General features: G+C 40.3%; 1 protein-coding gene across 1 annotated transcript; it reads right to left on the bottom strand.

The window, feature by feature from the left end:
* Positions 1–38823: 38823 nt before the first annotated feature.
* On the bottom strand, positions 38824–141444 carry NETO1 (neuropilin and tolloid like 1). Its single transcript, XM_052660473.1, has 10 exons — positions 141417–141444; positions 139373–139426; positions 138998–139135; positions 133787–134035; positions 84307–84348; positions 84061–84188; positions 71674–71902; positions 43041–43154; positions 39856–40414; positions 38824–38884 (listed from the first exon to the last, which is right to left on the bottom strand). The coding sequence occupies exons 1-10, from the start codon at positions 141442–141444 to the stop codon at positions 38824–38826; spliced, it is 1602 nt and encodes a 533-aa protein (XP_052516433.1).
* Between the last annotated feature and the right edge of the window lie 2735 nt (positions 141445–144179).

The following is a 144179-nucleotide window of genomic DNA, read 5'->3' as shown; positions in this document are numbered from 1 at the left end:
GAATCTCACTTCCCCAATCAGAGATCGAACCTGCGCCCTCTGCATTGAAGTGCAGTGTCCTAACCACTGCACCACCAGGGAAGCCTCTGTGTTTTTCCAGTTCTTGACAGCACTATGAAGAGTTGGCGGAACCAGCCTCACAGTCCACGGTCCTGCTGCTCTGATCTCTTTTACCCACATTACTTCTCTTGCACCATCTTGCCTTTCCCTCAGACTGCCCACAAAGCCTAAAATCCCTTGGCATGGCTGCCAAGACCCTTCCCCATCTGGCATGTGATGGGTGTGGTGGCCTCAACACAGTCCCCCTCTTATCAACCGCACAACTTCTTGCACTTTTTTTTTTCCTCTACTGATCAGATCAGCCTTTCCTTCCCTGTTCATCTGTGGAAAACCTCCACTTTTTGGTCTGTTCCCTGAAGCCTCACTGGCCTGATTGCAAAAACAATGTTGAACAATGACATAGAATTATCGACAATATTACACTCAGGGACCATGTTTGGGAACCACTTTGTAATCAAAATACATTAACAGTAATTTTTTTTACCATTTAAAAAATAATCTAGGACTTCCTTGGTGGCCCAGTGGGTAAGACTCCTCACTCCCAATGCCTGGGGCACAGGTTCAATCCCTGGTCAGGGAACTAAGGTCCAGCACGGTGCAGGGTGCGGACAAAATAAAATAAAATAATCTAATATAGTTTTCAAGATGGTTTCATTGAATAAATTCTGGAGGGTGGTAGCAACCAGCCTTCTCCTGAAAATATCATAAATGTTTTGAGTTACTGTGATAGGAAATTTAGGATTTAATAAAATCTAAATTTAACCAATGACAGATCAAAGAACAGTTAGCTGAAATAAAATTGATCAGTTGGTTCTTGTAAAACGTATTTCCTGAATTGCCTTTAAAATATTGTTTGATGTATATTGAATATTTTGGGGGCATGCCATTGCAGAAAGCAAGGTACAGACGGTTGACTTAATTTTATCAAGAGAGGCTCAGGTTCTGAAACTGTCATAACAGAACTAAATTTATTAGAAACTACAGTGATCAGATTGAATTGATATTTCAGGGAAAAAAATTACACTTTCCCAAAAGTTTGGCACAGTTCTTATCTCTGAAAAAGAAGGCTTAATTTTGCATTTTGCGTGGTTCAACTAAGTTAACATAAACCCAGTAATTCTCTTAAATATTAAAGTGATATCTGTATCATTATAGTCGTACTTTAAAAATTATGAAATAATTATCTGGAATAATGAGAATTATGACCTTAGCTTTTATGGATTATAAAGAATATTATAGATAGATGGATATGGATAGATATACCCCAATGTCTCTTTTAGATTCAACTCGGTTGTGTCCAACTCTTTGCAGCCCCATGGGCTGCAGTACTCCAGGCTTCCCTGTCCCTCAATATCTCCTGAAGCTTACTCAAGTCCATCGAGTCAGTGATGCCATCCAACCATCTCATTCTCTGTCCTCCCCTTCTCCTCCTGCCCTCAATCTTTCCCAGCATCAGGGTCTTTTCCAATGAGTCAGCTCTTCGCATCAGGTGGCCAGAGTATTGGAGTTTCAGCTTCAACATCAGTCCTTCCAATGAACATTCAGGACTGATTTCCTTTAGGATGGACTGGTTGGATCTCCTTGCAGTCCAAGGGACTCTCAAGTCTTCTCCAATACCACAATTCAAAAGCATCATTTCTTTGGTGCTCAGTTTTCTTTATAGTCCAACTCTCACATCCATACATGACTACTGGAAAAACCATACCTTTGGCTAGATGGACCTTTGTCAGCAAAGTAATGTCTGCTTTTTAATATTTTTTAAAATTTATTTATTTTCGGCTGTGCTGGGTCATCCTTGCTGCTTGTGGGCTTTCTCTAGTTACATCGAGGGAGGGCTATTCTCTAGTTGTGGTGTGATGGCTTCTCATTGTGGTGGCCTCTCTTGTTGCAAAGCATGGGCTCTAGGCATGCTGGATTTAGTAGTTGTGAAGGGGCTTATTTGCTCCTTGGCATGTGGGATCTTCCCAGATCATGGATTGCACCTGTGCCCCAGTGCATTGGAAGGTGGATTCTTAACCACTGGACCACCAGGGAGGTTCCCATGGACAGAGGAGACTCGTGGGCTATAATCATGCGTTTAAATGTAAATAGTTTTGCTGTTGTTTAGTCACTAAGTCCTGTCTCTGTTCATGGATTTCCCAGATAAGAATACTGCTGCCATTTCCTTCTCCAGGGGATCTTCCTGACCCAGGGATCAAACCCATATCTCTTCTGTCTCCCACACGGCAGGTGAATTCTTTATGCGATGGGCCATAGGGGAAGCCCTGCGTGCTACAATCCCTCCACTTTCCCACTTAGCAAATGTTCTTCCAGGAATCCCTTGGTGGTCCAGTGGTTAAAACTCCACACTGACACTGCAAGAAGGCACAGGTTCAATCCTTGGTCAGGGAACTGAGATCCTACAGGCTGTACTGTGTGGTCAGAAAAACAGAGCAAAACAAATATACTTCCTGGAGCAGCCAGAGTGGCCTTTCAGAGACATCAGTCTAATTGTGTGGCCATACAGCTCATATCTCCCCACAGTTGTGTAGCAATGAGAAAAATTCTAGTCTTTTTTTTAAGTAATTGTTTTTATTTTGAAACAATCTGAAGCTGTCAGAAAAAAGATAAAACTATAAATACCATATAAAGGAGTTTCTTTCCTACAATGCATTTCAGAGAAATTGTCAATATGTTGTCCATCATACTCAATATTAGAATGTATATTTCCTATATATAGGGACCTTCTCCTATGTTGGGCTTCCTTGGAGGCTCTGATGGTAAAGAATCTACTTGCACTTCAGGATACCTGGATTTGATCCCTGGTTCAGGAAGATACCTTGGAAAAGGGAATGGCAACTCACTCGGATATTCTTGACTGGAGAATTCCATGGACAGAGGAGCCTGACAGGCTACATTCCTCAGGGTCACAAAGAGTCGGACACGACTGAGCAACTATCAATATTCACTTTTTTTTTTCTCCTACATAATCGCAATAAGACCAACAAACATAAGAAATAAAAATGGCTACATTTCCACAGTATCATCCTCAGATACCATTCAAGTTCTGTCAGTTTCCCCAACAGCATTTTGTATAACAAAATGACCCAGATCAAAGCCATGCTTTAAAATTGGTTATGTCTTCTCAACCTTTCCCTGGCTTTGTAACTTTGACACTTTTGAAGATTACAAGCCAGATGTTTTCTAGAATGTGCTTTCATTTAGGTTTTTCTGATGTTTTTATAGGATTTGATTCAGGTTACACATCTTGGAAGCAAATATCATGAAAGTGACAATGTGTTCTTTTCATTGCATCCTATCAAGTTTGATGTGACTCGTTTCTCTGATGTTGATTTTGATTCCCTAATTAAAATAGCACCTGCCAGACTTTTCTGGAAAGTTACACATCCATTTAACCAACATCACACTTGAGAATGAGACCGTCACTGTCGCCCTATTCTTTTTCTCGATTGTTGCTACCACGTTACCTAGAAACCAATCACCGGTTTTGTCTTCTCCCTTCTCCTGCTTCTTGCCATCCAATTATCAAACATTTAAATACAGCAAGAACAGTTTCATTTGGGGGACATGATAGTCTCCTGTTCAGTTCTATTAGAGACCCCAAATTGGAGCCATCAGGGTACAGGGTGATCATGGGGGGCTGATCTTAGAAAATAGAGCTGGCCTGGGAGCCATTAGCATATAGATAGTAATAAAATGAAGAGAATGAGTGAAACCACTTGGGGGAAAATTATGGGATGAGGAGAGTGATGGGACAGGAGCAGAATCCTTAGAGACACTCGTATGGATGAGATTGTCAGATGACAGGCAATTCAAGAGCAAATAAAAACATAATAATTGCAAAGGTTCAGAGAGAGCCACAGGAATGAGAAGGTAGGTGGAAGAAACAGTCTTTCAGAGCTTGATCAACAGCAGATGTAGCAGATGTACCCACAAAGCATTTAGTGGTGACTAGTCTTTGAAAGGAGTAAAAATAGAGATTTGACACAGTTTTCTGGTTTTTTGGATTAAAATGTGTATGTTTGCTTTGATAGAAAGGAGCACACATTGGATACCTGATGTACATCAGTCATTAATGTCCTAGATGATCTGATCTTAAAATGGTCTTATTTAATAAACTCTCATGAGAAAAAAATATAAATAGATATTATTATTCCATAATTTATAGTTCAAGCAATACTCGGTTGGGAAATGGTTTATTCAGACTGGAACTCAGGTGCATATGAACCTCAGATCTACACGAGATCATGTATGCCAAGGAGATTTTAAAATAAATTGATTTATATATATACATGAGAAAACTGATATTAGATCAAGACAAGTGTTTCCGTTACCTTCTCTTCAGATGTTTACACAGCAAATTAAAATTTTATTTTCGTGAGTTACAGTTGTTTTGCAAGACTTTCTGAAGGACAGGGCCTTTCTGTACCTTATGTGCATGCATGGGTGCTCAGCTGCTCAGCCCTGTTCGACTCCTTTCCACCCCGTGGACTGTAGGCCACCAGGTTCCTCTGTTAATGGAATTTTCCAGGCAACAATACAGGAGCATGTTGCCATTTCCTACTCCAGGGGATCTTCCTGAGCCAGGGATCAAACCCACATCTGTTGTATTTCCTGCACTGGCAGGTGGATTTTTTTACCACTTCTCCACCTAGTAAGCCCTTTATGTTGCTTATTAATGTCAAAAATCTAACACAGACCACAGCAATGATTACTGGAAACAGCCACTTAAGAAAATGGATGTATCCAGCAGAAATACCACATTTAGTCAGCATATATTCAGTGAATGTCCAAATTGTTCCAAGCCCGCTTTTGGTGCTGAGAAGATGACAATGAGCCCCACGTATACATTCTCTGATCTCACAGTTTTCCTTTACAGAGTGGATGATAGATAACACACAAGCAAACACAATGTGCTGAGGGATCCTGACCACTCAGGAGAAATACAGCAGGACACAGAGATAAAGAGCACCCGTGTGGGTAGAAGAGGATGGAGCGCAGCTCTTCTAGATAGAGAGGTGGTGGACGTCAACTCTCAGGTGACAACTGAGCAGAGACCTGAAGTCTGTGAGCTAACCATGCGGCTGTAACAAGGAAGAGGTGATTAGGAAGGACAAAAGTGTTTCATCAGATGAATAATAGCTGGTGGCTTATTCCAAGATAGATTGTTAGGAATCTGGAGAAAGATTGAGTAGGAATTAGTAATAATGATGGCAAAACACATACAAACAATATTCAAGAGTAAATGGTCTGTTTTGAACCAATTAACCCATTTTCTCTGGGTACTATGTTTCATTCTGCTTGATTTCCACCAGAAAGCATGGGCTAGTGCAGGTGTTCAAATTCCGTAAAGATCATGTACTTAGAATGAAAGCAAACAGATTCATTAGCTCATGCCCTCCGTCCCTCTGGCAGAGCAGAGCAGAGGTTAAAGGGATCCTTAGTAATAATCTATGACTTCAATAAGCTAAACGCATATGGTTAATCATTCACAACCTCCCACTACGGTACGTCTACATTACATACCTATGTATGTCTATGTTATAATTTCTGTTTTCAGGATGGAGAACTGGAGTTGGTAATGAAGCAGAAGTCTCCTGAGAAAGTTATTTTCAAGCCTAGTTTAAATTTTTGGCTCACTAATTTTGTGATGTATTATTAGACTGGAAAATCCCAAATCATTACTTGGAATAAATATGAAACCCACATGGCTTCTTCCACGCAACAGCGCTTCACAGCTTCTAAGTCCATGGAAGAGAGTTACTACCAGGACCCCTCTCCTGAGACTTTTCTATTCAACCAGATACACCTGGTTTTAAAGCAGAAAGGTCAGCCTCGTCACCTCACAAAGGCTGCGGTGGCATTTCTACAAAACATGTCACTTTGAACACAAAGTCAGTGAGGTGCCTCTATTGGGATTACATTATTGGAATCAAGGAGAAGTATTTTCAAATGTCATGCTCCTATCATATAAATTTCTGCACCTGTTTTAAACATCATAAAGAAGAGTATTAGCCAGAAGCACTTAGATAAAAGTCTTCTGTGACAAAAGAAATAAGGAAATAAAACCCTGGCAGGGTATTGTCTGAGAGCAGCCATATTGTTAAGAATCTGAGCTGTTATTCACAGATAAACAGCTATGACTCTAATCCCAGCCTAGCAACCTGTGGCAAGAGTCTTCATCTTGCTAGGTTTAGGGGCTCTTATTTTTAAAATGGGCAAAGTAATAATACTTATTTCATTGGGTTGCTGTGGGTGTTAGAGAAGATAATGCCTATAAATTATTAAGCACAATTCCTGGCATATAGTAAGCAGTTAATAAATAATAGCTATTGGAAAAATATTTAAATAATTATATTATTTTGTACATATAAGTATCACATTTATTAAATGTAATATGTTTTATTAATATTTAGTAAAATGCATTAAAATCTAATAAAATTATTAGATTTATAATAGATTAGAAATTATTAGATTTATAATAAATTAGAAATTATTAGATTTATAATTAATCAGATTGCAATGAAATAAAATCTAATACTGTAAAATTTAATACATTTTATTAAATGTATTAGACTCAATTTCAAACTTATTTAAAATTCTAAGATCTATAAAGGTCTCACGTTTAATCTTTTAAAAAGATCAATAAAATCATTCAGTGTATTTTTTTATGGTAAAAAATATATAGTGTCAGTTTTATACACACTAAAAGTATTTTTAGTGAAACTTCTTTCAAGAGGAATTCCTGGTTCCAAAAGTTGTCAATTATATCTGTACAATGTTGAATTATTTGCTTCCATCTAATGTTCAACCATAAAATATGCTGTTAAGAAATCTGATGAAATAGTAAATGGTTTTAACATTTTGAGCAATTTTTTTTTCTGTATGTCGTTTCAGCATTTTTCACCAGGAGGAGAAAAAGACATTCTGCCTAGTGAGAGAACATTGATATAACCACAGAAATATGTTATTAATATTTATGTAAAGTTATTTTGAACTGAGGTGTTGGAGAAGACCCTTGAGAGTCCCTTGGACTGCAAGGAGATCCAACCAGTCCATTCTGAAGGAGATCAGCCCTGGGATTTCTTTGGAAGGAATGATGCTAAAGCTGAAACTCCAGTACTTTGGCCACCTCATGTGAAGAGTTGACTCATTGGAAAAGACTCTGATGCTGGGAGGGATTGGGGGCAGGAGGAGAAGGGACAGAGGATGAGATGGCTGGATGGCATCACTGACTCGATGGATGTGAATCTGAGTGAACTCTGGGAGTTGGTGATGGACAGGGAGGCCTGGCGTGCTGCGATTCATGAGGTCGCAAAGAGTCGGACACGACTGAACAACTGAACTGAACTGAACTGAACTGAAGGTTATTTTAAATTCAAAATGGTTTCCTAAAAGATATACACCCTTCAAATAAAGGTAATTCTGTATTTCAAGCCAAAATAATCAGGTAATAAATGAAAAAAGGGAACTTACCTAATCAGAAGAAAATATAAGAATTTCAGGATGAATTTGGCATTTCCTTTTTTGCAAAAATTAGAAGTCATGAGAAACACTTATGTGTATATGTGTTAGTCACTCAGTTGTGTCTGATTCTTTGTGACCCCATGGACTATAGCCAAGCAGCCTCCTCTACCCATAGAATTTTCCAGGCAAGAATACTGGAGTGGGTAGCCATTCCCTTTTCCAGGGGATCTTCCTGGCCCAGGGATCAAACCCAGGTCTCCTGAGTCTCCTGGTTTGCAGGTGGATTCTTTTACTGCTGAGCCATCAGGGAAGCCCTTCTCTCACTTTACCTACAGATAATTTCACTTGCCAAAAAAATAAGGCGAGGGGCGTGTTTTAAAATGAGTCACCCTGAAGCCGTGCTCTAGTCAGGGTGTTAGTGGCTATGAATTAGTTGAGGGGTTTCCCACATAAGAAAATTCTATTTGAGTCTGTTTGAGAGTCTGTCTTACTTTTTGCTTTATAGTTTAGCTATAATCATTTTATAGAAACATGCTACTGAAAGGTGAAATGATCATTACCTGGGATAACAAGCTCATCTCCTGAATTAATTCTCAATAGAATATATACCGAGAGGTGAAATTTTAAGGCAAACCACAATTATCAAGATTCAGAACTCATTTGGGTTTAAAAAACATATGGACTTGACCTAAAAACTAAGATTCATCATCTTTCTCAGAAGAAACCGTAGGATTTCCCTGCTAGTGTAAGGGTTTGGGACACTGCTTCCACTGCAGGGTCGTGGGTTCGATCTCTGGGGATCTATGATCCCTCATGCCATGCAGTGAAGCCAACACAGAGGAAAAAAATAAGGAAAATCAACTTTAGCCTTTTATAACATTTCCTTGTTGTCTCAGGCAGGCTATGATGGAATCTATAGAATGAATGCAGTGTTACTATTTGTGTTTAACACATAAAATGTCAGAGAGATGCAAAGACGTCAACAGTTACAGAACTAAGAGCAAGCAAGCGTGGTCTGAGGTCCCACTTGCTGCTTTTTCACAGTCTTCTGCGATCCTGTAGATATTTTAGGAGCCATTTATAAAGACTATGTCTGCCCTTGGAAGTAGAAATGCAACTACTAAGGTCAACACAAATTGACATTTTTAGAAATATAAAACTAGACATAAATCCCTACTAATGTGTATATGTAAACTACTCCTTTACTTGTGAAACAATCCTTATGTTTTCACAACAGATATTGACATTCTACTTAGCAAAAGAATGAGATTTTTTTCTAAGAAATGTAAGCAAGTAATATTTTAAGATAGTTTCGGTGGAAAGCCAGGCTTTCTCTTGGTATAATGACTTCAAAAAAGAAGTCAAAGTATTGCTCATGAGGTAAAGAGCAGGATTTGCTTTCAGGCTTTCAAAGAAAAGATAGTTACATAGAAACATCAAAGTGAAAACAAGGATGCAGAGAAGATCCTGGGGAGAAGAGGACCCTGGTTATTCTCAAGAAAATCTCCATTTTGTGGGATCCCAAAAGACAAAACCGCTGCTATGAATTTTTGAATGTGTATTGAGGTTCAACAATTTGAAACACTTCCTGGGATCTTTAATTGAAATGTACTTGATTATTTAGTAAATTCTTCCTTACTCACAATTGGTTTGTGTGAGTTGATCTTGGATGGGCTTCTCAGGTGGCTCAATGGTAAAAAATCTGCCTGCCAAGGCAGGAGGTGTAAGAGATGCAAGTTCAATCCCTGGATTGGGAAGGTCCCTGGAGAAGGAAATGGTTCAGTTCAGTTCAGTACAGTCGCTCAGTCGTGTCCGACTCTTTGCGACCCCATGAATCGCCTCATGTCAGGCCTCCCTGTCCATCACCAACTCCCGGAGTTCACTCAGACTCGCATCCAGCGAGTCAGTGATGCCATCCAGCCATCTCATCCTCGGTTGTCCCCTTCTTCTCCTGCCCTCAATCCTTCCCAGCATCAGAGTCTTTTCCAAAGAGTCAACTCTTCACATGAGGTGGCCAAAGTACTGGAGCTTCAGCTTTAGCATCATTGCTTCCAAAGAAATCCGAGGGCTGATCTCCTTCAAAATGGACTGGTTGGATCTCCTTGTAGTTCAAGGGACTCTCAAGAGTCTTCTCCAACACCACACTTCAAAAGCATTAATCCTTCCATGCTTAGCCTTCTTCACAGTCCAACTCTCACATCCATACATGACCACAGGAAAAACCATAGCCTTGACTAGATGGCCCATAGTCGGCAAAGTAATGTTTCTGCTTTTGAATATGCTATCTAGGTTGGTCATAACTTTTCTTCCAAGGAGTAAGCGTCTTTTAATTTCGTGGCTGCAGTCACCATCTGCAGTGATTTTGGAGCCCAAAAAATTAAAGTCTGACACTGTTTCTACTGTTTCCCCATCTATTTCTCATGAAGTGATGGGACCGGATGCCATGATCTTGGTATTCTTGAATGTTGAGTTTAAAGCCAACTTTTTCACTCTCCTCTTTCACTTTCATCAAGAGGCTTTTTAGCTCTGATTCACTTTCTGCCATAAGGGTGGTGTCATCTGCATATATGAGGTTATTGATACTTCTCCCAGCAATCCTGATTCCAGCTTGTATTTCTTCCAGTCCAGCGTTTCTCATGATATTCTCTGCATATAAGTTACATAAGCAGGGTGACAATATACAGCCTTGACATACTCCTTTTCCCATTCGGAACCAGTCTGTTGTTCTATGTCCAGTTCTAACCGTTGCTTCCTGACCTGCATACAGATTTCTCAGGAGGCAGGTCACATGGTCTGGTATTCCCATCTCTTTCAGAATTTTCCACAGTTGATTGTGATCCACACAGTCAAAGGCTTTGGCATAGTCAATAAAGCAGAAATAGATGTTTTTCTGGAACACTCTTGCTTTTTTGATGATCCAGCATATGTTGGCAATTTGATCTCTGGTTCCTCTGCCTTTTCTAAAACCAGCTTGAACAGCAGGAAGTTCATGGTTCACGTATTGCTGAAGCCTGGCTTGGAGAATTTTGAGCATTACTTTACTAGCATGTGAGATGAGTGCAATTGTGCAGTAGTTTGAGCATTCTTTGGCATTGCCTTTCTTTGGGATTGGAATGAAAACTGACCTTTTCCAGTCCTGTGGCCACTGCTGAGTTTTCCAAATTTGTTGGCATATTGAGTGCAGCACTTTCACAGCATCATCCTTCAGGATTTGAAACAGCTCAACTGAAATTCCATCACCTCCACTAGCTTTGCTCGTAGTGATGCTTTCTAAGGCCCACTTGACTTCACATTCCAGGATGTCTGGCTCTAGATTAGTGATCACATCATCATGATTATCTGCTTCGTGAAGATCTTTTTTGTACAGTTCTTCTGTGTATTATTGCCACCTCTTCTTAATATCTTCTGCTTCTGTTAGGTCCATACCATTTCTGTCCTTTATCGAGCCTATCTTTGCATGAAATATTCCCTTGGTATCTCTAATTTTCTTGAAGAGCTCTCTAGTCTTTCCCATTCTGTTCTTTTCCTCTATTTCTTTGCATTGATCACTGAAGAAGGCTTTCTAATCTCTTCTTGCTATTCTTTGGAACTCTGCATTCAGATGCTTATATCTTTCCTTTTCTCCTTGGCTTTTTGCCTCTCTTCTTTTCACAGCTATTTGTAAGGCCTCCCCAGACAGCCATTTTGCTTTTTTGCATTTCTTTTTCATGGGGATGGTCTTGATCCCTGTCTCCTGTACAATGTCATGAACCTCATTCCATAGTTCATCCGGCACTCTATCTATCAGATCTAGTCCCTTAAATCTATTTCTCACTTCCACTGTATAATCATAAGGGATTTGATTTAGGTTATACCTGAATGGTCTAGTGGTTGTCCCCACTTTCTTCAATTAAATCTGAATTTGGCAATAAGGAGTTCATGATCTGAGTCACAGTCAGCTCCTGGTCTGGTTTTTGTTGACTGTATAGAGCTTCTCCATCTTTGGCTGCAAAGAATATAATCAATCTGATTTCAGTGTTGACTATCTGGTGATGTCCATGTGTAGAGTCTTCTCTTGTGTTGTTGGAAGAGGGTGTTTGCTATGACCAGTGCATTTTCTTGGCAAAACTCTTAGTCTTCGCCCTGCTTCATTCCGCATTCCAAGGCCAAATTTGCCTGTTACTCCAGGTGTTTCTTGACTTCCTCCTTTTGCATTCCAGTCCCCTAGAATGAAAAGGACATCTTTTTTGGGTGTTAGTTCTGAAAGGTCTTGTAGGTCTTCATAGAACCATTCAACTTCAGCTTCTTCAGCATTACTGGTTGGGGCATAGACTTGGATAACTGTGATATTGAATGGTTTGCCTTGGAGACAAACAGAGATCATTCTGTCGTTTTTGAGACTGCATCCAAGTACTGCATTTCAGACTCTTTTGTTGACCATGGTGGCTACTCCATTTCTTCTCAGGGATTCCTGCCCACAGTAGTAGATGTAATGGTCATCTGAGTTAAATTCATTCCAGTCCATTTTAGTTCGCTGATTCCTAGAATGTCGACATTCACCCTTGCCATCTCTTGTTTGACCACTTCCAATTTGCCTTGATTCATGGACCTGACTTTCCAGGTTCCTATGCAATATTGCTCTTTACTGCATCGGATCTTGCTTCTATCACCAGTCACATCCACAGCTGGGTATTGTTTTTGCTTTGGCTCCGTCCCTTCATTCTTTCTGGAGTTATTTCTCCACTGATCTCCAGTAGCATATTGGACAGCTAATGACCTGCGGAGTTCCTCTTTTGGTATCCTATCTTTGCCTTTTCATACTGTTCATGGGGTTCTCAAGGCAAGAATACTGAAGTGGCTTGCCATTCCCTTCTCCTGTGGACTACATTCTGTCAGACCTCTCCACCATGACCTGCCCATCTTGGGTTGCCCCACAGGCATGGCTTGGTTTCATTGAGTTAGACAAGGCTGTGGTCCTAGTGTGATTAGATTGACTAGTTTTCTCTGAGTATGGTTTCAGTGTGTCTGCCCTCTGATGCCCTCTTGCAACACCTGCCATCTTACTTAGGTTTCTCTTACCTTGGGCGTGGGGCATCTCTTCACGGCTGTTCCAGCAAAACACAGCTGCTGCTCTTTACCTTGGACGAGGGGTATCTCCTTACCGCTGCCATTCCTGACCTTCCACGTGGGATAGCTCCTCTAGGCCCTCCTGTGCCTACGCAGCCACCACTCCTTGGGTTGCTCCTCCCGGCCGCCTGCCCTGGCCTCGGGCACGGGTGGCTCGGGAGAAGCCACCTCTTGCCCGAGGCCAGGGGTGGTGACCCTGAGGAGCCACCCCAAGCCCAAGGCCAGGGGCTACAGCTGGGAGGAAATGGTAACCACTCCAATATTCTTGCCAAGAAAATCCCATGGACAGAAGAGCCTGGCAGGCCATAGTTCATGAGGATCACAAAAAATCAAACATGACTGAACACGAAGTATTGTATTATACACAATATTATATTCTACTGTGCTAAGAGAAAGGTGAGAGGCTGATTTTTTCATCTGTATTTTCATGACAATGTGCAAACTCATGATCACATGCAAGGAAAAGTGATCCATAAATATAAGACTTCTTCCTATTTAATTCACAAGAATATTGTAGGGAGATCTTGGGCACCATGGGGTTCAGGGTATGAATGAGTAGCTAATTTACCAAACAGGGGTCTGGTCTTTAGTCACAGTTGCAGCCCAGAGAGGAGCCTGGATGCAGGAGGCCACCTGTCTTGGACTCTGTCCACTTTTCTGCTCTGCTAAAAGACCCTAATGCTGGGAGGGATTGGGGGCAGGAGGAAAGGGGACGACAGAGGATGAGATGGCTGGATGGCATCACTGACTTGATGGATATGAGCTTGAGTAAACTCTGGGAGTTGTTGATGGACAGGGAGGCCTGGCGTGCTGCAATTCATGGGGTTGCAAAGAGTCGACTGAGTGACTGAGCGACTGAACTGAACTGAACTCTTTTCATAGGAACTTTGTTCTTATGAAGGGGCTTCCCTGGTGGCTCAGACAGTAAAGAATCTGCCTGCAATACGAGAGACCTGGGTTCGATCCCTGAGTAAGGAAGATCCCTTGGAGAAGGGCATGGCTACCCACTCCAGTATTCTTGCCTGGAAAATTCCATGGACAGAGGAGCCTGGCCAGCTAGAATCCACAGGGTCACAAATAGTCAGACATGACTGAGCAGCCATTGCTTTCACTTTGCCCTTTGCCCTTATGAAACCAAATTCATGCACCATGTATAGAATCCAAGTGGGAAGAGAAGGTAAATGTTATGGGTCACCTGAGTTCTATTCTTTAGGGTCAGAAACAATCCATTTGCAGAATCACCATGCAAAGATTTCTATTGACACATCACCACCTTGAACTTGCTCACGGGGCCATGTCTGGCCAGGAAGGTGGATGTGAGGCTGGGCACATCATTGGGTGAAATGGGCCACACTTCAAAGGCTGAGGAAATCTAGATGGTTTGGGGACATCATTCTTCTCTTAAAAACCAATTCTTCAAGAGCCAAAAGAGTCATAGAACTGTGAATCTGTCACTCTCCTTGCAATTTTAACAGCCCTCTAAATGCACCCCCATTCCTATCATAGAGTTAATTAATGCAAATGGTAGTTTCCTGGAATAGACTCATTAGGTAAATCCCAAATGGATCTCAGGCTGCCAGTTAGGAATAAAAGGAAGTAGGCTTGTATACAGCTCCTGCATTAATTAGAACCCATCTGGTTTCATGAACGGACTCCAAACCCTCCACAAGCCAAAAGGATGTGTTTCATCTGCTGTGACAATAGCAACACCTAAGGCTCCGTGTCGTCCCATCTGATAATCAGGACGGGCACCGGCCTGGCTGCAGGGTCCATTTTTGGCGGGGTCTCCCCAGGGCCCCCTTCCCCAGCCTGTGTCAAGCAATCACTGAATTCCATAATGTGGTGACTACAGAGACCTAATAGGTCATTTTCCTTGTTTAAAGAGACAGCATTTTCCCCTTTGAGATTTTGTTAGTATCGAATAGACGATGGTCTTGGAAATTGGAGTCTACTTTCAGATATGTTGGGATCTAGCTTGTTTCCTCCTGACATGGTTCTCCTCCTAGAAGGTGTGGGCGTTATGTTAGCAGCACTCAACTGGCAAAGAGAAGAGCAAGACCCTATTCTCAGATCTGTTGGGAGACCTCAGGGAAGTCACTCAACCTCTCTGGTCCTCAGTTTGTCAACTATGAAGCCAGTGGTTCACCCTAGATGAGTCTGAAACCTTTCAGCTTGCACTCTCTTCTCTCCTCCCTCCACAGGGCGAGACCTTGATGATCCATTCTTCCATGCGTCTTTTAAAAAGCTCACATGTGTGGTAGGTAGATCATTTGATATGGTTTCCTTTACTTAGAGGGCAAAACATTGCTTCCCCATCATTTTCTATCCTCATCATTTTTAAAGAAGATTGAGAAGTTAGTGAGAATATACCTACTATGTCAAAGTGTCTGCCTGCAATGTGGGAGACCTAGGTTCGATCCCTGGGTGGGGAAGATCCCCTGGAGAAGGAAATGGCAACCCACTCCCGTATTCTTGCCTGGGGAATCCCATGGACAGAGGAGCTTGGTGGGCTACAGTCCACGGGTTGCAAAGAGTCCGACACGACTGAGCAACTTCACTTTCACTTTCATAGTCACTATAATTAATATTTGTTAACAATTTAGTTATTTAGCGAAACATTTTCATGTAACATTTTCATTCTGCCATTCCTTCTGAACGGTACAGCTTCAAACCCCAAATTCCAAAAGGGATTAAAATCCCACACCATCTACCTGTTGGGGAATTAACTCTTAAGACCGAAAAACAAATACTCCTGACCACCCCCTCCCACACAGTAGTGCAGTTCAGGTGGGTTAATTGACTCTTTAAAGTCTATTCATACATAATGCACACTAATTATTAATAAATGCAGAGTAATGTTTGAAGAATAATATAGGGAATCATGACTAGAATACTTACTAAAATGTTTTTTAGGACTAAAGTGAAGCAAGATTTCTCCCTCTTAATAAGTAATCATTCGCTCATAAATTCTATAGACACTTGTTGGACATTCTCTATATCAGATGTTTTGCTGGATTATAGTAAAAGTGTGGGCTTCCCCAATCATTCAGCAGTAAAGAATCCCCCTGCATTGTACAAGATGAAGGAGACATGGGTTCGACCCCTGTGTCAGGAAGATCCCCCAGAGGAGGGCATGGCAACCCACTCTAGTATTCTTGCCTGGATAATTCCATGGACAGAGGAGCCTGGTGGGCTACAGTCCATAGGGCTGCAAAGAGTCAGACACAACTGAGCATACACACACATAGAGTGATAAAAATGTGAATAGGACCATGTGTGCTAGTTGCTCAGTCATGTCCAGTCTTTGCAACCCAATGGACTGTAGCCCACCAGGCTGTCCATGAGATTCTTCAGGCAAGAATTCTGGAGTAGGTAGCCATTCCCTTCTCCAGGGCTCTTCCTGACCCAGGGATTGAATCCAGGTCCCCTGCATGCAGACTCTTTACCACCTGAGCCACCAGGGAAGCCCCTGAAATCCCTTGTCTCAAATTCAAATACAATGAGGAGAAATAACCAAGAAAACCCATCATTGCAAGAACAGACTATTGTATCTGAATTCAGTCTATGGGAGCAAGGACTAGAGGGGCCACCACGCCAGACTGAGAAAGTCAGGTGTGTCCTGGAATACAAGAAAGACACTGAATCTCTTACAGGGTTGCCAAGAGGCAAAATGGAAGGAAAAGAGATAAGATGATGCTGAAGCCCTCAGGTGAAAACAGAAGTTATTGTAATGCAGACTGGTTCTCCAAAATGCCAATTTGGCACCAAAGAAATACTCAGACCAGTGAAAGTGAAAGTTGCTCAGTTGTGCCTGACTCATGGAATTCTCCAGGCCAGAATACTGGAGTGGGTAGCCTTTCCCTTCTGCAGGGATCTTCCCAACCCAGGGATCAAACCCAAGTCTTCTTCTTTGCAGGTGGATTTTTTACCAGTTGAGCCACAAGGGAAGCCACTCAGAATAGAATTTCTTCATCAAAAGGAAGGTGACTTCATCTAAGATGTCAGATTAGAAAATTTAGGTGTCTGGATGTCTAGTGGTGATGGATGAGAAGTAATATATGTGGTGACTGAAAGAAAAAAGACCAGAGAAATGTCAAAGATACTTAAAGCAGAGCTTATTTTGTTGAAAGTCGAATAACAGCAATCTGAACTTACGGAAGCCAAAAGAAACATCAGAAAACCCTAAAAGGTATCAACAACAAGAGATGAGCTTTAACTTTAACATGAACAGCATATGGGCAACTTAAAAATGGATCCAGAAAGCCACTCTGCAGAAAAAAGGGACAGAAATTTAGGTAATTTCCTGATTCAGAGGCCAAGATGTTTGACTGACTCAGACTACCTAGGCTTCCGCTTTCTGCTCTCATGGGCATTTCTGTGACACCAGATTCCAAGTATCTGATTCTGATCTCCCTACGATCTTGCAGTGGCTAATGAGAACACTCAATGACTTTCTTCTCCTCTGCTAGTGACTAAGTCTCTAAGAGTTGGAGAATCACTCTTTTTGTTCATAACCGTCTCTCTTGAGTTCTGGCATGGAGCTCAGCAAAAGTTGAACACCAAGAGTGAATGGTGATTGGTTATATTAATTTGTGTGTGTGCAAAAGTAGGAAGTCAAGAAACACCTGGAATAACAGGCAAATTTGGCCTTGGAATGCGGAATGAAGCAGGGCAAAGACTAATAGAGTTTTGCCAAGAAAATGCACTGGTCATAGCAAACACCCTCTTCCAAAAACACAAGAGAAGACTATACACATGGACATCACCAGATGGTCAACACCGAAATCAGATTGATTATATTGTCTGCAGCCAAAGATGGAGAAGCTCTATACAGTCAACAAAAACAAGACCAGGAGCTGATTGTGGCTCAGATCATGACCTCCTTATTACCAAATTCAGACTGAAATTGAAGAAAGTAGGGAAAACCGCTAGACCATTCAGGTATGACCTAAATCAAATTCCTTATGATTATACAGTGGAAGTGAGAAATAGATTTAAGGGACTAGATCTGACAGAGTACCTGATGAACTATGGACGGAGGTTCCTGACATTGTACAGGAGACAGGAATCAATACCATCCCCATGGAAAAGAAATGCAAAAAAGCAAAATGGCTGTCTGGGGAGGCCTTACAAATAGCTGTGAAAAGAAGAGAAGCAAAAAGCCAAGGAGAAAAGGAAAGATATAAGCATCTGAATGCAGAGTTCCAAAGAATAGCAAAAAGAGATAAGAAAGTCTTCTTCAGCGATCAATGCAAAGAAATAGAGGAGAACAACAGAATGGGAAAGACTAGAGATCTCTTCAAGAAAATTAGAGATACCAAGGGAACATTTCATGCAAAGATGGGCTCAATTAAGGACAGAAATGATCTGGACCTAACAGAAGCAGAAGATATTAAGAAGAGGTGGCAAGAATACACGGAAGAACTGTTCAAAAAAGATCTTCACGACCCAGATAATCATGATGGTGTGATCACTAATCTAGAGCCAGACATCTTGGAATGTGAAGTCAAGTGGGCCTTAGAAAGCATCACTACGAACAAAGCTAGTGGAGGTGATGGAATTCCAGTTGAGCTATTTCAAATCCTGAAAGATGATACTGTGAAAGTGCTGCACTCAGTATGCCAACAAATTTGGAAAACTCAGCAGTGGCCACAGGACTGGAAAAGGTCAGTTTTCATTCCAATCCCAAAGAAAGGCAATGCCAAAGAATGCTCAGACTACCGCACAATTGCACTCATCCCACATTCTAGTAAAGTAATGCTCAAAATTCTCCAAGCCAGCCTTCAGCAATATGTGAACCGTGAACTTCCTGATATCCAAGCTGGTTTTAGAAAAGGCAGAGGAACCAGAGATCAAATTGCCAACATCTGCTGGATTATCGAAAAAGCAAGAGAGATCCAGAAAAACATCTATTTCTGCTTTATTGACTATGCCAAAGCCTTTGACTGTGTGGATCACAAGAAACTGTGGGAAATTCTGAAAGAGATGGGAATACCAGACCACCTGACCTGCCTCCTGAGAAATCTGTATGCAGGTCAGGAAGCAACAGTTAGAACTGGACATGGAACAACAGACTGGTTCCAAATAGGAAAAGGAATATGTCAAGGCTGTATATTGTCACCCTGCTTATTTAACTTCTATGCAGAGTACATCATGAGAAACGCTGAACTGGAAGAAACACAAGCTGGAATCAAGATTACTGGGAAAAATATCAATAACCTCAGATATGCAGATGACACCACCCTTATGGCAGAAAGTGAAGAGGAACTAAAAAGCCTCTTGATGAAAGTGAAAGAGGAGAGTGAAAAAGTTGGCTTAAAGCTCAGCATTCAGAAAATGAAGATCATGGCATCTGGTCCCATCACTTCATGGGAAATAGATGGGGAAAGAGTGGAAACAGTGTCAGACTTTATTTTTTGGGGCTCCAAAATCACTGCAGATGGTTACTGCAGCCATGAAATTAAAAGACGTTTACTCCTTGGAAAAAAGTGATGACCAACCTAGATAGTATATTGAAAAGCAGAGACATTACTTTGCCGACTAAGGTCCGTCTAGTCAAGGCTATAGTTTTTCCAGTAGTCATGTATGGATGTGAGAGTTGGACTGTGAAGAAGGCTGAGCGCCGAAGAATTGATGCTTTTGAACTGTGGTGTTGGAGAAGACTCTTGAGAGTCCCTTGGACTGCAAGGAGATGCAACCAGTCCATTCTGAAGGAGATCAACCCTGGGATTTCTTTGGAAGGAATGATGCTGAAGCTGAAACTCCAGTACTTTGGCCACCTCATGTGAAGTGTTGACTCATTGGAAAATACTTTGATGCTGGGAGGGATTAGGGGCAGGAGAAGAAGGGGACGACAGAGGATGAGATGGCTGGATGGCATCACTGACTCGCTGGATGCGAGTCTGAGTGAACTCCCGGAGATGGTGATAGACAGGGAAGCCTGGCGTGCTGCGATTCATGGCGTCGCAAAGAGTCGGACACGACTGAGCGACTGAACTGAACTGATGAGCGCTCAGTCATGTCTGACTCTTCACGCCCCTTTGGAATGAAGCTTGCCAGGCTTCTCCGTCCATGGGATTCTCAAGGCAAGAACTCTGGAGTGGGTAGCCATTCTCTTCTTCAGGAGATCTTCCCAACCTTGGGATTGAACCTGTGTCTCTTTGGTCTCTTGCATTGGCAGGTGGATTATTTACACTGCACCATCTAGGATTTACAAGAAGGTAAACTAGTAATTCAGATGGTAAAAAACTCTGCCTGCAATGCTGGAGACCTGGGTTCGATCCCTGGGTCAGGAAGACCCCCTGGAGAAGGGAATGGCTACCCACACCTGTCCATTCTTCCACGGACAGTGGAGCCTGCTGGGCTATAGTCCATGGATCACAAAGAGTTGGACACAACTGAACGAATATCACTTTTTTCAAACTGAGCAAGAAGCAATGTGGAAAAGAGACAACCTGACCTCTAGTCACTGACTGGTCACTGCTCTTGGGCACAGCATCTGAAACACTTCCATTTTTCAGCCACCAACAGCAGCTCTCCTTCTTGAAAAAACACTTGACAAGCCTCCTCCCCTGGAAAACTCCCAATTTTCCTTTGATGCCCAGCTTGAGAGTTATTTGAGTGGCTTCATGACCAGAAAAACTGCATTTGGTCCCTGCTTTGGCTGGAGAACAAGGTTGTCTCTGTGAGTTTGTAAGAAGGCAATATAACAACCAGAACAATATCAAAGATGTAGGAAATATCTTTCTAATTTTTTCAGGGCATTACCTGTTTTTGAGATACCCAATCTCCATTCATATTATACAAATATAAATATACCTTATATCTCTACATAGCTAAGTTTATGGCACTGCAATTATCTATTTACTTACCATCTTCACAAGAACATGGATGTTCATGTTTAAATTTCTAGGTCACAGATAGGTATCTGGCACAGAGCATGTACTTTACAAATATTAATTTAATGTATGAAGCCATGATTAAAATATTAAATGAACATGCAAATATTTTTTTAATTTAAAAATAGTAAAACTCACATAAGAACAATCAAATTACTTTATTGCTTTATTATATATGTATAATATGTATATATATAATTGCACATACACTATAATTTTATAAGCTTTACTATGCATGTATAATATGTGCATATATAATTGCACATACCCTATAATACTTCAAATATTTATCATATTTATTTTTTGTTGCTGCTAGTCAGAAGTCAAACTAATAAACACTTTCTTTTTACCAAGAATGTGAGAAGCAGTATAGCTGAGTCAAACTGTCATGAAACTATGAAATCTATGAGTATGGCATTACTTCAATTTGTTAACTAAAGTTTTATATTTTGTTTAAGTTTAGATTCACTTTAGAAGCAATCTGTCAACTTATTTCAGGTTGGCAGACAGTACAAACAGTCACTTTATTCTGCAACGTTTTGAAAGAATGTGGGTGAGAGATTTTTCTTCAAGAATGAAATTGGAAAGTTGATTTTCTTGCTGCCAGTAACTATGGTCTCATATGTTTCTAAATACCTTTCTTAAGAAGAAGGATCCAGGAAAAGACTGAAGGAATGACAGTGACCCATCGGATCTCTAGAGCTAAAAAAGAAAAAGCAAAGTCACTTCTTGATTTATATCAAATAGTGTAGGTTGAAAGAATATGCTGCCAGTGAGAAGATATGAAAATCGACTGAAACCCCAGGACCAGAAGTGGAGAACAAACCTCCAGCTTTCAATGCCAAAGGTAGTTGGTGAGAAGTAGGTGAGATATTAAAAATGTTAAGAGAAGATAGATTTCAGGAAACCAAAGTTACTGAGCAAAGCAATGAAACTGCTTGTTGTTGTTCAGTGACAAAATCGTGTCCAACTCTTTGCCAGCCCATGGACTGCAGCCCAGTACGCTCCTGTGTCCTCCACTATCTCCCAGAGTTTTCTCAAATTCACATCCACTGAGTCGATGATGCTACCTAACCATCTCATCCTTTGCCATCCCCTTCCCCTTTTGTCTTCAATATTTCACAGCACCAGGGTCTTTTTCAATGAGTCAACTCTTCGCATCAGGTGACCAAAGTATTGGAGTTTCAGCTTCAGCGCATGTCCTTCCAATGAATATTCAGAATTGATTACCTTTAGGACTAGCTGGTTGGATCTCCTTGCAGTCCAAGGGACTCTCAAGAGTCTTCTCCAGCACTATAATTTGAAAGCATCAATTCTTTGATGTTCAGCCATTTTTTTGGTCCAACACTTTATTTATATCTATATTTTTCTGTATCATTTGATGAATAATATAATATATATATTATATTATATTGAATATATATTCAATATATATATAATTGAATAATATAATGAATATATACATACACACACACACACACACACACACATTGATACCCTGCTGTGTCCCTGAGGCAATATTAGATACTATATGTATACAGAGAGGTAACAAAACACACAATAAATAGTGCTTGCCCTCAGTGGAATTTTCAGTCTACAGGGATGACTGTTTTCTAATTGTTGGCATATTGGAGTAACATTATCTCAGTAGAGAAGTGGATCGAGGGACATGGGGTGAGCACCACCCAACAGAAACACAAAGAATGTGGATACTGAGGACCAAAGACAAGTAACAGTGTTTTAGCCAAAATCCAGGTTAAAAAAAAAGGGTAAACAGGAAGTATGGATCTTATAGAAGTTGCAAACACCGCCATGTAGGTTTCCTCTTGGACATTCATGTAGTTCATCACAGTCATGGTGACTGCAAAGGATTCAGCGTTTCAAGTAAAAGAGGCAGAAGCTAGGTGTTTTTGCTATCATCTTAAGGGATATTCTTAATTGTAAATGTGCCATAGATACATTCTCCATAACACCATATTTGCCATATTATAGACCCAGTTCTTTTTCATGCTGTCTTTGGAAATACTATACTCAATTATGTTGCATTTTGAACACAAATAAGTATTCACTCATGTCTTCAAAACATTGTCTATAATCTGTTTCAGTCACAGGTAAGCAGCAAGGTATGTAACTGTTTGATTAGATTATTGAGTCAAATTACATATTTGTGTATACATTGATAGTAACTCCATTCAATAATAAATTTGCAGCAGTATTATGGATAAAGATTACTTTATTCCTCAGAGACACAGATAGAATAGGAATAAGTAACACCTGTAAAATAGAGAAGGCTGTTAATCTTTATTTAGTGGGTCCTGATAGATGGGCCTGAATCTCTTGATGGTAATTGCATTGAACATTTAATAGCAGGTTTTGTTTTCGAAGGCCTTCCTCTGCATGAATCTTTATGACAGCATTGGTGATAGTCCTATCATTTTGTGTGTTTAGGTTTGTAGACTCTGTACAAAAGGTTTTTGTTTTGTTTTTTTTGGCATCATGTATAATTCAATATGCTGCCACTTGGTATATAGCAAGACCTCATCTTTACCATTTATGATTTTTAAAAATCCAGGCTTTTTAAAGATATACTTACCTGGAAGCATTATTTTCATTTTATGGTACTACATTACCTATTTAAAAATACATGAAATTTCTTATAAACTCAAGGGGTTCAAATGTTGTATATTATCTATAAATGGTAGCCATTGTTGTTCAGTTGCCCAGTCATGACCAACTCTTTGCAACCTCATGGACTGCACCACTCCAGGCCCCCCTGTCTGTCACCATCTCCCGGAGTTTGCCCAAGGTCATGTCCATGGCATCAGTGATGCCATTCAGCCATCACATTCCCTGATGCCCTCTTCTCCTTCTACCCTCACTCTTTCCCAGCATCAGGGTCTTTTCCAATGAGTAGGCTGTATGCATCAGGTGACCAAAATAATGATAGCCATATTAATAATAAAAAATGAAATACATTGTCTAGAGAATAAACTTTAAAAACATAGTCAATATGTAATATGCCAATATCTTGTCAGCATACTCAAACCCTTGGTCTCATTCCTAGATGTCGATAAGAATCTTGTTACTACTTCTATGAGGTCAAAATCCTTTTTGTAAAATCCTTTTGCAATTTCCAAAATAATCTCCTGCCAAAGCCAGAACCAGTAGCTGATCACAAAAAGCAATTAGGGAAATTGTCTATTTTAGATACACAGGTTTCTTTGTATATGTTGACTACTTCTATGATGCTTTCTATTTTGTTCCCGCCGTTAACTGGGTTGAATTAAGCAAACTGGTTGGAATATATGGGGCTTTCCAGGTGGCGCTAGTGGTAAAGATCCTACCTGAAAATGTAGGGGAGGGAAGAGACACAGGTTCAATCCCTGGATCAGGAAGATCCCCTGGAGGAGGGCATGGCAACCCCAACCCACTCCAGCATTCTTGCCTGGAGAATTCCATGGACAGAAGAGCCTGATGGGCTACAGTCCATAGGGTTGCACAGAATTGGACATGGCTGAAGCAACTTAGCACAGATGCACAGTGAAATATATATATATATATAATTCGAAAAATTTCAAGAGTGTTCTTCCCAATGACCATTTTTATTCCATTCAGAAAAGAATCACTGCACCCCTACTATTGGCAGTACCACCATTGGAATTAAGCCGTAGGACAAATCTTCCACCTGTAATTAGTCTAGTTCAGGTCAGGAAAGCAGAATTTCCATGGTATTATAAGGCTCAGACAATAAAGAATCTGCCTGCAATGCAGGAAACCTGGGTTCGATCCCTGGGTCAGGAAGATCTCCTGGAGAAGAGAATGGCACCCCGCTCCAGTATTCTTGCCTGGAGAACCCCATGGACAGAGGAGCCTGGCGGGCTACAGTCCATGGGGTCACAGAGTCGGACAGGACTGAGTGACTGTCACCGTCACACACACCATAAGAATAAGGAGTTTAATACGAGAACTGGGGATTCCACGGATGTAAGAGGAGAAGGGTAACGCAGGGCTGAGAACTGCGGACACGTTCCGTGAAGACTTATGAGCGAAGCACAGGGGACAGAGAAGACACAGCTCCGGAGCCGCCAGAGCCGCCATTTCTCGTCTCCACAGTGGGGAACCGGAAGCTTGGAGACGTGGCCCCGGAGGTGCTGCGTCTGCCCCCCGTGACTTCCTGAAAACGGCGTCCACCCCGTCCCCCCTTCCAAGACCTGTGTGAGGGCCTCTCTCACCAACACTACCCCTGAGTCAGAGAGGGAGGGAATACCGTAGAACCTAGTTTCCCATCCTACTACATAGTGTTGGTGGTGCGTCATGAAAAACAGACAATCCAACTGAATTCCTGTAAAGAGAAACCAAACAAACAACTCACCATTGATGGGAAAATTAGTTTTCATAGAGATGAAGATGCATGCATATTGTTATTTTTTGTTTTGTTTTTCTTTCTAACCAGCCAAATAGTTTTAAATCCTTTCTTTGGTGTTAGTCATATAATGTCACTGAGCATCAATTCCGCAAGGAAAAGCATGGGGCTACTTACACCCATCTTATAATGAGTTCCTGAGGATTGAGTTAGATAGTGCGTATCAAACAACAGCACATCTCAGGAGCCTGATAAATGCAGTCATCATTTAGAATATGTTCACCAATGAGAAGCCTAGATTAATCTCTGGGAGTCCCTGTATTTATTGGCTCTGTGAACTGGATAAATCAGTTGACATCTTTAAGACTCATCTTACTCACCTGTAAAATGGAGAACATAATAATATCTTCCTTCAGAATTAAAGGCAGGATACAATTAAACAAAATAATGTATGTTCAAGAATCACTTTATAATTAACCTTTAATGGTATCCCAGTAACTTGTCATTTTCAGCACAAATGTTTATGCTGACAGAAGAAAACTCATATCTATTGCTGAGAAGCCGAACCCTACTAATAGATGCATAAGTTGTTTGTCTTTGCTGAGACCAAGCTCTAGCTTCTGCCATAATCTGACTTGTGCGTGACCATCAGGTAAATCGAGAATACTCTAGGGAAAGCAATGAATTGAGTCTGATTACAAAATGGGGGTTTTTTTTGGTGTGTGATTGCATTTTTGCTTTTTGACAAGCACAATTTCCAAAATAATTTCTTGGATAGTCTTTAGATATATCCTTTCAGAGCTTGACAGGATTAAGCTGTCAATTTACAAAGAATTGCACCAAGAAATGTAATGGTATCTGAAAAAAAATGTAAGCATATCAAAGTAATCATTCTTGGTAAACCTTGAGGAGAATGTAAACCTCTAATCTTTTTTTTTTTTTTTTGATCAAGTCCATCATGAATAGTTGAAAGATTTTTGTGATTAAAAAAAAGCTAATAGAAAAAAAAAAAAAAACTTGTAAAATGTTTGCAGTTCTGCTAAGCCTGGCTTATGCCCAGCACACATGTTTTGAAAAATTTTACTTATGTATTTTTCTGCTCTTCACACTATGCTCTTTTGGCCCAATACATTCTTCACACACTCACTCAAATTCAAATCAGAGGGACTTCCCTGGTGGTTAAGATTTGGCCTTCCAGGGCAAGGGATGCAGGTTCGATCCCTGGTTGAGGAGGTAAGATCCCACATGCCTTGTGGCCAAAAAACCCAAAACATAAAACAGAAGCAACATTGTAGCAAATTCAATACAGACTTTAAAAATAGTACATAGCAGAAAAGTCTTTAAAAATTTGAATCTAATTTCATGTAGATACTTCTCTCAGCATAGATCACCCTAATATACACCCTCTTCTTGCTCATCTTGTTTCTCTTACCCTACTGGCATTAGCTTGCCCTGTGATTATTCCTCTTATTATGGAAAAGTTTTTCATTCAACCAGAAAGTGTTTATTGTGTGTCCAGCATATCTTCTGGGGTTACAAAAAAAAAAAAACGAAAAGGATTTCTTCTTTCCCTCAGAAAGCTTGCACTCTGGTGGGAAGAAAAGATACAAACATAAGCAATTTAATTATTTATTTAACGAAATATGCTGGGCATCGACTTCTCCTCCCAGAGACCAAATATTGGCCTTCCCTCTCTACCAACCCACTGAATAGTGAATGACACAGGAGAAGATGATGACACCAAAACAAGATGACAAGCAGGGAATAATTCCTGTCTGAAGAATTTAGAAAGTATCAATTAAGGAGAGGCTTTGTCAGTGATCAGCACTCATGCAAGATCTGCGGCATGGAAGAGACTCCTCCAGGGCAAGGCACACATAGCTGGAGGCTGTGGGCATGCACGCGGCTCCCCGACATGCAGGCATGTTCTTGAGAGCTCGCCGCCTCACTCCATTCTGTGGACTCCAACAGTTGTGCGCGGTTGTCCCGAGAATCTCGAAAATGACAGAATCCTGTAGGCATCGGAGCTCCTTTGGTGCTTTCAGCTGAGACCTTTGGTGCAACGTTTCTGACCCTGCTCCTTCAGGCTTTCCCAAAACTTACTTAAAAGCCCTTTCTTCCTAGATGTGTCTCCCATGCCTTGACTATCTCAGGCGGTTTTGATTTTCCTGGTGGGTCCATGTCAGGAACTTCTATCCTCTTTCACCTGCACTGTTGATGCCCCAGTGGTTCCCAGTGGTTCTCAGGGACCTGGGTCCTTGCTCTTGCATGGGCTCTTCTCCAGACAGCAACAGAAAGCGCCAGGGAGAGCTGAGCCACATTCAGCCACTGCTCTGCTAAAACTCTGCAACGGCTTCCCAGCTCAGTCAGAATACAATCTGATTTTTACAGCATGGCTTGAGCATCCTTATCTGATGCCATCCCCAGCTGCTCCTCCCTTTATCTCTTGATGCTCACTCCCTCCCCATCCCTCCCACACTGTCTTTTCATTCCAAACTCCAGGTAATCTCTTCCGGCAGATATTCACATCTCCCTGTTTTACTTGACTAAGACTTTGGTCAAGCATGACGCTATTAGAAGTGCTCTTGTCTTTTCCTCATAGAGTAACAATTCTGCATCTCAACTCTCTCTATTCCTCCAGTATGCCTAATTTTTTGGTCAAGACACATTTATAAGATGACATGTGATTGTTATTGCTGCTGTTTGTTCTCTTTTGTATGTTTCCTTTAACTAGATTGCATGACACAAAAGAGGGAATATTTTCATCTGTTTTATGACTAAAACAGTCTGTGTACCTTTGCTGTTTGGTGGCTCAGTTGAGTCCGACTCTTTGAGTCCGAACATTTGTACTGAAAATGACAAGTCATAGGAGTCCGACTCCTATGGACTGTAGCCCACCAGGCTCCTCTGTTCATGGGATTTTCCAGGCAAGAATACTGGAGTGGGTTGCCATTTCCTTCTCCAGGGGATCTTCCTGACACAGGGATCAAACCCTAGTTTCCTGCATAGGCAGGCAGGTTCTTCACCAAATGCTTGCAATAAATATTTACTGATGAATTGCTATTGCTTGTGTTATATTTGTTGAATAAATTGGCAATGGCCCTGATAACTACTACAACAAGCCAAAGGAGCATACATTTGAGGCATTGAACTTCTTGGAATGTCAAAATGTCTAACTGTAGGAAATTCATGGATATAGAAAGTCAGACTCTCAATTCAGACACACAAGAATCACGTGTTACACAGGATCAAAATTCACCAATATGTTAAAGGATACAGGTCACCGTGAATCTAAGGTGAAGCATGTGAAGTACAGTGGTGCAAACTCAACACTCCCAGTCCTTTATAGCTGCCGTGGGACCACCAGACACAATTTCAGCATTGGGTCCCTCTAAGTGGATTGTGTATGACTTCCCTTACTGAGAGAGACATTTCAATGATGAAATATTGTCATTTATTACTTAGATAGTTGCATGCTGATTTGGACAGTTTTTAGCAGATTTTGTGCCATAAATCCATGAATTGTAATTTCATTTATCACAAGCAGTTTAGACAGGCCAGTGCATCAGGCTATAATGAATCCACAGATGAAGATTCTCTACTATCTTGCTCCAGTGATTCCCATCAGGAATTCCTAAAGCATTCTTTCAAGGAGAATTGACTGTTATTTCTGTCTTTTGTTCCTTGTCTCTATTGGCACTCATTAGATCAGAAAGAGTGGTTTTAAGTTAATGGCTAACATTTTCTTCCCCATTTTTTTTTTTAAATTAAGAAACAGGTTATCAAAAAGCAGCAAAATTGTGCATGGTTAAGACTATAGATTCTATACATAGACTTCCAAAATTAAGTCCAGGCCATACAATGTATTAGTTACAAGAGGTTGGGTATGTTATGGAACTTCTTTGAACTGCATTTTCAAGTCGGTAAAATAAGGCTAACAATAACTACCTTCTAAGGTTGTTATGAGGATTGACTGGGAAATATCTGTAAAATATTTAGAACGGTGATTCACAAAAGTTGAACCTTCAATCATGGTTTCTGACTAAATACTTTAATGCAGAGCTATTGTTTAGGGAGTCATCACACTTTTGAGATAAAACTCCTTTTTGTACCTTCAGAAATGGCTAAGTGGGCTACACTTACTAGGAAAACAGGAATACATACAGGTGGGTGTTCTGGTAAAAATTCAAATTTAAGTACTATCAAGAATATTTTTTGGGTGAAATGAATTTATCATAACAATCTATAGTTTCATCCAATTAAGCCAGGAAAATGGATATTCCCCTCTGTGTAATCACAAACTACAGGGAATCGCAATTGAATAGACCCCAGACTGAGTCAAATTACTCAGTGCATCTATCAGTCACATTTCGTTGTCTCCCTGTTCCCTTGAGATAAAAGTTTGATGGTGGTTGACTTTAGAAAGATTAAAATTCTTATCACCGGGTGATTAGATTTGAAGTCATTCCTTGTGAAAAATTGAAGTTATAAAATTTTAACTTTCTATGTTCCGTGGCTGATTAGTTAGAATTTAAGTTATTAACCCTCCTTGGAAATGCTCTAAAATGTCTAATAGACCTGGGTAGTCTCCATGCTCTCCTGAAGACATTGACCAACCATTTTTAAAAAGGGAGTTTATTCCCTGAGAATAAAGGAAAAATTTAGAGATCCATAAGAACTGGTTCTGGTCCACATGAATGAATGAAGGAGAGTTGACTAGAGCTGTTTGCGTGCATGCTCAGTCACTTCAGTCATGCCCAAGTCTTTTGCGACCCCATGGACTGCAGTCCACTAGGCTTATTTGTCCATGATATTAACCAGGCAAAAATACTGGAGCGGGTTGCCATTTCCTCCTCCAGGGGATCTTCCCATCAAACCTGCATCTCCTGCATTGGCAGGCAGATTCTTTACCACTAGCACCACCTGGAAGCCCCAGAGCTGTTTAGGTCAGGAATATAAATCAGAAAGAGAGCACGTGATGCTTTTTCATTTCAATGCCGTTTTAATATAGATGATAGTCTCCTTTTTAAATCCCCATGAGAAGTGAGAGATACCCATGAAAGGGAGGGCTTCTCTGGTGGCTCAGTGGTAAAGAATCTGCCTTCAATACAGGAGACACCAGTTCAATCCCTGAGTTGGGAAGATCCTCTGGAGAAGGAAATGGGAACCCATCCAGTATTCTTGCCTGGAGAATCCCATGGACAGAGGAGCCTGGGGGGCTACAGTCCATGGGGTGGCAAAGAGTCAGACATGCCTGAGGCACCAAACAAAACAACACCACCAATGGGAACACCCGCTCATTAGAAACATGCATTGTTCTCATATCTAATTTAATGTCTCATGATTAAAGAACTAATAGCTCAGAAACAATTGAGTCAAATGCTTCATTCTTGTGTGAAATTTAATTAGGCAACGTTGTCATAAGTTAAGCAAAACAATCTCAGGGAAGGATTTCGAAAATGCCCTTAGCAAGGGAAAACATTTCAGTTAAAATCCATCAACATCTTTGGGTCAGGAAAACAGAAAACATAGTAGATACATCAACAGAGAGACTGTGCTCAAGGAAATTCTGTTACTCAGGTTGGAAGGCAGGAAAAATGAAAAGGGGGTGGGGGGGTCACAGGTATTAAGCCACACGAAGCCTGGCCAGCTCTGGGACTGAGGAAACAAGGAAATGAACCGAGGTTTTCAGAATATAGAATCCAGGAGTCCTTCAGAGGCAGGGCTGAGCGCTTTGAGGGAGACACGTAGGCTGGTTCATCTGCCTCTGAGGGAGCGGCGAGCCTTGGTCCCCAGGTGCTGAAAGAGGCTGGGGGCTGTGCTGAGTCCAAGTGAATGCCAGACGGAATTCAATCCCTCGAAGGCCGACAGAAACAGAACAAAACCTAGACGTCCTCTGGGGCCTCATGTGCCACTCCACCTTCCTCTCCTCACCTCTGTGAGGAGGTCTGAGCAGGGATCAGCTGGCAAAGGAGATGGTTCATTTGCAGTGTGTCAGCCCTACTCATCTAGAGCAGAGTCGATTGGAAGGTGATACATAACACCTTACCAACAAGAACAGTCCTTCAAAAAATGATGCCTGCTTACAGATGGCTGAAGGACAACATAGGGCCAGAAAATATCTGTATATCATAGAAAAATTTCAGCAAAACTGAGAGAAGAAACTTGGCCTTAGAAAAGGGGTAAGGAGGGTGTGTGTTCTCACAAGTGCATGAATATTTATAAAATCATAATTCTTTAACATTATCAATTAATAAGAGTTTGTTCATCTTTTCTTTTGACACATAAAGAATGCCCTTTCAGACAGTTGGGCAAGTGTATTATATGAAACTGTTTTGTAGCAGTATACATCCTTAACAATAATGATCTACTAGGAAGAGCTGCCTTTCAAAGAGTGGTTTTTTAAAAAGATACTTTTATTCATAAAGTTAGCATATGTAAGAATATAAAAATCTACAGAGACTTTTATTAAAAGCTAATAAGTAGTACTCCCTCAGGCTTACTTTGAATCTGGCTTAATTCTATAGTGTTTAGAAAAGTGAAAGTGTTATCGCTCAGTTGTGTCTGACTCTTTGTGACCCCATGGACTGTAGCCCACCAGGCTCCTCTGTTCATGGGTCTCCAGGCAAGAATTCTGGAGTGGGTAGCCATTCCCTTCTTCAGGGGATCTTTCCAACCCAGGAATCAAAACCAGGTCTCCCGTATTCCAGGCAGATTCTTTACCATCTGAGCCACCAGAGAAGGACCAGAGTTTCTAGAAGGAAGGGCTAATAAATAGAAGCCAAGTGACAAGTCAGGACAGTGCTTCTGTGCCAAGTAAAGAGATGATTAGTTTAAATGTAACTTTTGTACTCATCTGCTTATTCAAACAGAGTCATACTGACTGTGCACTTAACAGCTATTTTGAGGGATACCCAAATTGCCCATTTCCGATACCTACATTCAAATCTTTATGTTCTAGAAATAACAATTCTCAATTACACATCATTAGGAGCACACCTGTGCTATCTAGTACCAACCTCAGTTATGACAGATGGTGGCAAATTAATAGCTAAGAGTTAAAGGCTGACCTTCTTCTCCCCCAGCTACTCACCCCTACAGTCCTTCCGTTTGGTCCTGTCCTAAGAAGCCCTCCCAAACTGATGAAAGGTGAGGTCTACTCCTGAGTTGTCTAAATCCCAGGTTGATCACAGTGCTGGAGAGCTCCTTCTTTGTCAGCAATGCCTGGTTCACAGGTGGATAAACATGGGCCACAGAGTTGACATTTTCCCCACTCTGTGGGACAAACTGGTTAGACACACATGTGAAAACTAGAGCTCCCATACTGGTATCACCATTTTCACATCGTTTATTTATAGACAGTGTCATCTCTAATTTTTGTAGCAAATTTCTTCATTAGGTACAGACTTTGTATTTTACAGATAAAGAAAGCGAAGCTCAGAGAATTCCAACAACATAAGAGCACATGAAAAATACGAAGTGAAGCTAATATTTGAATTTGAATTCATTCTGTTGAAAAGCTATTTTCATTGCATCATACCACATTTTTATACCATAATTTGGCCACCTGATGCAATAAGCCAACTCAGTGGAAAAGACCCTGGTGCTGGGAAAGATTGAAGGCAAGAGGAGAAGGGGGTGACAGAGGATGAGTTAATTGGATGGCATCACCGACTCAATGGACATGAGTTTGAGCAAACCCTGGGAGATGGTGAAGGACAGGGAAGCCTGGTGTGCTGCAGTTCGTGGAGCTTCAAAGAGCCGGACATGACTTAGCGATTGAACAACAACAATAATGATTATGAGACCGCAGTTGCCTATCTAGTTAGCTATATGCTTGCTTATCCTGCTCTCAAGCTATCAGGCAAATGTATACCAAACTATTGTCTGGGACTGAAAACCAGAGTTTTCTGTCAAGTGTTGGTGTTTCTGATTGTACTTGTTAAGCTCTGGAGCTCAATGTTGTTCAGTAAGATGATGCAATAATATAAACACTGGAGAAAATCTCATTTGGGTGAAATGAAAATTGGTGGGTTCCATACATTTCACTGTGGACAAGAGGAGGCTGGGAGTTATTTTTCATACCTGCTCCATATAGATGATGCATTTGTTCCATGACTAGGAAATGAAGTTTACACATAATTTAGGAAAAGTGATTTATTTATAATGTATTATAGGGTATAAAAAGTATTTTCCAATGCATTGTCATTTGGTCCTCAAGAGCAACAGGATGGAGAAAAGTTACTATAATACATATTTTTACAGCTGAGAAAACACAAAAGCATGGGATTTTGTGATTAAGCATCAACTAATTTCAGTGAAACATACTAGATTGACTATTAAAGGGTTGTATTCACATCAGTGAGGACTGATGGCTGATTCTGGGGTTAATCAGCTTGAGTTCAGACCTGGATATTTCATTCCTTATTGTATAATCCTAGAAAAGCCACCAAAACTCTCTGCAGCTTCTTCATATGTACAATGGAATTTATGGCAACAACAAGAACAACCATAACAAGTATTGTTAGTAGCAATCATAGAATTGCTAAAACGACTAAAGGAATAAACGCATGGAAAACTTTCAGAATGGGGCTTAGCATGTAACACTCAGTATCTTGACTAGTTGCCCAACCATAATCTTGAAATAATAAAAAATGGTAGAAAACAAACAGGAAGTAAGACAGGTATTTCTAGGTACCTAACAATCCACCAGTTGTTCTCTTTAATATCTTGTTTCTGTACTCTTCTGATTTCCTCCATTTATTTCAGTTTCATTCAGTTTAGGTAACACAGTGCTGTCAGAGGATTCTACTTTAAGTACAATTTTTCAGCCAAACTTTGCTGAGATATTGAAATCCTGAGAATGAAATATGAAATCCCTTGGATGGCATTAGCTGCACTCAGAAATCAAGATGTAAATGCAATTTTGCTCTTCCAACTGTATTGACTATTATTTCTTTAGTCTAATCCTCTGTTCCAGCCAACTCAAATCCATGACGTTGGGAGACTGTTCTCTCCTCTGATTTCTCTAGGTGGAAATCTCCCTGATATACTGCTTGGCCACAGTCCTCAATCTTCAAGATCTGCTTAGAAAAGCAACTATTCATTAAACCTCTCTTCTCTCCTTGAGAATATATCCTACCTCCACATCTGTGCTAATAATGTCTTTATTATAAAACACTCTTTATATTGTACACTCCTGACAGTTGAATATATTTCATCTTCCATGCCAGATTAGCAGGAAGTAACTAATTAGCTTTTCTAATGGAAAGCTTAGCAAATAATTTTGAATTTCATTTTCCTTACTGACCTCCTCTAAAAACACTTTCCTCTATAAGCCTCCATAATTATGTTCCTTGTCAGCTCGCCACCTTTTTTGTCATCCCCAAAGCACTTAGGAAGAGTCCTGGCACACAGTTTAGACAGGCTCAAAAAACACTGGCTATGTTAAACTTAGCCCATGAGAAAATGAATGGAAAGCACAAATTTTATAATGTGATATAATAAGGAAATTTTTATTTTAAGTAATTTATATGTTGTGTTTTCTGGCCACTTTTACATTTTGTGTCTTGATCTGTGTCTATTAAGAGGAGGGCAAATTTTTTTTTTATTTTTCCAAAGAATGAGCCAATGTAAAATGACAATGCTTTAGAGTATGGAGAGGTGGTAGAAGCTGGGGATAAACAAGAACACTTGGCTGCACAACTGTGGATAAAAATAAATGGTTTAACTTAACAATCACGCTGGTGCAGTAATAAGAGCCTTCTGGGAAACAGCTCTCATAAGTTTGAAGTCTGAAGCAGGTTGAGTTTATTATTCTTACCGCTCTAATTAGGTTTATAGCCACACTTTAATTCTCTAATCAAATGGAATTTAATCATGACAAATCAAACATTACATATGATTATTCTCTAATATGATATGTAAAAATGGCATATGTATAAAATCAAGTGCAAAAACTTATATTTCCAAATCAGCACACTAGACTTGAATTAGGCAAGTAAAATGCATTTGGACGAAAGTAAAAAAAACTTTCATTCAGGGTTTCAGAAAGTGAAAGTGAAGTCGCTCAGTCGTGTTAGACTCTTCGTGACCCCATGGACTTCAGCCTACCAGGCTCCTCCATCCATGGGATTTTCCAGGCAAGAGTACTGGAGTGGGTTGCCATTGCCTTCTCCAAGGGTTTCAGAGGTGTTGCACATAACCATGATATGCCTCCCAGATTTTGAAAGTAAATTCAAACATAGAGAATTGAACCCAAAACAGCTATTTTCAAATGAGTGAATGTGGTGTGTAACTACGCTGTCAGAAAACATCTTATGGGATTAATAAAGCAGTCATGCAAGTAATATTTGAATTCACTTTATCAAAAATGTATCTTTATTAAAATAACTTGATTTGAAACATCTTGAAAGTCTCAAAATATCCCTTTCCTTATCTACATATGTCTCCCCATTTGAATTTAAATCAAAGGTTGATCTTCAGATGACATGGTCTGATATAGCCTATACATATGCTGGTAAATTTTAATGCTGACTTTTAAAGATCTTCCCGCAAGGGACTCTCAGGCATTGTGGAGCCGCTGCACTCAGCATCCAGCATCTAGATTTACAGCAGGGACAACGGATGCCTCCAGGTCCCTTCCTCAGACTCACCACTACCTTCTCAAAGGATCAGGCAATGCCCATACTTAGACATTTTTAGTGTTACCACTGGAGAGGCCGATCTTCATCTGAAATATTTTTGTTTTCCATAGAGCTGTTGTGTGTTAAATATACGTAAGCCATCTATCTTCATCATTATACCTAATGCAGTTGGATTTGTTTTTTAAGTTCTTGATTTATGGTGTAAATCTCCTTTCATCAGTGAACCAGCAGATTGGAAGCATCCTGCTTCTTTAGGAAGAACTAGAGAGAAAAGTCCTGTGGATATTTCAAGGGACAGTGAAAAGTAATTGGTTCACATGTACATCATCCTTTTTGAGATTATTCATTCAACGTGTATAGGATCTTATGACAATTTCTAAATAGAGATTTTTAAATAGACTCAATGCGCATGAGTTTAAGCAAACTCCAGGAGATGGTGAAGGACAGGGAGGCCTAGCATGCTGCGGTCCATGGGGTCGCAGAGAAGTCAGACATGACTTAGCGACTGAACAGCAACAGAGGGAATAATATAAAATATAGCCAATCACTTAAAAACAGATCTCTGGATGCATTCACTCTGAGATAAAAAGGTCATGAAAATAAGCATGATAATAAAAGAATTAGTCAAATCAAATTAAAAAAGACTAAATTTTAACATAATGTGGATAAAATCTGTAGCAAAACAATAAAAATAATCTTTCTTTATAATGTTCTACACAGCTTTTCTATTCACCAGTTTATCAAATTCATGAAGTGATTATTTCTGTGAACTGATATTTTTTTAAATACAGACTACTCAGAATTGCTATCATAATCAACTTTCTTTTCATAATTTTTTTCTTTCCCATTTATTTGTTTCTGTAACACAGAATTCCCAACAGGGATGTATGTGAGTAAATTCATCTACTGAGTTTGTAGAGCTTGCTTGTGTTACCAGGTTGGAATTGTGATAGATTAGACAGCTTTGCCATCTGAAGGACAAAATTCTATAGAATTCAGCAGTTTTGGAAATGATATTAAGCAGATTTATAGCAATCTGGTTTTTATAAATTATTTTCTAAGAATACATATTCAATATTTAAAATTACCCACTCACTAAATCAAACTTTATAGAATGTGTATATAATTCAAAAGCAATTAAATATATTATAATATTATTTTAATTTATATGAAACATCATAATTAGTAAGCTCTCAGGATTTATATATGTGCCTGAGTATAAGGACAACTTAGAATTGTGTAATTTGGGTCATACAGGGCTTGTGATTTTAAAGTATTAAGAAAAAAAAAGTTTCTTTTCTAAAAGGGGACCATATTCCATAAAGTTTTCAAAGTCAAATTTGGAAGAAGTACGCCTTAATTCGTAAGGACTTCCTGTAGTCTAAAAGGTGGGAAGAATTGATATAAAGCGTGTACTTACGTAAGTCAGTTTTTATCACTCTAATAGAAGAAAGCATTTCTCTTAACTCAAGTTAGGAAATTATTATACATTTTTATATATCTTTATATAAAAAGTTACAAGAGCAAGCATGTGACACAGGAAATGGGAAGAGTAACAGCAGTATTAGAGAATGCATGCTTTTTACAGTGTGTCTAATAAAAAGAACATTTTTCCAACTCAAATATCCAGTACTGACATGCAGGGTATTTTCTTAAACTGCCAATCAATCATATTGCTAAATGCTTAATCAAAAATCATTTCTATTAAAGGGTATGAATGGTAAAATACCTGACTTCAAAACTATTTCTGAAACTTGGAATCTTCCTTTCATTAAAAAAAAAAGGAAATGGGAGTATATAGGAAACACACAAAAAAAATTGAGATTTTTCTTATTGCAATCTAGTAATTTTACTTAGTACTTTTGGCTGCATTTAATGATATTACAACAACAGATGTTTATAGTCCATAAAACCTCTAGCTGGTGTTTCCATGGTCCATATTTTCACTTTTCACTGTAGCATGTTCAAAATCACTCAGGAACGCACTATTCTCAAGCAGTCTATATAATGAAAACAATGTACATGTAACACAAAGTTCATCCAAAATTGTGGGTTTTTTTTTTTTTTTCACATATCACACAATGTACAATTATCTAACAAAGACATAAAGCAACATAGAAACAAAGTGAAACCGACAGGAAAAATAAAGTTGGGATAGTCTCAATCAGGAACTAATTTCTTCTTCAAGTTTCCAGTAAATCTGAAAATGTACTTAAAACCTAAGGAGCACTTGGTGGCCTGCAACCAAATTATGAAATGAACATATCATTGTGCAGCGGGGAGGTCTTGCCGAAGTGATAACAAATGTCTGCAATTCTTAAGTTTGGATAAAGGCAGTGGCATGAATTTAGAAATATGTCCACTTTTCATAATTCACTATAGAATTTCCTTTTCACAGTCCCCATGTTTGTATAAATAGTTCTTCTCTGAAAATAAAACACAGTTAAAACATTTTCTCCCAATGAAATATGCACACAAATCCACCAATTTATCAAGGTAACATAGAGCATAGGAAAGCATTCACCTAATTCAAGAACAGTTGATAGGTTTGAAGAGCTTTGAACAGATTAACTATCAAGTAAATGTAATTGGAGACAAATTAGTCTAATAGAGACATAGACTCTTAAGTGCTAAAAATAAAGCCATTATGTTACCTGATAACAAAAATAGATGTACACATAGACAACTGATATTCATGGAAAGTTTTATATTATCAAGCATTCAAATTTTATACTATAAAATTTGACATAACATGCTGCATTTAATTTGGATGAAGTAAGCTACATATTCATGCAAAAATAAGAGTGTGCAAACTGTATCAGTACCACCAAATAGTGTATGCGTTTTGAGTAGATACTGCCAAATTAATACAATTATCGCCAGTTTTATATGTTAACTTCAGTTATATTGAGACAGTATTCAATTCTTTAACTATGAGAACCTTGGATTTCTTTTGGTATTCAAGAGTTCACCAATTTTTGTATCTTTACCTTAAAGCATATAAAGTTTAATTTATTAACAACATCCTTTTAAATTACATTGTATTATAATGCTTGATGGTAAGAATATTAACATGTAAAGTTACGTCTAAGAATCATCCATCCATCAGCATTGAATCCAGTATGTTTCTAATCATGAAATGTTATGAAACACATATCTCTGGAAATAATGAGTAGATAGCACATTCCCTTAAAAAACTGCAAGACGATTGCAACAAAACAAAACAGAATACAACAAAGTGGGAGAAGGAACCGAGGGCACTTGCTTACCTTGAATTTTCTTTTTAGACCCTAGTTGTGTTGTATTCAGATTCATGTTTGCTTAGAGACCCAATGAGGCAGAACCTGGAATGTTATGGCTATTTCATTCAACAAAGTAATATTTTCACAAAAAAACAAATATGCACACAAATATTTACTTAAAAGCATTCCTAAAAATTCATAAAAGTATGGAAATAGATTTTTTTTTCCATCAGCATGCAAAAATAGCTAATCAACTAAAAATAGGTTTCTGAGGTTATATAATGAATTGAGGAAGTATGAACTTTTATAAAACAAACTAAATGCTAGTAAACATGCAAAGCAAAACAAAATTAGATTGGATTTGGGGATTTAAAATCACTGCTTTTTTTCTAAGTTTAAATTTTCTTTCCTCAAAACTTTTATTAATTTGGAGGCTCATAATACAATATAGATAATATTGTCTTCATATCAAAAGGAAAATGTTTTTACTAATTCTTGCCACAATTAAATATAAACGTTTAAGGTTTTAGCATACCATGCTATCAAACACAATTTATAATATAAGTATTATGTGGTATGTGGGAAAAAGTATTTTAATGTTCATACCAAAAATAGAATGCATTATATTGCAAAATATGTTATTTTACATTAAAATTGTTCAGCAAGATGGGTTAACCACCTTGGTAAGGCAATTAATTCCAAATATCATCTCACAGCTTAAAATATAGAAATATTGATGAGAGCAAACTTTATCACCACGTGGAAGAAAATTAGCTATATAAATCTGCAATATAAGTTAACATCAGATCTTTTATAGAAATAAATATTATATATGTATAGAAATAAACAAAATCTCTTTGGTCTGTGTAAGCACACCTATATGTACCTAAATGGGATTTAGGAAAAATATAGAGAGCAGGGCAACAAGGAAAAGAAGAGGCAAACTCTGAAATACTGCGGTTTGTCATTAATGAAAGAGAGACTGAAATGGGAAGACAAACTAGAACAGGGTATGCTGGAAGCATCTCAGTCTTCAGGTTATACTTGTCACCAAAAAATCTATAGATACTGACCGCTGGACGGCTTTCTCGTGGCGGGACAGCCTGTGACTCGTGGTGGGCACCTCCTCGATCTCGTCGATGTCACAGGCGTCGGAAGCCTCCTGGGAGTAGTTGTGTTTCATGACGAGGATGTTCCTTCTGTTCATGGGCGGGATGAGGGGTTTGACGGGCTGTGGGGGCATCTCGGTCAAGACAGAAGCATCTCTCGTGCTGAGGTTGCTGCGGCTGCCTTTCGCACTGGACAGTTGTGAACCACAGTGATGGTCGTGAATGCATTTGGAAGAGGACCTCCTCAGTTTATGGTAGTTTTCAAAGTCGTCGGCCACATCGGCAAAGTCAGCTGTGGCTCCTGTCCCTCTGAGGGTACACAGCTCATAGTGAGGAGGCTCAAACACCTCCTGGAAAACTGTCTGGTCAAAGTCCGATTTCCTTTGGACATATTTTTTACGAGGCTGTTTGATCTGCACAATGACAGAAATGATAATAAGGATGATCACAATGCAGGAAGTCACGCCAATGACCGTCCCGCTGGTGTTGGTCAGCTGGTCCAGCAGCCCGGCCTTCCTCTTTTCTACAGGTCCAGGGAGCGAAAACAACAAACAAACAAAACAAGAAACAACCCACCACGCATTAATATGGCAGTCAAAGCGTACATCGAGAACTTCAAGATGAAGTAGGCTGAGCATAAAAATTTTCACTGTCTTAAATGTAAAACGAGTCTTTAAAAGACACAAAGAATTTCACAAGAGCCCTATCTGCTAGCCTCAGAAACAGCCACCACCACCAACCCCGCCATTGCACAGCATCACTCACTTAAATGTAATATATGTTTTGGAGAAGGTCTCATAAAACCTTTAGGATGACATCTGGAAATCAGCTGGTCACGTTAAAAATAGTACCTTCTTCTTCTCATTGGTGTAAGAAAACTCACACATGCCAGCAATGGGAACAGGAACATACCTATATTGTTTTGTATTTATTCTTGATGTGGATAACTGAACTCACAGTTTTCTGATATCAAAAGATTATGATTACACTTTAAGACAGACACTTCTGGAATGCTGACATGAGGATTTCTGTGAGTCTTTTTCCCAGTGAAACAGTTTTGGCAAAAATTTTAAAAGTAACATTTAAAGTTTCTGGAAATTGAGTGGCATACAGCAAACAGAGGTACATACATTCAAGAAAATCTACTACATTTCTTTAAGAACAGGGATAGCTTGTGGCCTTTGAGCTGTTCCACCCTCAGTTCGTCCTGATGGTTTCTCTCCCTATTGGCCCCAGATTGGAGGTACAGCACCCCCCACCCTACCAGCAAGGGCAAGCCACCAGCATTTCTCTACTCTCTTTCCACCCCTCAGATCCATCCTGCAGATTCTCCATTCCAGGGAGGAGACGGGGGCCAATGCTGGGCCCTCCTCTCCTCCCTCCAGGCCCCACCGGTAGGATAGAAGGTCTATACCTGGACAGCAGGTTGAGCACACTGGGCTCCAATCACATGTGTCCCAGCTCACTCATAGCGTGAAACTATCTGAAGGGGTAAGCTGAGAAGACCAGAGGTCCTCATCCTCAGTCAGGGCCTGATTCATAAAGCGGGAGTGTTCCTCACAGAGAAGTGGGCCGCTGTTCCTGCCTCCATCCCACTTCCCCCATCGGCGCACAGAGAGTGGTGGCGCCCATGGAGAGAGGTGGGCCACAAGAACCATGGCCACAAATCCGCTCTAACTAAGTAAAGCCAATCTCGAACAGTGCTGTACGAGGCTCCTCACAAAACATTTAATTCCCCTTCCATTCCACAGCGGGTCCTTGGACACAACACGGATCATTGCTCACATTCTCTAAGTAACTGTTGCCAGCTCTGCTTTTCTTGTTGATTCTGTGAGCAATAGGTACTGTGGTAATGCCTCTCTGCTTCAATATTTTAATAGAAGATATTGGACTTTAGGGCTGCCCTGGTGGCATAGTAGTAAAGAATCTGCCTCCCATTGCAGAAGATGCAAGAGATGCAGGTTCGATCCCTGAGTTGGGAAAATCCCTTGTGGAGGAAATGGCAACCTGCTCCAGTATTCTTGCCTGGGAAATGCCAAGGACAGAGGAGCTTGGTGGGCTACAGTCCCTGGGGTTGAAAAAGAGTCAGCCACAACTTAGCATGCACACACACACACTGGACTTTAAGTATGGACAGTTATTTGCCCGTTTTTTTTTTCCTTTGCAAATTGGTGAATATAAGATCTGAACAGAAGAGGGTATGTGGTACTTTGAACTTAACCAAAACCTGCATCATTCATAATCAAGTGAAGAGTTTTGTTATTCAGTTGCTAAGTTGTGTCTGATTCCAAGACTCCATGGACTGCACCATCCCAGACTTCCCTGTCCTTCACCATCTCCCGGAGTTTGCTCAAATTCATGGCTATTGAGTCAGTGATGCCATCCAACCATCTCATCCTCTGTCACCCCCTTCTTCTCCTGCCCTCAGTTTTTCCCAGTATCAGGGTCTTTTCCAGTGAGTCAGCTCCTCACATCAGGTGGTGTACAGGCCAGAAAAGGAGGCTGGATCAAAGGAAGATACTCTCATTGGAAAGGAAACAAAGCATTTCAGTAGGAAAACTGAAGTCGAGGTAAGCAGCTTTAGGTACCTGAGGGCCCTAAGGTTCCTTGGATACAATTTCACCTCTAGAGTATGTGCACAATGTCCCATGAAGACAGACTGGGGTTGATGGAGAGGTGCAGCCACTGATGCGGGAGCTTCTGATAGGAAACCCAACTTGGCTTGAGAAGCTCCAGTGGCCAGTCCATGGTGCTGCAGCTCCAGAAGGGAGATTAGCCAATAAACATCTCTGTCCATGGAAGTCTCCAGGCAAGAATACTGGAGAGGGTAGCCATTTCCTTCTCCAGGGGATCTTCCCTTCCCAGGGATTGAACCTGGGTCTCCCGCATTGAAGGCAGATTCTTTATCATCTGCGCCACCAGGGAAGCCCATTCAAGTGTAAAAGGCAGTTCATTGCATGTTAAGGAATGCAAAAACAACAAGAATAAAAGCCAAGAAAAAGGCCAAAAATCAATTCTAAAACATACAGGAAGTTGGTAAAGCCAATATACAATCTATATTTAAGATCGTCTGATGCACAAAAACATTGGATAAGCTTCTTCCCACACTACAGATAGAGAGTTTGCCAAGTCCAGGGACTCATGATTACCTTTACAATGATTTTCATCCCAAGGGTACACACAGTTCTGGAGTCCATTGCATACCAACGTATTGTTAATACACATGTTACTGTGGCAGAAGAAAGTATTGCCTTCACAGGGAGCTAAAAGAGAAGAAAAAAATGAAGGAAACAGTTTTAACTGATGCTCAGTTGTAAATCACTCACATCACAAACCTAGAAACAAAAAAGATTAGTATAATTCGAGGTCAGGTTGAGATAAATGATAAGACCGACGTTCCATTCGCAGAAGTGTTGCCATAGCAGTAATTATTTCTTGTGCTACTAACAGAGCTGGCATTCTTCTAGATGTGTTCAGCTTATAAAACTGGCACAGGAGGTTTTCCATCATAAAAATGAAGCACTTTATCAATGCGAGTTCTTTTTTTTTTAACTTTGTGCATTCATTTAGTGAAACTTCACTGATGACCACATGCATAACATTATGCTTTACACTGAAATTCTGTATGTATAGATTTAACTGTCCTGTTCAAAAAATTTTTAGTTTAATGGAACTATTGAAATACTTTGGAAAGTGTATGCTTACAAAATACTAATGAAGAAACTATATACTAAACCAAACCCTATGATATTATTTAAGCATACGAAAGAAGCAAAGAATATCATGGAAATTCAGAACAAGGGAAAATTAATCTTGAACAACATAAGAAAAATACATATCATTCTCATTGACATTTAGCATGTAATATGGTAACCAAATTAGCCTCAGTTCAGTTCAGTTCAGTCGCTCAGTCGTGTCCGACTCTTTGCGACCCCATGAATCGCAGCATGCCAGGTCTCCCTGTCCATCACCATCTCCAGGAGTTCACTCAGATTCAGGTTCATCGAGTCAGTGATGCCATCCAGCCAACTCATCCTCTGTCGTCACCTCCTCCTGCCCCCAATCCCTCCCAGCATCAGAGTCTTTTCCAATGAGTCAACTCTTCGCATGAGGTGGCCAAAGTACTGGAGTTTCAGCTTTAGCATCAGTCCTTCTAAAGAAACCTCAGGGCTGATCTCCTTGCAGTCCAAGGGACTCTCAAGAGTCTTCTCCCTACTTGGCCTATATTTCACACAGTCTACTAACTTTAGGTACGATGGCCAATGATCTCTATATTATAATTCATGTTGGATAAGGTAAGAACTCTAAGAATTATGTAACTTGGTTATAAAAATACAAGAACTAGTGATGTGTCTAATTAAACAAATTCTAATGTTAGATATGACTTCAATATTACAAAAATACATTTCTTTCATTATAGAATAATTGGTTATTTATAACAAGTCTCTAGAGTAATACTACACTATGAATTACAGACAGGGCTTTAAAGTAATTTTTGTTTTTGCCTTTTTAATCATCCACATCTCATAAAATATAATTTTAGTGTTTATTTTTGTCAATAATAGTTCCATAACCATTTTCAGGACAGGTATCCCCAGAAAAACCCATTAGATACCAAACACAAAATTTACAGTGGTTCATCAGTAAAGTTTTTATCAGTGATCAGTATTATCTAAACAGTGCAGTCATGTTATAATTTTCACCTTCAAAATCACATATTGTGGGGTGTTTTTTCTTTAAGGAAGTTATCTTCTTTAAATGTATGTTCTATATTAATCAAAATTGTTAGGAAAATGCTTTACATAAGGTAAGTTAAAATATTTTAATGTTCCCAGAGGAATACTTTCTTTAAATGATCAAGTCTTGAAAATCAAAAGCAACATAACTTGAACCAGGCATTCCTCTGACTCTCCAAGCCCTTCTCCCTGCTGTCCCCCTCATCCCACACCCCAGGAGAGTTTCTTCTTCCTTCTGCTTGGTTTGCCTCTAAATCCCTTGTTAGATAATATAAAAGACGTAATTGTCATTTCGAAGAACGGTATTAAAGAGTAGAAAAGACGCAGATGCAGTAGTCATTTTGAAAAGTATCAGGCTTAACATTTTATTTGACTCCTGCTTTCAACATGGTGTAAAGCTTTTATAATGCAAAATGTAATGATGTAATCTATTACTGCAAAAGTCTGCTTTTCAGTATGGAACTAACTTTGAATTTCTGTAGTCAACCATTTTGCAGAACCAATATGGTCTGTTTAGTAGATAATGAATGTTGTCAAAATGTGTACACAGAACAAAAAAGGAGTTTTCTGCAAATAGATTAGAACAGCTGCAAAATGGAAAAAACACTTACTACCTGATACACTGCAGTGGTTTTGAAAGTACAACTACTCCATGAAGTAAAGAATACCTTTAAAAGATCATAAATATGCTTTGAAAGTGGAGGAAAAATTATTAGAATTACTATTAAATAGGATGGGTTAGCTTTTAAAATTTTAAATCTATAGGTAAAATGGCATCACATTCCGTACCAGTGAGGTAGAACAGTAGCTTAGTAAAGGCACTAAAGATTTGGATTCCAAATTCTCCAAAAGTGATTTTGTTTCTGTTTCTGCTACTTAATAAGTCTCAAAAATGTCTTACAAAACACCAATGTGTCAGTCAGTTATCATTAAATATTGGTGGTTTGACTGGGAACGGAACAGGGCATCTAGGACTGTCAATAAATCATATTCCTGACACATTACATGAGATAATTATGCAAATATGCCAGTTAATTGAAACCATCCTCACTTGCAAAAAGATTACTATTCCACTCCTGTTTCATTTTTCCTTCCTCACCTTCGCTAACATTTATAGAACTGCCAGGCAAACAACAAACACAAACAAATAAGCACACTGTGCAGTGGCTAAGAAACAAATTATCATAGCTTCTACTCCTTGAACAAAACTAAAGTTTGTCTCATAGACACCAAAAACAAAATAGAATCGGATTCTGAACTGTCTTTATATTGTACGTCTGAACATTTCTCTCATCTAAAACGTGAATGCACAGGAGTTCATTAAAGATTCTAATTTTTACCTCCTGCTAAAAAAACCTAAATGGCAGCTTCCTGCCTCCCAAATCAAGGTATGTTCTCACTGTTCCTTCAAGGATGTCTGAGGACATACACACATTCAGCCCATAAGCGCTTCCCATTGCTCCCCACAGGCTCCTGAGACCTTTGGTTCATTGGCCACACTGTTCCCTCCCTTTCTCTGTGTCCTAGAAAAACTCCATCTCTACTCTGCTATCCAAATCCTATCAGAATGAAATTATCTATAGAGTCTTGAAATATCATTCCAATCTATCAGAAAGTTATCTTTGCCTTAAATCCTATTCTACTTTTAATTTTTAAAAGAGTTTAACACTTAGTATAAGTTTTTCATCTTTCCCCATGAGTTCTTTAAGGCTATGAACATGCTTTTTTTTTTAACAAAAAAAAGTATTTTTAATTTCTTAGTGGGTTAATATTTCTAGGGTTGTTGTAAAGAGTCAACAGATATTTTAATTAATTTAATATCAGCTAAACTTTTGAAAGTTTAGCTGGCCAATTTAGCTCTGAATATCCCAGAGAGAGATGATTCTTGCAAGTGTGTTTACTGATGGAGAATTAACCCTCCAGGTCAACTCTTCAAATGCAATAGAAATTGTGATATTCTTAGCAACTAAATCTCATTCATTCATTTGGTTCTCTGACTACTGTGGAAAAAGCACATATTCTATCAATTTTTAGAGGACTTATTCTACTTGGAAATTCAATATACATTGTCAAAAGCGATTGTCTCTTAAAAAACCAACCCCCTTATTTCCTAAAATTATCTTGAAGAAATCAAGGTTTACTTATGTTAGGTAGTTAGAATAGGAAAAGGGGGTCCAAAATGGTGATGGCTAAAATACAAAGGAGGGAAAAGCCCACGAAAATAGAACAAAGGAAGGTCCATGGACCCGAGTGAGGACCTCGAGTAAAACAAACAGCCCTCCTGGCTAGCCCAGTTTACACACAGCAGGCTCAGTGGGAGGAGAAAAAATATTAAAAAAGAGGAGCCAAAATTGAGCCAGGGGCTTCTCCTCGTATCTTTTGGGTCGGCCCACCCTCAAGGCCTGAGGATGTATTTTCCGTTGCTTTCTAAATAAAACTGAGCTGTAACACTGATCCAGCCATTGCTTCAAATTTTTGCTGCAGCGAAACAGAACCAAGGAAATTACACACTCCCCCGACATATAAGAAAGTGGCAGCTAATATAGTAACCCTCAAAATTCAAAGTATTTCACACAGGTAGTGTCTACGATCAGAAATCTACTTATTTCCAAGGATCAAGCCAATGAAAACTGTGAGCACAGGTCAGGTATTCAGCAGATTTTCTGTCAGGTTATGAAGAGGATTCCTTGGCACGTTTTTCCCCACTGCTTTCTCCTCCTGTCCTTCAGCTCCACTCTCCACCTATGCCACTGCTTACAAAGTATTGGGCAGGTCATCATCTCTCCATTTCTGAAAGTTGTGCCTGAAATCATTTAGCTAAGATTGGGATTCAAACCCTCGTGGCAGGGACTCTGTGCTATGCTTAGTCACTTAGCCATGTCTGACTGGGACTTCAGACTGGCCAAAAATCCATGGTGCCTGGCTTCAGGACCTAATGAAGCTCAGGCCCTTGATGGCTTATTGAAAAAAACTCAGTGAGAGACACAGTGATAGGTAAGATGTGGATTTGTTTGGATTCAGAGAGAAGCACATTCAGAGTGTGGGCCATCACAGAGGGAGCGGCTGTGGAATGTGATGTGGTTAGTTTTTGTGGGCTGGGTGATTTCATATGCTAATGAGTGGGAGGATCATTCCAACAATTGGGGAACCACCCACTCCTCAGTCTTTTGACAGTGCCTTGTAACTGTGCTGGCGCCTCTGGGTGTGTCATTTAGCTTGCAGATTGAGGATCAAGGTTTCATTGAATTTGACTAGTCATCTTGGACCCATCTGATTTTAATCAGTTTATGTTATGCCCTTGGGCTTTGTCATTTTTTCAAAAGTTGGGCCCTGCCCCCTTCCCTCCTGTTTCATGCTCTTTTCCTGAGCCCCTTCTGGGCTTACAATGTTGCCTTTCCTGTCCCTTTCTGCAGGGACAACCAGAAAATAGCTGGCCCTTGGGAGAGAAATACCATATAATATCCAATCTTTCTAGATATTCAGGCCTTCGTCTTCCATGCTTCTTACAACATGTGCATCAACAGCATTTCTCAGTGAACCCACTAGGGCAGATGACAGGCACACAATGCCTGCTAAAAGTCCATCTATTGGTGGTATCTCTTCAAGGGCAATTGGGCTTATAGGGATAATGTTTGCCATTTGGGGAGTTAGCCCTGCAGGTTGTTTGGACCCAATTCCTTACCACAATTCTCCTAAAGTTACATAGGAGACACACCCCTGGATCAAATCTCCACTCTACTTTTATGGAACATCTAGTTTGTTGCCTTTTATCAATTTGTTCTTAAGCCACTTCCTAACTCCTACAACCAGGACTCTGCCCCCTTGTAGGCAACATTGCTCCATTCAGCCTATTATTAAAATACTCTTAAGGCCCCTAACAGGACCAGATAACCCACTCCTTTGTCATTACTTCTGTTATTACCTAAAGTGGATCTATGGCAATGAAATGCTTACCATTGGAAACACCCTAAACTGCTCTTATGGAGGACTAGGGGAAGAAATCAGTGACTTACATTTCCTCAGAGCAATAAGAGGATAAGGCTTATGGCTGTTTTACCAGGTTCCCAGTCTCGGCACAGGCTTGGATTGCTTTACATCATGGTATCTATTCCCATCCACAGTGGACAAACCAGCGTAGAGTTAAGACTACAACCCCTTAATCCTTCCCAGCACTGGTCATACTAGAAACCTTCGAGATGCCCAACTCTAGCCTGGGGATCCCAGGAGGTCAACCTGCCTCGACCTGCCTAGGGATCTGACCCCTGGGAGGTTGACATGCCTCAGCCTGCTTGGGGATGCACCAGCCTGGGGCCCCAGAAGATCAACATGCCTCATCCTGCCCAGGGAATCAATTCTCTGGAGGCCGACATGCCTCAACCTGCTTGGGGATCTGCACCTTGACTCAGGATGCCCGGCTCTCAGGCTGCAGCAATACTGGGTAGGATAAGTGCCGGGAGCCAGCGTGAGGAATCCCGCCCGTGGCAATGGTCATGAGGAAGGAAGCCAGACAAAATGCAAAGGTGTGATCTAGCTTCAGGGGTTCCCCTGAGTTTTCCTGAACATCTACCCCCCAAAAATCAGAGTCTGCCTGCACACCACCACTATTCTCTGGCAAAAAGTTAATTCAGGGCTTCAGTCTCCTGCATCAGCTCAAACCCCTTGATGGCTCTCTAACTTGCCTAACAGGTTTCCCCGGACTTTTTACAATTTGTGAATTGCATACAGTCCCCCAACCCGAGAGGCACAAAGCTTAAAGCATCTTAAAGATACAGAGCCTTTTCTAAAGAGCTAAAAATCATATTGGTGACAGGTTTTCACTGTTGACTCAATGACTGCTGCCAGGCCTCCATATTCTTTATCTTTTAGGCACCTGAAAGATATTAATCAATGTAATTGGGGTATAGAAATAGGAATATAATAGTTTTGATATTAGCAACACTAGACTTTTGAGTTAATTACTTTTCTTTGTTATATATCACTGCACTCCTCTTGTGTCCTTGCTATGTAAGAATGTAACTTTATTTAGTGCTTTCTGAGAGTGGCACCAGACTTTGGGAAGAACAGCATAAATAAGCCTTCTGGTTGACAAATCCTTATCAGAAAAGGGCCGTAAAATGTTAGTTGGCCCTCTGGCCAGAAGATGATGTAAATCACCTAAGACTTGTGTATACAACTAGGTATACAGAAAGAAAGCCTGGTTTTGATAAGAGTCAGGGCTGCTGATGCTGCATAATTTTGTATTACCCATTGATCTCGATGTACAATCAAAAAGGTATAAAAGGCCTAAAAGACAATAGAGGCCAGGCAAGTCGCTGGACTGGTTTCCCCCGTGTCTTCTCTTTGCTCTAATTTCTGGCTGAGTTCCCATCTGGGGCATGGAGGCTCGCCATGTCTACTTACTTGCCCTGGCTTCTAAGATCCGTAAGAGAAGGAGCCCAAGGCGGGGCACACTCCGATATTCAAACAGACGCCAGTGGCCTAACGTAGATGGTGCAAACTTCTTGTCTCGAAGTTTTATTGGCTTTCCACGTAAACCAAGTTATTCAGCCTCTTTTCTCCACTTAATTTTCCTACTACACTATTTCTTCCTAATCTAATCTTATATTTCTAATTAAATATATAAATAAGTTTTTCCTTGTCTATGCTGTTCACCCTTCAAATTACCCTGGATCCACCGGGGCTGGACCCTGGCAGATAAGCTTCAGAAAGACTCACCGCTAAGGAAGTCCACCTACAGAAATAGAAGAAGGCCTATTAGTTGGGACTGTGCCTGGTCTCAGCAATAACTGAGGAGTCCAAAGAGAACCCCATTGCTTTTCTGGAAAGTCTAAAAGAGGCCCTCCAAAAGTTTATCCATCTGGACTTAGACTCTTACAAGGGACAGGTGATTTTAAAGGACACATTCCTGTCCCTATGTGCATCAGGTATCAGGATAAAGTTACAACAGCTCCAGTAGCAGGACCCTGCTGCCTCTTCAGATGAGATGGTCCAGATAGCCACCAATACTTTTTATAACAGAGAACAGGAGAGAAAGGCCAAGCCCCAGAAGAGAGAGAGAAGGAAAGAGACAAGGCATGCCTAGACGCTGGCCACCCTCCAGGGAAGCCCTATGGCAAACCCCGAGTCCTTGAGGGACAAGGCACAGGGCAAACACCTAATCTGTAGACAGGTGAGACATTGGGCCAAAGAGTGTCAAAACCATGACAAGTCTCATAAAACAGCTTGCTACAAATGCCATTAATTGGGACACTGGGCGGCACTCTGGCCTCAGGACTTAAGACTCTCAAGGTCAAATGCCAAACCTTCCCTCATGATGGTTCAAGAGGACTGAAGCAGCCCGTTCCAGCCAGCCCACCTGTCACAGATAATCAGCAACAGGGCTGGAACCAAAAGTGCAACTGGATGTGGCAGGTAGATCCAAGAATTTCTTGGTTGACACAGGGGCTACCTACTCTGTCCTGACCTCCATCTTCACAGCCTTCTCAGTGCAAACCTGTACCATTTTGAGTGCTACAGGAAAAAACAATTACAAAAAGATTCACCTGAGCACTTCTTTGTTGCTGGGATGGACAACTATTTTCCCATCAGTTTCTTGGTCCCTGAGTGTCTTACTCCCTTATTGGGAAGAGATATTTCCTTGCCTTTGAAATCTTGCAGCGATTGCAGTCCTGATAGAAGATACTTTAAAATTCTCTTCTGGGAGCAAACTAACTATTTTTACCAGCCACCAAGTGAAACAATTCCTGAATGGCAGAGGCCATTTATGGATGTCTGATCAAAGGAGCCTCAGATATCAAGTACAGCTGATGGAAAATCCAGGTCTCACTATATCCACTTGTGAAGTTTTTTACCCAGCCACCATCCTGCCTACCCCCGAGGGCTCTCTCCTCTTTCACTGTTGCCTAGAAACCTTGGGCCACTGGACAAAACCCCGAGAGGGATTGTCCGAAGATCCTCTGACCAATCCTGAGGAAATCTGGTACACTGATGGAAGCAGCTTTGTCTTAGATGGAAAAAGAAGAGCCGGGTATGCAGTAGTCTCTAATTTTGAGACCACAGAGGTTAAGCCTTTGCACCAGGTACTTCAGCCCAATTAGCTGAGCTCATGGCCCTGACTTGAGCTTTAGAGCTGGGAAAAGGAAAAAGAATAGCCATTTATACTGACTCCAAGTATGCCTTTCTGGTGCTACACGCACATGAAGCTATTTGGAAAGAAAGAGGCCACTTGACCACCCAATTGTCCCTAATCAAACATGGTGATCAAATCCTCAGGCTCTTAGAGGCAGTCCATCGGCCCACTGAGGTTTCAGTCTCCCACTGGAAAGGACACCAAAAAGGGAGCATGGAAGTGGCACGAGGGAACCAAGCAGCTGATCAGGCAGCTAGGAGCGCAGTATTACAGAACAATGACCTAATAGGGGCTGCCACCTTAGTTCCACAGACTAATTTACCAGAAACTCCATCATATACTGAAGGTGAGACTCTTAAAGCTAAGAGTGAGGGCCTTCAAGAGGATCATATGGGGTGGTTCCAAAAGGAGGGACTCCTTTTTCTGCCTGGACCCTCCAATAGAAGTTGGCTAACTCCTTACATGCCACCACTCATTTAGGGGAGAAGGCACTCCAAAGATTACCACAAAGGTCCTTCAGAGGAACAGGCCTCCAAACAACTATAAGGCAAGTGGTTTCTTCTTGTCCCACTTGCCAATTAAACAACCCCTGAGGAGCTCAAAAACCCCAGCTAGCCCAGCCCATCCAATGATGTGAGGCCTACCTAGGAGAGGACTGGCTGATGGACTTCAACCAGATGCCATTTTCTTAAGGGTATAAATACCTATCAGTCATGATAGATACATTCACAGGATGGATTGAAGGCTTTCCCACCTGGACTGAGAAGCCTGAGGAGGTGGTAAAAAGAAAAATAATGCTCCATGAAATCATTACAAGATTTGGTCTGCCTGGGTCATTACAAAGTGACAATGGGACATCATTTAGTTCTAAGATCACCCAAGGGGTCTGTAAAGCATTGCTACTGCTACTGCTGCTAAGTCGCTTCAGTCGTGTCTAATTCTGTGCGACCCCGTAGACAGCAGCCCACCAGGCTCCCCCGTCCCTAGGGTTCTCCAGGCAAGAGCACTGGAATGGGTTGCCATTTCCTTCTCCAATGCATGAAAGTGAAAAGTGAAAGTGAAGTTGCTCAGTCGTGTCCGACCCTCAGTGACCCCATGGACTGCAGCCTTCCAGGCTCCTCCATCCATAGGATTTTCCAGGCAAGAGTACTGGAGTGGGGTGCCATTGCTTTCTCCACTCTAAAGCATTGGGCATTACTTATTATTTCCATTTTGCCTGGAAGCCTCAGTCTTCAGGAAAAGTAGAAAGAGCCAACCAGTTCTTAAAATCAGGGATAAAAAAAATAGGGATAAAAAAATCAGGGATAAAAAAGCCTCCTTCCTGGGATGGAAGGAGGCTTTACTGATAGCTCTCCTCCACACCTGGATTGCCCCTAAGGAACAGGTTGGTCTTAGTCCTTATGAGATGCTACATAGGAGACCTTTTTTTATGCCAATGACCTCTTCTTAGATCCAGAGGCTCAGATCCTCTGGTCTTATACCATGGCTGTTGGACAATTCCAACAATTTATATGCTTGTGGGGTGTCAACCAGCACCCTAAAGATTCTAAAGAGCCACCATTATATGCTCCAGGGACTCAAGTCCTAATTAAAATCTGGAAAGATGAGTCTCCAAAGGCTCCACTCCAGCCCACATGGAAGGGCCCCTAACCTATAATACTTTCTACCCTCACAGCAGTCAAGGTTCCAGGACACAACTCCTGGATTCACTACTCATGAGTCAAGCCGTGGAGAAAAACAGAAGAGAGCTCTCAGTTTACCTGTGAGCCACTGGGAGATCTCAGATACCTATTCAGAACAACAAATGAGTGCCATTCTAATGAACACCCCCAAAATTAAGCTTCTAGGGGTATGATTTCTCAGGACAGCTCTAAAGAGCCAACACAGCTTGGCAGGGGTTGTACTCCATAATGGACAGGAGACAGATCTCCTGATCCCTGAAGAAGGAGGGACTTGAGCCATCTTGAATGAGATGTGTTGTTTCTGGGTAAATACCTCCAGCTAAGTTAAAGAAAGTCTCACAGTCCTCAAGAAAAACATTCTAGATCCTACAGGACCTCAGAGGACAAGCTGGAGAGTTCTTGGGGGTGGCCACAGTTTCTTTTTTTGGGATCCTTCTCCTGGCGTGGAGGGAATTTGGAGTTGGTTAATGCCCCTACGAATCCTTGTTATCACCATATTGATGCTGCTTATGATTGCTCCATATATTATCAATCGTCTAACCCATTTTGTCTCTGTCCAGGCCAAAAGGCTACAACGCGCAGCACCAGTTTAACAAGGACATATAAAACTACAGCTGACCACAGAAAATATCACTCACCCTTAGATGGACACCACTATAAGGACTCTGAGGATTGAGACTAGCAAGAGGGAGAGGTCCAATGATGTTTGCCATCCAGTTCAGCAGGAAGTAGCTAGAGAGACCTTGATGCACCTATTCCCAAAGAATTGGGCATCCTATCTCTTGAGGGGGGGATGTTAAGTAGTTAGAATAGGAAAAAGGAGTCCAAAATGGAACACAAATAAGGGAAAAGCCTGCAAAAATAGAACAAAAGAAGGTCTGAGGACCAGAGTGAGGACCTCAGGTAGAACAAACAGCCCTCCTGGCTAGCCCAGTTTATACAGGTCAGGCTCAGAGGGAGGAGAAAAAGAGGAGCCAAAATTGAGCAGGGGCTTTTCTTCGCATCTTTTGGGTCAGCCTGCCCTCATGGCCCGAGGATGTATTTTCCTTTGCTTTCTAAATAAAACTGAGCTGTAACACCGATTCACCTGTTGCTTCAAATTTTTGCTGCAGCGAGACAGAATCGAGGAAATCACACACTCCCTCGACACATAATAATGCAGCTAATAAAGTAACCCTCAAAATTAAAAAGTATTTCACAAAGGCAGTTCCTATGATCAGAAATATACTTATTTCTGGGACTAGGTCTTCTGTTGCTTTCAGAATAGCAAACATAGCCTCATATTGGTGTTAAAACCCAAGTACCTAGAAGAAAGAATTTGCATTGCATTTGGTGTCTGAATTATTTAAAAGCATATTTAGACATAATGAGTGTAGCGATTGTGCTTCATCAGAAGGATTTATCAACATCACCATTTTATCATCCAATCTAACCCTAAGTATTTCTTTTGAGAAAAACCAGAAACTGAATATACTGAAATATTCCATGAGCCAAAAGATGCCTTATGTGTAAGCACAGCAGCGCTCTGGATTTAATCATTGATAGAATAATATTTCTAGATACAGAAAGTGGATATTTTAACCCTGAGTCTTTCCAAACTGTTTTCTCTTCTCTCCTGCATGGACAGATAAAGACGTTTGTGTAAAGCACCCTTTTTGGACCAGGTTAATTGTCCATGAACTTGAAGCTTAGAGAGTGCTTCTTCGGGCACTTGGTCCTGGGATTGTAGAGTACTAAACACTACAGAGGAGAAGGCAATGGCACCCCACTCCAGTACTCTTGACTGGAAAATCCCATGGATGGAGGAGCCTGGTAGGCTGCAGTCCATGGGTCGCCACGAGTTGGACACGACTGAGCGACTTCACTTTCCCTTTTCCCTTTCATGCATTGGAGAAGGAAATGGCAACCCACTCCGGTGTTCTTGCCTAGAGAATCCCAGGGACGGGGGAGCCTGGTGGGCTGCTGTCTATGGGGTCGCACAGAGTCGTCGGACATGACTGAAGCGACTTAGCAGCAGCAGCAAACACTACAGAGGGTAGGGCAGCAACTCAGACTTAAGGAGTGATAATCCCTAAGGAGAGATCGCTTTTTTTCAACAATACTCACTCAGTTACCACATCTACAGAACAGGGAGGCAGGTTGTTGTTGTTTAGTCGCTAAATCGTGTCTGACTCTTTTGCGATCTCATGGACTGTAGCCTGCCAGGCTCCTCTGTCCATGAGATTTCCCAGGCAAGAATACTGGAGTGGGTTGCCATTTCCTTCTCCAGGGGATCTTCTTGATCCAGGGGTCAAACAGCAGTCTCCTGCATTGGCAGGAGGATTTTCTACCACTGAGCCACCAAGGAAGCCCCATATATTCTGTTACCTGCAGACAACATGCTCCGTCTTGACGTTCAAGGCAAAGGAAGCTATGTGACTGACTCACGGCCAGCTGCATGCTAGCTGCTGCTAGCTGCTGGTGGTGGCTGAATGTGAGACCCTGGTTTCGCTGGTTTTAGGATCCACCACAGCCCCATATGCCAAGATGACCTCCTAGCGTTACCCTGCTGAAAAAGTTTATGTTTAACCGTGTTTAATCCAACTATCTCCAATTTTATTTGTATACCTCTTAAGAGACAACACACACACACACACACACAAACTCAAAAACAAAAGTTTGGCAAGTGTTGCTCCAATGTTCAAAAATCATTATAGTGGTAGGATTCTTAATTCTTAAGGTGTTATGGAGTAGCAGGGAAACTACTGAGGTATAAAGTTGGGTGGAAAATAAGGATACAAACTGTTTTAAATTATAGTCTCACATGCAAATATATATATATGAAAACCTTTACTGGAAATATTAAGCTACAATGCTAGCAATGACTACCTCTAGGATATTTATAAATTATATTTGGATTTTGCTGGGAAACTTTTTCATATATACATATGCACACAAATAATTACTTTTATGATTGGGAAAATCTGATGATTTTTCATGAAAAAAAGTCAAATGTTAATCCAAACAAGTCTATTTTATCTTTCAAATTTTAAGAAGCAAAAGAGTAGCTTTCAAATATCATTAATATTTTATTATATTCAAAGATAATGAACTACATATTTCACTGAATTCATTTCTTTCTTTTAGAAATTATTTTTTGATATTTTAAAATCCTCTCATGTTCCCATTCTTACCATTAGGTGGCAAGCATTCACCATTTTTGGGTGAAACAGTGATTCAATCCTTCCAGATGCTTATATTATGAATGCATCTGAGACAAATAACCTTTACATCTATATACATGGCTGATTGTTAAGGAATAAATACTTGATCAGGAGACAACAAAATGAATTTTTTGGCATATTTGAATTAGGTAAAAGAGGACAAGAGGAAGAAGGGTAGTCAAACACCCAAAATTAAACTTATTTAAAAATATGATAATCACAAAACATATATTTTATAGTGTTAATCATAGATCTATCATCATTTTTCAGTATCATGTCACATGCTTTGAGTACTGTTCCAATTCTGTAATTAGGTGCATGCTAAGTCACTTCAGTTGTTTCCAGTTCTTTGAGACCCCATGGACTGTAGCCCACCAGACTCCTCTGTCCATGAGATTCTCCAGGCAGGAACACTGGAGTGGGTTGCCATTTGCTTCTCCAGGGCATCTTCCCAGATGCAGGGACTGAGCCCACATCTTTTATGCCTCCTGCATTGGCAGGCAGATTCTTTACCACTAGCACAACCTGAAGATATTTAATTCATAACTGCTGGTTAATGCACCAACACTAAAGTTCAATCTATTCAGGTTATTTCTTTCTTCACCCATTACATTTCTTTTCAAGCCCAGAAATCCACTAAATATGACTCAGAGAATATTAAAACAAAATGGAAATAAAAACTGTCAGATCTCTCTCTGAAACATTGATATTTCAAATACCTGTGCTTTCTGGTTAATAAAACTATCATTTGGTAGATCAGTTCAAAATCAAAATTACATTGTATTTCATCAAGAAAATTTGGAAATATAAGTGATGCTTGATCCTATTTTTCTTTAAAAATTATTTTTATCATCTGGGGCTTCCCTGGTGGCTCAGTGGTAAAGAATCCACCTGCCAGTGCAGGAGGCATGGGTTCGGTCCCTGATCCAGGAAGATCCCACATGCAAGGAGCAATTGAACCCACACGCCACAATTATTGAGCCTGTACTGTTAGGCCTGGGCTTGCAGAAAGAGAAGTCACTGCAATGAGAAGCGTGCAGACCAATGGTTTTTTTTTTTGGTGGGGTGGATTTCCTCTAGTGGGAATACCTCTTCCCCTTTTTCCTGGTGGGAAAAACTGAAGTCGCCTCCCCCCACCAAAAAAAATTTCCTATTCAGTGTGCCCTTTGCTACAACCTCCACGTTTCATTCCAGTGTCTCTGAGCTAAGTCATGGAATGCCGCTGATAATGTAAATGACTATGAGAATGCAAATTGTGTCCTTAGAGGATGCAGAGAACCCACTCCAGTATTCTTGCCAGGAGAACCTCATGGACAGAGGATCCTAGAGGGTCTTCTGGGTCACGAAGAGTTGGACACGACTTGTGACTGAACAACCAGCCACAACTAGAGAAAAGCCACAGAGGTAACAAAGATCCCGCATAGCCAAAAATAAATAAATAACTTAAAAAAAAAAAACTATCTCAAAAAAATCATTTTATCATCTAAAAACTGATTGGGGTTTACAGTCCCCCATTTTTGGATTATAGGAAACAGGCTCTATTCAACCTCCAGGACCTTCCCTGAGTTCCCAGGAGCAGGTTTAAACAGATGCTAATTAGGGAAGAGAGGAACAGTCAGAAGAAACAATGGGGCAACCTAGGGGCAGAGCCCAGGTTCCCCCTCCGGGGATATACTTAACAGTATCTCTGAGCTGTTTCCCAGATACTAAAACCCCCACCAGGTGGGAGAAGTTAACAGCAGGATGCCCCGATGCCTACCAGCTTGTCTACTCCAGACTGATTGGAACTGAAGGTTGATGATGCTGATATTCACTTAACTCCTCACCGGCCCATTAGAATAATGTTCATGAGCTGATCACATCCTTTTTGAATCAAACTCATTTCCCCCTCCAGGTCAGGACACATTTTGAAGGCATTAGCCTGCTGTGGCCCCCTTGCCTGGCAAAGCAGTAAAACTGCTCACCAACTTCACCCGAAGCTCTCTGTCTCCGAGACTTAAATGAGTATCTGGGTTTGGGTGTGTGTTAGTCACTCAGTCGTGTCTGACTCTTTGCGATCCCATGAACTATAGCCCACCAGGCTCCTCTGTCCATGAAATTCTCCAGGCAAGAATACTGCAGTGGGCTGCAATTTTCTTCTCCAAAGAGCCTGAATTTGCCTTCATTCTCAGGGGCTCATTCTTCTGACTCGTATCTGAGATAAGGGTTTATTTTGTGCATCCAGCCTCCAGGTAACTTCCCCACTTTGCATCTTAATTACCTTCTCAAATTGTACGTGGCTGGATGAGCTCACAGAACACATTACCACCTCACTCCTCTTAATCACTCCCTGCCTCAATTCTGCCTTCACACACCCTGCTGACGTGAATAATGGCACCTCCTCAGCTCCAGGCTAAAGTTTTAGGGTCATATTTGGATCCTCTCTGCCCTGATGCCCTCAACAAACTGTTCTGTAGGTCTGCCAGCTCTCTCTCAGCTCCAGTAATGTCTCCACTGGTATGACGGAATCCTCTTTCACTGATGGTCTCCTACATGGATCCATGGAGACAGCGAACAGAGAAGCCTTGGCCATTTAAGTGTAAATCAGGTGGAGGTTCACTCCTTTTTCAGTTCAATTCAGTTCAGTTGCTCAGTCATGTCCGACTATTTGCGACCCCATGGACTGCAGCACGCCAGGCTTCCCTGTCCATTACCAAATCCCAGAGCTTACTCAAACTCTTGTCCATAGAGTCAGTGATGCCATCCATCCTTCTCATCCTCTGCTGTCTCCTTCTCCTCCTGCCTTCAATCTTTCCCAGCATCAGAGTCTTTTCCAAGGAGTTGGTTCTTCGCATGAGGTAGCAGTTTCAGCTTCAGCATCAGTCCTTCCAATGAATATTCAGGACTGATCTCCTTTAGGATGGACTGGTTGGATCTCCTTGCAGTCCAAGGAACTCTCAAGAGTCTTCTCCAACACCACAGTTCAAAAGCATCAATTCTTCGGTGCTCAGCCTTCTTCACAGTCCAACTCTCCTATCCATACATGACTACTGGAAAAACCATAGCTTTGACTAGACAGACCTTTGTTGGCAAAGTAATGTCTCTGCTTTTGAATATGCTGTCTAGGTAGGTTATAGTTTTTCTTCCAAGGAGCAAGTGTCTTTTAATTTCATGGCTGCAGTCACCATCTCCAGTGATTTTGGAACCCAAAACAATGAAGTCTGTTTCCATTGTTTTCCCATCTATTTGCCATGAAGTGATGGGACCAGATGCCATGATCTTTGTTTTGTGAATGTTGAGTTTTAAGCGAACTTGTTCACTCTCCTCTTTCATGTTCATCAAGAGGCTCTTTAGTTCTTCACTTTCTGCCATAAGGGTGGAGTCATCTGCATATCTTAGGTTATTGATATTTCTCCTGGCAATCTTGATTCCAGCCTGTGCTTCATCCAGCCTGGCATTTCTCATGATGTACTCTGCATATAAGTTAAATAAGCAGGGTGACAATATACAGCCTTGACGTACTCCTTTCCCAATTTGGAACCAGTCTGTTGTTCCATGTCCAGTTCTAACTATTGCTTCTTGACCTGCATACAAATTTCTCAGGAGGCAGGTCAGATGGCCTGGTATTCCCATCTCTTTCAGAATTTTCCACAGTTCATTGTGATCCACACAGTCAAAGGATTTGGCATAATCAATAAAGCAGAAGTAGATGTTTTTTTGGAACTCTCTTGCTTTTCTGATGATCCAGCGGATATTGGGAATTTGATTTCTGGTTCCTCTTCCTTTTCTAAATCTAGCTTGAACATCTGGAAGTTCATGGTTCACATACTGTTGAAGCCTGGCTTGGAGAATTTTCAGCATTACTTGGCTAGCGTGTGAGATGAGTGCAATTGTGCGGTAGTTTGGGCATTCTTTGGCATTACCTTTCTTTGGGATTGGAATGAAAACTGACCTTCTCCAGTCCTGTGGCCACCGCTGAGTTTTCCAGATTTGCTGGCATATTGAGTGCAGCATGTTCACAGCATCATTTTTTAGGATTTGAAATATCTCAACTCGAATTCTATCACCTCCACTAGCCACAGCATGAAAAAGCACAAAGGTTGACACTGAAAGATGAACTCCCCAGTTCAGTAGGTGCCCAATATGATACTGGAGATCAGTGGAGAAATAACTCCAGAAAGAATGAAGAGATGGAGCCAAAGCAAAATAACACCCAGTTATGGATATGATGTATGATAGAAGTAAAGTCTGATGCTATAAAGAGCAATATTGCATAGGAACCTAGAATGTTATGTCCATGAATCAAGGCAAATTGGAGGTGGTCAAACAGGAGATGGCAAGAATGGAAAATGACATTTCACAAATCAGTGAACTAAAATGGACTGGAATGGGTGCATTTAACTCAGATGACCATTATATCTACTACTGTGGGCAAGAATCCCTTAGAAGAAATGGTGTAGCCATCATAGTAAACAAAAGAGTCCAAAATGTAGTACTTGGATGCAATCTCAAAAATGACAGTATGATCTCTGTTCGTTTCCAAAGCTAACCATTTGATATCACAGTAATCTAAGTCTATGCCCCGACCAGTAATGCTGAAGAAGCTGAAGTTGAATGGTTTTATGAAAACCTACAAGACCTTCTAGAACTAACACCTCAGAAGATAACCTTCTCATCATAGGGGACTGGAATGCAAAAGTAGGAAGTCAAGAGCTCCCTGGAGTAACAGGCAAATTTGGCCTTGGAATACAGAATGAAGCAGGGCAAAGGCTAACAGAGTTTTGCCAAGAGAACACACTGGTCAGAGCAAACACTCTCTTCCAACAACACAAGAGAAGACTCTACACATGGACATCACCAGATGGTCAATACCGAAATCAGACTGATTATATTCTTTGCAGCCAAAGATGGAGAAGCTCTATACAGTCAACAAAAACAAGACCAGAGCTGACTGTGGTTCAGATCATGAACTCCTGATTTCCAAATTCAGACTTAAATTGAAGAAAGTCAGGAAAACCACTAGACCATTCAGGGATGACATAAATCAAATCCCTTATGATGATACAGTGGAAGTGAGAAATAGATTTAAGGGCCTAGATCTGATAGATAGAGTGCCTGAAGAACTATGGATGGAGGTTCATGACACTGTACAGAAGGCAGTGATCAAGACCATTCCCAAGAAAAGAAATGCAAAAAGGCAAAGTGGTTGTCTGACAAGACCTTACAAACAGCTGAGTAAAGAAGAGAAGCTAAAGGCAAAGGAGAAAAGGAAAGATATACCCCTTTGAATGCAGAGTTTCAAAGACTAGCCAGGAGGATAAGAAAGCCTTCCTCAGGGTTCAATGCAAAGAAATAGAGGAAAACAATAGAATGCGAAAGACTAGAGATCTCTTCAAGAAAATTAGAGATACCAAGGGAACATTTCTTGCAAAGATGGGCACAATAAAGGACAGAAATGTTTTGGACCTAACAGAAGCAGAAGATATTAAGAAGAGGGGGCAAGAATATACAGAACTATACAAAAATGATCTTCATGACCCAGATAATCATGACGGTGTGATCACTCACCTAGAGCCAGACATTCTGGAATGTGAAGTCAAGTGGGCCTTAGGAAGCATCACTCCCTTTTAAAACACTCCAAAACCTTCCCAGTAAAGTGAGATAAAATCCCAAACTCCTTAGCACCGACTGTGTGTTTTGGGGTTTCTTCCAGCACACGGATGTGTGCTTAGTCTCTAACCTGTCTCTGACTCTTTGGTACCCCATGGATGGTAGCCCGCCAGGCTCCTCTGTCCACAGGATTTCTAGGCAAGAATACTGGAGTGGGTTGACACTTGCTCCTCTAGGGGATCTTCCCAACTGATGGACTGAACTTGTGTCTCCTGCATTGCCGGCAGATTCTTTCCTACTGAGCCACCTGGGAAACTCCTTTTCCTTACCCCAGGTCTTACCCAGCTTCTTCCTAAGCTCCAGGGTTGCCCGAACCACCCAGAGGGCACTCATGTCCACATCATTCACCAGCACGTTACCTCATATTGTGTTTTTCCACAATTCTTAACAGGGTTTATCGTTTTAAATTAACTCACTCCACATCATTAGCTTCCTTTTATAAGAATGAGAAGCAAGGGACTTGTTCCCCCCCCTGCCTTATCACTGGGGCTCAGAACAACAGGTTCTATATTGTAGGTCTTTAAATACTTGCTAACTAGATATCAGAGCAAAACTCCTTTAAGTAGTAAAATGGATATGAAGTTCCGTCTTCTCGTTAAATTCTACCAATGCTTTTAATTTCTAAGGAATAGCTAAATTTTTCTTATGCATTTGATGGAAGAAAATGTCTAAAACATCAGAGATCCCAATTATGAGTAAGCATCTGAGTCAGCGTTCAGGACTCAAAAACTATATTAAAAAATGTGTAACTTGCTGCTAAGTATGATTTTTAATGGTGAGATCAGAATTATAGAAAAAGAACAGGAATGCAAGCATATATACATATACATATATATATATAGCCATTAGAATTGCCTCCTAAAACAAACATTATGTTTTGCCCAAAATGAATGGAATAATTTCCCTGCCACCATACTTTAAACATGAAATGTATCTTGGGCTATGCCATTAGAGGAAATGCCATTTTACTTGAAAAATGCAGACTAGATTTGAGGCCAGAAATAGATTTGTGCATCTTCTCTTCATCTCTTTTATCATCTTCATATTTGTTTTGAAAAATCAATATCTGCTTCCAAAACTCTGTGTTCCAATGTGACTTAGGTATCAGTCAAGATATCCAGTATTTTTATTAAGCTATAGCTTAATCTTTTCTTTTCTAATACAAGAAGTTCTATCCACAATCTAATACCACTCACATTTATTAGATCCCCAAATGTTTCCTCTAAAATTGCATACGCTATTACAAAAAGAGAGGCATCTTCATGAGAATATTATAATGCATGGATAGAGACCACTTCCTTCCTCACAGAGGGCACTGACCACTTCATGATTTATCCATTCCATTTGATGCCAAGAAATCATTGCATAGTTTTATACGCGATTATGTCTGCACTGGGTCAAGCACCTGATGATTTATGCATTGTGTGCAATTAGATATCACTCTAGTTACAATAACTAGGATATTATATTTCTCTGGGGTCTGCACTCGGATTATTATTAGGACTTGGGCGTAGGGACCAGGGCTTGTTTTCATAGGTGATGAACACATGTCTACAACAAAAGACATTAATGCATATTTGTTTTCATTATTGAACATGCCAACTCCCCAAAGGAGGACTTTCAGTATTGTTGTTTAGTCACTCAGTCACAACCAACTCTTTGCCAATCTTTGGATGGTAGCCTGCCAGGCTCCCCTGTCCATGGGATTTCCCAGGCAAGAATTGGAGAAGGTTGCCATTTCCTTCTCCAGGAGATCTTCCTGACTCAGGGATAGAACCCAAGTCTCCTGTGTCTCCTACACTGGCAAGCAGGTTTTTACCCCTGAGCATCCAGGGAAGGCCAGAACTTGGAGTAAATTTTATAACGGACTTTTGGACTCAGAGGGAGAGGGAGAGGGTGGGATGATTTGGGAGAATGGCATTCTATCATGTATACTATCATTTAAGAATTGAATCGCCAGTCTATGTCTGACGCAGGATACAGCATGCTTGGGGCTGGTGCATGGGGATGACCCACAGAGATGTTATGGGGAGGGAGGTGGGAGGGGGGTTCATGTTTGGGAACACATGTAAGAATTAAAGATTTTAAAATTAAAAAAAAAAAAAAAAGAATTAAAGCCAAGCATCAATGGAGACCATAGCCTCAGGCTTGCAATTCTGTTAATTCAAAGACCGACGAATCACTGGATTACGTGTCTTAATCTTTTAAAAATACACAAACTCACCACAGTGATGAATGAAGATCTGTATCAGGACAACGTCAATTTACACTTTAGTCTGCCTTCTAATTGGTCATTTGCTCCCTCTAGCACTTATAATTTTCTTTCCTTGATGAAATACATATAAACTATAATGCCGACAAAGGTCTGTCTAGTCAAAGCTATGGTTTTTCCAGCAGTGAACCATAAAGAAAGCTGAGTGCCAAAGAAATGATGTTTTTGAATTGTGCTGTTGGAGAAGACTATTGAGAGTCCCCCTCAAACCAGTCCATCCTAAAGGAAACCAGTCCTGAATATTCATTGGAAGGACTGATGCTTAAGCTGAAACTCCAATACTTTGACCACCTGATACGAAGAACTGACTCATTGGAAAAGATCCTGATGCTGGGAAAGATTGAAGGCAGGAAGAGAAGGGGACAACAGAGGATGAGATGTTTGGATGGCATCACTGACTCTATGGACATGAGTTTGAACAAGCCCTGGGATTTGGTGATGGACAGGGAAGCCTGGTGTGCTGTATGTAGTCCATGGGGTCGCAAAGAGTCAGACATGACTGAACGACTGTACGGAACTGAACTGATAATGATTTTTGATCTCAGCACATGACCCAGACTTGTAAATGTGTTTGGCCTAGACTTTCCTAGAGGGAAAATTAAATATTACAGTTTTGATTTGATTGCTATCAAAATTTTTTGGTGTATTTTTCCAGAGTGTTACTGAGCTCTGTGCACTTTTATAGTAATAATCAAATTACAATCAACACCCTTTTTTTAAATTTTAGGATCCATTAAATTTAGCTTATTGAGGTGATATGGTAATTTACTTGTGCATTATAAAATGGAGAATTTGTACTACCTAGGACAGAATGCAGACTGGGTACAAGAAGCAGCTGGCAGGCCAAACCATGTTCCGGACAGGACAGGGTAGGGTAATAAAACTGAACAGTGAAATAATCACCAATTACCCTGACAGAAGAGTACGGATCCTACTAGTATAGACAAAAGCTGAAGGGAAAAAAAAACTATACAAGAAGAGAATGTGGTTTCTTAGAATGCAGGGTTTAAGTGGATGATATATTGAAGTGTATGAGGAAGTGTGTGGTGGGAGGAACAGAGTTCCAGATACAAGGGAATGCTTGCTGAAATGAGTCACACATTTGAATTCAATTTGAATGAGTGAGGCTGCACCTTGAGAGGAGCAACCCTCTTATTCATCTTTGTGCCACCAGTGCCTGGTGCTTCTGTGTTTACTGAAGGAACAACAGAATGAATGGAGGATCACAAAGAAGTAGAAAACCAGACCCTTGTTAAGGACTAGAACTATCAAACTTCTTTCAAAAGGGAATAAAGATTATTATCAATATTTGTGGTGTATACTTAGACCTACCAGGATATCCAGTGCACTTCTATATATCAATAACAAACTATCTAAAAGGGACATTAAGAAAACAATCTTATCTACAACTACATCAAAATGAAGAAGATAACCTAGGAATGAATTTAACCAAGGAGATAAAAGACATGTACTTAACACATGGGTGAAGACGTCTCCCTTTTGATGATCAAAATCAACTGACTAAGGATCTTATTTATATCTCCAAAATAACTTCTACCATATAATGTATTATAAAATCATATCTCAAGCTACTCAGGTTCTGCCTATCTCAAGAGGAGAAAGGTTGTAAGACTCCAATACTTTGGCCACCTGATGCAAAGAGTCAACTCATTGGAAAAAACCCTGATGCTGGGAAAGGCTGAAGGCAGGAGGAGAAGAGGATGACAGAAGATGAGACAGTTGGATGGCATCACTGACTCAATGGACATGAATTTGAGCAAACTCCATGAAATGGCTAAGGACAGGGAAGTCTGGTGTGCTACAGTCCATGAGGTCGCAAAGAGTCAGACACAACTTAGTGACTGCTGCTGCTGCTAAGTCACTTCAGTCGTGTTTGACTCTGTGTGACCCCATAGACGGCAGCCCACCAGGCTCCCCCGTCCCTGGGATTCTCCAGGCAAGAACAATGGAATGGGTTGCCATTTCCTTCCAACAACGAATACTGAGAGGTGGAAATCTTTTGGATCATCTCAGAATTCTGCCTTCCACAGAACCTTTCAACTCATCAGTTCAGTTCAGTCGCTCAGTTGTGTCCGACTCTTTGCAACCCCATGAATCGCAGCACGCCAGGCCTCCCTGTCCATCACCATCTCCCAGAGTTCACTCAGACTCACATCCATCGAGTCAGTGATGCCATCCAACCATCTCATCCTCTGTCATCCCCTTCTTCTGCCCCCAATCCCTCCCAGCATCAGTCTTTTCCAATAAGTCAACTCTTTGCTGTAAATAAACCTGTAGTTTAGATTCTATCATCTTTTGCCATAAAATGATATGAAACTAAATATATAATCTCATTTTAGCAAAGTATTGTAACCATTATTCCCATATCCTTAAAGTGAACAATTTTCTTTTCATCTCTTTTTTTGTTGCATGTCTGTTTTTATCAGAAATATGCTGCACATTAATCAAGCATTAAATGATTGAGATTTTATTGGTCTAAATAAGAGTAGAAGAGCAATTGAAGGTGGAGCTTAGAAGTCACCATGAGATAGTACTCAGGGTATTCTTTCATTCCAGTTGCTGCAAATTCTTGGAACACAGAAAAAGACCCGCTCAGAAAGTCTGACTTGTGACTCACTGTGAAGAGGTACACTTCACTAATGTCTCCATTATGCATATCAAATACTTAACCATAGAGTTCTATCATAATTGATCACATATTTTCATATATAAGTATGTTCAAAGTTGAAATTACACCAATTCTAATCAGTTTTTAAAAAATCTGAATGATTATTCAGAGCAAGACAATGTCTTTATATAAAGTGATGCAAATGTGTAAAACTCTATCCTTACAGGTAATCTGAAATTGAGCTACCAAAATAAAATATAACACACTTTCAATATCACTGTAAGAATTATTCAAAGTGTTCTATGTTTATGTCAAGTTGGATTCGTTCTTCTTTATCCTCGCTTGTGTTTCTAATCTGATTTTTTCCTCCTATTTGTTGATTTTTGACCCAAGAAAGCAAATTAGTCACAATGGTTAATATATTTTCTTCTTCATTTCAGAATACATTTAAAGTTTAAATAAGTCATCTTTCTTAGAGAACACTATCCAAGGTTATTAATAATATATTAAAATTTGAGATCTTTTTTGGGTACCTATATGTGTTTTCATCTCCATTAGATGGACTGTTTGAGTGGACTGAGATTGTGAGTAATCTGAGTACAAAATGCCGGTATTAAAAAGACTGTAATCAAGTAAGACAGTGCCTCTTTGGTGATAATACTGGTTTTTTTTTTTCTCTAGTTGCTAGGTTTCAAAGTTGCTCTGTGGGGTAAAGTCTGGATACTATTCCTCTGAAGCCAACGTCTTTGAGCAGCAGCCAGCAGCAGTGTGATACTATTAATCAAGGCAGCCATCTCAGGTAGAGCTGAGAAAAGGCTGAGGTGAACAGTCAGCAAGACAGTGCGGGCAGGAGTATGCTATTTATGGGAGCGATCCAGTGAAGACATCACATTATTCCTCATGACACAGTTGAAGGTAAATACTTCTCCATTCAGTGATCTTATAGTCCCCCCATTATACTAGACGATATTTGTTGTTGCTACAAATGCTGGCATTTAACCCAGACTTTTAAAATGCCTCTAATGTGCATGGGAAACCTCAACGTCTGATGACTCACAGTAAGAATTTCTGTACCTCTCTTACACACTCATCCTTTGTCTTTTCTGTGATTTATTTGCACACAATGGACATGAGTTTGAGTACACCCTGAGAGATAGTGAAGGACAGGGAAGCCCAGTGTGCTGCAGTCCATGGGGTTGCAAAGAGTTGGACACAATTTAGCAACTGAACAAAACCAACCAACAACAACAGATTCAAATGCAAAAATAAAAATGATTTGAAAATATATTCCCACTGGCATCCATTAATTCCTGGGTTCATATTTTGAGAACAGAAGTCCCTTGTCATGATTCTACATTAGTCTGATGTTTATGGTAATGTACGATGCTATACAATGCATGATTACAGAACGTAACCATGAAACATAAATGTAAGATGCATTAGGTGAGACGGAAGAATGAAAATTCAGTTTGTAAAGCATGTAAAACTATGCTGACAAATGTTTCACGAGTGATGCATAAGTGTGATCTGCTTTTAACATCATCATCATCTTTAGAAAGTGGAAGCTCTGCTCATTCCTTAAAGATCACAAAGGTATCCATGGAGACCTGCCAATATCAGGGTTCAGGTCTTACATTCTTGCCTCAGTATTGTTAACAAATCATTGAGCATGGGGTTGAGGGTATTCAGGGGAAGTCAGTTAACCTTCCCTGGGTCTTTTCTTTTTCTGTTTGAATTCATATAAAGTGTTTGGGATTGAAATACATGACTTCTAAGCTCTTATCTAACCTCTAAAATATCTTATGGCCCTAATATAAGATATTTTGACAGACATTAGAATATTATTGAATATGCCCTAAAGCACCTCTCAACACTGAACTGGGAATACCATCTAAGAAATGTGGGAACTAAGAAAAATATCAAGGTGCTTTCTCACTATTAGAGTATGAAAGGGCTGGTCACCGATTCACATCTCTAATCTTTATTGCATATGTGTGTGCTGTGCTCACTCGTGTCCTATTCTTTGCGGCCCTGTGGACTATAGCCCCCCAGGCTCCTCTGTCCATAGGATTCTCCAGGCAAGAATACTGGAGTGGGTTGCCATTTCCTTCTCCAGGGGATCTTCCTGACCCAGGGATTGAACCCACGTCTCTTACATCTCCAGCAATGGCAGGTGGACTGTTTACCTCTAGTACCATCTGGGAAGCACGATACATACACAGTATGATACAATCCCATCATTCTTTAAATAAGAAGAACTTTAAAGACTCATGGATCTCCACCTTTGAATTGAAAGGCGCTTCGTCTTCCCTCCCCGCTGTTCAGCCTAGAGACTTGCCCTATACCATTCACACTTGATGAGAACCCATTTCTCATATATTCTCCGTGGAAGTTCATCCAGTGTTGTAATATCACACTTTCTATGAGCTAGACACTTTTGCCTGAATCACAGTCAAATCGCTTCATATAATTAATTTAACATTAATCTTACTTCTCAGACATTAATCCATACCACCTCTCCCCCAAGTTTAAGGTAATTGTCACATTTTGGACAAAAGAATCTCTAGGATAGGGATACCTTCTCCTTTAGCCTTTTCCCCTGACTCTAAATACTTCTGCATCTGGATCAGCCACTCCTAGCTAATTACTCTGCTCTCATGAATAACACTCAGAAAAGAACAGGCTGTGCAATTTGCATTTTGACCACTGCAGCTTCCTGTGAGCGTATCTCCTCTGAGCTGCTTATTGCACATTTGTTAACACAAGCTAAGACTACATTCGATATTGTTGTCAATTATTTCTTAAAAGTATTGGCTACTATTGAGTTTAAATGAAATAAAATCTTAAGAAATCCTGGAGTCTAGGTTCCTTTGCTTGACATATGAAACATAAGAAGACATTTTGTAATTTATCCTTACTGAATTATGGTGCAGTTTTGATAAAAATTGCACATTTTGTAATATTTTAGTAACTTTATTACTTAATGCATTAACTAGACCTCCCATTTATGTTAAACTAGAAAGAAGTTCTTAGTCTATGATTATCCAAGGCTGATAAAAATATTGAATAAGGTATAATCTGACCCTCACCAAAGGCACAATCGATTAGATTTAGAAGAGTACTCATTGATGAAAACACCACATGTGCTATCTTCTAGCCTGAATTGATTTAAATTCTAAGTAAAAAAAATGACGAGGTTTTTTTCCTCCAGATACCTTGCTGAAATAAAGATGCACTAGCTCTAACATTTTGATCAATTCCTGAAAGGAAGACCAAGATAACAACTTGCTGCTTAAATCTGCAATAATCCAGGATGGGAGACTTAACATACTCTGTGATGGTATCAAGATTCAAAAGACTGAGGGACATTCCCTACTTCTGGTGCCATAGAATTCTCCAACTGGGTAAGTAGAGAGCAATTTAAAGCCAAAAGCATTCATTCATGGTGCAAAATAATCATCTAGGACATTTAACATTTTTGGATTAAAAAAAAAAGATGGTGGCTGCTGCAGCTAACTTTGAGAAATCCTTGACATTTCAAAACCATTTTGTCTTTTTCTTTTTTTAACGTACAAATGACAAGGTACTGATTCCTTAAAGCTGAATTTCTTGGGTTATTTTTCATTTGCATAAATTTATCAAGCATAAATTACTCAGGGTTTCTGAAGAACATTCCAAATATATGTCTATTCATCTGACTCATTATTTGTAAGAACATGATTTTCTAAAATTGCTGTGTTTTTGCCCATAACTCTGGGTATCATCCATTGTGCCATTTAAACTATTTTCTGGAACTTTTTCTGTTTACTCTCTTCCCAATCAATTCTTCCTCTTTGTCTAGTTTACCTGGAACTCTGCAGTCAAGGACCTATTTAAAATCAATGGGACTGCAAGAGAAGCTTACTAAAGAGAACCTACCAAATATTTTTATGACAGTTTTTAAGATTTAAACTCAAACATCATCGGAAACTGCTGCTTCCTAAGATCTAACCCAAAGACAAACGGAATTCATCATACCCCAGTTTAGTAGTGTGAAATGTCTTAAGTATGGCTACAGTGCATATGTTGATACTGCATTGCTCTGTTGGTCCCTAAGTCCTGTCTGACTCTGCGACCCCATGGATTTTAGCCCACCAGGCTCTTTTGTCCATGGGATACTCCAGGCAAGAATACTGGAGTGGGTTGCCATTTCCTACTCCAGGGGATCTACCTAACCCAGGGATCCAACCCGGGTTTCCTGCATTGCAAGCAGAGTCTTTACCGTCTGAGTCGCCAGGGAAGCCCTGCATTTGCTGATGTAAGTAATCAAAAGGTCATATGTAACTCTCCTGTTTCTGGATCAAAGAGAAGGAAAGGGAATCTAAGCGGTTTGAACAACTTATTAAGGCTCAAACTGCATGAAGGAAACACCATTCACAGTGCATGAGATCTGCACCCTCCGACCCACTGGAAGGCAGAGCAGCGAAGAGTGGAGACGCTTACGTTCTTGGAAGGACGTGAAGAGCATCTGGAAGCGGCTGTTGCGGCTGCCCTCGTCGGCCCACATGCGGATGACCCCGAGCCCCGTGCGGAGCATCACGTCGTTGGCCACCGTGCTGCAGAACTTGGCTTTCAGGTCCTCCACCGAGCTGCTTCCGTCATACACCGCCACGAAGTTCCTCTTGCATTCGTTGGAATTCTGCATCTCATAGTCCAAGAACCGTAAGTAGATCTGTAAAACAACGAAGATGCGATAATTTCCCTGCAAAGAGGGAAACAGTTCAGTAAGCACCAGCGCTTCCTTTCTCTTTCTCAGTCTCACAAGACAAGCTTGATTCCAATCAGTCTTATTATTTTGTCCCTGTGGGTGGTAGAAAGTAAAGACGTGTATCACTCAGATCAACTTCTGCTTAATACTTTTTTCAAATGTTATTATCCCTTCTTTTAGGTATTTTTACCCAGATAATTCTTATGTCTTCTCTTTTCCGGAATCAGTTATTAGTTTTCATACTTACTATTTTATTTTAATCAGCACAAATGTGTTTTAAATATTGCTGATATATTCTTGTTAGAGTTCCATGACTTCAATTTATTTCCAAAAATGTGTGGAAATGCAACCTTTGTACTAATATCAAACAAAGCCAGAAATGGCATCAAAAGATAGTCTCTGCTTTTACTTTGCTTAAATTATTTCACATAACTACACTGCTTCATTTTAAAGATAGAGTATGTATATTTTAAAATACAGCTAAATCTGTGGTCATTCTAACCATAACATACAATCAAACCATTTAGTTAAGTCCATGTAAATAAAAATTAGATTGACACTTAATAGGTAAAATGGACTGTACAAGCTACTTTAGAGATTATTGTTAAATACTCCCCCAAACTCTATAAAGTGGTGCATTTATTATTATACTCAGGAAATGCAGACTTGGATGATATAAATTACAAATTAGACACAAGGTCGCTCAAGCCAGTCTGTACTCCTTTCACCATATTACACTGCTTCAGACATACTGTTTTAAAAGCAACAGACGTTATTTGACTCTCTATGAATTTGCATTAAAAACTGAAAGCAATTAATTCAACCAATGCTAAACATATATAATGGACTACTACTCAGCCACAAAAAAGAATGAAATCCTGCCATTTGAAGCAACATGGACGGACCCCAAAGGTACCATGCTGTATGAAGTTAGGTGGAGAAAGACAAACGTGATTTCACACATATGTGGCATCTAAAAACCAAACCAAACACAGTTTTAAAAAATCAATCCGTTAGACAGAAAACAACAAAACAAAACCAGAATAGTTGTTGCCAAAGGGGAGTGAGTTGAGGGTGGGCAAAATAGGTAAACGGGGTCAACCTTATGCTGATGGATGGTAACTGGTCTTGAGGTGGTGACAGCCTTGCAGAGCACGTAGGTGGCGAATTATAGTGCCATATGCCTGTACCTCATGTAACAGTAATATTAAAAAATGACTTCTTCCATTCTCCAACCACAGTGGCATTATTCTCCCTTTGTACGACAATATTACTTTGGACATATTTTGAGCTTTAGTTACAGGTCATATGTAACTTTTGTTGAACTGTGTGCTCCTAAAAAGCTGGGACACTGCTGTACTTATTTTATTTTCAGTGTTTGGCCATGTGTTATGTATGTTAAGCACTCACCATAAAATTTAATGGATGTACATTTAATGACTGACTATAATTTTGTTTTCTTTATTGACTTCATTTTTTTCAGCATCCATCACATATCTATTGGGCACCTACACACCAGACTTTGAGTGCTATAAATCATGATAATTATATATATATATATATAAAATAAATGACAATTTATTATTTGCAGAGGAAATGGTATGCAATAATTCTCAAGACAAGTTATTTATAATATAACTCTAAATTATGACATAAAAGCATGTATATAGTATGATGCAGACTTATAAGGAACTGACTGAGTAAAATGTGGATCTTAAGTCAGGAAATCTTCATATAGTTCTCAGGAGTAAGAGCAAGACAGAAAATAGGGAGAAACAGACAAAATTGAGAAGTAATGGCAAACACCATAGTTTTATTATGCTTTGTATGGTGAGAAGGTTTTCACGTATATGTGATCTGTAAAATCTCAGTTGGAAGCTATACCAAAACTCCCAAATACTTTGATACTGATTTCAAATTAACTGACATTGTCGTTGCTGTTGTTTAGTTGCTCAGTCATGTCCAGTTTTCTGCAAGCCCATGAACTGTAGCCCACCAGGCTCCTCTGTCTTTGGGATTTCCCAGGCAAGATTACTGGAGTCTTTCCCTTCTGCAGGAGATCTTCCTGACCTAGGGATTGAGCCCGGGTCTCTTGCATTGGCTGGGGGATTTATTCTCAGTGAGCCACCATTACTACAGCCTTATAAAACCTATAGTCTAAGAAAACCTCCTGTTTATCACTCCCAGGCTATTGCTTTATTTCATTCTTTCAAAAGTTCAAATATTACTCACGGAGCCTATCTTAGATCTACTCTTCCCAATCAAATACTGCATTTCAGAAAATGATCCAGGAAATTCTACTGGCCATCTTAGGAAGGTATACCTGAAAATCTCAAACAAGTTTATACTAACTAGTTTGTGTTTCAAATTTTCACATGGATTTCTACAAGGGAATTGTATCTGTCATTCACATGACATCTTTGCCAGGAAGCAAAGGAGACCAAATAGCTTACTTAAGGAAAATAAATCAATATGAAAGCCTTAACCTGGATGAAAATCCTGAACTCTTATTTTAAAGAACTTTTCATTTGGCCCATCCTGATTAAAAGTAGGATGACCCACAGAGATGTTATGGGGAGGGAGGTGGGAGGGGGGTTCATGTTTGGGAACACATGTAAGAATTAAAGATTTTAAAATTAAAAAAAAAAAAATAAAAAAAAAAAAATAAAAGTAAACAAAATGAAAACTGTATAAAAATATAAACAACTATAAAGTCCAAGTATTCTTGGAAGGTAGAAGAACTTAAATGCAACAAAAATCAAATATATATTTATATTCTCGAATAGTACACAATGATTCCAACATATAATTAGCCCTCAAAGTAATATGCAATTAGAATTGTAAACACACATAGTTCGTAATAGGAGAAGACACTGAGTAGAGTGACTGAAAATCCCTCCCTCCAGTGTTCTTACGAAGTTACAAGAAACAAACACGATGCCCACAGAAAGAAAAATAATTAAGGCGATTGTTCAACTAATTCAAGAAAGAAAGATTTTTGATTGTGTCATATTTTCAGGTTGATTCAGGGGTGGGTGAATATGTCTGGACAATTATTTCAGGTTTCTTTTCGACTCTGAATAAAGTCGACTTAAAATGCTAACTACTTGCATCGTACATTGACAATAACTCAAGACACTGTGCAAAGGCATTATCTCACTCAAATCTCTCCGACAGCAATGCACACTATTATCACAACTAATTTAAAATAATATGATGTTTAAAAAAGCAAAGTGATGCTTTTAAAGCAACACAGGACCTTAAGTAATAGATCAGTATTCAACTCAGTTCTTCTTGACACTTCTTCCTTGGTATCAGACTTTGCAGACTCAGATAAATTTTTTTGAAAATTTTCAGATGGATAGTCCAGAAAGAAAGTTATAGTCCTAAATGAAAACAAACTAAAACAAAATTGACAAGTAAGTAAGCAAAACAAACCATTTCTATTTTCCTAAAGGGACTAAGAAACATACTGATGATTGACATATGAACGAAATTCACAGAAAACAAATTTGTCCCTCTGAAATAAATGGCTGTTTCAATTTTCTTTAAAAATAAGATTATCTTATAGAAGAACATTGATATAGGGAAAAAGGTGATTTGCATAGTTGACCTTTGTTTTCTCATTTGACATTTTCCATGGGAGGTGAATGGTGTGCACTCTTACAAGAACCTGCATGGCTGAAGTGGAAGAACCTTCTATATTTAAAGACCATTCTTATTAGAGCTATTTCAAATCCTAAAAGATGATACTGTAAAAATGCTGCACTCAACATGCCAGCAACGTTGAAAAACTCAGCTGTGGCCATAGAACTGGAAAAGTTCAGTTTTTATTCCAATCCCAAAGAAAGGCAATGCCAAAGAATGCTCAGACTACCGCACAATTGCACTCATCTCACACGCTAGTAAAATAATGCTCAAAATTCTCCAAGCTAGGCTTCAACAGTATGTGAACCATGAACTTCCAGATGTTCAAGCTGGATTTTAAAAAGGCAGAGGAACCAGAGATCAAATTGCCAACATCCACTGGATCATCAAAAAGGAAGAGAGTAAGAGAGTTCCAGAAAAACATCTACTTCTGCTTTATTGACTATGCCAAAGCCTTTGACTCTGTGGATCACAGTAAACTGTGGAAAACTCTTCAAGAGATGGGAATACCAGCAACCTGACCTGCCTTCTGAAAAATCTGTATTCAGGTCAAGAAGCAACAATTAGAACTGGACATGGAACAACAGACTGGTTCCCAATTGGGAAAGAAGTACGTCAAGGCTGTATATTGTCACCCTGCTCATTTAACTTTTATGCAGAGTTGCTGCTGCTAAGTTGCTTCAGTCGTTTCCGACTCTGTGCGACCCCATAGATGGCAGCCCACCAGGCTCCCCCGTCCCTGGGATTCTCCAGGCAAGAACACTGGAGTGGGTTGCCATTTCCTTCTCCAATGCATAAAAGTGAAAAGTGAAAGTGAAGTCACTCAGTCATGTCTGACTGTTAGCGACCCCATTGGACTGCAGCCTACCAGGCTCCTCCATGCATGGGATTTTCCAGGCAAGAGTACCAGAGTGGGGTGCCATTGCCACCTCATGTGAAATGCCAGGCTGGATGAAACACAAGTTGGAATCAAGATTGCTGGGAGAAATACCAATAACCTCAGATATGCAGATGATACCACCCTTATGGAAAATTCTGAAAGAGATGGGAATACCAGACCACCTAACCTGCTTCTTGAGAAATCTGTATGCAGGCCAGGAAGCAACAGTTAGAACTGGACATGGAACAACAGACTGGTTCTAAATAAGAAAAGGAGTACGTCAAGGCTGCATATTGTCACCCTGCTTATTTAACTTATATGCAGAGTACATCATGAGAAAAGCTGGGCTGGAAGAAACACAAGCTGGAATCAAGATTGCTAGGAGAAATATCAATAACCTCAGATATGCAGATGACACTACCCTTATGGCAGAAAGTGAAGAGGAACTAAAAAGCCTCTTGATGAAACTGAAAGAGGAGAGTGAAAAAGTTGGCTTAAAGCTCAACATTCAGAAAACAAAGATCATGGCATCCGGTCCCATCACTTCATTGGAAAAAGATGGAGAAAGAGTGGAAACAGTATCAGACTTTATTTTGGGGGGCTCCAAAATCACTGCAGATGGTGACTGCAGCCATGAAATTAAAAGACACTTACTCCTTGGAAGAAAAGTTATGACCAACCTAGATAGCATATTCAAAAGCAGACACATTACTTTGTCAACTAAAGTCCATCTAGTCAAGGCTATGATTTTTCCAGTGGTCATGTATGGATGTGAGAGTTGAACTGGGAAGAAGGCTGAGCACCGAAGAATTGATGCTTTTGAACTGTGGTGTTGGAGAAGACTCTTGAGAGTCCCTTGGACTACAAGAAGATCCAACCAGTCCATTCTGAAGGAGATCAACCCTGGGATTTCTTTGGAAGGACTCATGCTAAAGCTGAAACTCCAGTACTTTGGCCACCTCATGCAAAGAGCTGACTCATTGGAAAAGACTTTGATGCTGGGAGGGATTAGGGGCAGGAGAAGCAGGGGATGACTGAGGATGAGATGGCTGGATGGCATCACTGACTCGATGGACGCAAGTCTGAGTGAACTCCAGGAGTTGGTGATGGACAGGGAGGCCTGGCGTGCTGTGATTCATGGGGTCACAAAGAGTCGGACACGACTGAGCGACTGAACTGAACTGAACTTATGGCAGAAAGCAAAGAACTAAAGAGTCTCCTGATGAAAGTCAAAGAGGAGAGTGAAAAAGTTGGCTTAAAACTCAACATTCGGAAAACTAAGATCATGGCATCTGGTTCCATCACTTCATGGCAAATAGATGGAGAAACAATGGAAACAGTGAGAAACTTCATATTTTTGGGCTCCAAAATCACTGCAGATGGTGACTGCAGCCATGAAATTAAAAGACATTTGCTCCTTGGATGAAACGGTATGACCAACCTAGACAACATATTAAAATGCAGACATTACTTTGCCAACAAAGGTCTGTCTAGTCAAAGCTTTGGTTTTTCCAGTAGTCATGTATGGATGTGAGAGTTGGACTATAAGGAAAGCTGAGTGCCAAAGAATTGATGGTTTTGAACTGTGGTGTTGGAGAAGACTCTTGAGAGTCCCTTGGACAGCAAGGAGATGAAACCAGTCCTGAATATTCATTGTAGCGACTGACGCTGAAGCTGAAACCCCAGTACTTGGGCCACCTGATGTGAAGAACTGACTCATTGGAAAAGACCCTAATGCTGGGAAAGATTGAAGGCAGGAAGAGAAGTGGGCGACAGAGGATGAGATTGTTGGATGGCATGATCCACTCAATGGACGTGAGTTTGAGTAAACTCCGGGAGTTGGTCATGGGCAAAGAAGCCTGGTGTGCTGCAATCCATGGTGTTCAAAGAGTCAGACACTACTGAGCAACTGAACTAAACTTATTAGAATACTATCCGTAGAGGAGTTGAACAATTACAGTCACTGGATATTATATATTCACTTCTGAAGCATTCAATCATTTTAAAACTTTTAAAAATAATTTTAAAAAATAAATGAAATATTCCAGTGATAACTTTACTGAGTACAGAGTTGTTACTGCACAAACCAAATCCATCAACCAGACCAGTGATCAAGTTTTCCCACTGTAGCTATAGTATATACCATATTTAAAAACCGTCCCACATTAGGATTTCAATGATATTTTGTCAGCTTAAAGCTCATGCCATAATATCACTAAGGGGAAAAATGCCATGTGACAGTGTTTTTACTTAAGGTCGAAAACAATAGAAAGCTTTTTAGTGTGTCTGCTGAAGAAAAGAGAAAGTGATAAACAGAATCATATATAACTTCAGTAAAATAGTCAGATTACAATCTCGTCTCTGCATCAATTTGATGCATTTTTCTTTCTAATCAGTCACAAAGAGTTTGAGCTGACAAAATGATTTATGGAATAGGACGTGGGAGGCTTCAGAACATATAAACAATTTCTAGTAATGTCTGTCTTCCAAGTCACACTAATAGGAGAGTAGAATCCCTTTTGCATATTTAAACCAAGGCTATCTGGCTAACAATTTACTAAGTTAATACACTTGCAAACATTTAATATCAACCATTCAACCTGCTTCCATCGTCTGTCTCCCAATGATGTGCAAAAAACAAACACTGTTTGGGGGACATTTTTTAAGACTTGCCAGAACAGTTTTCTCCATGATAAATATAAATTAAATACACCACAGTCTGAGAAACACTGACCACAGTTTCAATATTACTTTACATTTTGATAGATAAAGCTACATTCTAAAAAGCGTGTTGCCCAGGACTACTGTGGTTGCTGTTTGTTTGTGGCTGGACTTGCAGGGCCTTCTAATTTTAAATAGTATATCCCATGAATTTGGAGGAGAGCAGCATGCACTTTATTCAGAGGAGAAAACCGGAACATCATACTGTGTTCTGAAGTGCTGAAAAAACACACACTCCACACAACAAACCCAGATAAAACAACATTAACGTGATTTTCCGGCCTGCACAGACAAGCATCTCAGTAACTTTTCAAAATCTGATGCTACAAACTGAGATTTCATTTAAAAACAAAGTTGAAGCATAACACTGTCGTAGGTAGTTCTCTAGTCAGTTAAGATTTTCAGGTTGTTCATCCATTTGAGATAATAAGGGCAGGCTCAGTCTTTAGAGCCCCTAATCTTATCATTGTCATCAGTTTTTGCTGCTGCCCTTTGCTGATGCATTAATTTTCTCCTTGCTCCCATAACAAATCACTGCAAACTGAGCAGCTTTAAACAATGTTGTTGTGTAGTTGTGCTCAGTGGTTCAGTCTTGTCCAACTCTTTGTGACCCCAGGGATTATAACCTGCCAGGCTCCTCTGTCCGTAGGATTCTCCAGGCAAGAATACTGGAGTGGGTTACCATTTCCTCCTCCAGGGGATCTTCCCAACCCAGGGATCGAACCCACGTGTCTTGCAATTCCTGCATTGGCTGGTGGATTCTTTACCACTACCCACCCCCACCCCGCCCCCCCGCCCTGGAATTCTGCTTTAAATAACGTGCATGTATTATCTCTAAGTTCTGTAGGTCAGAAGTATTGGTGAGCTGCACTGTGGTCTTTGCTAAGGTCACATGAGTCTGAAAATTCAACTTCACTATAAAATATTAATTTATTGTATTTGTAAGTTTGTTCTTTTTTGTCTTAATATTATTCACAACATTTTGAATTAAGTAACATTTAAAAAATTATTTTGAAGCTTTAAATGATGGAGAGTTAATAAAATTTATAGTTTTATTCTCCCCAAACCTTAATTATTAAATAAATAATCTTAAATTTATATACTTTTATAAGTCTTTTGACTTATTTGTGACATCACACTGGACTGGGGGTCAAAAGAGAGACTTGCTTCAATCCTTCTACTAACTAATCAAATATTTGAGCAGTTACTGATCATAGATTCATCAGGCTTTGGTCTTAAAAGGAGTTTAGTATTATCTATGCCAAAAAATCACTTGACTTTTTAATTATTATACAAAATCCCAGCCAAATTTTATTGGATTCCTTCCATGAATTCTCATTTGATCTTTGGACATCTCCATTATTAAAATAAAAAAAAACAAAAACCTTCTGTATATTGAATGTTTCTCTAGATCCAAGCATTCAAATAAATTCTAGTACTTTAAAAATATGCAAATTAAGTCTTATCTTCTTAATTCTATTTCCTGACAGTTCTTCAGATGTAAATAGATTGTCACTATGTCCAGTTATATATATATATCAGTTTATTTTTTCCATGAGTGTTAACTGAATGACAGATTTTTCCTGGCACTGGGTACCTGCAGTGAAGGGCCTTCCCAGATGGCACTAGTGGTCAAGAACCCACCTGCTAATGCAGGTAGACCTAAGAGACACAGGTTCCATCCCTGGGGCAGAAAGATGCCCTGGAGGAGGGCACAGCAACCTCCTCCAGTATTCTTGCCTGGAGAATCCCATGGACAGAGAAGCCTAGTAGGCTGCAGTCCATAGGGTTGCAGAGTTGCACACGACTGAAGTGACTTGACACACACACACGCACGCACCTAGAGAGAAATAAGCTCCAATCTTCACAAAATTAACGTTGTTACCATCATTGGCTCATATAATATCCTTCTCTAGTGGTTCTTTACTGACCCTGATCCAGAACTAGACACAATTAATATGCTCCCATCTCACTTGCTCTGGAATCTATATGAAAGCCAAAGAGTTGCTTGCTGCTCCTGCTGCTAAGTCGCTTCAGTCGTGTCCGACTCTGTGCGACCCCATAGATGGCAGCCCACCAAGCTCCCCCGTCCCTGGTATTCTCCAGGCAAGAACACTGGAGGGGGTTGCCGTTTCCTTCTCCAATGCGTGAAAGTGAAAAGTGACAGTGAAGTCACTCAGTCGTGTCAGACTCGTAGCGACCCCATGGACTGCAGCCTACCAGGCTCCTCCACCCATGGGATTTTCCAGGCAAGAGTACCGGTGTGGCCTGCCATTGCCTTCTCTGAAAGAGTTGCTTACAGAGACGTATTTCAACATCTCATTGTTAACCAACTTCACTATCCTGACTCTGCTTATTCATCTGCTAAACGCACTTATCAGTAATGGATTTCCAACTTTCTTTCTGGCTCTGGTATTCCAATTTCTAAGAAATCTGGGTTAATCACATTCTAATTAAAGGCAATCATCTGTATTACAATTCTCAAACAAAGGCGGTATCAGATAGTGTATTTTCTGTTTATGAAAGGGCTGAGAAGTGACATACACTTGATGTAAATTTTAATGGAACCCCAGTAAGCTATTTAGCACTTTCATTGTGTAATACGTTGCAATCACCAGTTATCATTCACATATTCACAGGAGCCATTTCAAGCTTAACTTGGGCTTTGATAGTCTGTTCTCCTAGGCTGCTAGGACCTCCATATAAATAGAAACCCCAAGTAAAGTGTCATCTCCATTGCTTTTTTCAACAGTTATTCAAAGCCACTTCCTATCCCCTAACCTTTAATTTAACAGAGAAGGCCTGTCACAATAGAGCCATCTTTGTTCAGCTCTGCAGGCGGCTTCCCCTTTGGGTCACAGAATGCCAGATTCTGTAACAGGCAGGTACACCTGGCACTGTTCTGGGATTGTACAAAAGATGGTCTATTTACCAGCTGGAAGGAAACGGTGTGTGTTCACCCTTTCATTGACACCCGCTCTTTGACACTGCGGTGACAAAGATGCCAGTTATGACCATGAGGTGGGGCTCAGATACTTCCTGTTGAAAAAAAAATCTAAAATAGCGTTCACTCATAGAGTTGAAGGAAAATGAATAGCACATGTGAATACCACAAATTATATAAGAACATAATAAACTACAATTGAACTCTCACATAATCCTTGTAGTAGGTTGGGTTTTATGCCCCTAGTAGCCTTGGATTTTTTTAATGGAAGTATTACTATGTCTTTCATCATAAATCATAATTTTAACAAAGTTAATTAACCTTTTAAAAGATTTGTTTTGATGCAGAGAGACCTGTAGTGGTAAAGCTGGAAAGTGGACCATGGTCTGAATCTCCATCACCAGAAGTTTGGGAAAAATATGCCACACTTCCAGATTATATGCAAATCCCAAAGACATATGCATAGGAAATCAAGAGAAGAAAGATAAAAGTATTTCCTGAAATACCAACTCACATGGAGATGAGTCTTATTTTTCCCTCATTTGGAATATCCAGCCACCAAATTCTTTCATATCTAGCCTCGGGTGACAACTCTGTCCTTTCTAGACATGGAAAATCTGTTTTTTTGAACATATACCTCGGACCATATCACTTTGCTCTTTCACAGTCTTGTATGTATCACTAAGAGGAGGGCATGGCAAGCCACTCCAGTATTCCTGCCTGGAGAATCCCGTGGATGCAGGAGCCTGGCGGGCTACGGTCCATGAGGTCTCAGAGTTAGACATGACTGAAGGGACTCAGCACACACACACGCACATGCATCACTAACGCACTCAGGATGAATCTGGGCTCTTGAAGGGAACCAACAGAATCCTTCTGCTTAACAATTCACCTCTGGAATTCTGCTTTCATGTGGTCACACGCAATTAATCCCCAAGAGGGGGGATCACTTATGATCCCATGACCGTAGGGAAGCTATTTACTCCACCTATCAAGGCAAGTCCCACCCTGTCTACCTGAGAGCATCATTTCTCATCAAAACTCAGAAGATGCCTTGTAATGCAACTTGATCCTACCTTTGATTCCCCTCACCAGGGGCAAGTGATCTTCTTCACTCTACTACACCTTATAAATACCTCAAAGATCTTGTCTTATTTCGTGGATTATTTTGATACATAGTTGTCTAAAAATTAAATATAATAGCATAATTTTTCATTTGTTCACCATAGTGCTTGAGAGTTTATAGACACACTAGGCCAATTAATTAAAAAACAAACTGTTCAACCTCAATAAACTGGCAATTCTAAATCTAACAAATCAATAAAGCTTTATTGTAACTATATTCTACTTCTAAAGAATGACAATAAAGGGAGAATAAGCAAATAATCAACACACTAAACCAGTGATTGCTACTGGTACAAAATTCTCATCCCCGTATTTCTTAAGACACATCCATAATAGCATGAATAGAGTTGTTCTAAACAAGTGTTTCCAAAACAGAGATCTGAGTCTGAATCTGGACCACAATGTTACACACCAGAAATGCATGACTTTGTGAGCCCTGGACAATTTCTTTCACAGATTTTAAGTTAAAAAGCAAGCAAACTGCAGATACTGACAATAAGGGCATAAGTTAGTTAAACCATAGCTTGCTTACAACATTTCAATACATTTTTTAGAGGTAGATTTACCCTAGAGTCTCTTGTCCAGATTATCCAAGGATCTCTTCAGCATTCTTTCCATATTATTGTGACCTTGAATGTTACATTAAACAGAGGAAGACATGCTACATTTCAAAACAAAAATAAAATGATCGCTTATGATTGCACTCTGAAATATACTGAGCATGTCTGGTTGGTTCAAAGCAATGCAATGCTGGAGACACTTTTCAAGTTGTCTGTCAAACCTGCGTTTCACCTTGAGACTGACCTTGGATCGCGGGGGTGCTCGGATGTACCACTTGCAATCAACAGCCTCGCTAGCAGAAGCTTTGCCTTCCTTCATAATTTGTATAGACTCCACAATGCCTTCAGGGCCGCCCATCTCAAACTCACACGCTAAATAACGAGATGCCAGACAAACATACAAAAATGGAACTTGAGTAATAAACCAAAAGTATATATCACAGCAGAAAACAAAGGTCTCTGAACAGTATTAAATATCTGTTTTACCAACCTGGTAATGGTTTCAAAACTCCAAGGTCCTTAAAGTCAGGATCTTAAAAATTGAGAAAAAGACAATTAGTCTTATTCTGTATTTATGACTTAAAATGATACTGAGTAAGATATCATTGAATCACTCAGGAATCTCCCTTATAAACCTATTAAGGGAAATTAAATGGTTAAATAAAAACTGTATAATAATGTTAAGACTGTAATGTTAATTTATATAATATTATTACTACAGGATTTTTATCAAAGAGCCACTTTAAAAAACCTTCCAATGTCATTCCCTCATCTAATAATCAAGTAAAAATCTTATTCATTGTCTTTGTAATCAGACTATATATATATATATATGTATTTTGTAAAATGAATCCATAGTTAGGGCTTCCCGGGTGGTGCAGTGGTAAAGAATCCACCTGCCAGTGCAGGAGATGCAGGAGACATGGGTTCGAGCCCTAGGGTGGGATGATGCCCTGGAGGAGGAAATGAAAACCCGCTCCAGTATTCTTGCCTGGAGAATCCCCATGGACCGAGGAGCCTGGTGGGCTACAGTCCATGGGGGTCACAAAAGAGTCTGCCACCGCTGAGCGACTAACCAACAAAATCTATAGGTAAGTCAAGGTTTGGATAAACGTTCACCTATTCTAGATACAATTATTTTATGTGATTTCAAAGAGTCTTTAAATTGAAACAGAACTGAAAGCGGAACACCATAAACCATAAAGTCCCTCTCCTCTGGCCAACTGTACTACATTGCTCCTTTGGTGGTGGTGTATTGGCTGGGCTGTGCACCCTGTGGGATCTTACTTCTCTGACCGGGGATTGAACCCAGACCCTTGGAAGTAAAAGTGAGGAGTCCTAACCTCTGGACCACGAGGGAATTCCCAATCCTGTTTTCCTCAAATCTTCTTCCCAACTCTTCATTCCATGCTAGTTTTCAAAGTGCTCCTCAGGATTCTGTCTACTCAACAACCAGTCTCCTCCCAGTCTTCTCAGTCTCCTCCAGGCCAGGGGTCTGTCCTTCTCTGATCACTTAGGTGTTTTCCTGCTCAGTCACCCAGTTGCATTTGACTCTTTGTGACCCCATGGACTGCAGCCCACCAGGCTCCTTTTTCCATGGGATTCTCCAGGTAAGAATACTGAAGTGGGTTACCATTGCCTTCTCCAGGGGATTATCCTGACCCAGGTATTGAACTTGAGTCTCCTGCCTTGGCAGGTGGATTTTTTACCACCTGCCCCACATGTGCTTTCAGGGAAGCCTGATTTATCATGAGCCTCTGCAGCATCTTAATTGTTATCAACCATCTTAATTGTTATAAACCAAAAGTGGTAGTCTCGTTTCCATTTCCTGGAATTGATTCTGAAGTGACTAGGCAGCCGGGATAACATATCACTGAACCTATTGGAGGGCTTCTGAGAATGTTTCACTTGATAATATATAGAGACAAGGCGTATAGTTTTTCCAGCTCAGGTTGTCGGCATGTTGGTGTTGGCCCCTTTGGGATCATGTGTGATGGGCAACTTATGATGTTGGCAGAGGCTAAAGAAAGAAAATGCTGACTCTTATGATGAGCATAGACTTCCCAGGTGTCTTAGTGGTAAAAAAATAATCTGCCTGCAGTGCAAGAGATGAGGGTTAGATCCCTGGGTCAGGAAGATCCTCTGGAGAAGGAAACAGCAACCCACTCCAGTATTATTGACCGGAGAATTCCATGGACAGAGGAGTGTGGCAGGCTACAGTCTATGGGGTCACAAAAGAGTCGGAAACGACTTAGTGACTAAACAACCACAACAAATGATGAGCAGAATGGAACCATGGAGAACTGTGAGTCCTTAAGGATATCACTGGGCATTGTATTCACCTTGTCTGGACTTGCAACTCTCTGAGCTTCTTGCTTTTTGAAACAATACACGTCCCTGTAGTCTCAGTTACTTTGAATTGATTTTCTCTTATTTATGGCCAAGGCATCAAAGGCTATGATTTATCTTGGAGACACACGGTATTCAATTTAAAAGATGATTGTGAAATTTAATTTGTCTTTGCTACTATGGTATTAGTGACAAAAGTCGTACAAAGTTAGAAATGTTTTGTAAGACACCACTTGATAATGGTCTGGGGTTGAAATATTGAAGGCTAGCACTCTTTCTGGATAGAATTAGGTCTGGATATTGATACCACGTGGGTGTGTGTGTCCGTGTGTATCTGAGGATGCTTCTCAGTGCACCTCTGTATGTGAATGCACAAGCCCATAAGTGCAAACTGATGTCACTAGTTCTACAAAGTAAAGGAAAGATTTAATTTCTTGTGGGTTTTTTAACTAGTAAATTGCACTGATCTGTTGAAGCTGAAAGGATTGTGGGATTGTTCCTCCTACAATTTAGATGTGTCCTCTGTCTTCTTCTTAGACTCACTTTATTGCAGGACACTGTTAGAATAACCATGCATTTAAAATCAACAAAGAAATCCTTTTGCATAAGTATTTTGAAAACAGTTCTTTTGCCTTTTTGGAAAAGAAAAACAGAAATACCTGCATGGAATTTCCATTGAAGAAACAGAAATGAAGACAAAGAGTTTATTTGGATCGGTCTCCTCCTAGCAGAGACTTTTTCCCCTTCATCTAAGTCAACGGGTATTTGATCATTTTTTCAAGAAATGTGTATGTTAATACCTACTGTATACAAGAAAAGAATTATTTTGTAGAGAATTATGCAAACTGCCTGTCATCATTTAGCAGTTTTATTGGTATTGAAAAGATCCAGCCATTAAGCTTGCCTACTTCAGTTATTTTTGTTGTTCAGTTGTTTCTGATTCTTTGGGATGCCATGGACTGCAGCGCGCCAGGTTCCCCTGTCCTTCACTATCTCCCACAGCTTGCTGAAACTCATGTCCGTCGAGTCGGTGATGCGCTCTAACGATCTCATCCTCAGTTAGCTGGAATATTTATTATTCATTACATTCTTTTTTACTATTTTGCATAATACTTAACAATGGTCATTAGTGCTACTCACTGTCTTCTTTTTGATGAGAATGTTTCAACCTTGCAGAGCTGTTCCTGTGATTCCTGTGAGAATGTAGTTGGTATTCTATTCTCTAGTTTGAAGGCTAACATTTGTCATTTTTATAACTCATGCCAGACAATGTTGAGAGAAATTCCAGTTCTGAGAATTGAAAAAATGTATTTTTGTCATTGTATTAATGGTGAAGCACTGATTGCTTAAAAAAATTCTTTGGGGAAAATAATCATTTGTGAATTAGACACCAGTAATATGACGAGCACATTAATATATGGCCCCTGTGAGCTGCAGAAACAAACAAAAAATAACACAGTGATTTGTAAAAACAGCCAACACTGAATTTAAGGATATTGAGATTGATTTATTGCTTCAGGTTGTCCAGGGCAATGACATAAATTATTATGCAGAAGCACAGTGACCTTGGACTTAAAGCTCCCTAAGTCTATGCTCCACTAAACAATCTGAATCAACTTTTAGAAACGAATCAAATCATGATACACACCTGGCTTCCCATTGCCCTGAGGTTAAAGCCACAACTCTCTGTAATGGAACACAACATCCTGGGTGTTCATTTCCCAGACCACCTGCCCAGCACACCCCAGGCTGCTAACCTCACTCTCTCCTCTCAAAACACATGGATGCCTTCCGTTTCTCCAGCACCCTAGGCTGTTCTCATGCTCAGCACTTTGAACTTGCTCTTTTCTAGGTCTGCCGTCTCTCTCCCCCAGGGCTCTGCACCCATGAATCTTTCTTATTCTTCAGTTCTTGGCTCAAATATCTTTGAGGAAAGACCTTTCTGAATGACCCACTCTAAGGCAGCATTGACTCCCACTTTCTTTTGTTCATTTTTTTAAATATAAAAACTCATTATTATTTCATATTTATTATCTTTTTATTGACCACCTACTCCCACTAGACTATAAAGAAGTTCACAAGGGCCTTTATATATCTGTTCTTCCTCCCTTTATCCATGACCCTAGACACTGCTTGGACATAATAGGTGCACAATAAATGTTACTGAATATAACATATGCCTTGTCTTTGCATATAAAAATAATTGCAAATCACTCAACAGTACAAGATAATCAAGTTATATGTATAACTTGTATGAGTTATATGAACTGATATAACTTGATTATCTTGTATTGTTGACTGATTTGCAATGTTTTATATCAACACCTTTCCAATCCAGAGGCACTTACAGGAAATCACTAATGTTGTATTTAAGTGTACTTAGGTGTTGTATTTAAGACTGACTTCCTATTTACTGAACCACATCTTTTTTCTTCTTGGGCACACAACTGACTATGCTTCCAAGCTTCTTTGCAACTCTGGGTACCGTGTCCAGTGAAATGTGGGCAAAACAGTAATGTTCACTTGAAGGTTGAGCTCACAAGTATTTCTTAAAATCATCCACTCCCTTTCTCTCTCCTGGGGTCAACATCAGGAGGCAGAACCTTGAAGATGTAGAACTCCAGCTCCAATTCTGAAATGGAAGTGGAGCACAGCCTTTTCCTGATGAGGCTACATGACCAAGAAGTAAATTTCAATTACCTGAAATTACTGAGGTTTTAGGATTTTGTTGTTTTTATCATAAGTTATTCTCCTAACCCAACACTGTTCAAGTTATGGTCAGGGGCCTCTAGGGAGCAGGAGACACTTTCATGATAGCCAATGGCTAACCTGTTTCACAATCCTACTAAAATGTTGTCTTTTGCTATCCTCATTTCTCGGGAATGTAGGGCAGAGTTTTTCAGATCCTACATGACACGTGATGACATCACAAGTGTTGTTAAAGGAGGATTCGCTTATGTTTTCAAGAGCAGTCTCAGGCAGCAAGTTTAGGGTGGAGATGACATACAGATTCAGAGATGAGCCCACTTTATTCTCAATGATTTAATAGGGCACTGACCTGTTATCTTTAATTTCCCCTGCTATAATCTCTGTAACTCCATTCTTGTCCAATACATTCTAATTTAGAAATCTTGAACTTTGTCTTGAGTCCACACGGAAGCACAGCTAGAATTAGTACATTTTTCCTGTCCTATTTTATAAATACACACACACAAACACACACACACACATACATATATAGATAGACAGATATGGAGCTATAGATAAAGTATAAGCATTATGAAATTTCACAGTATTTCCTCCGAAATGAAATAAATGTATTTATAATATATTTTTCTTACTGTGAAGGATGGACATTTTGTCAGAGATGGAGGAGACTAAAACGCACTTTCTCCATCACCATTACAATGTCTGTATCTAAAGTTTGAGCAAAGAATGAAATTCATATTTCAAAGAGGTTTCTTATTTATGGAAAGGAGAAATGTACTCCAAATAAAATGAAAAAGCTTTACATAAGAAATGAAAAGATGGGGAAAAAAACTATTTTTCCTTCAGCTTTATTGATGTTAATAATTTGCCCTATTGTGATTTAGGAAGAAATATATTTTATAGTAGTTTTATTGTGACAGTTTGCAGCATTATTTTGAGACAGTTAATAGTCTGGGAAGTCTTGAATATTTTAAACATAAACATAATATGCCCTTTAAAAGCTAAAATTCTCTTTTAGAGAGAGTATTGTATGTGCTTCTCCAACCAGTGAGAACTTACCTTTTAAGATGCTTTGCTGTCTTTTGCATTTCCAGTTTGAAAGCTGTAACCGCTAATTTTTCAGTCTTAGAGAGTTCATCACATTTACAGTAGAAAAATTCAGTTCTTTTTCTTTAATGATTGACCTCAAAATTATGCCACAACTGAACTAATGCAGTAATACCATTCAAGAATGTCCTGTTGCATAACACACAGTCAGTTAAATTTTAACATCTATGAAGCCTGGGGAAGTACAGATTTCATTATACTTTCATTTCTTATTTAGAGTTTAGTTCACTTTCTTTGAAGGAGATCTTTCACTTCCGTGAGTCAGAGAACTCTGTTATTTCAGTTTCTTTTTCAGCATCGTTAGGTGTTAAAACATGCACTTAGGTTAAGAAAGCAAGTTGTCTAATTTTACAAAAGTCTACAATGCCTCTTTAAATATAGTAAAATGCACATATTTTAATTTTATGGTGAAATAATGCATGTTAATAATTGTATAAGCATATGAGATAATGTTATATAATTGCATAGTTATTACATGTTACTTTTTATTTGGGAAAATTCTGAATAAACAAAAAATAATATTGCAAAACCAAAAAAAGCGAAAATTCATGTTTCACTTTTCAAACTAAAAATAACAGTCACTGAAATATCTTACAAAGCAAGTTATTGTGTTGACTAGAGAAGCAAACACAAGACCAGAAAAACTAATCAAGCAATGCTTTCGTCAGCTGACACTGTTGAACGTCTACTGGCTGAAAAGTATTTTTTTAAAAAGCAACAAAACCCAAGACACTGCCGCTTTCTAACTATATAGTAACTTGCAGATGTAAAATTTTAGCTTTAAACAAGAAGACAGTTAACATTTTGTCTACGGTACCTTACTTTTTTCTAACAGATAGACAGATGTACAGACATGGCTGAGCTTGCTTATTTTTCTCAAAGTCATCACAGATCTTCGTTTATACAAACGCTTGGCAACAAACACAAGAAGTATTGAAATATTCAAATTGTTGGATAACTTTTAAATCTTAGGACTTACACTGAAACATCTGTGTTGACAGTTGCATTGATGGTGCAAAAGTAATAAGTGAATAAAACTGCTGAATCAGGACCACGGCACCAAACCTTAGCTGTTAGGTTCTGTTACATAATTCACCCCCGTGCATTCTTGACGGTACAAAAGCCTTTTACTTTAGAATCTCCTTGATGAGGCATTCAAAATTACTAATTTTAAAAAATGTAAACTTTCGATTACATATCTTTTCTGCAGAAAGAACAGAGTAAATCTGCTGACTTTTCAAGGAAAACAAACTGAAAACATTTGCTGCCAAAGAAGAAATTCAAGCGAACTGAAAGGTATCCATCAGTGTGTATTTGACAGATCCTCAATACCGAAGTAATTTTTCAATGTGACTGTTGTTTATGTGAACAGGTATGATTTTTGATATTGAGTAATGAAATATGTTCATATTTGGAATATCTGCTTAACAGTGATCCAATACTGTTATCTAGTGATTTTGGTGTTGAATAATTACGCATGGGTAAAAGAGGCATTTGAAGAGGAAAATACATTAACACATGTTAATGTAACAGAATATGAACACTGACACAGTTTCACATTCCCCATCGCAACTAAGCTTTGAGAAACTATCACTTTATGAGTTTGGGCTAGTATTCAGGTGAGAAGGCTCTGAAACATTTTTCCCTTTTCCCTCTATATTTCTCTGTAAGGCTGAATTTTCTTCATAGACTTCCATCATAAGAGCACATTAGAATTTTGTAATACAGAAGCAGATCTGAGCATCTAGCTATGTCCTATTAAGCCAGACATTAGATTGACAAAATTGTGAAACAATGTAATCCCCCTAAGTATTATTATTTTAATATTCATTAATGGATATGTTAACATTAATCAATGTTTTAAAATATGCTTTTATGTTACCACATAATTGGTTTCCAGTGTGCTTTTTCTATGAATTAATAGTTATTTAAAATTTTATGAGTTTAAATGTCTAATATGACGAATACTGCATGATATAGCTTATAAGCTGAAGCACTTTAAGGTCTTCAGTATTTGTTAAGAGAAGATAAGGCTTTGAGACCAAAATATTTCAGAACTTCTGCCTTAACCAACTCCATCTTTGAATTATGGGGAAATGTCTAATCCAAACAAAACATCTTATGGCAAGTTATTAAATTCAGGACCGTGCAATTCATTTATTTTACATTCCAAGGAAATTTCCACAATGTTAGCAACATTACCGCATTGTTGTTAGAGATTCTTTACCATCTGAGCCACCAGGGAAGCCCCAGCTTGTAGATGGACTTTCAGTAAATTATTGTTTATCTGACTAAATTATGACTAAATCAAAATCAGAAGCATCTTCATTTTACAAATGAAAAAAATAGAGCTTTGACACCTTTAGAAAAATAAACTAGTTCTGACCCAAAGGCTAAACCTAAAACTTTGCACAAATCACTGAATAGTTCGGAAGCATATTTTTCTTAACTAACATCACGATGTTGTTGGTTTAGGCTTTTAAATGTACAAGTGAGCCATTATACCGTAGAGCACAGCAGTGTTTCTAGAAGAACATTTATGGGAAAATGTATTTGCTTGACATGGCCTTGTAAAACCCCCTGATTATAGAAATCAACTTTGATACTGTCATATGTTTGCAGTGCACAGCTCAACCAGAGAAAGCTAATTGGTATTTTTGTCAAATTTTCACCATCTCACACAGCCTGAATTATGTCATGAGCTCCATAATGTTTCCACTTCTCATCTATATTTACTTTTGAAAATCTCTAATGTTTGTATCTTTATTAAATCAGCCTTTGCCTTGAAACTAACTGCCCACGTCAATAAGCACTCTCCTGTCTTTTCACCTGCCTGAAGCCCATCAGCGTTCAGCCTTGTTTCCTACTCAAGATTGAAAAGTACTGTTTGTGGTTTTTGAAATTGGCTAACTGAATGTAGGATGCCATTTTAAAAACTGACTGCAAAACCACTTGACAGCACAGCACTAAGATAGCTTGCATCACCATGGTATTCTAATAATCTGATTTCTCTCTTCTGCAGAAGCAGCATCGCTCCAGTGTAAAATGCACAGTGTAATATGCATTTAAGCCTCTTCTAAAGGTTTACTGTTATCTAAGACCTTTTAGAACTAAAACCCAAAAAAAGATGTCCTTTTCATTATAGGGGACTGGAATGCAAAAGTAGGATGTCAAGAAACACCTGGAGTAACAAGCAAATTTGGCCTTGGAATACCAAATGAAGCAGGGCAAAGACTAACAGAGTTTTGCAAGAAAACACACTGGTCATAGCAAACACCCTCTTCCAAAAACACAAGAGAAGACTACACATGGACATCACCAGATAGTCAACACTGAAATCAGATTGATTATATTCTTTGCAGCTAAAGATGGAGAACCTCTATACAGTCAGCAAAAAACAAGACTGGGAGCTGACTGTGGCTCAGATTCATGGGGTCGCAAAGAGTCAGACACGACTGAGCCACTAAACTGAACTGAACTGAACTGAATGACAACAGTGGCTTCAGTATGTTTTTTCCTTCATAAAGGAAATGTGAATATGAATGTCAAAGTGTTAGTCACTCAGTTGTGTCCCACTTCACTCAGTTGTGTCCCACTATTTGTGACTCCATGGATTGTAGCCCACAGTGCAGAGTTTACATATCATGATTTCTTCTTTCTAGATTAACATAAAATTTATGCATATATGAATTTTAGAAATAAAAACATATAAGAGTTTTTGGAAGGAAGTTTGCAAGTCCTGTAAATATTATTGATATTTGCATGGTTTTTATAAATGTATTGCTTCCTTATTTATTTAGCTGTAATATATTCTGTGTCCTCATGATGCTCATATTCTTAATTTTAAATATACTGAGAGAATATATTCTTTCTTATAAAATGAATGCACAGATGCTGGATTTTGCTTGTGTTCACATGAAGTAGGCTTTTGCAATGTTTGTTTTTGATAGTCAAAAGGCAATAGTAATATTCCCAGCAGAAAATATTCATTTCTCTGTAGAATAGAGACAAACCTTGAGGAAAGACGAGAAGAAGAAATCATCAGAAGATTAAAAGAATAACAAAGACAATTAAAAAGAAAAACTAGATTGTCCAAAACCAAAGTTTGGTATTGGAATCAGATATTATAGAACGTATTAAATTTTCTATCCAAGGGAAACCAGGAAAACTCTTGATTGATTTGGCAAACCACTCCCCTGTCAAGTTTCTCTCAGAATTCCCTCATTCACTCATCCAGTAAGTGGATGATCATGGTGTCAAGCTAGACCTTGTGGGGCTCCTGGGCACAAAAAGCTTCCTGTGTCCCCCATTTCTGGATTACCGGAAACAGTCTTCATTCAGCCTCCAGGACCCTCCCTGAGTTGTAACGACCAGGTCCAAATGACGGCTAAGCAGGGAACGGGGGAGATGCAGAGATAAAGAGGAGCAGTCAAGAAACAACAGTGCAGGCCTGGCCCAGAGTCCTGGTTTCCCCTCAAGGGGTACACATCATGGTGCTGTCAGTCAGTCAATAGCTCTTTGCCATCCCATGGACTGTAGCCCACCAGGCCCCTCTGTCCATAGGATTCTCCAGCGAGAATACTGAAGTGGGCTGCCATTTCCTTCTCCAGGGGATCTTCCTGACCCAGGGGTCGAACCTGAGTCTCCTGCAGGTAGATTCCTTCCTGCTAAGCCACCGGGGAAGCCCATACAGCACAGTATCTTTGAACTGTTTTGCAGACACCGAAACCCCCACCAGGTGGAGAGGTTAAGAGTATGCTGCCCACAAACACACAGACCCCAGACCCACTGGAACCACAAGGCCGATGACTGACTCCAGATTAGTTCACCACCAACCAATCAGGAGAATGTGCATGAGCTGATCAAGCCCTCTTTGGACCACTAATACAAAACAACTCACTACCACCTCTAGGTTGGGACACACAGTTTTGAGGGCATCATCCCACTGCAGCCCCCTTTGCCCAGCAAAGCAACAAAGATTAGCTTTAATCTTTTCTATGTGATCCAGAACTCTGCCTCCTAGAATTAATTCAGTGTCGGGGCACAGAGGCTGGATTTGGCTTCCTAAGTAGGTCCCAAATCACATGAAACCACAAATAACTGAATCCATCTTCCGAACCATCTTTTTCCACTAGAACTGGTTTAGTAGGACATTTCTTGCTGGCACAACTGTGGTGTCAGCACTGTCAGTGATTACAATTCCTCCAATGCCCTCCTCTCTTGATCCATTTCTTCTCATCACTCCCTTCCCAATACCTATTCATGTCTTTTGACATACACTGCGAGTATTGTTTAGAAATCAGGAGGAAGATTGGAAGGTTGACCACAGGAGAGTTTAGAGTAAATATTTTGGCAGGTAGTGTGGAGGTCTATTTCAAGGTCCCTGGTGTAGAGCCTTGTACCAAGGTCAGAGGGTAAAAATTTCCAGGATTAACCAAGCCCAAAAGGCTTCTCAGGTGGTGCCAGTGGTAAAGAACCCACCTGCCAATGCGGGAGACTAAGAGACAAAGGTTCAACCCCTGGGCTAGAAAGATCCCCTGGAGAAGGGCATGGCAACTTGCCCCAGTGTCCTTGCCTGGAGAATCCCATGCACAGAGGAGCCTGGCGGGCTACAGTCCAAGGGGTCGCACAGAGTTAGACATAACTGAAGTGACATAGCACACACACATAGCAACTGTTGCCATGAGTCTCCTGACCTTAACCAGCCAGTTCCCAGGCCCCATATTTGGTACAATACTCACTTTTTTACCCGCTCTATATCACCCTAACCAGTCACCTAACGCCACCCTTCTGTAGGGATTTTCTCTGTCTTCAGGCTATAAATATTGGCTGTGCTTAGTCGGTCAGTTGTGTCTGACTCTTTGTGACCCTGTGGACTGTAGCCCACCAGGCTCCTCTGTCCATGGGGTTCTCCAGGCAAGAATAATGGAGTGGGTTGCCATGCCCTCCTCCAGGGGAATCTTCCCAACCCAGGGATTGAACCCAGGTCTTCCACATTGCAGGCAGATTCTTTACCGTCTGAGTCACCAGGTAAGCCCAAGAATCCTGGAGTGGGTAGCTTATCCCTTCTCCAGGGGATCTTTCTGACCCAGCAATGGAACGGAGGTCTCCTGCATTGCAGGCAGATTCTTACCAGCTGGGCCACCAGCGAAGCCCAGAACCATTGGCTACTAGTCCACAAAAGGGGTTGACTCTCTCTTGAGCCAACCCACTGTTCTAACGGCATCTCTGATTCTAATAAACTCTATACTGCTCTCATTCAGCCTCATGTCTGGAAATTCTTTTACAGCCAGTGCGTAGACCATGGCAAGTAGCAGAGACTGGATCTGAGGTTTTATGCCTAGACGAGTCAGAACAGGAAATGACTTCTTGAGAGCAAGTGAGAGTCGGGGAAGAACTAATTGCTTTGGAATCTGCCCAGCACGTGTGCACATGGCTGCTGAGGAATAGAATCTTCCTGGCTCTGAACATGGCAGGAACCGAAAGCAGGGGTGGATCCACAAGGTATGTGTATGGGGGGGTGGTGAGGAATGGCTCATCCTCACATCAGCATCTTTCATCCCATTTAGGTCACTTCACGCTAAATAAATCACATCACTGACAACTAAGAAAATGACATATTTTACTAAAAGGCTATGTTTTTCATTTCACTTAAAAATATAAATGCAAGTATCCTGAAGAAGCCTTATAAGTTATAGCTGATGCGAAAAGCTGATTCATTGGAAAAGACCCTGGTGATTGAGGACAGGAGGTGAAGGGGGTGACAGAGGATGAGATGGTTGGATGGCATCATCAACTCAATGCACATGAGTTTCAGCAAACTCCGGGAGATAGTGAAGGACAGGGAAGTCTGGTGTGCTGCAGTCTGTGGGGTCACAAAGAGTCAGACACGACTTACTGATTGAACAACAACAATAATAGCAAAGTTGTACAAGCCAAGCAAATTTAGCTTCAATGCAAGATTATTTTTTTTAAGGCAAGATTTTTTTGAACTTCCTGTCAATTTGATGAGCTTAGCCCCTTCTAAATAGAACTGGAACAGCCTCTAATTGGAAACATGGGGACTGTTCTCTGTTGGTACCCTTGGCTAGGATACTAGAATGTGTATGCCAGGCACTAGCAGTGCACATGGGCAAAGACAGCCACAATGGGACCAGAAAAAAGAGCAAATTCAACAAGCCAAGCTCTGGCACTAGCAATTGATTTCTGTGGAAGCACGCGGGATGCTCTGGCTGAAAAATCCTCCTGAAGTCCATGGAGTGGCTTCCCAGGCTAGACAAGACTTTGTTCTGTCTATATATGTAAATGTGATCTTACTTTTAAGTCACAATTTCTACCTCCTTTCACCAAGAACAGAATCTTTGGGTTCTAGCTAGTCTTGTGCTGTGCAAATCCCCAGACTTGGCCATGAGCAGCCCTTTATCACAGCCACAAGCAATGCATGGAGATGTGGAAGGATTGAGATTAGAAAGGCAAAATGATATGCCAGTTAAATAGTGTTAATAACAATAATAAATGAAAAAATGGCAATGTATTCTATTAAACAAAATGGACCTGAAAGAAAAGCCAAAATATATCATTAAAAAGTGAATTAAAATTAATTTCATCAAGAAGAATCCACCAGAAAGCTTTAATGATGTTGAACTTGTATTATTTAACAACAATAAGGCTTCTTTCTAAAAGATTAGGATAAAAATATCAGCTGGGCTTGGTACAAAGCAGAAGACTTGCCAATATCAACTACTGATAGATCATAGATAGGATACATATTTCCTGATGTATAAAGCGACACCTAAAAACAAATTATATCCATGTAAAATTTAGAATTTTCACTCTTGGGTGAAAAATGGATGAAAAATATCTGAAATATTATTTTACATACCTAAAATATTATTTGTGGTTTTAAAATAACAAATTAAACACAACTGCTGTAGCCTCATTATCTTCTTCACACTGCAATTATTTCTATTAGAAAGCCTTCAGTTTGGGGAAGTGCATCTCACTTCCTCAAATGCCTGAGATGAGTTGGAGAATTCCTGCATAAAAGTCATAACATAATTCTTACTGAATGTTTATAAATATCCAAATGTAAGCTAGATACCTGGTAAATTTCCAGATATCCATTTTTCCCTTAGTGTTTAACAACATAGACTAGGTACAAAAGGACCTTTTATGTCATTTAGCTCAAAAACTACATCCAAATTTTAGAGTAAAACAGAGCTAATCTAAATATGTATGAAGCCATGTAAGAAAGCACTGTGTCTAATATCGCAGTTGGCAATTTCAAAGGTCTTCTCCTAGGTTACGAAACTATCTGAAAACTGAAAAGATCATCACTTTTTTGTATTCTCCACTAGCAAGTAATCTTGATCCATTTTAAAACTGGGGGAATTAAATAATTACAAAAAAAAATTATCATCTTTCCATTTCCACTTTTCACAGCGATTTCCATCCCCCTCTCCTCAGGTCCCCCAGATCACAGTGATTCTGCAGGTTTGAATGAGTGTATAAAACAGTATTTTTCATGAGTGTTTCACTTGAGAATACAAGTGATTGAAATCGGGAACCTAGTTTTGAACCACATATTAGCCGTATCAGACTAAAGCTCCCAAAACCCATCCAACTCTGAAAAAGAGTTAACTCTCAAAAGTGGAACCTCCATCTTGGGGAGACTGATTGATGCCAGAGTATCCATTTGACCTCCAAATCTATCATTTCCTAAAGATTTAAAGAATCAAGCTCATTTTCAACCTACATCAAAAACAATTTGAAATGTTCATTGGAATATGTCTTAGAATTTTAAATAGCACTATACTGACATTTCTTTCCACTGGTATGTAAAAAATAATTGTGTAACTCTGAAAACACTATTGCATTACAAAAACTCTAAAATTGTTCATTTGCCCTTAGCCAGCACTAGTTTAAGACCCAGTTATTTATTGAGACACTTGTTAAATCTGCATTCCCGTTGCTTATTTTTCTGTCTTTCAAATATAACTGCACTTCAGGTTATTTCATTGAGAGGTGTAAAAATAATCCATAGTTTCCCCAAAGTAATGGTCTATAGCAGTATAAATCAACATCATAAGTTTTAGGTTGGAAGGAGAAAATGAGGTCCCTCCTGTTTAGTCAGAGAGTAAGATTGATGAGATCCCATTAATTTTATTCCCTTAGACTTTTCATTTTATCAATCATTAGCCTTCTCGTGACTCCCTGAGCTGAAAACTTCAAAAACAAAATTAACTTTGCACGGTTCTTTCCTCAGCAAGATACCAAAAGCTTTCAATTATTTTTGTAAAACCTCTCACTACCAACCTCCTTTTCCAGTCTGCTAAGATCTTAGTCCCATCTTCTCACCTTAGGGCATCAGAATTCTAACCAATCTCTTTGCCTTAGTCCCCCTTTTCTTCAGTACTTTGTATATAATGTTTTAGCTGAATAGACATAAAAAGCAAAAGTTGTCCTCCCATATGCGGTCAAATGATTTTTGAAAAGGGTCCCAAAACATTCAATGGCAAAAGGACCTTCTTTTCAACAAATGATGCTGGGAAAATTGTGACACTTTTCATTCCAACAGTGTATATATTCTTCTAACAAATCTTAGCTTATTGATATATTTGATACTGTTTTCTTTACAGAAAATTACAAACTTCTAAAAAACTGTATAATTGCTGAAATTTTGAGAATTGATTAACACTTCACAATTAAGTAATGCTGTGATTACAAACATATTTAACATCAATATAGGGTTTATTTCAAAATGAGATATTTTCATAACATTCCTAAGTTCTGTTCTGACAATAAAGCCTTTAATTAATCTTAAGTCTGCCAACACTAAAATATATAAATCTGAATTTTAAAAGACTTTAAATATTAAAAACATTAAAACATTTGATATAATTTTAGTTTCACTTCTTAATTTGTCTACCTTAAAATTTATTTTCTCAAATATTGAAATTTCTTATTGTCAACTGTCATGAAACTTTCCTCACAAGGAAACAAATAATAATGATATTAAGCATAAAAAACAATGTTAAATGTAGAGAAATTTCAAAATAAAATGTTAGAAATAAAAAAGTTTATTTTTTAATTGGTGTATTTGTACAATGTAATGATTTAACATTTTTATAGATTATACTCTATTTAAAGTTATTACAAGATAATGGCTATATTCCCCTGTACTGTACAATATATCTTTGTTGCTAATTTATTTTATCTCTTAATCTTATACCCCTATCTTGCCCCCCTACGTTTTCTTTAAAAACATAAAATTAATTTTGAATTATACTTGATATGAAAAGACTGTCATTTCAGGATATTAAATTTATATATTATTAATATATCAGGACTTAATTTTTTCAGCTAATTATATTTAACAAAACCATTTCCAGAATCTATTTCAAAATGTACTTATTGGCATGAGATACATACTATAAAAACTAAAACATATAGACAGCATTATTCTGGCATGAGGAAAAATAAAATGGTTCTGTTTCTGCTTTTGTACTAGAAGAAAGTGAAGAATATGTTTCACATTAAAGCTACATAAGTGAGAAAATTCAAATTTCTAAACTACTCTAAAAAATTCAGAAAAGTCTTTGATATATGGACAGTCCCTTGACGTTCATTTAATCTACGTATAGACAATGAGAGATGGATAAATGATTTTTTACTTTTTATGTTTCAGGAAAGACTGACAAAAAATGTGTGAGAAATAGATTTTATAAGCTCCTATTTCTAAAGTTTCAACTCGTCACAATTTACCTCCATGTAGAGCAGTTAAACATCAAGATTAATGTGTTGGAACCATCCAGACTGGAAGGCAGAATCAAGGGCAGATTATGCTGGTGGCAGTATCCTTTGCCATCTTTACCTAACCAGGCAATAGAACTCTGTCCCTCTTCCCACCAGTCCATTTGCTTGTATTGGTGGTACCATTTGTTCAGCAGACATCTGCTCTCCTTGGGAAACACACAGGATGATGGAACAATTAAGTGTCAACTTGACTGGGCCCTGGGGTGCCCAGACATTTGGCCAAACATTGTTCTCGTGTGTCTGTATGGGTGTTTCTGAATGAGATTAACTTTTTAATTGGTAGAGAGTAAAGAAGGTTGCCCTCCTTAGCATAAGGTAGGCAATGAGAGCCCATTCATGTGCAATTCTTTGTGACTCTATGGACCATATAGCCTGCTAGGCTCCTCTGTCCATAGGATTTTCCAGGCAAGAATCCTGGAATGGGTTGTCATTCCCTTCTCTAGGGGATCTTTCCCACCTAGGGATCACACCCATGTCTTCTGTGTCTCCTGAGTTGGCAGGCAGTCTGCCGCTGAGCCAGCCTGGAAGCCCCCTCCTTAATGTGGATGGACCTCATCCATGGAATAGTTGAAGACTGGAATAGAACAACAATGGAGCTGGAGAAAGAGGAAAGACCTCCTGCCTGCCCGCTTGAATAAGACATCAGTTTTTTCTGCCTTGGGACTCAAACTGAAATCTGGATCTGGAGCTTTTCCACTGATACTGTTCAGTTCAGTTCAGTTCAGTCGCTCAGTCGGGTCTGACTCTTTGCGACACCATAACCGCAGCACACCAGGCCTCGCTGTTCATCACCAACTTCCGGACTTTACCCAAACTCATGTCCATTGAGTCGGTGATGCCATCTAACCATCCCATCCTCCGTCGTGCCCTTCTCCTCCTGTCTTCAATCTTTCCCAGCATCAGGGTCTGTTCCAGTGAGTTAGCTCTTTGCATCAGGTGGCCAAAATATTGGAGTTTCAGCTTTAACATCAGTCCTTCCAATGAACACTCAGGACTGATCTCCTTTAGGATGAAGTGAAGTCGCTCAGTCGTGTCCGACTCTTTGCGACCCCATGGACTGTAGCCTACCAGGCTCCTCCATACATGGGATTTTCCAGGCAAGAGTACTGGAGTGCGTTGCCATTTCCTTCTCCAGAGGATCTTCCTGACCAAGGGATCGAGCCCAGGTCTCCCACATTGTAGACAGACGCTTTACCGTCTGAGCCACAAGGGTTGGATTTCCTTGCAGTCCAAGGGACTCTCAAGAGTCTTCTCCAACACCACAGTTCAAAAGCATCAATTCTTCGGTGCTCAGCTTTCTTTATAGTCCAACTCTCACATCCATACATGACCACTGGAAAAACCATAGTCTTGACTAGATGGACCTTTGTTGGCAAAGTAATGTCTCTGCTTTTTAATATGCCGTCTAGGTTGGTCATAACTTTCCTTCCAAAGAGTAAGCGTCTTTTAATTTCATGTCTGCAGTCACCATCTACAGTGATTTTGGAGCCCCCCAAAATAAAGTCAGCCACTGTTTCCCCATCTATTTGCCATGAAGTGATGGGACTGGATGCCATGATCTTAGTTTTCTCAATGTTGAGCTTTAAGCCAACTTTTTCTCTCTTTTCACTTTCATCAAGAGCCTCTTTAGTTCTTCTTCACTTTCTGCCATAAGGGTGGTGTCATCTGCATATCTGAGGTTATTAATATTTCTCCCAGCAATCTTGATTCCAGCTTGTGCTTCTTCTAGCCCAGCATTTCTCATGATGTCCTCTGAATATAAGTTAAACAGTATTGGCTGTCCTAGTTCTCAGGCTTTTGGATTTGAACTGGAAGTAAACCATCTGCTTTCTTTGGTCCCCACCTATTGATGTTTGTATTTCTAAGCCTTCATAATCATGGAGCCAATTCCACTTAATAAATTTCATATTTATGATTGATATAATTGATTCCCTACATAGTCAATTCCATTTCTCTGAAGAAGCCTGACCAATGCAGATGACACACAGGCCCCCATTTCTCTCCTGCCCATCTCTTGCCTAGAAACATCCCTAAAACTGGCTAGCACCCTACTTATTATCAATGTCTTAGTGCCTATATTTTGATTCTTGGAGCTGAGCTTTCTTGCCCTTTCTGACCTCCACTTTATATAAATAAATAAAATTATGGGAATATCTCATAAGAATCGTGAAACATTTAGCAAACCCTCACAATTTGCAGCCACTTTAACGCTGGTGACTTCATTAATCCTCAAAGTTAACTGTACAGGGGACAGTGATCAAGACCATCCCCAAGAAAAAGAAATGCAAAAAGGCAAAATGGTTGTCTGAGGATGCCTTACAAATGCTCAGAAAAGGAGAGAAGCTAAAGGCAAAGGAGAAAAGATATACCCATCTGAATGCAGAGTTCCAAGGAATAGCAAGGTGAGATAAGAAAGCCTTCCTCAGGGTTCAAAGCAAAGAAATAGAGGAAAACAATAGAATGGGAAAGACTAGAGATCTCTTCAAGAAAATTAGAGATATCAAGGGAACATTTCACACAAAGATGGGCACAATAAAGAACAGAATTGGTATGGATCTAAAAGAAGCAGAAGATATTAAGAAGAGGTGGCAAGAATGCACAGAAGAACTATACAAAAAAGGTCTTCATGACCCAGATAACCAGGATGGTGTGATAACTCACCTAGAGCCAGACATCATGGAATGTGAAGTCAAGTGGGACTTAGGAAGCACCCCTATGAACAAAGCTAGTGGAGATGATGAAATTCCAGTTGAGCTATTTCAAATCCTAAAAGATGATGCTGTGAAAGTGCTGTACTCAATATGCCAGCATATTTGGAAAACTCAGCAGTGGTCACAGGACTGGAAAAGTGGCTACAGGATTGGAAAAGACTCTGATGCTCTGCAGCTTTATTCCAAACCCAAACAAAGGCAATGCCAAAGAACTAATGCACAATTGCACTCAACTCACACACTAACAGAGTAAAGCTCAAAATTCTCCAAGCCAGGCTTTAACAGTATGTGAACCATGAACTTACAGATGTTCAAGATGTATTTTAAAAAGGCAGAAGAACCAGAGATCAAGTTGCCAACATCCATTGGATCATTGAAAAAGCAAGAGAATTCCAGAAAAGCATCTACTTCTGCTTATTGACTATGCCAAAGACTTTGACTATGTGGATAACAAAAAACTGGAAAATTCTTAAAGCGATGAGAATACCAGACTACCTTACCTGCCTCCTGAGAAATCTGTATGCACGTCAAGAAGCAACAGTTAGAACCAGACATGGAACAACAGACTGGTTCTAAATCAGGAAAGGAGTACATCAAGGCTGTATATTGTCACCCTGCTTATTTAATGTCTATGCAGAGTACATCATGTGAAATGTCAGGCTGGATAAAGCACAAGCTGGAATCAAGATTGCCGGGAAAAATATCAATAACCGCAGATATGCAGATGACACCACCCTTATGACAGAAAGTGAAGAACTAAATAGCCTCTTGATGAAAGTGAAAGAGGAGAGTGAAAAAGCTGGCTTAATACTCAACATTCAAAAAACAAAGATCACAGCATCCAATCCTATCACCTCGTGGCAAATAGATGGGGAAACAATGGAAACAGTGAGAAACTTTATTGTGGGGTGGGGGCTCCAAAATCACTGCAGATGGTGACTGCAGCCATGAAATCAAAAGATGCTTCCTCCTTGGAAGAAAACTTATGACCAACCTAAGCAGCATATTAAAAAGCAGAGACATTACTTTGCTGACAAATCTAGTCAAACTATGGTTTGCTGTCTAGTAAAACTATGCCATCTAGTCAAAGCTATGGTTTTTCCCGTAGTCATGTATGGATGTGAGATTTGGACTATAAAGAACGTTGAGTGCAGAAAAATTCATACTTTTCAACTGTGGTGTTGGAGAAGACTCTTGAGAGTCCCTTGGAGTGCAAGGAGATCCAACCAGTCAGTCCTAAAGGAAATCAGTCCTTTGAATATTCATTGGAAGGACTGATGCTGAAGATGAATCTTCAATACTCTGCCCACCTGATGTGAAGAACTGACTCATTGAAAAATATCCTGATGCCGGGAAAGACTGAAGGCAGGAGAAGGGGATGACACAGGATGAGATGGTTGGATGGCATCACCGACTCGATGAACATGAGTTTGAGCAAGCTCTGGGACTTGGTGATGGACAGGGAAGCCTGGCGTGCTACAGTCCATGGGGTCACAAAGAGTCGTACACACCTGAGTGACTGAACTGACCTGAATGAATTCTCACAGTAACATCTATCTCTCAAGATGGTTATCATCCCAATTTTTAAAGCTGAAGGAAGTACAACTTCAGGTGACTGAGAAAAATGGTGAAGATCGTGCTTCAAACAAGTGGAAAACGTGGAATTTAAAGGCAGGTAATCTTGCTCGAGAGCCCATACTCTTACCTGCTACGTGACCAAAGTGTCATTCTATGATTTAAAGGAGCTGCAACGGGAAAGGTGTGAGGCTGCCATGAAACATTGTGCTCACGGTCACCCAGGTTACCTGCTGACCTTCACCTGCTGGTTTCCTGTTCGTCTTCTAGGTTGTCCCAGTGTCCTCTCAACAGAAGAGGAGAAAATCTGAAGACCTCCCGGGCTCTGATGAGTGAAGGGTGTTCCCTAGACACCTCTGTGCCCATGTGTGTGCTCAGTCATGTCTAACTCTTTGCAACCGTGTGGACTGTAGCCCACTAGGCTCCTCTGTCCTTGGAATTTCCAGGCAAGAGTGAGTTGCTATCTCCTCTTCCAGGTGATCTTCCTGACCCAGGGATCGAACCTGTCTGTGACCACAGTTTTCCTAATACCAGATTCAGCGGGAAAGAGCCTGTGAGGAGAACAGCAGAGGTCTTGTAGTATCTCTGACTCCTCACAGATAGAGGGGGATCTGTGTGTGACTCATAGGTACAGAGAGGATGTTAGAAGTCATGTGGGAGCTTGACTGGGATTCCAGTCTCCTGAGGCTGGAGGAGGTGGGGAGAGGTGGCTCCAGAGACACAACTGATCGTCAAACAGGCAAGCGGACCATTCAAGAGAGTCAGCTCACATGGGCTCACGATACCAGGAAGCTACTGACAGACCAACGGCCCCGTGGACAGTGGGCACTGGGCACAGCCCAAGCCACAGATCAGACTGCAAGTGCAGTAGCTACCGTTTCCTGACACCACCAATGAAAGATAGTGAGGAACGCTGCCCTGCTCTTGTGTCCCATGGCAGGACTTGGGAAGCAGAGCAGAGAATAGAGCCATTTGCAGAGGAGGCGTCAAAAGAATTGAGGGGAATTTTGACTATGACTAAAAAGAAAAAGAAAAAACTGCATAAGATGAAGTTGTTTACTGCCAAGCAAATCTGCGAGCTCAGAGTCAAGAACATAATTTTGGTGATGAAACAGAGTGACACTTTTCTAAGCCCGAGTTTCATGCATCTTATAACTACAGAATAGATAATAATTGTGCTACTATTATCAAAACAGCATGAGTTGTCATAGGGATAAAAGCTGAAGACTTAACTCTTGGCAGACATTGTTCTCTAAGCTTTTTTTAAAAAAGTAAATTATTAAACCTGCATATACAATCCAACTTCTGGGAACACAAGAACAAAAGAAGCTACTGCGATAAATTCTCCAACCTCCTTCCCTCTAAAAAAAAAAAAAAAGATACTCAAAAATTCTTATTGTTCACCCACAAGATTTATTGGAACACATCCACGCCCACTCTTTTATGCATTGTCTGGGGCTGCTCTCCCCCGACAATGGCAGAACTGAGTGAATTTCACAGAGGTTGTGTGGCCCCAAAATATTTACTTTCTGGTCCTTTCCTGAAGGCGATCTTGGCAATGGAAGGATCTGGATGGAAAAGAAAAATAGTAGGCGGTGGCATAGAGGGATGATTTTGTGGCTGTATTTTTAAAAGAACACTTTGACTGCCATGTGGAAAATATTCTGTTGGGAATAGAACTTGACTTTATTATACAATTTTATGTCTGTATTATACCATTTTGTTCTATGGCAATAATGTTTACTCATCCAAAACTTTTAATGGAGTAGACAAGTACTTTAGAGAGTGGGCAGAGGTTTTTGGTTTGTTTTCATCTCAGTAAACACAGTTCTCAAAATTTCTAACACTTAGTGGCTACTCATGAAATAACTGTTGAAGAAGTAATGGGACTCGGTCATATTGTGACTCAAGTCACATACAGGACGTGCCTGAAGGGAACTTTGTTTCTAATTATATTTCCATGGCATTCTACCATGCGTATGTTTCTCTTCTGATAAAGTTTTTGTGAGCCTCAGTTTTAGAGTTATGATATCAAATTGAAGTTACAGTTATCTGACTCTGAATACTTGGTATAGATGAATTAAGAGTCTTCTTTGGACAATAGAAAAGGTCTAGGAAGTATTCATTAACTACTGAGAACATGATCGGATGAGAACAGTTTCCAAATATTCATTTCTCAAGACTAGAAAACTTACTTAAATTACAATAAAAGAGATTTGGACCAAATATAAAATTACATATTGCTTTTAGAATGATAGAACAAGAAGGGTTGTCACATATTCTTGTGAAAGTTCTAATACAATAAGAAATGTCCAGTCATGGATGGTTCAGGTAACCATACTAAACATGGAAAGAGATAAGAAATAGTGGTTTTCTTTCAATTAATATCTCTCTATCTTTTTATATTCCTTAATTTTCTATATTCCTATATGTGTATATGTATACTTTAATTAATTTCAGATGTGTTTCTTGTGAGTATTATATAGCTGATTCTTTTCCTTAATCTAATCCACTTCTCAGGTTTTTTTAAATTGGTAAATTTACTTTGTTTATATTTTATATTGATCAGTGTAAAATAGGAGAAGGCAATGGCAACCCACTCCAGTACTCCTGCCTGGAGAATCCCATGGATGGAGGAGCCTGCTGGGCTGCAGTCCATGGGGGTCGCAAAGAGTTGGACAAGACTGAGCGACTTCCCTTTCACTTTTCACTTTCCTGCATTGGAGAAGGAAATAGCAACCCACTCCAGTGTTCTTGCCTGGAGAATCCCAGGGACGGCGGAGCCTGGTGGGCTGCCGTCTATGGGGTTGCACAGAGTCGGACACGACTGAAGCGACGCAGCAGCAGCAGCAGCAGTATTAAATATAATCAAACATGTTTTTGCCACCAAATTTTGAATTTTCTTAAACCTCTTTTTTCTTCACATTTCCTTTTTCCTGTCTTTCTGCCTTCTATTTTATTTATAAGCTTTCTGAATTCCCTTCTAACTCTTTGGTGGCTTGGAAACTACAGACACAGACAGTTAGACAGTATTTCTATACACGTAGTAGTTTTTCTCAAATTTGTAAGTTATTTGTTTAATATGGTAACCTTCCAATATTTTAAAGGCTCAGAAGTGGGTTTGCAGAATTTTATATTTAGTCTATTTTTTCTTGATGTTTAATATATTCATAGCAAATTGTTTGGAAATGACCCTGAGGACTTCGATTTCTTGTCATATTAATTGACTAGAACTTCTAAGAAGCACTACACTTAAACACACACACATACACATGCACACACATGTACACACTCTTCCTCAAGGACAGTCCCATGACAAGCACACTCATAGAGACCTCACTGGTTCACCAACCACAAAATGACTCTCAGACTCAAACAGTCTTTCAAGTATGAACTGAGCTCTTGCTGCACCAACAGAGGCTGGACTTGAGTGATCTGGTCCAGAGGAGGAGAAAATGTGGGGCAAAGAAATGCAAACATAAATTGGTCTGAATGTTTGAACATACATCACTTCTCCAGTAGTGGCTCAGTGGTAAAGAATCTGCCTGCAGTGCAGCAGATGTGAGTTTGATCCCTGGGTTGGGAAGATCCCCCGGAGGATGAAATGGCAACCCACTCCAGTATTCTTGCCTGGGAAACCCCATGGACAGAGGAGTCTGGCAGGCTACAGTCTATGGCATCTTAAAAGAGTCAGACACAACTGAGCAACTAAACAACAAGACAGCAAAGGAGGGTATTGCTGATATGTGATTTCTATACGGACATTTCTATGGGGGTTTTGAAATTTGAAAACCACTTTCAAGGGTGTTGAAGTGGCACTGGTTGGGCAGAAACAAAGCAGAAGCAGAACAAGCCATCTTAAGAGGGAAGTTTCTCCAGATTAGTCCACATTTGGCAATAGATTAAAAGAGAATATAAAAAGTTCACAAAAGGAGAAGGGTCATCATTCCACATGACATCCAGCATAAATAACATACACTAGATTTTAGAGAGTGAAATCATCAAATACAGAATATACTTTTTATAGATATACACATAATGATTTGAAAGAGGCATTTGCAAAAAGAAGTATACAAAAAGAAATTATTTTTTAAAAAAGACTGAAAATGGAATTTCCATATATAAATTTGTTAAAGAACACAATTGAAATTGGCAATATTTTAAAATATAATAGCTAAACATTTTGGAGAGCTGATGGAAATATGAAGCCACCAATCTAGAGGGTACAGTATCTTCCAACAAAGTAAATAAATAAAAGGAAATCCATGTAGACACGTGGCAGGAGAATCACTAAACAGAAGATGAAGATAAAACCTTGAAGGAGCAGAAAGAAAGGCCATGTCAATTAAGGGCAATGACAGAGTGATGGCAGACATTTCAATAGCAAAAACACAAGCCTAGAGACAGTCAAATAATATCTACTGAGAGCTGGGAGAAAATACCTGTCAACCTAGAAATTGTCAGCCAGCCAAAGGATCTTTCAAGGATGAAGGGGAAATAAAGACATTTAGACAGTAAGTAAACAAGGGAAGATTTTTATCTCCAAGAGACTGGTTCTAAAGGAAAATTTGAGGCTGTAATTCTCAAAGAAATATGATCTCCAAACAGTTTCAAATGTAGGAAAGATCAGAAAATAAAGAAAAAAATGGTGATAAGGAACATCCTACATTTTCTAATCACAATACAACTTAAATTAGAAGTTAGCAACAAAAATAAATTAACTTCATACAGAAATTGAAAACCACAATTGCTGCAGCAAAAGAATGGGTCAAAGAAGATATTTTGAAAGACACAGGGCTGAATGACACCGAAAGGGATTTGATAAGACCTAAATAAGACAAGGGTTATAGTGTGCACTGTGATCATGAAGTTTTACAAGACTCAACGTATTAAAAATGCTGGCTTTCCTCAAGTTGATCTACAAACCAACCAAAACCCCAACAGTGGTCTTCTTTAGTGGGTCATGACAAGATGATTCGGCTTCTTTGATGGAAGAATAAAGATCCAGAAATACCGAAGACCCTATGACTAGTTATTAAATCTTATTATAATACAACTTATTGTCATTATTTTTAAATTTTCACAGTTAGTCTCAGCACATTCCTGACACACCTGACATGATTCAAACCTGAGAAATTTAAATGTGTATTTCAACATCCAGTATCTACTTTAGCTGTTAAAATAGATCTGTGTTTGTTTTACCCTAACATATGTTTACTTTTTGGAACACAGGCAAATTATTTTCTCCTTTGCCAAAAAGTAAATTGAAAAAAATAAATGGAATAATAAGAGCAGAATAGAAACCCTTGGGAACAAAACAATCTTTACCCAGCTTCTCTGAAACCGATGCAGCACACCCACTGTTCTTTAGTCAGGATCGTAAGCTAGTCCTGCTAGGACTTCTAGTGACAGTATAGTTCTGCCACATCAGTGGAGCTATAAAGACAACATGCATGTGTGTAGGGCTGAGCACTGCTGCAGAGTTAGAGGATAAAATGCAGTATCCCAGGACTGACCCAGGCAGGTTAAGATACATCTGAATATATAGGGAGTGTATCCACAGGGGTGGGAGTGGAATTAAACTCAGCCCAAGAAAAGAGAAACTCTTGGCTGTGCAAATAAAGAAGGGCACTTTGGAAGAACTCATAGTGTATGTCTCTGAGCTTGCCTCAGTCCAGTCCCCAGGGCTACACGTGTGGATGAAATCAAAGAGGAAGTACTAAAATATCTATTGCTTTGTCATCCTATCGTATGGCATATATGTCATCTGCAGAATTACGGAAGCAGGGAGCAGCCCCCACATGAGAGAGGAACAGCAGTGCTGTATTGGCTCGGGCTTGAGAGTGGGAACCGTGCTGCTGGAATTGGCAAAAGCTGTGGCATGTGCGTCCACATGTTCAGCACCATGGACAGTATCCAGACACCGGAAACTGAGGCTGGCATCGAAGTGTGAACTTCAGCAACGTAGGTAACACCACATATGTCTTCAGAAAACCATTGTCGTATCACTTATATTGGGCACTGGAAGGGACTGGAATATTTAAACAAGGACCCCAAGAAAGAAGTAGAAAAATGGCAAAAATAACAAAGGTCTAGGGGCTGTGACTTGGTTAGCGATTCCTCACTGAGCAGATGTAAATAAAGAAGCTTGCCAGAATTTGGCAGAGCAGACTTCATTTGGGGGATAGCACAGGCAGGAAGGAGATGGATTTCACCAGGTAGAAGCAAGGCATAAGAAAAACCTGTGTTAAAGCGAATTCTTAGTGAAGCCAAGTCTTGCATAAAGAAGTGACAAGAGATGGACTTTAACCATCCCCCTCCCTTGTCTCTGCATTGCCCCTCAGATTCAATCACCAACCCATTCTTCATCCTCCCATCCCATTATTTCTTTCACTGACTAGGTCCTTGAAAGGTTATTCTTTACTTACTTGGTTGCCCAAATTTATTCACTGTTTATTTATCTGCAGTTTGAATTCTACCTTAACCACTCAGGAAAACTGTATTTGATAAATAAAAAAAATCAGATTGATAATTATAGTTCAGCTTATACAAACTGGAAACCAACTTACTTGAAACAGTTTCTTCCGCTTGGTTTCTGACATCCTCATTCCAGCATTTGAAGTTCTGACACTAGTTAGCCACCCATCAGAGCATTTATTTTAGGTGTCAAACAGCACCCTCTCTGTTTTCTTGCTAATACACCTACTCAAATGTTGTCTTTATCTTTCTTGGTATTTCTTTGCTGAGCAATACAATCTACACCCATGATTTCTACTACCACCCCCAAGCCAATGACTAACACAATTGATTTCACTGATCAGATCTCTCCTATAATTTAAAATTCTATTCAACAACTGGAGCTACAACAATGAATTAAAAATGATCTACTTCACAGAATTACAGTCTGGCGCATCAGATAATAAAAAACACTATGTTGCTTTATTCCTGTATTTCACCTCAAACCAAACATGTTTCAGTGTAACTCACTGTCTTTTCCCCTCACATATAATCAGAGAACATATGCTATAAATTTTAACATCTCCATAACTCTTGGTGCTATATCTTCCTGTTCATCTCTAGTGCTACCACTGGAACTCATATTAATTCACCTGGACATATTTTACAGGTTCCCAATTCATAAACAAGTCTACCTTCTCCCAAATTACTTTCTGCCTTGTGATCCAGTGATATTTCTGTTTCAACAATGATCATCTCCATACATGAAATCTTTTGGTAGTGGTTTCCATTGTTTAAAGACTGAACAAATACACCGGCATAACAAATACTGACTTTGATCTCAGATACCTTTTCCAAACACATCATTTATTATATTTTTGTGCATAGCCTTTATTCCAACCAAGCCAAATCACTTGCTGCATATTTTTTTAAATGGAAAAGCAATAGCACTATTTCTGTTTTGGGGCATTATGGTGCAAGGTCTATTCATACCTTCCTCCTTCTAAGTACTTTGAGGTCAGATTTGGATTTACCCCTTGAGAATGCTTTTCTGTTGCTTAGTCTTGTGTGAGTTATAGGCATCTTCTTCCTTAAAACCACATGTTACCTTTATTATGACATGTAACATATTGTACCCTTTGTCTCCTAAAGTAGAAGATGAACAATATAAGCTTTATTTATTTATCTCCAATTCTTATCACATGAATAAATAACTAACAGGAAAACTTGGTGATAATCTTTAAAATTCCTGTTAGGTCTACCATGTGCTTAGTCTTAAATTCTGCTGCAATGTAAAATGTTTTATAATTCTTAGAAAATATAATACAAAAATGTAGGCCCTGAACTTTATTTACAGAAATATTTCATAACACCCTAGACATTTCAGTAAGACTCAAAACAGTTTTAGGACAATGATTATTTTTTGCAAGAGTTGATAAGTCTCAGGTCTGAAATTTGGGTAGTTTGCATCACTCTCTTAAAGATCAAATTTCTTTCAGGGAAAAATAAACACTTCAGGTTTTATTTGGTCACATTTACTCTTCAGGAAGAGCCACTTCTGAATTATATTGCATAAGAATTAAGAAATAGCCAAGTCATCTCCTTTAGGCTTTTATTAACCCATACACTGCAAGGCTTATAATTCTGTCTCCTGAGCTCACAGGTAGCATTGGGCAATTGATGTTTATCATCCCTGTTACAACATCTTCTGGTTTATTAGGATGATCCAAGGGACTGATCTGTGACTGGACTAGCCTAATATACTCTGCTGGCTGCCCTGATGTTTAGACAGACTAACAGGGATGAACAGACCAATGTATCATTTATTATAATTCAGCTTTCTGTTTAAAATTTTACAGTTTTTGGTGTTTAGATGTACATTTTCCTTATATAGGAGTGTAATAAAACACTGTTCATAATTATGATCTGTTTTTATTAGTAAGTGATATTGACATGGAGCAGGACCCTATGGTCCTTGCCCCTCCACATCCTCAGCCTGCCTTCTGTCGGGGGAACACTTCAGTCAAAGAACAAGTGTAATCAGAGAAGTAAGAAATGCTGAGACAAAGGAAAACAGTCAAAGGAGACCAAATAATAATAATGTAGTCACTAAGCACAGTCAAGGACTTTTAGTTCCTTCTCAAGGACTATAGATGATATTCTGAGCCTTATCCTGTGAGCTGTCTCACAGATACTGAAAACCCAGGTGGAAGAAGTTAACTACACGATGACCAGACTGTACCCAGGACATTAGCCGCCACAATTCTGAGAACCAGCCTCAAAGAAATGGGAACAAATGGACCCTGGAACTGAAACAACTGTACCTAAAACAATCAAGATGACACTGGTCAGACCACTGATGACCAATCTGAAGGTTGTCAGAGCTGACTGTGCTGTTTCTGCCTGGAGCCTGCCCTGCCCCACTCTGTCTATAAAAGGTCTCACTCCCTGCTTATCAGGGGGAGGGGGAGTAGGGGTGAAGGGAGTAGACCTTTGAATAGATGTTGGCCACCCTCCCCCCTCTAGTTGCAGGCATCTGAAATAAAGCAAACTTTCCTTTTCACCCACCTGGCCTGTTTATAGACTTTTGAATGGCAAACAGCTAGACGACCCCCACCCCCCCACACACACTCTTTCATACTACCTTATTCAATTTTTCAATATGTGGTTCGTTATGTGGATAACTTGAAAAATATAATGAGCAAAAGTTAGGAATACTCCTGGGTAGTCTGAACACTGTTCAATGGAAATGTCTTATTAATTTAAAGATTTTAAAAGTATTTATCCTACTTTATTTTCTCTGGTCATCAATCTATACTCATTACTTATATACTGATTTTAAAAGAACCTCAGTAGATACTGAGTAATATACAGAATCAGGCCAAGGAAAGTAAAACCTACCTAGGAAAATTTAACATATTAACATGAAACTTACAGAATAACACAGAGCAGTAAAAAATAACTACTGCCAAATCTGGGGATATAGTCTAGAAAGGGCATGCTATAGGAATTCAAAGAAAAGTCACCAAGGTAGGAATATTCAAGGGAAAAGCATTTTATGAAAGAAGAATATTTTTTTTCTCAACAGGGTAAAATGCCCAGAGAGTTCTACTTAAAACAATTAGTGGTGAGGAATCTAACAATAGCACACCAAAAGGTGGTAAAGAACTTTTCAAAGAAAACAAAAAGTGGCAATCATTACTTCCTTTCCCTAGTTTTGTCTCTTCAATGACTCTGACCAACATTAGGTAGATTTTGACATAAAAAATTTAAAAAAAAATTAAAAGAGGGGAAAAAAGCATGAAAACTGTTTACTTAACTCATACAATCAAGACAGAGAATCTACAGGTTGCATTTAGCTTATGACTAAAAGTACCCACTAGAAATTTTTTTCCTACCCTGGAGACAGATTTAACCATGTTTCTTGCTCAAATAGTCGCTGAAGATTCTAGTGTGTATATGTAATCTAGAGAAAAGTGATAAATGCAATAAATGCTTGTTAAGCAATATATTCTGAGAAATGGAATATTTCCTGCCATATCAACAAGGGAGGTAACAGTCATCTGAGACTTCCAGCGCCACCAATGGTGAGCTGATGAGTCTTGAGAGGCTCAGGAAGGAAAGAATACCTGCCATCCGGCAGCCACCAGACTGCAACCCCTCCCCCACAGGGCTGGGAGGACTTGGGAAGTGAAAACACAGGATGCTGGCCCCAGATGGCTGAGGTGCACATCAAAGGATGGATTTCAGTGAGCCCAGACTCTTGCATCTTTCCATATATATTAATAGAAAAGCGCTAAATTCCTTAACTCGAGGTACCTGCTTTCCCTTTAACAATAATCAATTGACGTTCAGACTACCGGCCCTTTGTTGCATGACTTCCATATAACCTGGCTCCCCTACCAACCTCCTGAGAGCAGTTCTCTCCGGGTTACTTGAGATGCTGCCTCCCAGGCTTGAAGTTCTAACATAACTCTCAACTTCTAGGCTGTGAATTTTTCTAAGTCAATAATTCCATACAACGTACCAAAACCTTTGCATGCCTTATATTTTAAACGTCTCAGTAACCCAATGAATTTGGTGCTGTTGTTCCCACTTTCTAGGTGAGAGATTTGAAGGGTATCAAAGGCCACATGACTACAAAGTAGATGGAGCAGGGTTTAACTGAACTCCTTTAAAGTGAGCTACTTCCCTTTGAACCACAGGTTCTATTTTGCTGTAGCAAAATCTTTAGAACACCAGTTAAAAGGATCTGAATATGTGTAACTTTATGCTAGATTGCTGATATTTAATGCAAACCATTTCCATAGAAATAGAGTCTATACCAGACAATATAACACAGAAAAAACTATCTGTGCCCCAGCTCCAATTCCACTTTTAAGTTACATGATATTTTAAAAAGTTAATCAAATATTCTAAACAATATTAATTTCTTTTTGAGTAACAGAAGTAATGAAAATAATTTAGTTGTCAACTTCATGATATCTTTTTTCAGAGCATAATGAGCTGAGCCAAATAAAATTCATGTTTTGTTATTCATTCATTTATGCATTTATTTTTGGCCCTGAAGTCATCTCCAAATCTCTCACTGTTTAGAGAAATAAACTACTATCTTGAGTTTTTATTGACAACATTGTTTGGGCTAAAATATGTTAAAAATATAGTAGTTTCCAGGAATATGTCACTGGTGATTTTTAAAGTCCTAGGGCATAATATCTGAGCTGAAAAACTCACAATATTCTAGTGGGAGAGGGTTAAGTCACAACTAAGATTCCAATAGGAATCCCATGAATGCCAGTAGGCATATGCAGGAGAGGGACCTCACAGAGCAGAATGGTCTTCATCTGAGATTAATCTGCAACTTGGAATTTGCTAAGTGGAAGAGGCAACTAGCTGGACAGCATTTCCAGTGGCACAAACGGTGATGCCTTGGGTGCTCTGAGTGTGGTTCAAGACGTTTAAATCAGAGTTCGGAGCACTGGAGCATCCAGGCATCAGAATGGAGAAGCAAGAAGATCACAAAATGCCCTGTGCACCCTGCTGAAGAGTTTAGATCTTATCCTGGGGCAAAGAATCACCAATAAAGGAGTTCAATTAGGGCAGTGTCATGACCTGCTGTGAATTTTAGAAAATCACTTCAGTAGATGTTTGGGTATTACAGGAGGGACAATCCTGAAGCAGGAACATATATTAAAACTCCTTTCTGGCAACTCAGTGAAGAAATAAGGAGGGCGCAAAATCAGTGCCAAGGCAGGAAGGTACGGCAGAGATTCAACAAATAATTAGAAAGCATTTCTGAACGACGTGATGTTTAAATGAGATGGAAGAGTGAAGGATAATGCCCAGCTTGTTTGAAGGCCAAGGACTTGGTGGTGCCACTACTCAAACCATGAAATATGGGAGAAAAACATAATTTTCTGGGAAGGAAGTATTGATACTCTTGAATTTGAAGTGGACATGCAAGTAAAAATAGGAGTTGGTTGAGAAACGGATGAGAAGGAGGAAATACTTGGAGCGTATTCTTCTATATGTTAATACTATGGCTAATGTTTGAAACACAAATATGATTCACAGTTACTTCCTTATGAATCTCATGGTTTAGTGGGAGGAAAATGATGTAAACAGTTAATTACAATACCATGCGGAAGAGCAATAAGAGAGGGATATAATACAGTCATCCTAAGGATCCATGAGGGATTGGTTCCAGGACTTAGTGTAACTCATTAATCATTTAAAATATGTTATTTAATATCTGTAACCAGATATTTAAGATCTTTAAGGCAAAGATACATATTTGTCAGGATCATCAGTAGATCCCAATGCCCACAATGCTCAGAACAAGTACACAATATAGTCTTGATTAATAAATGCAGGAATAGAGATGCCGATACAGTGAATGGACACGTGGGCCTGGTGAGGCGGGTGGGGAAAGAGGGCGGAATGAACCGGGAGACTGGGATTGACGTATACACACTACCACGTGTAAAACAGCTAGTGGGAAGCTGATGCATAGCGTGAGAAGCTCAGCTCGGCGCTCTGGGGCGACCTAGGTGGGTGGGAGGAGAGAGAGGAGGAGGGGGGCGTGTGTATACATATGGCTGAGCCTCTCCATTGTACAGCAGAAACTAGCACAACACTGTAAAGCAATTACACTCCAATTAAAAAAAAAAGCCTACATAGATGAATGAGTAGAAGGACATTCTAGGCAGGAGAAACATGCAGAAGCAGAGAAGAGTGGAATTGCAAATAGCTTTTTATAAATGGAAGACATGAGTCAAAAGTAGAATGGTGGAGGAAGGCTAGACCGACGTCACATTCTTAAGGCCCACGACTGTCCTCCTAAGAAATGGGATACTCAGCCACTGAATGGTTTTAACCAGGGGGTGAATACAATTAGATTTTTCTCTCATATAACTCTGGCAGGAGTGGGTTAGAGAGATGGGAAAATGTGTCTGAAATAAAGGACACAGGATATTACACTTGGCCAGATGAGGCATCCTGGGGGCTAGAATGAACATAATGTGAGTAGGAATGGGGCAGTGAACTTTCAGGATGTAGATTCAGGAGAACTCAGTGAGTGATGAGGACTTAGGGAGTAGGAGAGAGAAAATTAAATATGGTTCTGTAATTAAATATGTTCATCTAATTTGGATTTGAATTTCTGGATGAACCATGGTGCTCTTGAATAACAACAAATAGAGCACAGGAGAAGACTTACGCCTGGGGCAATTTTTTAGTGTGTGGTGTTCACTTGGCATGCAAAATTAATGAGCTCAAGTTTGAACATCATAAATATAACAGTGGACATCTAGGGGATCTCTATGAAGCAGCTTTCTGCAGAACTGACTCCCCAGTTGACTCCAGAGAAACTACAATACGATAAATGTAGGAAGAGCAATGGCGTGGGTTGTAGGTTAAACAATCACTGCATTGGTCGGCAAAATAAAAATTGAGTTAAAACATTGTTCTTCCTTACTGTAAAGGTGTCTAGGGCCACAGTTAGTTTATTAATTTAACTTTCTTAGGAAGTACTGCATAGGAGTTAAAAACAAGAGTTAGGGTCAAACTTCAAGGGATTTTAATTTTTCTATTGTAACTTGTAAACTGGGTGAGGCTGGGTAAGTTTTTACACATTTCTAAGTTTTTGTTTTTTCTTTCTAATATAGGAAAATAGTTTTAATAGATTTGTTTACTAGGATTTACTAGGTTTATTCCTATGGAGTTCAAAGAGGAATAATCTTACTTTATTTTACTTCCAACTATAGCCTTTGACTGATATAGAAATTTCTTTCCCTGTCAGTGAATGAAAGCTTGAGAGGATTCTATGATTCTTTAATTTCTAAGAAAGTTCTTCTTATGATCATTAAGACTCACTTTCTGATATTTCAGCTTCTCAAAACCCAATAGTTGCGGGTCATCCAAGCATTCTCCCTGGGGACTTCCGCCCTGGTGGTCCAGCAGCTATGACTCTGCACTTTCAGTGCAGGGGGCCTGGGTTCAATTCCTGGTCGGAGAACTAGATACCTCATGCCTCAACTAAAGATCCCACATACCACAACTACGACCGAGCACAGCCAAAAAATTAATATTAACATTTAAAAATAAATGAATAATTAATTTAAAATACTTAAAAAATAAAATGCAGATTTTCGTGGCTGGGGTGAATAAAATTCCACAGCAGGTAATATTCCTCCTCAGTAGAGACTGGCTTATAGGGTCATTCTCCATCCAATAATAAAAGTAATTTCTTATAATTAAGGTTTTAAAAATCCAGGGGAATTTATTTATTCGCTTAATTATGACATAGAGACAGAATCTGCTGTTATCTGAAAGATGGCAAAATACACAGAAAGGATAAACTCTAGGATGAATGAAAACATCTCAATGCTCTACAATAAAAATCACAAAGGGTGAAAAAGAGTCAAGTTTAGCCCTGAAGGAAACAGATGTCTGTTAACAGCAAGACATAATACCTAAATATAAACATTTCTTATGTTCAAATCTCAGCTTTGGTAGGGAGATGACCTTAAGCACAATATGCAAAATTTTAAATATTTGTTTTTTCAAGAATTTAAAATGAGAATGGCAATGATACAATACCTCACAGGTGGGCTATAAAAATCAAATGAAATAGAGTATGCAACGTGCTTAGAACAACCTCTGGCATAGAATAAGAACTCAATAATTCTTTAGCTTTATTAAGATGAATATCTTATAATCAGACAGTGGAAGGCAAGAATCACTGCCTACATTAATTTCGAATGACTACATTTATCACATATTGTTCTGCTGGACAATAACATGGAGACATTTGAGGAGGAGATATTTTATCTAACATCCAAATACTTTTGATAAGAAAGCAGCTTTTTATAAATATGTAGGATATGTGTATCAAAATATTTTCCAAACTAACTTCCCTTTTCTTATCCCTACCATCTAAATTGTAGCCCATAGTGAATACCCATTGCTCTTTTACAATGGTACAACTTGCAACAGCAAGCAGCGTAAATTCAACAGAGACAATCAAACAACAGACAAAGTAATAAAGTAAATATTGTCTGAATTACAGGGAAATAATGAATACAGAAAAGGAACTCTTCTTTTCTCCCTCCCCTGACTTCTTCATTAAATTAGACCAAATGTGTTTCTTCAAATCTTGAAAGACACCTGAAATCATCCTGATAATTGAGATATTATGTATTTAAAAGTAAGCATAAATAAATGATATCATTACTAAAAGGAAGTATGGCAATCCATACAGAGAGAAAATGAAAATATTACTAAATGATCTGTCATTCAATATGCAGTACTGCTCATGTCTACCCTTGAACCTTTCAAAACCATCCCAGAGAAGCTCATCTTTTGTAACCTGTCTCATGGAAGTAGTTCTCTCCATAACTCAGGAAAAAGGCCCTTAAGCATTAGAACCCTCCAAGCATGGGAGTATGTCCTGGCGTGCGAGCTCAGTCGTGTCTGACTCTGCAACCCCATGGACGATAGCCGGCCAGGCTCCTCTGTTCATGGAATTTTTCAGGCAAAAATACTGAAGTGGGTTGGTATTTCCTCCTCCAGAGGACCTTCCTGACCCAGGGATCAAATCCATGTCAAATCCTTGTCTCCTGCCTCGCCAGCATTGGCAGGTGGATTCTTTACCACTGAGCCACCTGGAAAGCCCCTAAAGTTCACCTACACTCAAAGGAAAACTGATGCCAATTGATTACCAACTAAGACTGTCCAATAAGAAGACGCCAAGACCAAATAAAATGTAAAATTCCGAAATATACAATTTTGTGTTCTAATTTACTTAGCAGAGTATTGGCTCAAACTCATACAATATTCTATTCTAATTTGTGGGTGTCATAATTAGTTGTGCTCAGCCCTCTAATTTGCTCACTTCTTCACCTTCCCTAGCTGCTCTTCCTGCTTCAGCTCTGAACTGCTAACAGGCTTGCAATGTGCCCCCAGAGCTATCACACTTTAAAAGCTATCACCCTTTGGACATCTTTAAAAACAAACATAGCACTTGCTATTCTTGTATTCTCCAACATAAGTTATGACATAATCACCAAATCATTAAGGATGGAAACTTCAGTCGTTTCTACTCTTCTTTCTTGACATGGACACCTAATGTGTCACTAAATCTTACTGATGTCAAATTTGCTCTTTCAGTACATTGCTGCACACACTATGCTCATTTGGGCTCTTACAATTTTTTACCTGCATGATTTTAATTGTTTATCTTTGTTTCCTGCATTTCTATTCTTTCTCTACTCAATCCATCCTCCACATTCTAATAAATCACAGGCAGGACTACAATAAATGTCTCAAATATTGCAATTCAATTTAAAATACTAGTCTATTTCCCACTTCTCCTAAAATTATATATCATTACCATGGCTTAGTCTAAAGGAGATCAGATCTGGGAGTTCTTTGGAAGGAATGATGCTAAAGCTGAAACTCCAGTACTTTGGCCACCTCATGCGAAGAGTTGACTCATTGGAAAAGGCTCAGAAGCTGGGAGGGATTGGGGGCAGAGGAAAAGGGGATGACAGAGGATGAGATGGGTGGATGGCATCACTGACTGATGGATGTGAGTTTGAGTGAACTCCGGGAGTTGGTGATGGACAGGGAGGCCTGGAGTGCTGCAATTCATGGGGTTGCAGAGTCAGACATGACTGAGTGACTGAACTGAACTGAACTGAACTGAACCATGGCTTAGAGAAGGAAATGGCAACCCATTCCAGTATTCTTGCCTGGAGAATCCTATGGACAGAGGTTCCTTGCGGGCTACAGTCCATGGGATCGCAAGAGTTGGACACGACTGAGTGACTTTCACTACCATGGCTTTTGAAACATTATTTATCTGAATCAGTCTCATCTCAACTTTTTTCAAAGTCACAAATCTCTGCTTTCCAAATGGTCTTGACTGGAACTTCTTTGGTGGCCCAATGGCTAAGACTCCATGCTCCCGAAGCAGGGACCTCAAGTTCGATCCCTGGTCAGGGAACAAGATCCCACATGCTGCAACTAAAGATCCCACATGTGGCAACTAAAGCTCCCACATGCCAAATGGTCTTGACTTCCTGCTATACATTTTACCAACTTTTCCATGGCTGCTATCTCACTCTTTCTACCTTCTTTGGGTACTTAACTCCATTCATTTCTCTTTTAACTCATGTAGGTGTGCATTCATGTAAATTTCAGTAACTATCAGCTCATGCCAAACACTGAAGAGGCTCTAGAAACTTTAAGATATAAACCGATGTTCCTTCCTTTCGAGAAGTCTGGTGTCAATGCAGAGAAAGAAAGTTTTTTGTCATGCATGTCACTAGGGCATGATGGAGCTGGCTGAGGGAGCCCGGGAGGACACAGGGTCCATCCTGAGGCTGCAGGGAGGGGTGTGCAGGGAAATGTCACCAAGCAACGTGTCTCTCGCATCAGGCAATGCCCCCACTTACCCTTTAGGGGCCAGCGCTCTGTGCACTTGCCGTGGCACTCACTACATTAGGCATAAATATTCTGTCCTCAAACACACCCTCAGCTCCACAAGAGGAGATCCTGCATCTTAGTCACATTCACATCTCAGCATTTACTGCACAGTTTGGACCAACTATGGGTCAAAACTCTTCTAGTGTTGCTGAATGACTCTAAGAAATAATCAGAGGTTTAGATGTGATCTCAGGGAATATCATGTCACATCCAACAAAATATGTTCATATTTTGGCTATATCGTTAGTAGCAAAATCTATAATGATAATGGGGCTAGTACTGGTCTCATGAGGAAACTGAAACTCTTAGAGATTGAGTAAACTGCTGTTGCCAAAAGTCACATAATAAGAAAGTTTCTAAGTCAAAACTTCAACAGTCTATCACTATGGCCCATATTTAACCACATTTAACAAAATATTATATATATATATGTATACATGTACATGTACACATAAATGTAATATGAAATTATTAGAAAACCGTGAAACTGAGAAAAATAGGTTTATGCAAAATGAAAAAGTGAAGACTCATCCAAGTAGACTGCAACAAAGACCTAGCATAGCGCCGATATTCTCTGAGAGGAATGGAGCGTTCCCCTGCACATTTTGAAGGAAATGCCTAAACAGCTCTTTTAACTTAACTATGTACTATAAGTTACGGCCTCAACTTATTTTTTCCTGATGAGGACAGAGATGTTACACTGAAAATAACTTGAAACTACTGAGGAACTTTTCTAAAACAAGGGTACCTCTTAGGCATCAAAGAACATGTCATCCATAGATAATGAGAAAGCACAACAAATCACATCCTTAGAAGCAATTTGCCTTAAGTTAACAAAAAGCTGGGCTTTGCTGTGGATTACTTTATGATCTAGAATGGAACATATAAGTTGTTAATGGAGGAAAAACTGATACACAACTCAAGCTAGACGTGAAAAGTATAGTCCGAAGAACATACATACCAACAACGACATTTGAACAGGAAACTAAACACCATATTTACTCATAGAATCATTATGTTTTTCCTGTGCCAGGGCTCATAAACAAGAGGGACACAATATCTGAATTTGTTTCTAGAAAATGTGGGCTCAGACCAAACAATGGGGCTGGAACAGTGAGGAGGCATAATGAAGAGCCTAGGGGCCCAGCAACCTGTGAGTAGAAGGCGGTAAGGAGTTAGTAGAAGCCAGTGGAAGACACACTGCCTATAGCTGTCAAGGAAAGAGGTATGTGGCCACTACTCGGGTAAATGAAAGAAGGAATGGAGAAGCAGAAACAAGAGCAAGAACCAAGGGGATAATGAATGGAATGGACAGAAGAAATGATACAAATGATAAAAACAGTGGTCAACAAAACATAAGCATGGTTGTATTACTTTTTGATGATAATTTTCTTTGAATTTAAATTTGGGATAAACCTTATTTATCCCAAGTATTATTTGAAAATTTAAATAAAACAATAAAATTGTAAATATTATTTGAAAATACTTATTAAAGGAAAGTAATATGCCCATGCAAAAAACCTAAGAATAATTTTCTCACCAGTTAACCAATTATCTACCACAGCAGATCTCTTCAAACCTGACTCATTTTCATGCTGTGGGAACTCTCTATGTCAGACTTCACCTATCATTGCCATGACAACCCTCATCTCTGCTTTCCTAGCTCATCAGCACTGCCACTGACCAGTCTACAAATTCGACTTTGTTTGCCCGCCAAATCTGCTAAAGGTAATATACTTTCAGACTGCACCAGCAAGCATAATAGAGTCTGGGAATGTTTTAAGGTAGCAATACGGATCTCTGTATCTCATTTCTCTTTGAATCACTTAGAGAAATTCCTTGGGGCTTTGAAGTGCAAATTTCAGAAGGAAAGTTCCAAGGGAATAGAACAGTTTTCTGATTTGGGTTATGATCAATAGACAACAGAAGAGAAGTGACATATGTACGACTAATATGTCCTTCTGCTTAAAAGCCAAGTTTAGCTCTTCTGTGGCACATGGCTTGCTGATTGTGAATAGTCCTTCTGTATCATAATCACTCTGTAATCCTTGTGGTCGTCTGGGTGAAGTGAGGTGTCTGAAATGAGTTGGAGAGGGAAAATGCCATCAGGATGTACTGAAGCAGAATTTCAAGCAAGTCAGCATAGCTGTGGAATGGTGGGAAGCTAGCCAAGTGAGCAAGCAACAACAGACAGCATAGCTCTTTTGAAGCAAAGGCATCAGGGAGATATGCCATGGAGAGGCAGAGGCTTAAAGAGTGCCAGGTTCTACAAATAGCTATTATTGCCACAAACAAAAATGCCACCATCCCATGCACATCTCTGGAAAGGATTGCAAGTTGCTATTTTGTTGGAGTTGCTGCCATATTTATGTATGAAGATGGCATTCACATGAAATCAAATGATACAGAGACATAGGTACATATATACATACATATAGAAATAGAGTATCAACTTTTTGAAGGGTGAAGGGCATCACTCTACTACACAATATCTTACTCTTCTCATAGAATATGGACTCACTGTAGGGAACACAGGATGTTTTACACAGTGTATAATTACAATATTAGCACAGTAAAGCAATAAATATTTGCGAATAAGTGTAAGTGGCAAATACAAGTGGAGATTAAGTCATTCTGTGAGTTCACTTTAAGTACAGTTACATGAGCTGTACTTAAATAGCTATAATGGAAGACAAATTATAAAATAGAAAGACATTTTTGGTCAACAAAATAATAGTGTGGGTGTTTTCCTGATAACTATTTGATTGATTCTGCACATAAATAAATGATAAGAAGTATTAAACTATGGGCAAATTGTTGTAAAAATTTTTTGAAAATAAAAAAACTTAAGACTATAATGTTTTCTTAGTCAAAACACATAGATATAGATTGTTATAATTTGAAAAGCATACTTTTTGAATATGCTATAAGTCAAATGTTAGCGTTTGCTAGGAGATTTTATCAAAAAGCCTGGTAACGATGGACACTTAGAAAAAAACATAAGAATGCAAAATGGAGATAAAACAGATGCTTTTGTTGTTGTTGTTGTTCTTTTATTGTATTTCTTGAATGCTTCTCTGACTCAAATGATACCATTTCTCTCTGGGACAATTTTAGTGGAGGGTGGATGGTGGTCTTTGGATGTTGGGACATCCAAAGGTGTGACTGGGTCCAGAGGTGATGGGTTCAGAGGGGATGTTGTGATTGATCAATGTATGATCCTAGATAGTCCGTAAGACGCCTTTGGGGAAATTAGTGAACAGCACCCATTTCTGGATATGGGTCTGCTCGGGGCACCTGAATGGGAGCAGAATCAGCTCTCCTTCCCTCAGCCTGGTGTCCTGAACATCACAGCTGTACACAGCAGCCCTGGGGAGAGGGAAGCTGTTGGGGATTGGAAGCAACTGGTCTCTGAAGAAAGTCAGAGATATATGTGTTAGGAAGAAGGAGTCATTGCAGGAGAAAGAAATTCAAGGTTTTTTCTTGAGTATTTAGCACATCAGCCATAGGTTCCAAGTCATGAGAGCACTTTACACACAGCTAACTGACCAGGTCAGTAACAGGAGACATTTGAGAAGAACAGGAAATGATTCACACACTTCCGGCTGGGGGGTGGGGGCTGAAAAGGCAGATGTTTATAACAGAGGCAGTGGGAAGGAAGATAAATCATTGCCTTTTTCATCACTGTCAACTGAATGGCATTTCAGGCAATATGGGAAAGGTGAATTTTAAAATCTATAACCAGTAATGGTGAAGTGTGGGTGATACAGTTTTGTTCCTTAATTAAATTTCTTAACATAACTAAACTGAAAGCACTACAATATGTGATGTAATTAAAGTCATGATACCTTTGTGAAAGGTGTATCAGCACAGTGGTTGTATAACTGATAAACAAACAGTCATTGAACTTCTACACAGAGCTCACGAACCTGGGCAACGCCTTTTCTCTAGATCACTGCTTTCTTTATCTTTAAAATAAAAAGGCTGAATGAGATGAACTTCAAAGTTTCTTTCAGATCTAAAGAATACCCATGCCTACAATGTAAATATATCTGAGGCTCCACATGGACCAGTCTCAAACGTACCATATTCAAAAACATGCAGTCCAACAATTAATCATTAAACAAACAAACAAAACACACACCTAAACACTTTTCTCTACCTTTCCAGGAAAAAGTAAGATGAGGAAAGGTATTCTGTCTGTATAGGAAACTTCGTTAAAAATCCTTCTTCTCTTCTGCTACAGCTTTCAATATTCTCTGTACAGATGGGAGCTAATCCTGGAAATTCTCTCCCACTCTCAACTTCTCTCCTGAACACCCACCTAGACCAAACAGCCTCTCTCCCTCTCTCTCTCTCTTTACTTATTCTTCAACCTTCCCCTTGAGCCCTCTTCTATACACATCAGATCAACCAAATCACAGGCTGGGGGGATGAGAGTTGAGGCGTGGAGAAACTGCCCTTCCATGAATATCTTTGGTAATTATGACATGTCCCTACTGTGACTCTCAAGTTTTCAGTTTCATTTCTTGAAAAATAAAAGCCTCAAGAAGAAATGTAATTTCGTTTCATACATTTTCCATTTGACAGTATTTGCTGGGGTTAAAATTAGAATACTGGGAGCCTACAGTGTAAAGATAATAGAAAGACAACATAATGCTATCTGACCAAAACTTATTCAATCTTTTATTTCTAGGTGAAAAAAATAATCAAATAAAGTCCTTGTCCTTGTTTTAACATTAACCTATAAACTTTTATTCTTTCATCTTTTAGTATAAAATGCAAATTAAAGTTTAGTTACTGAAAAACTGGTACAGATAGATGAAATATAGCTTTTCTTTCTTACCACCAAAGCATATATCTAAACTCTGATTATCTAGACAAGAAAAATTAGTAATTTTCAACATGTTTTAATATTCACACATTTCAAATAGAAAAAGCACTGCAATGGATAATTAAAGTAACATTGAGTTTATGACAGTATTTTACCTAATTAATATATATCATTTAATAGACACAGAAATCTTTTTTAAACATTCAATTTAAATCACTGCACTGCAGTGTATCCCTTCCATTGCCTTTGGAGTGAGTCAGTATGGAGTTTTCCAAGGAGTCTAGGAATTGTGCAGAATGTTCCTGAAACACTTTGCACTGCTCAGATGAAACGCGCTATTTAAGTACAAAGTATCCTGATAATTTCAATGTTGACAACGCCACTCATCCCATGACAACACCTAACTCGACCTGACTTATTTGATACTTCAAGGCATAATCCTTAAACTAAACTTCTCCAATAGGATGTTTATAACTTTTATATATACAACAAATTCAGGAAAATATCATCAAAAGAGGAAGATTTCAAAAACATTATATTTTATGTCTGTAAGGATGAGACTAAAAAGCTGGCTTAAAACTCAACATTCATAAAAAGAAGATCATGGCATCCGCTCCCATCACTTCATGGCAAATAGATGGGGAAACAGTGGAAACAGTGAAAGACTATGCTCCTGGGCTCCAAAATCACTGCAGGTGGTGACTGCAGCCATGAAATTAAGATGCTTGCTCCTTGGAAGAAAAGCTATGACCAACCTAGACAGTATATTAAAAAGCAGAGACATTACCAACAAAAGGTCCATCTAGTCAAAGCTATGGTTTTTCCAGTAGTCGTGTATGGATGTGAGAGTTGAACCACAAAGAAGGCTAAATGGTGAAGAATTGATGCTTTTGAACTGTGGTGTTAGAAAAGCCTCTTGGGAGTCCCTTGGACAACAAGAAGATCAAACCAGTCAATCCTAAAGGAAATCAGTCCTAAATATTCACTGGAAGGACTGATGGTGAAGCTGAAGCTCCAATATTTTGGCCACTTGATGCGAAGAACTGACTCATTGGAAAAGACCCTGATGCTGGAAAAGATTGAAGTCAGGGAGAGAAGGGGATGATAAAGGATGAGATGGTCAGATGGCATCAATGACTTGATAAACATGAGTTTGAGCAAGCTCCCGGAGTTGGTGATGGACAGGGAAGCCTGGCGTGCTGCAGTCCGTGTGACTGCAAAGAGTCGGACATGACTGAGTGACTGAACTGAACTGAAAGAGGAGAAAGTCTCCCCATTAGGAAGGAAAGCACAAGGCTAACTGGACTTCCCTGGTGGCTCAACTGGTAAAGAATCCGCTTTCGATGCAGAAGATGGGGTTTGATCTCTGGGATGGGAAGATCCCCTGGAGAAGGGATTGACTTCCTATTCCAGTATTCTTTCCTGGAGAATTCCATGAACAGAGGAGCTCGGCTGGTTACATTCTATGAGGTGGCAAAAGATTTGGACGCCACTTTAGAGGCTAAGCAACAACAAGAAGAGGTGTTTGTTCCTAAAGAGATTGAATGGGTTACATTCCCCAAGAGTAGAATATCTGGGATGTTCTTCTTTGCTAATATCACACAGAGTCCCTGATAATGCCTCCGAACTGGTGGAACAGCACATACGGTTATATATTTTCTCTTTAGCTTCTATCTTCAAGTGGCAAAGAAAATTGAGGCCTAGGGAAGCTGGCTGCAGGGGAAGTTATTCTCTACTTAAATGGCATTTTCTGTTTAAGTAAAAAAAAATGTGGATTGTGGAGAAGAGGTATCCACTCTTCTAAAAATTCACTTTTATTTAAAAATAAATTTTAAATTTGAATAAAGTCCATCTTAAAATGACCAACTATGGTATGTTCTCTTTTTGATTCATCTCAAGTTTTATTTACATAAGTGATATCAAAAATAATATAGTATCCTTTTCAAAAATAAAAAATAACTGATAATGCTGAAAATTTTCACAATATGTCTATCTTGGTTTCTTCAATTCCTTCTCAACCATCCTACTCCCAAAATCATCTAAGGTAATCATTGTTACGAGTTTGGTGAATATTATTCCAGTATTATTAAAGTAATTTTATTATAAAATATTTTCTCACGTGAGAAAATATTTCCCAATAAATGTTATTAAGATGAGAAAACCTTATTAAAATGAGAAAATAATGTCAGTCTATTGCAATTTTTATATGTTTTCTTTTTCAGTTATCTGTGGGTTATCAAATTTTCCAATCATGTAACTTGTAACATTCTCAGTAACTCTGAATTCATCTCTTGTCTCAGGAACGGGAGAGTGTACGTCACAACACAACTGTGTTTACACCGGAAGCAGAGAGGTTTTCCCAAGAGGGATCATCCCGGAACCTCCCCCAGGGCTCTGGGGTCCTCAGCCCTTTTTTTCAGACCTCACTCTGTCCTTCATTTCTGCAGACCTCAGAGTCTGACTGGCTGAGTTTTCTCTGACTGTCGCTCAATCTCACAATCCTTCTGGTGCATGCTAGAGTGTAATCCTAGGTGATTCATCATTGCACTGTGTAAAGGTAAAGCATCCAGAATAGTCACAGTCTATAAAATAAAAACTGCAGAGTCATCAGAATGTGTCAGAAGATGGGAAATCCCCGTAAGAGTGGGTCGGTGGCATCTTTTCTGGCTCTGCTTCTCACCCTCCAAGTCCACACGTGACCTCCATCCACCACTATCTACCACCAGATCACAAGTAGTTCCCAGGAACACAGGAGCCAGGGATTAAAGGCCTGTGTTTAAAGGTGACTAGGAAAAGAAGTCGAAGATATTAAGGGACAAAAACAAATTTTGAGATAAGAGTTGATACAAATTACTGTCCTGGTCAGGCAGGACCACAGCTCAAGATTGGACAGAGGAAATGACCCATGGCAGTTTGAAACCTATAGTCATGTGCAGAGGTGAGAGTTGGACAATAAAGGGGGCTGAGTGCCAAAGAACTGATGCTTTCAAATTGCGGTGATAGAGAAGACTCTTAGAGTCCCTTGGACTGCAAGGAGATCAAACCAGTCAGTCCTAAAGGAAATCAACCCTGAATATTCATTGGAAAGAATTCATTCATGCTGAAGCTAAAGCTCCAATACTTTGGCCACCTGATGCAGAGAGCCGATTCATTGGAAAAACCCTGATGCTGGGAAAGATTTAGGGCAGGAGGAGAAGGGGGCAACAGAGGATGAGATGGTTGGATGGCATCATCAACTCAATGGACACAATTCTGAGCACACTCTGGGAGACGGTAGAAACAGAGGAGCCTGGTGTGCTACAGTCCATGGGGTCGCAAAAAGCTAGACACGACTTAGTGACTAAACAGCAACAAAAAGCTTAAAACTAAATCATCACTGGGAAAAAATGATCCATGTTATAGAGGTGAATCATCATGTACCTTAGCTGGATGCAAGTTACAAAGTTAAGCTTCAATATTTGGATTTCACACTCACTGTATAATCTTCTGATTATAATCTGGATGTCTATGCATGGTTGCTTACAAGAAACACTGAGCTGTGTGAGTCTAAGAACACTTAACTGAAAATGTATGTATGTTTTTATATGTGTGCATATATGTCTATGCATAGATGTTTACACATTTATGTGTATATTCAGTATTTTTAGCTTGGCTAATGGGACTCATTACGAAGAGTGGGCAAATTCTCACGTGCCCACCTCAAGCTTCCGAGACTACAAATTAAGATCCAGATTCCAGATTGTGATAAGTTTTCAAAAATAATGAAGACCACCTGGTCTGCGCTAACATATTTTATGACTGTTATCAGAAGTAACTGTAACCCTTCTGTGAAGACTTAGACCCACTCAAACAAACCTAATAAGGAAAAGTGACATCAGGAAGGTTGAGTTTTGCACATCCACCCCCCAAAGTCAGGGAAACAGCAGTTGTAATCTTTAAAAAATGTGGGACACTTGCTCTCCCAATAAAGTATGCCAAGCCCCCGTGACTTCTAAAGAACACATGACCAAATTAATAAAATAAGAGCTATCAATAGTTGAGATCTTATAGGAAGTGAAAAATCCATAAATATGCATTGGTCAGTAATCAAACAATCTTCCAACAAATCTGTTGAGGTAATCAATATTATTTCTATTTTTATTTTACAAATTAAAATATTGAGGCATAAAATGTTAAGAATCATGTCCAAAATTTATAGCAAGCAAGAATAAGAAAGTCAGAACTGGAAGCCTAATCTGCTTCTAAAACCAGTGTTCCTCATGGCCATGCTGAAGCCCAGTGGGGAAGATCCCCTTGCAGTGGGCATCCCACTTGGGGGCCCTCAGAATGTCATCACTGCTTTATAACTTAAATGATAAAGTGAACTTGAAGAACTCTTCTCAACTTCCACAAATCACCACTTGAAGCATACGACCAAATAAAAATAAAGCCCAAATTAAAGTGAAGCCTCTGCGACTCCCTGTTCTCTATATGCCACGTGTTCCGTGGTCGCTCCGTCATGGCTGACTCTTTGCAACCCCATGCACTGTAGCCCGCCAGGCTCCTCTGTCCACGGACAAATTACCACTAATCTCTGCCTCCTTCATCAAGTAAGTGGCCTCCTCAATATTGTCTCTTTACAGAATGAGTTGTGGATTACGGTGCCACTCAGACAATGGCCATGGAACGTCAACTTCCGCAGACATGGGATTTTTACACATCTCTCATGGTCCTACATTTCCCTCAGATGCCAGGTGTAGGCTTCCTGGTACACTTTAGTTTGTCCACGTGACTAGAGAAGCTTAAGTCTATCCTTAGTGTAGTCTTCATTTCGTGAACCACCTCCCTACATTCCCTTCTGATTCAGTAGCTCTAGGTGGTAAAATCTTCTCCTTCTACAGATGAAGTAGCAGGGCTCTAAAGGAACAAGGAGCAAAGAACAGCGCTTGAGAACCAAGAAGACTCTGAAACCCAAGGACAGCAGATTGAGCATCACCATTCATGCGTCTCAAGTAGAGCTAGAATCTGGATCACATTGCTGAAGTTGATGAAGTTGACGCCCCATCTCTAACGAGACTATAATTTTATATCCTCACATTGTTTCCATGATTACTAATCTCAGGATGAAAATGGAACTTATGAAAGCCTACATCATAACACAAGCCATTGTCTTTAGGTTCTGGCTATATTCTAAATTAGCGGTCAAGAAGAAAATAGGTATTTCCATTAAAAACTCTAGCACTAATTAAGTAATCACAATGTTTATACATTTTCAGAACATATCAAGCTTGATTGCCACATGTAAAATATCCATGACTTCTGTTAACAACCCAATATTAGAAAAGCATAATAAAAACCACAATCTAGTAATGTTTAAGGCTAACACATATGCTAGTTTATATCACTTATTTTAATTATTATATTATTAGTCTATAGTATCATAATAAAAGTCATCATTAATCTCATATTAATTATTTAAAATATTTTAGTGTTTGAATGGAGCCTCACAGCCCTGCTCTGATGTTACCTCTGTAATGTGGGACGGAAACTTGAACAAAGTTTACGTACACTTCAATTTAATCTACTGCCTGTTACAACCTGAGTAAAACGATACACACAAACTGTAAAAAAATATGTAATTATAAGTAAATAATGTGCTTTATGTAATTTGAGTCATCTTTCCATTTTAAAAAATGACCTCATCAAATCTCAAATTGCTGCAGCCTGATGTTCACGAAGTTTAAAAATGTGATAACAATTTTTATTATAACAAATGATAGCTCATCATAAAGTGAGCCAGTCAACATCACAGGCCTTTTTTAATATTACAGTTTAAAAGGAAAATTGACATAGAATGGATAATTATATAATAACAGATAATGTGTGCCAGGCCTTGCAAATGAATACTGGGCTGCTAGGGGGCTCACTTTTCCTTTCATCACAACTCTTAGGGATTTGCATTTCTAAAAAAGAGATTAGTCGGCTTTATCCTAAGATCCATTTGCTTTAAAAATGATAATTTTCAGGACAAATGAATATTTTATTCAAGTTCTCCAAAGATCATTTTGATGGATACATTTTGCAATATTGCAACTGCCTTTTCAAGTTTATTGGGATTCAAAGTATAATTAGTTTCTCTATTACAGACTGCCTCTTGAATTACATGTTTCAGCATAATGGAAGTCCAACTAATTAACTGTGTTGCTGATGACCATGTAAACCCCTGAGTCACTTCGCTTTACCTCTAAAGTAGGCTAAATTTTAAGGAAAATTAATTTCCCTTTCAGAATTTACGAAATGAAAAGAGAGAGCACTGTAGATTTGCTTCCAAATAGAACTGGGAAACTCTTTGGAAATGATAAAGTTGTCTTACAAAAGTTCTTATACTATGACAGAAAGAGAACTAAGGAAGAAAACAGAGACGGAAAAAACAAGTCCCCACTTACCAGGTGTGAAATTGTACCGGGCTGAAAATCCCATAGATTCCAGCTCTCCATCAGCAAAAAATTTAATCCATAGAAATCTTCCACTGGATTTTATTACAGGTGGATTTTGTTGTCCACAAAAACGTCCAATTATTGGAGAAAATCCAAAAGGTCCATCTCGAACTTCAATATGATCAAATTTGCACTCCCAAGATGGTTCAATAGAGTACTTTTCATCAAAGTAAAGTTCAATGCACTGTCTTGGGGCAGCTAAAAAGGAAAAAAAAAAAAGAAAGAAAGATTATGTCTAGAAGGTCCTTTTTAAATTTGTAGTTTGACTTTTCTGATTCTATTTAAGATTTCATCTTGTATAATAACTTCTATCCAACTTTGACTGTGATATACATAGAAACACTAAGGAAGTTTGTTTCAGTTAGTATTCTAAGGGATAAAATTTCTGTAAAAATGTCTAAGGGATGATTCTTAAAACTGATGAGGTTGCCCAAAATATTATTCTGATATAAAAAGACCATTTCAATGTGTGACACAGTGAACAAGTCATGGTATTTTTGTGAGAGGCTCGTAACTCAGGTTTAAAGAGTGGAGAGGCATCTTTCTGTTGCTGCTGCTGCGGCGTCGCTTCAGTCGTGTCCGACTCTGTGCGACCCCATAGATGGCAGCCCACCAGGCTCCCCCGTCCCTGGGATTCTCCAGGCAGGAACACTAGAGTGGGTTGCCATTTCCTTCTTCAGTGCATGAAAATAAAAGGTGAAAGTGAAGTCGCTTAGTCGTGTCCGACTCTTCGCGATCCCATAGATGGCAGCCCACCAGACTCCCCCATCCCTGGGATTCTCCAGGCAAGAACACTGGAGTGGGTTGCCATTTCCTTCTTAGCGACCCCATGGACTGCAGCCTACCAGGCTCCTCCGTCCATGGATTTTCCAGGCAAGAGTACTGGAGTGGGGTGCCATTGTCTTCTTCCGACCTTTCTGTTGCTTCTCCCGTATCTTCAGGAGAAGCCATTTTTACGGTCAGACACCACTTGAGATCTGCTTTGCATGGAGTTCTACAATCATTCAAGTAGTCCCAATCCGATGTCTTGGTTAGAGCGGAATGTGTGTAGAGGAATATGAAGAGTAACTCTCCCAGAACACAAGTGTTATCCTGCCATTCTCAGGCTTAAACTCAATCAGAAACTATCAGCCATAAGGGAACAATCAATACAATGGACACACAGGTTTCTTTGAAGCCTCCTGCAGCTCGCCCCAGCAGGGTCTTTCCACCTCACAAACAGCCCAAGCTCAGGTCATTCCAGGCCTTCATGTTTTCTAAGACAGTATACCCTTTCAAGTTTTCATGTGTTTTCCCACTTCCTTGACTACCTGTATACTTCCAAACCAACTCCTGTTTACGTGAGGAAATCTTGCTTAAAAAACAAACACACGACAACAACAACAAAACAATACACACACACACAAAGAGAACACCTCCTCTCTAAATCTAAATACACAAACTGTATCTGTCTAACTTCTTTCTTCCAGCTTCCCTCGTAGCTCTGTCGGTAAAGAATCTGTCGGCAGTGCAGGAGACCCAGGTTTGATTCCTGGGTTGGTAGGATCCCCTGGAGAAGGAAATGGCAACCCACTCCAGTATTCTTGCCTGGAGAATCCCCATGGGCAGAGGAGCCTGGCAGACTACACACCATGGGGTCACAAGAGTCAGACCCGACTTAGTGATTAAACCACCACCAACCACTTTCTTCCTTCAGCACTCAAGCACAGTACTTGTCCTTGAGGATCTGTCCAAAAAAACAAACAAACAAAAAAACCACACACAACAACACTGTTGGGTGAATTGCAGTAAATGAGCTTATCTTTATAAGTGTGCTTATAGCGCTCATCACAGAAGAGTGAGATTAGGTGAGCAGCTCTGTAAACCTCTACATGGAGGCATTTGCTGAAGCCTTTCCATTCTTGCCTTGTCATGGCCAACAGTTCAAAATTCTGGCATTTTAGACTGATACTCAGTCAGGGTACCCCCAGTACAGCCATCACAGCTGTTGAGATATCCACACTTTTATCCTAGTTAGCAAACAGCTGTCTCGAATCCTTTGAGTGCTCTCCAACCTCCTGACCCTCTCCAAAGACCAACCCCTCCAGAAACTTGAAAGTTAAGACCCGGCACAGGAGGGCCCGCTTCCCATGTGATCAGCAATCATTCCAAATGGCTACTGTTCCCTCCACACCAGTTCTTAAATATATATTGAATATCACACACTTGAGTGGCTTTAAAACTAAAGCCTTTGGTATATGCTTGCACTTAAAATGAATGCATGGGTATCAAAACGTATATAGAATTGAGATATGTAATCACCAGAAAATTAGAGACTTCACTTTATAACCCAGAAACTCTCTGCCTTTTCCTTCACAGTCCACATTGCCTTTCTCTTTATTCTGCCCTCGCTTATGTATTAGTTTACAAAAATCTATTCTATGTATTTCTTATCTCCTCTCTTTCCAGACCAATGCACTGGACACCATGGACATCCCAAAGGAGGGAGATTATAATATAATAGTATTTGCAGCTCCATCCAAGACCAATTAAATGAGAAAATCTGGAGGCTGACCCAGGCATCTGTATTTTTTTAAAAGAGTTAAAATGCTATAAATGCCCTTTGGATGATGGTACTCATACTAACAGTCTCAACAGCAATCTCTGTATTTATCACCTGTAAACATATACTTCCATGCCAGGACTATCCACTGAACTAAAGATCCACACATGCAATTTCTTCATGAGACATCTCCATAAACATGAAACTGAACACGTGGCTTTCCCTTTAACCCCCCTTTCCCCACTCCTATTCCTTAGGTGGCATAACAATCGCATCTAACACTCAAGCCAGAACCTATAGAACAGTCCCAGGACGGCCTACTCTCCCCTCCCTACATCCAGTCACTCAAGGTTCAATTTCGCAAATACCCTTCATTGTTTTCCCATCAATGTCACTTCTGTAGTTCAGGGTTTCCCTGTGGTTTACCTGGTCTTTCACAATAGTTTCCACTTCGGTTCTTTTCTTCCAGTTACTTCATCAAAATCTCAGCTTACTATTTCTCTCCTGAGATTATTTCAGTGGCACCCCACTGTCTACAATATGAAGTCCAAACTGGCCTGGGTGACAGACGGATACCAAATTCTCTCTTATCTGAGACCACGTGCACTCCAGCTTCCTCACTTGTCCCTCTCCTTACCTTCTGCAAAAGCCCTCTGAATCGACATTGGTTAACTAACCACACTGTATCTCTGAACCTCTGCACATGCTATTTTACACAGAGAATGGCAGTGTCCTGAATGGTCTTTAAAACCGAATGCAAACATCTCTTTCTCCTTATAGCCTTGTCTTTCTCCCTGTTCCAAACACTGCTCATCTCAGAGCTACTTTAGATCGTTTACTGGAAAACAGCATAGTACCCAGGCCACATTGTAGGTTCCATAAGGTAAGTATCATGTCTGTTTTGCTCAATGCTCTCTAAACTGTACTAGCAAGAGTGGTTCAGTAAATATTTGTGAAATGTATGAATGACAAAGGGGCCAGTATGAAGTATTTCAAGAAGGGTTCACCGGTGATAGGAGGTTCTCTTTATTTCCCAACTTTAAGTTTTGTCCTTGACATGAAAGAAAGACCTATCAAATTAACATGTGCCTTGTTTGTAAGTAAATAGTGAGCATAAATACCTTTTATGGTTAACTCTGGTAAGGTAACTCTGTGTGTGTGTGTGTGTGTGTGTGTGTGGTAGGGGGAGCACAGGTGTTTGGGAAGTTGCAAGTTTGGGGCCATTAGGTGCTAACACATAATGTTGAAAACTTCTACCACTAGATGAAATGTTCATATATTTTAAAAAATTGTCCTTAATAAAGAGGTGTCTACAAGGGTAATGGAAATGGAAAATGCTCAAAGAGAAGCGAATCCCTTTTTCAGCACTTTTTATCCTTCAGGCTGGGAAAAAAACTGATGAGGAGAAACATCATCATTTGGAATGCTGACTTGGGCATGAAAGGATGAAAATGTCACTTTTGAGCACAGACTGAGGCTCAAAATAATATTCAGATTGATATCTGGAAAATATGATTATGAATTAAAAAAACTAAATCGGAGGATAATTGTTTTACAATGTTGTGTTCTGCCTTACAACAATGCAAATCGATCATAGGTATACATATATCTCCTCCTTCTTGAGCCTCCCTCCCACCCTCCATGATTACGTTTCTTTCTACATGAATACGTTTTGGGTGCTTCATATTATTTAAGAGAGAAAACCACAAAAGTATAGATTATTCTACTAATTATTTAACCAATAAAAGATGAGCTGCCAAAATTGTTACACATTCGGTAATATTATGCCAATCATACATCCATTCCATGAATTAAGAATTCCATATCAGTGAAATCAACTGCAAAATAAACTAAGTTGTTGAATTCTTTTTATTTTCCAGAATTTACCTGTTTATAAGTCTTTACTAATCATTTCACTCAGGGATTCCCTGGTGGCTCAGAGGGTTAAGCATCTGCCCTCAATGCGGGAGACTCAGGTTCGGGGGAGATTCCTGGAAAAGGAAATGGCAACCCCCTCCAGTACTCTTGCCTAGAAAATTCCATGGATGGAGGAGCCTGGTGGGCTACAGCCCAAGGGGTCGCAAAGAGTCGGACATGACTGAGCAACTTCATTCACTCACTAATCATTTCAATAATTAGCTCGATCCCACATTTTATACTTGCTGGATTCACTCAGAGATATTTTTTGTGTAGGGTGTCCAGAATCAATTTTTGTAATATGTCTATGTATACTGGGCTTCCCCGGTGGCTAAGTGGTAAAGAATCCTGCCTGCCAATGCAGGAGACACATGTTAGATCCCGAGATGAAGGAAGATCCCCTGGAGAAGGAAATGGCAACCCACCCCAGGATTCTTGCCTGGGAAATCCCATGGACAGAGGGGCCTAGTAGGCTACAGTCCATGGGGTTGCAAAGAGTTGGACACGACTTAGCAACTAAACAACAACAACAACGACTTTACTAATCATTTCAATAATTAGCTTGATTCCAGATTTTATGGCTATTGGCTTCACTCAGAGATATTTACGTGTACGGTCTCCAGAAGCAATCTCTGTAATGTCTATATGCACACTGCCCATTCCGAGCTCAGGGACAGCCAGGCCGGACTTGGCTCCCTCACCTTCTATGATGTAGATGCATTCCCGGTCAGGGGGGTACTTGCTCGGATAATTCGGAGAAGTGAAGATACCTCCCTCTGCATGTTTTGTCCAAGTTCCACACTGCACAGACTTCTGTGTTTCTGAGGTGGTTTGCTTTTCTGCAAAATAAAAATTTTTAAAGCCCCATTATCCAATTTTCTATACAACTAAAAATAGAGAGGACATTCTTACAATATCCATTAGTAAATTAACTTCTAAATGCTGTCTTAGTCAAAACCAATCAATTATACACACTATAAAATGCTCAGATATTCTGGAATATTAAGAATATGGAGAATACAGGAAAATGCAAGTGAGGAGAGGCCTCCCACTTGAATTTTTCCAAAGAAACACACCTGTTCCTTTTTTGGCTGCTCCAGACAAATGGAGGATGATTAAACTTGCTACAACTGAAACAGAACAGAAAATTGGGAAGATTAATGTACACTGAAATGACCAAATTCTATTAACAACATAACGGTTTAAAGATAAAAAGATATCAAAGATTATTACTGGCAACCCTTCTCAGATAACTAAGAACTTGCACAAACTGATTCAAAATGTACAAATCAGGACAATTTAGGAATCTCCTCAGGAAGTAATGCCAGTTAAGAATGGTTGAGACTCAAGCTCCTAAGGCAAATTCAGACTTTGAGACTAAGAGTCAACACTGTCACCTACTAATGTCACATCACAGTGGGCTTTCAGGAGTGTGGCCTGGCTGCCCTTTGTAAATGACTTTGCCAGCGTCTTGCAAAGAAGACAGAGGGTCAGCAGGGCAAAGGATGAAAAGGAAAAGTGTTTTCATCAACAATGTTACTGTATTTTAGGACAAAAATATTTCACCAAATCCTATGGCAGGTGGGGGAGCGGAACAAGGGAAGAACAGCCTAATGTGGACTGAAGGCATTAAGTACCATAATAAAAATGTTTCTTTTACAAAACTGACCTACCAAGTAACCCCAGTTCTCAGCATGCTTAGGCTAGGAAATGAATCTCTCCTAATCTTAACTTTGATGCAATCTTTTGTATTATCCAGGAATATTTTATAATTTTAAGAAAGGTTATTTCTATAAACATTTTATTAAGGCAGATTTTCAGTATCAGAAAAAGACTCTGATCTAAAACTTAACAGTAAATCTATGAAGACCATTAAAACACATCTTACTGTTTTACTTCCACATCCTTGACTTACTTAATATTTTCACAAAGTCTAAAACTGAGAGAAGTATTAAAGTAATCTAGTCTTCATAATTTCTGATTTTGCCTTCTGTATTTCTCTTTTATCATTTATTTTCTTGTCAATTATCTAAAAGCTCTCAGTTTCATTAGGTCTATAATTATAAGTCCACTTAAAAATGATTTTGGATAAGGGCAGGTATAATCCACAATGATTTCCTAAACGAAAGTTCAGGACAGGATCTTAAAAATGCATCCATGAAGACTGTTCCAGGAAAAGTATATGTGAGCCCTGATATTAGCGTTTGAGAAAGGATGTCAGTTATTTTACTTGTACTCTATCCAGCCTGTTCTGCTTTTAGATTAAAACAGGTTGTTATTGTCTGTGTTCAGGTAGAAAAAAAAGTCTTACTCTTAACTTACCATGTCTACACACACACACACGTTTACAGCCACCAATACCAAGCTGCTGGTTTGGGGTTTCTACTCGGATGGAACCGCACTGTGGATTGTGTCCTGTGATGAACACAGCAGCAACGCCGGTGGCGCTGGCAGCCTTACCCTCCCTCTATCCTGTGAGATTCCCACCACAGATCTTAGCCTGCCTTTTACTCGATGACTTCCGACGCTATTTGCCTCCAGTCCCCCGCCCTCCCCTCAACCGCACGCGAACCGCACACTCGGGAAGCGACACTCGAGGTCTAGCTACACTCTCCGGAAGAGCTGAGGCTGGCACTCGCGCTACCCTCGAGCGTGGCGTTCAGGCGGCTCACACACGACCCACCGGAGGGGCGACACGGGCCCGCTGGGCTCCAGAAGCCCCTGAAAGGACCGTTCCTTCTCCTCCCCGGAGCTGTCGAACCGGCTCTCTCCCCACCTTCCACCCGAGACCTCCCTGGGACCCGCTCCCCGTCCTCTGCCGCACGTGCGCGTCCCCACCGGGCACTCGGCACCCTCCACCGCCCGACGCCCCGGCGCACGGCGAGGCTGTTTTCCTCGGCCGACACTCAGCTCCAGGGACCACCGCCGCGCGCCGCCCCCACGCCGGGTCGAGGATGCTGCAATACAGAAAGTTTACATCTGCCCCAGACTCGCGGGGACTGCGGGGTCCGGCGAGGCCGCGGCGGGGGCCAGGCTGTCCGCGCGCGCTCGGCCACGAGGGGAGGAAGGCGGGGAGGAGGGTCCCCCAGGCGGCCCGGCGTGGCGGGAAGAGGTACTCACTGTGAAACAAACTGCGTCCATAGATCATGTCTGTTCCTTACACCAGAGGCTCCAGGCTCCACTAATTCCATTTAGAGACGGGAAGACTTCCAGTGGTCAGGGAGAGGACGGAGTCGAGAGAGGGTTGAGAGGTGCAAACCGGGAACAGATGAAGAGCGGGGGGAGAGCGAGGCGGGGAGAAAGCCAGCGATCCGGGCCCACACAGCAGCAAGATCCGAGTCCGCGCGTCCTCCGCCCCGGGCTCGCGCTCGCACCCGCTCGCCCTCTCACCGCCGCGAAGCCGGCAGCATCCTGGCCGTGACGCCCGCCTCACGCCCGGGCGCCGGGCGCCTCCATCCGCGCCGCCGGCGGCTGCTCCCGCCCCCGCTGCATCACCGCCGCCGCTGCCGCGGCTGGCAGGCGGGCGCGCGGGCGGCGGCGGGCGCGGGGCGAGCCCTGGGGCGCTCCAGCCGGGGCCGGGCAGGGGCTGCGGCCGCGCGGCGCGGCGAGGCGGGGGCAGGTCCGGACCGACGGCAGCGACGGAGCGCGCGGCGGCGGCGGCGGCTGGGGGGGGCTCGCTCAGTCCCCGGTTTCATACACCACGAGCAGCAGGTCGGAGCAGCCCTCCTCGGTCCAGCCCTTGGGGATCGTCCGCTGAGGCATTGAAGACAGGAGGAGGAAGGGGTCCGTCATCGGCTCGCCGGGCTCCGCGCCACCTCTGCGATCTTGCGGGGAGAGGAGCGGGTGGGTGGGCGTCTGGGAGGAGGGCTGCAGGGTGGTGGCGGAGAGACAGGGGTGGCGGGGGGCGGGGGGGGAGGCGGGGACGGGAACGGGGCGGGGAGGGAGCGGGAAGATGGCAGAGTTACCAAGTGGGCGCCTGAGTCATAGCCCGGGGCGGCGTGACCCTCCGGGAAGCCCGCGGCCCGCGTGCAGCCGCGCAGCTCCTCTCGGCCGGCGCCCCCGGGGCTGGTGCGAGGCCGAAAGGGGCGGCGGCGGCGGCTGCAAGGACATCACACCCGCTCCGATCCTGGGGGTGGGGCGAGGGGGAGAGGGGCGAGGACCAGGCTGGGAGCCGTCACTCCGCCGGCCCGGGCAAAGGGGGCCAGAGGGCGCCGGGCAAATCCGGAGCTGGAGCCTCGTGCCGGCTAAAAAGGCGAGGGAGGAGGAGGGGCCAGCACGTGAAAATCCCTCTCGGGGTTCACATGTTCACTTTTGAAAAACGCCTAGAAACTGCGATCGAGCTGTCCCCCGCGTCCCACAGTCCATCTGGCTAGAGGAAGCGGGTCCCGTCTCCCTTCAGGGGTGACGACTTAGCCGTATACTCCGGGCTCAGGCTGGGAGACCAGGCAGGGGCGCGCCGGAGGCGAAGGCAACAGTAAAAGTTTCGCATTTTATCGCCTGGCCTGACTCGGAGGTCGCCCCAGACAAACCGCTCGGGTAGAGGCACGGGTTTCTACCGCATTTCTTTCGCCCTCCCCAAGATATTTTTTAAAACCCGAAGGCAAACACCGATCACCTCCCACCCTACCCCAAAATGGACAGACGCACGCTCGCGCAGCGCGTTAAACTCGGAGAGGGGAGGGAAAAAAGAGTTGCTGGGGAAACAACCCCGAAAGAAAAAAAAAAAAAATCCAGCTTCTAAAATGAGAATAAATGAATATGAAGAACCGTAAACACGAGGTGGCCCGAGCAGGGCTGGAGCGCGTGGAGCGGGGTGTTCCTGCCTGGACGCTGCGGTAACCCCCCATCCCCGGGCTGCGTCCCGCCCCCGGTGCTCTGCGCACTCAGCCCGCGCCTACCCGCCGCCGGCCGCACCTCGGGGCCCCGCGGACGCCGTCGACCCCCGGTCCCCGTCTCGGCGGCCCCAGACCCCAGCGCGCCCAGCCGCAGCCCCCCACTCCACCGCTGGGACTGGGAGTTGGGCGGGGGTGGGGTGGGGATTACGGCGGGGAGGAGGCAGGCGTAGCAAGAATTCGAGGAGGTACAAAGCTGAGGGGCGCTGCGCCGCCGAGACTAGGTCACCTTAAAAGGCAGAGAGGAAAGAGCCGTGCGCGCGGACCTGCGGCCGGGCCGCCCCCTCCTGGCACCTGCTGCTGCAGCGCCGGGCCGCCCACGGGCGTGCGCGCGCGCGGGGGACGCGGGATGCTCGCAGCCGCCCTGCCCTCAGGTTCCCAGTAAGGCAGCGGCGAGAGGGTGGAGGTCTTCCTGCCAGTAATCTGAGATGAGGGATAATGAGGTGACCCCGAGGCTCGAGAGGATCCCCCAGCCCCGGAAGCAACCGCCAAGACTCCTTCCTTCCAGCTTTTGGCTCTTTGATACCGGGCAGCTGCAAGTCCTCGACCGTGGTGGGGTAAAGTGATGACATAGAGAGGGCTGTGTGTGTGTGTGTGTGTGTGTGTGTGTTTCGGTCCATTTAGTGAAAAGTGGGTAGATGGGGCAGGGTGGGAAGGAGAGCGAGAGCAATAGAAGGTGAACGCCAGACTGGGTGAAAAGGGAAGGGGGAAGGGAGAGAGAGAGACCCAGAGACAGAGATAAGAGAGCGCAGAGGCAGAGAGACCGCGCGCCCGCCGAGGGCCAACTCCATCAGAAGGCGTGCCTGAGAAAGGAGCTGGGAGCTGGAGAGATGAACCAAGGTGAGCCGATGGGTGGAGAGCCGGAGAAGTATCTCGGAAAACTGGTATGTATCTGCCCACGTTTCTGCTCGTAAAAGGAAACGTTCAAAGTGGGAAATAGTTAGCAGGTCCGCATGCGGTTCTTGTGCCAGCAAGGGGTGTGTGCTTGCGT

This window comes from Budorcas taxicolor, chromosome 22, assembly GCF_023091745.1.
Source record: "Budorcas taxicolor isolate Tak-1 chromosome 22, Takin1.1, whole genome shotgun sequence".
In the NCBI taxonomy this organism is placed as follows: Eukaryota; Metazoa; Chordata; class Mammalia; order Artiodactyla; family Bovidae; genus Budorcas; species Budorcas taxicolor.
The sequence above is the reverse complement of the archived record's forward strand: the minus strand, read 5'-3'. Positions and strand labels throughout refer to the sequence as shown.

Bases quoted from the DNA above. Each gene is read 5' to 3' on its own strand.
- NETO1 (XM_052660473.1), bottom strand. From the start codon at position 141,444: ATGATCTATGGACGCAGTTTGTTTCACA. The intron at 139,427-141,416 runs GTGAGTACCTCT...GTTCTGTTTCAG, and splicing joins TGGACGCAGTTTGTTTCACA to TTGTAGCAAGTTTAATCATC. The intron at 139,136-139,372 runs GTGTGTTTCTTT...TTTATTTTGCAG, and splicing joins AGCAGCCAAAAAAGGAACAG to AAAAGCAAACCACCTCAGAA.